At 44.3% G+C, this 141,068-nt stretch overlaps 2 protein-coding genes across 3 annotated transcripts; one reads left to right on the forward strand and one right to left on the reverse strand.

Moving 5' to 3' along the window:
* The first annotated feature begins 10,368 nt into the window (after positions 1 to 10,368).
* LOC117185747 lies at positions 10,369 to 92,964 on the forward strand. Its single transcript, XM_033395080.1, has 5 exons — positions 10,369 to 10,785; positions 89,217 to 90,402; positions 90,475 to 91,800; positions 91,879 to 92,564; positions 92,736 to 92,964. Exons 2-4 carry the CDS (start codon positions 89,786 to 89,788, stop codon positions 92,342 to 92,344), a joined length of 2,409 nt encoding a protein of 802 aa, XP_033250971.1. The 5' UTR covers positions 10,369 to 10,785; positions 89,217 to 89,785; the 3' UTR covers positions 92,345 to 92,564; positions 92,736 to 92,964.
* LOC117189995 lies at positions 70,468 to 74,315 on the reverse strand. 2 transcript variants are annotated; one of them, XR_004473620.1, is made up of 4 exons: positions 73,681 to 74,315; positions 72,283 to 73,608; positions 71,519 to 72,204; positions 70,468 to 71,347 (listed from the first exon to the last, which is right to left on the reverse strand). XR_004473620.1 is itself a non-coding variant. In XM_033395081.1 (3 exons), exons 1-3 carry the CDS (start codon positions 74,295 to 74,297, stop codon positions 71,739 to 71,741), a joined length of 2,409 nt encoding a protein of 802 aa, XP_033250972.1. In that variant the 5' UTR covers positions 74,298 to 74,315; the 3' UTR covers positions 71,373 to 71,738. The 2 variants fall into 2 exon arrangements, 1 of the variants encoding a protein (XP_033250972.1); XM_033395081.1 differs by lacking the exon at positions 70,468 to 71,347 and having other exon boundaries at positions 71,373 to 72,204.
* Positions 92,965 to 141,068: the final 48,104 nt, after the last annotated feature.

A 141,068-nucleotide genomic window follows, 5' to 3' on the forward strand; every position in this document is an offset into this window, starting at 1 on the left:
GAGGCGTTGGCTTCGACTTCGGCTTCGGAGATGGAGTACGTGACTCGATCGATATGTGGGAAAGGCGGCTTTTGATGAAAGGCTTCCGCTGCGTATGATCGGTGTTGCATTACTTGGGGGTGGCTGAGAATAGGGCCTCTGATTGGTCAGCTAGGATGGTGTGATTCTTGAGAATCGATTCGTAATTGATCTCTGAAGAGTGGCGTGATTCTGGTGCGGCTGGATTCTAGTGCGGCTGGTTTCTAGGGCGGCATCTATTGTTTTATGTTCAACTTCCAGTTTAGGGTGTTTGTTTACATTGCCTGCAATCGGCTGCGCGTGGTCCATTTCGAGCGTGAGATTGTTTATGAGGGTTCGAAGCTGAGGGTGTCGTATTGTTTATAGTATTGTGGGTGCAGGGTAATAGACATAGACAAGGGTATGCGGAGCATGGACTATAGATATGTCACTATATATATAATAGAGAGTGCCGCTGATCAACAGAGAGCAAGTAAGCAGTGCGGCGGGAAGGGCAACTTTCAAACTGTGAATATATTTAGTATGCGGGAGGACGCAGTGCATACACGCTTAAGTAGAACAGAATCACCACAGCAAGCAGTGAGCAGAGCAGAGAGAGCAAAGGATCAACAGAGGGCAAGTAAGCAGTGCAGCGGGAAGGGCAGTAAATATATGTAGTTGGAAGTATGACGGAAGTAAGCAGTGCAGCGAGTAGTGCATCTTTCCAACAAGGGTCAAACGGTGAAAATATTTTGTTTGCGGGAGGAAGCAGTACATACACGCTTAAGTATAACTGAATCACCACAGCAAGCAGTGGGCATAACAGAGAGAACAAAGGATCAACAGAGATCAAGTAAGCTGTGCAGCGGGTAGGGAAACTTTCAAAAACAAAGCTCAAGCTGTGCATATAGTTGGCAGTATGAAGGAAGTAAGCATATTAGGTGCATATTATATATTCGTAAGTAGAACATAATCACCACCGCAAGCAGTGCTCCAACCGTAAAGCAATGTATTCAAAGACTATTGAACGGCCACCTCCGCCCCACTCCTCTCATTGTCATTGTTCGGAGCAGAACCCAGCCGATTAGCTGCTTGCCAAATAGCACCTAATTCTTGGCCCTCAGCCGCTTATTTTGTTTGTTACTTATGTCTATGTCACTCATTTGTTTGTTAAAGCTCTGCGCTTGCTTGCCCTGCTAAACGCTCTCTGCCAGCTCGCTCTTCGCTATCTCCGCTTTGCCTACCGACGTCGGCCGAGCGAAGCTGCGCTTAGCGATCGGAGCGGCAATGTAAAGGGCAGGCAAGCCACACTTGCAATTTGGATGTCACGCATTAAAGAACATATCGGAATTTTATTTCTGCGCCGAGTTTTATTTAATTCGAAATAATTAGTCGGCCGATTGGGGATAAAAAACATTATCTCCACAGTCATTAAACTTGAAAACTCATTTCCCAGAAGCGTGTAAAAGTTACCTTCATTCATTCATTAGCCGCTCACACACACAGAGCATTCCAATTAAAAGAACGGTACGAAATGAGAGTGAGAGGAGAAACGCGAGAATCATATTAACATCCAGTGATTGTGCTGCTGAAGACCCGCTACTTAATTATGTAATGTGGCATGCAGCATCATCATCGCCTTCAATCAGCAAACGAACGAAAGTTGCATCACAGCCAACGAAAGTTGTGCCTTTCTAAATGTTGCAAATGTTATGTAGAATAGATGCCGCGCTTGTTGCTTCTGCCGCTTCTGCGATTGGAATTGATGCGCCACAAGCTTGGCAGCCGAACCGAACACAAAACCAATTTAAAAGCCCCAAAACAGGCAAAAATCCGACTGATAAAAGAAAGAAGAGCCAAGGCAACAAAGAGAGTATATCAGCAGCTAGCCAAATCGCAGCTAGACAGGCAGTGCAGGCAGGCAGTGCAGGCAGGCAGTGCAGGCAGGCAGTGCAGCAAGCAGCAGAATTAGAGGCAGTCCAACAGGCAGAAGGCAGCCTTTTGTAATGGACCTGACTACAAAATGCCAGGCAGTAAAAACAAATGAAGCCAAAACCGAATGTGTCCAAAGCCAAGTGGATGTCTGGCCCATACAGAGGCAAAGGCAGAGGCCATGTCCGTGCCATGGCTAATGCAATGGCAATGGATAACTAAGACCCGTAACCCTCTCGCTGGCTGGCTGGATGGCCGGGCGCGCACTTTCAGTTTTCAAATGGCCAAGACAACAGCAGCAAAAGATAACAAGAAAGTGCAGATAGAGCAGCGTCATAGGCGCACTCTGAATGCGCTTCCAGGACTCTCTTTCAGAGAGCCACAACATTTCTTATCATATTTCATGGGCAAACATCATTAAAGCCATCTCGAATGTGCCCCGTCATGGGTCAAGGACCAATCAGCTCGGAAATCTGCTCCCTTTGGCCAAACATCATGAGCTAGTCATAAATACCCTTTTGTGGTAGTTGAGTTTCGGCCATGGATGGGGCCACGGCTCGATTCGCTTTGATGGCAAAGTCAAATAGGAAAACAAAATAGAAGTTAATCTAATAACAAAGATTGAGCGCAATAATTTTAGCAATTGGCAGCGCAGATTTACCATGCCATGCCACGGCATGCCATGGCCAAGAGCCCGAGAGCCCGAGAGCCCGGGCAAAAGTAAAACCGTCTCGCAGTAAAAGGGAGCGTCTCGAAGAGCGAACCTCTGGCCTGGGACAGAGTCCGATTGGGAGTTGGGGCCTAGAGCCGAGCGTGGCCAAAGTCTCGTTAGCGTTGCAGCTGCTGCTGGCTCGGAGACGCTCTGGCTGCCTTAGACGTTCGTTGCACTTGCCCACTCTGTGCGGCTGCATCTGTATCTGTGGACTGGTGGTGCTTCGCCAGATAGCGTATCTAATGGATACATTTTAGTGCATACACCGAACGTATCTAATCGGCTAAACGTTTTATTAAATTACGTTAGTCTAAGCTTTTGTTCGGGCTCCAGCTGCTCCCCAGAGTGGGTTACCCCGCGAATGGTTTGGCTCAGTTTTATTTCAGCTGAAAATTGCCTGCTGACCTTGCGGCGCCCCACCAGCTCCCCGCCGGCACCCACAAGTTCAAGGTTAGGCGCTCTTTCTCTGACATCAACAAAGTTTCATCAAAACTAAAGGGCTAAAGGCTAAAGGGCCCAATCTGGGGTTAGCAGGTGCCTAGAACCATGTCCTTTGTGTCCTGGCTGAGGCGGTTTCTTGAGATCAAAGAAACTAAACAAATATTCAAGAAAAACAGACGACAGTCTGGCGAAGTCCTACAAATGAAAATGAAATTGAAAACGGAATCAAAACATGCATTTGGATGTCCATGGAAAACACACCGCATAAAGAAGGGTAAACAGAGAGAGAGAGAGAGGGGGAGAGGGCGATGGGGAGAGGGAGTCACGAGACTGGCAGCATCATGCAAATAAGCAAATGAGTAAACAAATACCAGAATGGAATCCAAAGAAGGTAGAAGTTTGAAATGCCCTTTTGACATGGGATTCTGAGGGCTTCTGTCTATCCATCTACCCTCTCTTCGAAAGGGTAGAGACAGGCGGGAGAGGGAGAGGGAGAGAGGAAGAAGCTGTGGGCGTTCGTTCGGAATTATTATTGTAGCTTCCTAGGGGGCAACCAGCGAAGAGAGCAAGGATTCCCCAACAGCGGGGGGAGCAGCAGCCGGAGAACAATTGAAGTCAAGCCATATTAAGTTGAAGCCCCAGGCTAAAAAGAGTCCACAGCTGGTGTATCTGTTGCTCCTTGATTTGTTTGCTTAGACTTTAGACAGAGAGAGTGAGAGGGAGAGAGAGGCAGAGGCAGGGTTCTCTCTCGATTTAGGGCTGCCCTTTTTAGCCTGCAGCATGAATTTATTTATTTTGAAATTTTAACTTTTGCACTCATCCGCATCCGCATGTACATCCACATCCGCAACTGCAGCAGCAGCAGCATCATCATTGCCAGTGATTGCCTTTTTCCTTGCTGCCAGCCCCTCTCCGGCCTAACTCTCCGGCGACTGCTGATTGTGCGGTTTCGATAAGAATGCAACTGCAGTTGCAGTCAGTAGCTGCCACACGAGAGGAGAAGCAAAACCAGAACAGTCAAAGGACAGAGAGCGAAAGAGACAGGGAGAGAGAGACGTCCATGCATGCACATACCTCCTTCGCAAACGATAATTTAGCAGAAAAGGAAAAGGAAGTGCATGACAGCCAAAATGTCATGAAATGAAAGGCGACAAAAAAAAAACGAGAGGGAACGTTGTGAGTTGCTGCGGACACCGCAACTCTACAGTTATACCCGATACTAAGTCAGTATGGCTCTCCTCCGGCAGACGCCGCTAATATTAAACGACACGACAAAGAGTGCGTGCGAGAGAGACAGAAAATCAGTCTGAGCGTGACGTCGGGCGCTGCGAAGCCAGTGCAAATTTATTTGTTCCTTTTGGCTATAAAAATTATCTGATCTGGTCCAGATTCAGCAATCTGATAGATATGGTCATTATCTATGATTCTGCGTTTTTAGTTTTCTCAAATGTGCAATATTGTGGATGCAACAGATTTTCGTCCTTTGTGGGGGCGGAAGGGGGTAGGGCGAAATTCTGAGATATACGTTTTATAGTGAGATCTAACAGAAGTGCGGATACCAAATTTGGTTACTCTAGCCTTAATAGTCTTTGAGATTTGTGGATGCCCCAGATTTTCGTCCTTTGCGGGGGCGGAAGGGGGTGTGGCGAAATTTGGACACAAAACGGTCAAGGTCCGATAACACAGGAGTGTGGATACCAAATTTGGTTGCTCTGGCTCTTATAGGTTCTAAGATCCTTGAACTCATATTTTGCAATTGGCAAAACCGACCATGAAACCTGTGTGTTAGAGAGAGACAGAGCGAGAAAGAATGAAATTGTTTTCTTGATTCTGGCTATAATCATTATACGATCTGGTTCAGAATTTGCACTGTAGAAGATATGGTCATCCTCACCGATTCTGCGTTTTTGGTTTTCTCGTATCTTTGAAATTGTGGATGCCACAGATTTTCGTTCTTTGTGGGGGCGGAAGTGGGCGGGGCGAAGTTTTGAAATATTCTTGTAGCAGTGACATATCACAGAAGTCTGGATCCAAAACATCGCAGCTCTAGCCTCTATAGTCTTTGAGCATTAGGCGCTGAAGAGGACGGACGGACGGACGGACGGACGGACGGACAGACGGACAGACAGACAGGGCTCAATCGACTCGGCTATTGATGCTGATCAAGAATATATATACTTTATGGGGTCGGAAACGATTCCTTCTGGACGTTACACACATCCACTTTTAACACAAATCTAATATACCCCAATACTCATTTTGAGTATCGGGTATAAAAAGTAAAAACAGTTCTATCCAGCAAAATCCCTCTCAACTTTTGCTTACTCTTCTCTCTCTTTGTCATTCCATTGTTAGAGAGAGCACCGCTCACGCAAGAACAGCAAGCACGATCTGCTCTCTCTCTGGCACCAAAGCGCTCTCACTTGAACGGGTGTAAGCGCACCTCCTTGTCTCTCTCTCTACAAATGAGCTTCGGGAAAGCTTCTCTTTCCTACTTACATATGTATAAATTCTGTTACCGCTGCCATTGCAAGGGCATTTGTAAGTCACCAACAAAATATTTCCAAAGATATTTCTTCTATTCTTAATACTCCTATTTTTTTTCTCTCAATATTTCTGTTTTATAGGTGCTCCCAAACTCCCAAAGAAGAAGAGGGGCTGAGGGGGCGGTGGAGGGTGGGGAAACAATGAATCGCGTCGAGGAGCAGCATACATTACAGAGAGATGCTTCGCGGCAGCCTCTTCCTCTTCGCCTTTCCTCTTCTGTTTCTGGCAGCAACTTTTACTTATTGCTTTGGCTCTCTATTCCTCTCTCGCTCTTCTTTTTGGGTGTTTCTCTGCTTTTGTTTTCTTTTAATGTGCCAGCCGAGAAGTCGGAATAGGAGACGGGAGTCCGCGAATCGGAGTCAGAAGGCGCGTGTTCTGCTGCGAATTCGTGAAACGTGATGCCAAAAGTCGTTGGTGGATTTTGTTCTGGTGATACCCTGCTGCTAGTGCCAAAGGTATATTCATGATCTGAGTCGAAAGATTCTCTCAATCAACAAAAAAAAACCTATGTATGAAAGCCTTGGGGTATCTCTATTTTCTAATGGGTATCCTTATAGTCGTACTGCTGCGTTTTGGCCTTCTTAGTTCTATTGCGAATTTGTATTTGTTTTGTGGAGCCTGCCCTTGGTTTTTTTCTTGTTCTTGTGGAGGATGCGGATGCTGGTCATGTTTGCTCGCATTTGAATACGAAATCCACCTTTCAGACTGCCATCATCCTTGTTACCGGGAAACCATAACAGGGCATTGTTCCAGCCCTATTAAGGCTCTCACAGAGAGACAGAGAGAGAGAGAGAGAAAGAGGGCTATGGGAGATGGGATGAAATATTTCTAACGACTGTCGTAGAACCGAAAGTCACATGAGAACTTTTCACCCAATGGCTATATGAGGCCATAAGTGAACCGAAAACGAAAGCCATGTTGGCAACTTTCAGATGTTCCTCCTTCTCCTCCTCCTCCTCCGCCATTTCTCATTCCTGTTCCCGTGGAGCATGAAAAATGTTCGCGTTTCTTGCCCTAATTGGAGGCGATAATGGCACCTGGAGCGTGAAGTCGGACTCCCATTCCCCCCACCCCCACCTAGTTCCACCGCCAGAGAGGCCATTGACTGAGGCCAAAAAGGTTTGCTGATTGATTGACGCCTGACTTTAAAGCCTGTTAACAATTTCATTGTACTGTACCGGACCTCAGAGTCGGCTTGTTCGGGTCGTAATGTAATTAATTGCTTGCCAACCTGTGTCCAAATCAGAAAAGGGGCAGTCTACAGTTCCAGCGGCAAAGTGGGTCAGCTGTTCGGTTGATAAATAAACGTGTGGTGGCACCACAGCGACCGGTGGTGACGGAGACACATTCAGAGCCGCCAAGAATGTCCAGAGTTATGAAAATAATGAGCGTGGGCGTTGGTGAAGGTAACAGCTGCTTTCCCGACGGGCCCTCGCCCGAAAGCTTTCAAGAGCTCAAAAGCTTCAGCGGCAATGCAGTGGCGCGCTCGAAAGTTCAGTGAACCCCGCCCCGCCCTAACTAAGTTTTCGTCTCAATCCAACAGTAAAAACATCAATCAAAGCCAAATTAAGCGTAAAACGCAAAGAGCCGAAACCCCGCCGCAGTCGAATGTAAAGCAGAGATAAAGAGTGGAGCCGGAGAAGGAGAGAGAGGGGCAAGAGAGTGCACAAAGGTTAGGCCCGCACCAGAGGGAAGACCCGGCCCGCATCTGCAGTAGGCCCACGGCCCACGGCAATCAATCAACGGGCGGACCGCGAAGTTTCCAAAGAAAGGCAAGGCAAAAGAAGAAGAGGAACGGAGACAAAGTGCAGGCAAAGTCGGTGAAGCCTAACAAAAGTTGCAGCTAATTTTAGATCGCAGTCTGCGTCTCTCTCTGTCTCTGTCTCTCCTTTGCTCTGCTTCATTTGCATGAGTGCAAGAGAGTGGTGGGGGAGAGCGGAGGGAGACTGATGTTGATGACGATCTGCAGTGTGTGGGTGCACGCACAAAGACGCAAAATGCTTGCAGATTTATTTCCTTGACTCTTGTCTCTCTCTCTCTCTTTGTGTGTGTGTGTGTGTGTGTGTGTGTGTGTGTGTGTGTGTTATGCAAATCTGCCGACAACAACCGTTTCCTGATAAACCCCCACCTCTTACCCTTACCCTCACCCTTACCCCTCTCTTAACCGTTATAAGACCGAATGATTTCCACAAATTTGATAAGAACACAGAGGAAAGAGGAAAGACGAAAGACCGAGGCAACAAACTTGATTTGATAAGAGAGTGCCAAGAAAGAGGGCTCCCCACTCCACACCCCCTACCCCTACCCCCTTTCATTCGCTTCGTCTCCGTGTGAGGGCCACGCCTTTGCTTCTTCGGGCTTCTTGGTTCGCACTTTGGGAAATTCAGTAGAGGAGAAGGGTATCTGCTTTAAACATGTACAAATATATATATGTAGATAGCATCCACAATTTAAAAGTTAAAAGAAACGAATAACCTTCCTATTGCTTGATTTCTGCCTTCTATAGGGTATTCTCTAGTTGGTCTCTCGGCCAAAGCCTCCCTTCTATTCCCACTATATTATTAATGTTCCTTTTGTTTTGTTTTTATACCCGATACTCAAAATGAGTATTGGGGTATATTAGATTTGTGGTAAAAGTGGATGTGTGTAACGTCCAGAAGGAATCGTTTCCGACCCCATAAAGTATATATATTCTTGATCAGCATCAATAGCCGATTCGATTGAGCCATGTCCGTCTGTCCGTCCCCTTCAGCGCCTAGTGCTCAAAGACTATAAGAGCTATAGCAACGATGTTTTGGATCCAGACTTATCTGATATGTCACTGCTACAAGAAAATTTCAAAACTTTGCCCCGCCCACTTCCGCTCCCACAAAGGGCGAAAATCTGTGGCATCCACAATTTCGACGATACGAGAAAACCAAAAACGGAGAATCGTAGAATATGAGTATATCTTCTAGAGGGCAAATTCTGAACCAGATCGTATAATTATTATAGCCAGAATCAAGAATACAATTTCAATCCTTCTCGCTCTCTCTCTCTCTAACACACAGGTTTCATGGTCGGTTTTGCCAATTGCAAAATATGAGTTCAAGGATCTCAGAACCCATAAGAGCTAGAGCAACCAACTAGTATCCACACTCCTGTGATATCGGACCTTGACCGTTTTTGTGTCAAAATTTCGCCACACCCCCTTCCGCCCACGCAAAGGACGAAAATCTGGGGCATCCACAAATCTCAGAGACTATTAAGGCTAGAGTAACCAAATTTGGTATCCGCACTTCTGTTACATCTCACTATAAAACGCACGTATCAAAATTTCGTCCCACCCCCTTCCGCCCACACAAAGGACGAAAATCTGTTGCACCCACAATATTGCAGATTCGAGAAAACTAAAAACGCAAAATCATAGATAATGACCATATCTATCAGATTGCTGAATCTGGATCAGATCGGATCATTTTTGTAGTCAAAAGAAAGAAATCAATTTTCAGTATCGGGTATAAATGTAGAGTTGCGGTCTCCGCAGCAACTCACAACGTTCCCCCTCGTTTTTTTTATTACCAAGCGTTACGTGCGCGGCATGCCCAAACAACAAATCAAATCTTTTCCTATGCATTTGCGCATAAAATAAATTAAAAAGCAATATTTAATCAACGCACATCATCTGCATTTAAAAGAGGCGACTTCAAAGGGCCCTTTTGCCAGCATTTCTGGGGTGTTGACCATTTAACGCGCCCAGCAAAGGAGTTAAAGCCAACTTTGTTAGATTTTTATCACGTGGTTGGTCCGAAGCCGAAGCCGAAGCCGGACCCGGGCTTGACTTCCTTGAAATTCCAGCAATATACATAAAAAAAACTAAAAAAACCAAGAAAGAAAGATCTTTGTGGTCTTGTTAATCCTTTGACGTGATGTCTGTTCATAATTTGTGCTCATATTTAATGGTTTTTCCTTTTTTACGAGTCTTTTGATGGCTCTGGCCTTGCGTCATTTTTGAAAAAAGGTTGCTGTTCGGGAGGGGGAGGGAGGAGTGTGCTCTGTGATTGAATATTCTTGAGTTAAGTTATCGTAAATCATGACTGTGACAGTTTCTCTCTCTCTCCCAGAACAGCGTTCTACACTGAACAAAAATGTATGCCAAAGAGAGACGAACGGAGATAAATATCATTTGATATCATTTTCATGGGACAGCTGATGGTTCTTTCATGGCCTATAACTCATTCGAATTGTATTGTATCTGGGGGGTTCATTGGGGAATTCTCCCACAGTCGGACGAAATACCAATCGGCCGCAAAACTCTGCTTTTAATTTTAATGAACCATAAAAGATTCACACGCACCACACCACAGGGCAAAGCAGAGAAAGAGTCACAGAAAGGTGACACACACACAGAGAGGGAGAGAAGAGACCTGGGGGCAGCCAGGGACCAATGTTAATGAAATTTAAATACCTGCTAACCAACAAACAAAATAGAGATGGTTGGGGGAGGGTGGAAGCCAGGGAACCAGCGACAGAAAAAAATGGTCAAAATTCAAAGAAAACTATTAACAACTGTCTATGGGATCGGTAGAATCTCTGCTTCTCACAGAGCAACATTTGCAACAGAGTTGAGCTCTGTTAACAGCGAAGTAACAGCGAAGCCGGCTGAGGCTGAGGCTGAGGCAGCGGCAGAGGCTTTGCGGCTTAGAGCTCTGGTTCTCGGCTCAGAGTCAGAACTTGGCTTTTCATTAGCTTGGAGCACGTCGCTCCGACCGGTTCGGTTTCTCTAGTATACGGTCCCCTCAAAGCCAAGGCAACAAAAACACAAAGCAAAAAACCCGAAGAGAGATATTTGTGCGCGTGCGCGTCGTCTACCCACACAACGCGAGAGCGGATACTATTTTACTCGTTTCGTTTTTTATGCAAATTTCGCAGCGTTTCGTCACAGTGTGAAAGTAAATGAATTCATTTGGAGCAAAACAAAAGAAATTTACAGCAAATATTACGAAATACAAATTTTACAAAAAAGTGTGTCTTCTGTTCTTCTATGCTCACTCTTCCATGATGTGTGTGTGTGTCTGTGTGTGTGTGTGTGTGTTAATTGATAAATCTACAACAAAAGTGTCAAATTTAACGGCAAATTTCGTGGATTTCGATTTTTCTGTGGACATACGCGAAAGGTAAGCCATGGAGGTACCATTAATATTTAAAATACAATTAGCGTCATGCTCTGGAAATTGGGTTAAATATGGGTTTGGATATTAATAAAGTGTTTTTTGGTTGGAAGAGATATTTATTTCGTTTTGGGTGTAGCATTGATCGGTGAATCGTTTTTGATGATTTGGGGCACTGATGTAATCGATTTGGTTGTAGAAAAATTGGGTCAAATGGGCCCTTGATTGTGGTTAAAGATTTCAGAGTCGGAAATTCTGAAAATGCCAAAAATTAAAGACAATTGTAAATGTTTTTGGATTTAATAGAACCCAAGAGATATAATAGACAAAAGCAAGCTAAAATCATTCAGTTCTAAAGATACCTTTTCAAAAACCCTAATCATATAACCCCTATAACCCTGTTAATACCCAAAGAATCTCAAAACTAATACTTTTCCATCAAAAGAAAACCTTTCGCCTTACAGTTTTTCCCCAGAATCTATAGAATACCTTTTTCAAGACCCATTCATTATCGGTTTCATGAAATGAGGGCTCCCCCGTCCCCCAACTTAAGACAGATGCAATTCCCGCATCACTCAAAGCCAAAGCCAAAGCCAAAGCCGACGCCAACGCATGGAAAACATCATTATATTTTCGAGAGACATTTCAAAATTTCACTTACAAAACAAAACAGAAAGGCGGGCGCAACATTTTCATATTGTATCTCATTTTCTGGGTCAATAGAGAGCCCATCCTCGCCCTGGATGGAGGGCCAAGCCCAAGTCCCGGTTCCAGAGACGGCCCAGCCCTAGAAAACGCCAAAACGGGGCTCTGGCTCTGCCCCAAACCAAACGAGGTGGAACGTTGTGAGTTGCTGCGGACACCGCAACTCTACAGTTATACCCGATACTAAGTCAGTATGGCTCTCCTGCGGCAGACGCCGCTAATATTGAACCACACGACAAAGAGTGCGTGCGAGAGAGACAGAAAATCAGTCTGAGCGTGACGTCGGGCGCTGCGTAGCCACTGAAAATTGATTTCTTGCTTTTGGCTACAAAAATGATCCGATCTGATCCAGATTCAGCAATCTGATAGATATCGTCATTATCTATGATTCTGCGTTTTTAGTTTTCTCGAATCTGCAATATTGTGGATGCAACAGATTTTCGTCCTTTGTGGGGGCGGAAGGGGGTGGGGCGAAATTCTGAGATATACGTTTTATAGTGAGATCCAACAGAAGTGCGGATACCAAATTTGGTTACTCTAGCCTTAATAGTCTCTGAGATTTGTGGATGCCCCAGATTTTCGCCCTTTGCGGGGGCGGAAGGGGGTGTGGCGAAAGGTGGACACGAAACGGTCAAGGTCCGATATCACAGGAGTGTGGATACCAAATTTGGTTGCTCTGGCTTTTATAGGTTCTGAGATCCTTGAACTCATATTTTGCAATTGACAAAACCGACCATGAAACCTGCTGTGTGTTAGAGAGAGACAGAGCGAGAAAGAATGAAATTGTTTTCTTGATTCTGGCTATAATCAGTATACGATCTGGTTCAGAATTTGCACTGTAGAAGATATGGTCATCCTCGCCGATTCTGCGTTTTTGGTTTTATCGTATCTTTAAAAATGTGGATGCCACAGATTTTCGTCCTTTGTGGGGGCGGAAGTGGGCGGGGCGAAGTTTTAAAATATTTTTGTAGCAGTGACATATCACAGAAGTCTGGATCCAAAACATCGTTGCTCTAGCTCTTATAGTCTTTGAGCACTAGGCGCTGAAGGGGACGGACGGACGGACGGACGGACGGACAGACGGACAGACAGACAGGGCTCAATCGACTCGGCTATTGATGCTGAACAAGAATATATATACTTTATGGGGTCGGAAACGATTCCTTCTCGACGTTACACACATCCACTTTTACCACAAATCTAATATACCCCAATACTCATTTTGAGTATCGGGTATAAGAAGGGATTTCCCTTTTACCAATAGCCAAACGAAAACTTTAATTTCTATAAGAACGACCCCTGGAAAGAAGAAGAAAAGTGTCGGCAGCAAAAGAATATTCAAACAATAAACACTCGTAGGCCATAAATTAAAGAAGTCAGCGATTGAATGAATGCTCAATGAAGTTTCTCGAGAGAATCCAAGAACCCCAGCCAACGATTCTTGGACGACAACGGGAGGGGGTCTTAAATGGGGTAAGCGGTCTCTTTCGTACCAAATTTGTAGTTTGAAGCCAACTGTCGCTGCATTTCGATTTCGATTTCCTGTGTATGTGGCATGCCACCTCTGTCGTTTGTGCATTCAGCGCATGATTAATCAAAAGAAAAAGAACAACCCCCCCCCCCCCTCAAAAAAAAAAAAAGAACGAAATGTATGACAAGTTCTACTCGTACTTCTTGATTACATATTTCCCCAGTCTTTGACCGTTTCGTTTAGTTTCATTTTGTTGATTAGTAAGCATGTCGACATTTCAATAAAAACGAGGTGGAACGTTGTGAGTTGCTGCGGACACCGCAACTCTACAGTTATACCCAATACTAAGTCAGTATGGCTCTCCTGCGGCAGACGCCGCTAATATTGAACCACACGACAAAGAGTGCGTGCGAGAGAGACAGAATATCAGTCTGAGCGTGACGTCGGGCGCTGCGTAGCCACTGAAAATTGATTTCTTGCTTTTGGCTACAAAAATGATCCGATCTGATCCAGATTAAGCAATCAGATAGATATGGTCAATATCTATGATTCTGCGTTTTTAGTTTTCTCGAATGTGCAATATTGTGGATGCAACAGATTTTCGTCCTTTGTGGGGGCGGAAGGGGGTGGGGCGAAATTCTGAGATATCGGTTTTATAGTGAGATCTAACAGAAATGCGGATATCAAATTTGGTTACTCTAGCCTTAATAGTCTCTGAGATTTGTGGATGCCCCAGATTTTCGTCCTTCGCGCCGCCCACTTCCGCCCCCACAAAGGACGAAAATCTGTGGCATCCACATTTTTAAAGATACGATAAAGCCAAAAACGCAGAATCGTAGAGGATGACTATATGTTCTAGAGTGTAAAATCTCAACCAGATCGTATAATTATTATAGCCAGAATCAAGAAAACAATTTAATTCTTTCTCGCTCTGTCTCTCTCTAACACACAGGTTTCATGGTCGGCTTTGCCAATTGCAAAATATGAGTTCAAGGATCTCAGAACCTATAAGAGCCAGAGCAACCAAATTTGGTATCCACACTCCTGTGATATCGGACCTTGACCGTTTCGTGTCCAAATTTCACCACACCCCCTTCCGCCCCCGCAAAGGACGAAAATCTGGGGCATCCACAAATCTCAGAGACTATTAAAGCTAGAGTAACCAAATTTGGTATCCGCACTTCTGTTAGATCTCACTGTAAAACGTATATCTCAGAATTTCGCCCCACCCCCTTCCGCCCCCACAAAGGACGAAAATCTGTTGCATCCACAATATTGCAGATTCGAGAAAACTAAAAATGCAGAATCATAGATAATGACCATATCTATCAGACTGCTGAATCTGGATCATTTTTATACCCAAAAGGAACAAATCAATTTGCACTGGCTACGCAGCGCCCGACGTCACGCTCAGACTGATTTTCTGTCTCTCTCGCACGCACTCTTTGTCGTGTCGTTTAATATTAGCGGCGTCTGCCGGAGGAGAGCCATACTGATTAAGTATCGGGTATAACTGTAGAGTTGCGGTGTCCGCAGCAACTCACAACGTTCCCCCTCGTTTGTTTTTGTTTTCTTTTTGTACCCTTTGAGAGGTTTTGTGGCTTTGCATTTTAATTGCCAGTCAATTGAGGAATTGGGCGCGTCTCCAGTGATTGTTCATTCGATTTTGGCTTGGAATCAAATATAGATGCTATATGTAGGCACGACTGAACGTGGGGATATGTTTCTACATTGATTTCATTCATTTTGATAACAGATCTGATGATAGCATGATAAACAGATGGCCATGTCTATAGTTCTGATTGTAGTGGGGCGGATCGAAGCTCAACTCTCCCACAACGCAATTGATGTAGCCGTCATAAGAAATGAAAACCGTTATGTTTCGTGGTATATATATAATTATGTGTGTGTAGACGAGTGTGTCGTTTGTCGTGAGCCGATGTAGATGGCGACGGTACAGTCGCGGCTGAGCGGGCTGGACGACGAGGGCGGCGTTTTGCATGGTTCGATTTAGATTTAGATGCTCCTGAGGCTGATCGGGCCGGACGACGAGACGTGGGTACGTGGAGTACCGTGTGGTTGTTTTTGCCGGAGTGTTGGTGAGCCAGGCAGTTCCCGCAATACTGGTTGATAAGGACAGCTCGGAGTTTCTCTTCGGGGCTCTGGAGAAGAAATTGGTGGTAGGTCCGTAGCGGATGGACTCCTTGGCAGATTCGGCAACGGTAGGAGCCGATTTCCCGAGCACGTCGGTTCTCCCTGGTGCGGTTGGCGCGGGGACGTGGGGCCATATCTGGGTGCGGAGAACTAAATTGAAATAAAGGTGTCGAAGACACATTAGTAACGATCTTGGAACGGGTGAGAGGCACATTTAAGACATTGGAAATTGCCGCCCGGTTACATAGTCTGGTGAGGCTATGTTGATCTAAGGACGGATTCACCTTCGAGTTCAGGCTTGAATTCGGACCGGAGCGTAGAGCTTTCATACAGTGCATATTTTGGAAATATTTCCGTCGGTCAGGAGACCGTTCGAGTCGAGTCTTCTACCAGTGTGATAGGTCGTCTGGAAATGTGACTCGAGAACGATGAGATTTGATTCATCACCTGAGGCACTGGACCTGTGAGTACCCAGCCGAAAATGGTCTCCTGCCCGAGGAGAGAGCCACAGATGTTGGTCAGTGAGCCACTTAACTGAATGGACGGAAGGATATCCGCTCCAATCAGGACATCTATTTGTGAACTCTCATAGAAGGTCGGATCCGCCCATGAGAGGTTCGGCAGGTCTCTCAAGAACCCTTGCGAAATCGGATGCGCTGGAATATTCGCGGCCAATTCCGGAATAACGTAGGCTGTGGCATTTAGTTGTAAGCCCGGCTTAGTCGGAGAACGGATGGAAAAACTGCAGAGCTTCTTTGACTGAGCGGATACGGCATTATTTAGGCCGGAGACCTGTGCCTGGATACGTTGGAATGGCAATTTAATCATGTCCACAAGACGTTCTGTAATGAACGTCGCCTCTGAGCCAGAGTTGATCAGAGCGCGGGCGTGGAAAGTTTTTCCCAGGTGGCAAATATTAACGATGGCCGTGCCTAGGAGGACAGCACTCGTGCCGGAGGCGAAATATGACTGAACGTTTGTCTGGGCTTCGGACGAACTTGGATTTTGTACGCTTGGTACTCGTAGATGTAGCTCGGGCCACGCTGAGGAATTTTGTGCCGTTGTGGAAATCGACTCGCTGGAGTTTGCTGGATTGCTACGGTGCAGAAGCGTATGGTGCCGGTCTCCACAAATTATGCAATTGTGGGCGCTTTGGCATGCTCGTATCTGGTGGCCCCTTGCAAAGCAGTTCAAACAAAGCTGCTTTTGCTTAATGTAGTCGAAGCGAGCGCCAGCGGGCATTTGAAGGAAGTAAGGGCATAACCGGATTGGATGATACTCTTTGGAGCAGAGATCACACGTGATCCTCGTTTGATTCACTGTGGTCTCGAACGAGTGGGCACTCCTAGGATAAGGACTTCCTTGAGACCGAAACGGATTGCTTCTCGAATTGTCTGCAGTGCGTATGCTCGCCCTGGAGTGGGCCTGAGTCTCCATGCCTGGATGGTCGTCCTCGGTCAATTCGAGAGACAGGTACCGCTCCGCGAGGAACTTGTCCATGGCGTGCCAGGTGGGAATTTCGGACTTGTGCGTCACGGATTGCTCCCAAAGCTCTAAGGTCGTCTTTGGCAGCTTAGCGGAAATGAGGTACACTAAAACTCCGTCAGCGAAAACACTGTCTGTGGAGACCTCGGAATGGGTGAGTGTCGTGAGGCACTTGTGGACGGCCCTCAGAAGCTCTTTTAGCGCTGCTGCTGACTCGGTACGGATTTGGGGCAGACTGAAAAGGATCTTCAGCTGGGCCTTGAGTATCAGCCTCTTGTTTTGGAAACGCTCACGGAGGGCGTTCCATGCGGACGCGAAACCCTCGTTCGTAAGTGGAGCCTGTGCCACTATGTCGTGGGCTTCACCGCTGGTCTTTTTGTTGAGGGGGAACAGTTTTTCCACTGGAGCCAACCTTGGGTTTTCTATGTAGATGGCGGTGAACAGGTCTCGGAACGTGGGCCACTGCTGGTAGTCCCCACTGAAAACTTCAGTGTCACATGGAGGTAGGCGGCAACCGCCGGAAGTCGGCACTTGAACGGCCAGTTGCGGCGTGTGAGGGACAGTCGGGGGCTCGAGCTGATCGTTCAGTTCGGCCAGGCATTGCGCGTAGACCGCGTATCAGTCATCGTACATCTCTTAGACATCAGCTACACCCTCTGGATCCTCTTCCGCCATCGTCACCGAACAGGCCGCGAACTCCGCGTCCAGCTTTGCCCACAGGCTTCGGAGTTGTTCTCGATGGACTTGGGAGAGCGAGCGGGTTGGTGTGCTAGCATCTGGAGCGCTGAGCTTCTGGTCGAAGCGGGTCAGTCTGCTTGCAGCCAAGGCAAACTTAGACTGTGCGGAGCTGGCGGCCATAGTGCTAGGAGCCGTGCGAGGGACTCCCGAGGGGAGCAACAAATCCTCGAAGGCATGTGGTGCGTGAGCCCTGGACGTGGTCGGACCTCGCTCAGCTGGGGCCGGACGGGAAGATGTGGGCCTAGTGACTGAGCCGTTGGAGCTGGGTGGATGGGTCAAACTCAGCGAACTCACCCGCTTAACCTTCTTGCGAGATTTTTTCTCAACAGTGGGCATGTTTTGCTAATGGATCTGCGATAACGCGTAGTAGAGTCGCAAAGGTAGGTGAGCGGAAATGGCGACGTGGATGTTCAGAACTACGAATCGTGGATATGTGGTTTTGGTGGAATTTATTGCGAGTATTTAAATTATGGAAATAGTACACCGTGGCCGGAATATATAGATATAAATACTACGATTGAACTACGGTTTAAAACAATATACTCTCGAAATGCAGGGTAGCGCGTCACTTGGCGTTCCGTTACGGTCAAGCGCGGCACCGAAAAATATTCTCCCAACAACTACAACGCAGGCAAACGGTGGAGAAGTGAAAGCGAAAAGAAAAACGAAAAGAATGCACCGCTGCTGCTGCTTGTATGTGTGTATGTATGGCTGTAAGTGCTATGTACCGCGGCTTGGGTTGAAGAGATGTCAAACAACGGGTAAAACGGTGGATAACCGTTTTATATACAATATGTATATTATATAGATGTGCCAGAATATGCTAATTTAAAATGCGTACGTATAGATATGTAAGATAAATACATATGTATGTGCAGTTTGTATGGATCGTTATTTTGTTGGCAGTATAATTAGTTAAATAAGGAGGCGCAGTGATGTGTTATTTTATTTCCTTATAAAACCGACAAACTATGGAACGTTGAGCATGCACGGAATAAACCACAAAAATAATTGCACTCCTAATATATCGGACCGAGACGAGTTTGTTTCAAAATTTCGCCACACCCCCTTCCGCCCCCGCAAAGGACGAAAATCTGGGGATATTCAAAAATCTCAGAGACTATTAAGGCTAGAGTAACCAAATTTGGTATCCGCACTCCTGTTAGATCTTACTATAAAACGTGTATCTCAAAATTTCGCCCCACCCCCTTCCGCCCACACAAAGGACGAACATCTGTTGCATCCACAATATTGCACATTCGAGAAAACTAAAAACGCAGAATCATAATGACCATATCTATCAGATTGCTGAATCTGGATCAGATCAGATCATTTTTATAGCCAATAGGAACAAATCAATTTGCAGTGGCTACGCAGCGCCCGACGTCACGCTCAGACTGATTTTCTGTCTCTCTCGCACGCACTCTTTGTCGTGTCGTTTAATATTAGCGGCGTCTGCCGGAGGAGAGCCATTCTGACTTAGTATCGGGTATAACCGTAGAGTTGAGTATTCCGAAGCAACTCACAACGTTCCCCCTCGTTACTTTTCTGAATGCCATAAGGCAAACAATTCTGCATTTTTGAATGTAAGGTAATGATATAATGCAAATTTAAAGAATTGTGGTGAAAAGTGGCATTTCTTACTATATACATTTCAAAAAGAATTTATTAATCTACAACACACAAAAGGTTTCAGGGTGGGACTAGGTAGGACTCACTTTGTACACCTTTTCAAAAATTAGTTTTTATTACAAGGTGGCATCTGTAGAACGACTCACTTTAACCTACAATTACGAAGACATCACAACTACTAGATACAGTTCACAACTCAAAACACGTAATACAAACCCGACTGATTAATATTCATCAAAAAAATTTAATCAGTTCCTTGCGTTTTTTAACTTTTGAGAGATTTAAAATTGTTCTTAATCCGGCACTTTTTCCCTTCACGTGCTTTTCGATAACAATAGCTGGGTTGAACAGCTGATTTTGCAGAAGTGGCGCCATCTATCGAAATTTCTGGTACGCAGCTTTAACGGTCCATCTTTTTCGAATGCAGCGCGATCAAAACCAGGTTTCAGCTTTGACTTTGAAAAATTAGGTTTTGGCCAACAAAAGTGGTCATTCGGACCATAGTGCACCGCTTCGACGGTGCTGTGTGCCGAACAGGCCGCGAACTCCGCGTCCACCTTTGCCCACAGGCTTCGGAGTTGTTCTCGATGGACTTGGGAGAGCGAGCGGGTTGGTGTGCTAGCATCTGGAGCGCTGAGCTTCTGGTCGAAGCGGGTCAGTCTGCTTGCAGCCAAGGCAAACTTAGACTGTGCGGAACTGGCGGCCATAGTGCTAGGAGCCGTGCGAGGGACTCCCGAGGGGAGCAACAAATCCTCGAAGGCATGTGGTGCGTGAGCCCTGGACGTGGTCGGACCTCGCTCAGCTGGGGCCGGACGGGAAGATGTGGGCCTAGTGACTGAGCCGTTGGAGCTGGGTGGATGGGTCAAACTCAGCGAACTCACCCGCTTAAACTTCTTGCGAGATTTCTTCTCAACAGTGGGCATGTTTTGCTGATGGATCTGCGATAACGCGTAGTAGAGTCGCAAAGGTAGGTGAGCGGAAATGGCGACGTGGATGTTCAGAACTACGAATCGTGGATATGTGGTTTTGGTGGAATTTATTGCGAGTATTTAAATTATGGAAATAGTACACTGTGGCCGGAATATATAGATATAAATACTACGATTGAACTACGGTTTAGCAGGGTAGCGCGTCACTTGGCGTTCCGTTACAGTCAAGCGCGGCACCGAAAAATATTCTCCCAACAACTACAACGCAGGCAAACGGTGGAGAAGTGAAAGCGAAAAGAAAAACGAAAAGAATGCACCGCTGCTGCTGCTTGTATGTGTGTAGGTATGGCTGTAAGTGCTATGTACCGCGGCTTGGGTTGAAGAGATGTCAAACAACGGGTAAAACGGTGGATAACCGTTTTATATACAATATGTATATTATATAGATGTGCCAGAATATGCTAATTTAAAATTCGTACGTATAGATATGTAAGATAAATACATATGTATGTGCAGTTTTTATGGATCGTTATTTTGTTGGTAGTATAATTAGTTAAATAAGGAGGCGCAGTGATGTGTTATTTTATTTCCTTATAAAACCGACAAACTATGGAACGTTGAGCATGCACGGAATAAACCACAAAAATAATTGCAAGAATATGCCTTTATGTTTGTTGCCAGCCGCTTGGATTGCGTTGCGATGTGTACATATGTATGTATGTACATATGCCACGGGAACTCGGACTGGGATGGAAAACTCGCACAAAATCACTGCACTGTTGTTAGGCACAATCGAAGAGTACTTATCTTGGACTTGGAGCGATCCGCCGATGCTGGCTGGGGTGAGCTTCTCCTTATGGGGAAGGCGAAGATCCGGCTCGAAGGACCAATGATTGTAGTGGGGCGGATCGAAGCTCAACTCTCCCACAACGCAATTGATGTAGCCGTCATAAGAAATGAAAACCGTTATGTTTCGTGGTATATATATAATTATGTGTGTGTATTTGGTTGGACGGTCGCGCGGTAGATCGGCCGTCTGAAGCGGGGGTGAAATCGTAACTGCTTAACTCTATGCCTTATGGTGCTTTTTCTGCCGTGAGCGCCGTGTGGATCGTGGATTGTGGATCCGAGCGCCCCTCCGAGCGCGCGAGAGCGAGTTGGCGAGTCCAAACACTTGAGCAAATGAAGCCCCCAAAGAGTCAATATGTGTAAGCGAGTGCTGCAGATCGGGGCAAAACAGGGAGAGTTATGCTTATGAAAGATATGTACATACATACATATGTAACCCAAGACGCAGCCCGAGCCGAGCCGAGCACATAATGAGATACGCAACAGCTTCAAAAAATAAACCCAAAAGCAACAACAACTGCAAAAAGAAGAGAACGAAACGGAAAGCAGTCGGAAAGAAAAGAAAAGGAAGCGGACAAGAATAAACGACTAGTCGATGCGCTGTAAAAGCATATCGATTTTGATCTATAAATAAAGAATACAAAACACTTATACTCGTTTCGCCATTTCACTATCGATGCATCAATAGAATATCGATATTAGTTTTGGGCTAATTTCTGGGATCAACAAGGGTCACACTATTGTGTTGTGCGCGCTTTTAACAACCGTTGCTGCCGTCGCGCCCTGCGAAAAATGCAAAAAAGTGAATACTGTGTTTTTTTAATTGTGTCGAAATCCCGGAACCATATAGCATAGCCTGGTGCTACCCTAGGGGCACAGGCTGGAGGCGAAATAAAAGGAGTCGAAGGCAAGTGCGATAAAAGCAACGTCAAAAGGATTAGAGGGCTGTGCAGCTGTAAATCCACGTACGTATGTGAGCTTTTGCGAGTGTGCGGTTGTGTGTGTGTGTGTGCAAACAGAACATGTCTGTGCATAGGTGGGTGGCGTGACATGTCTTGACGTTGCCTTCGGCTTTTGTTTGTCCCGAACAAAAGCCAGAACTAGCAAAAGCGGGAAGAAAGGCACAGCGGCTTCCGGGCGGGGCAAAGGAAGTAGAAAAGGAAAAGTGTAAGGAGCACGACCTGCTTGTAAGCCAAAGAGCTCATAAAAGGAAACACCCATACATACACACATGCTGGCACCAAGCCCGAGTGTAGGTTCGTGAGTGCATGTGTGTATGTGTGGCACATTAATCACACTAAAGAGTTTTACAAAATGCAACCCAACTCCGTCGCTGATTGCACCGAAAAGGAGAACCAACAGATTTTGTAGTTGTAGTTGTAGTTGTAGCTGTAGCTTTTGCTGTTGTCACCACTTTAAGCTGCGGCTTAAGAAATTCTGCGCCCGTCTCAGGGAAGCCGCTTAGGCAACGCCAACGAGCCACCCAAGGCGTTTTTTTTGGAAGGTGAGGCATCTCAAGAGTGCGCTCCCCACAACAGGTGCCTATTTTGAACCAATTGCGTGACAAAGAGAGCGCGCGAGTGGGAAGTGTGCGAATACACCTTGATATATGTACCTCCTTCAAGGCTCTCCAATAATACTCCCCCCACAAGTCTTCACTCTCTCTTTGCACTAAAACCCTCTCCACTCACCACTCTCCACTCCCCGCTCTTTGATATTCCTCCTGCATAAATGCACTATTCCTGCCAAGGCGACGCTTTTAATGCTTCTCTTTCTTCGTTTTTTATTATTTGATTTCATTTCAGTTTTGTCAAGCATTTTTCTGTGGCGCAGAGGAGCACCTTCTTCAGCCACAGCATCCACAGTGCTCCACTCCTTCCAGCTCTCGACTATCTCCGCTCCTACTCCGGCTCTCAGTCGCCTTATTATGCCGTTCCTAGCACTTTTGATTACTTTTTATCTGCTTTGTCCGCGGGTTTCATAGCTTACAGTTTTGTGGCTTATATTTATCCCCTATCCCATTCCACCTCCCTCTCTTTTCCTCTCTTGGCGTGACTAATGACGTGCCGGACCCTGGACAACGCTTGAGTTTGTTTAGTCTCCATCTCCCTTCCACTACCCCTTCGCCCTATCCATCGTCGTGATGTAAATAAATGAAATAATATTCTCTTGCTGGTTGTCCCGCCATGAAAAATTAACGCCGACAGTCGGCGGCCGACGGTTCCATTCTTGAGTTCTCTTTTTTTGTTCGCTTTTATCTTCTATTTTTCTTTTTCTTTCATTTGTGAAGTGTGGAAATCGTTATTGTTGCTCGCGTTTTCTGCCACATGTAGGTGGGGCATCAGTGTCCGTGGTGGAGTGGTGCAGATCTACTACGATCCTTTTTAATTGGTAATAGAAAAGCGCAGTTTTGATTAGAATTTTGCAGCGAATCGGACCGTTGCCGTGGTTTAAAGTCCAAAATAAAGCAGTCCCAACGGATCAAGAAACACAAAAGCGAACGGAGACTCAAGTGTATATACCAAAAAGTGCGTATGCCAAGCCGCACAAAACCGCGAGTGTGTATACCCAAAAGTGTGTATACCAAGCCATAGAAAATCGCGAGTGTGTGTGTGTAAATAGCAACTCGGAGGGATACTTAAAAGAAAACGAAACGAGGGGGAACGTTGTGAGTTGCTGCGGACACCGCAACTCTACGGTTATACCCGATACTAAGTCAGTATGGCTCTCCTCCGGCAGACGCCGCTAATATTAAACGACACGACAAAGAGTGCGTGCGAGAGAGACAGAAAATCAGTCTGAGCGTGACGTCGGGCGCTGCGTAGCCACTGCAAATTGATTTGTTCCTATTGGCTATAAAAATGATCTGATCTGATCCAGATTCAGCAATCTGATAGATATGGTCATTATCCATGATTCAACAGATTTTCGTCCTTTGTGTGGGCGGAAGGGGGTGGGGCGAAATTTTGAGATACACGTTTTATAGTAAGATCTAACAGGAGTGCGGATACCAAATTTGGTTACTCTAGCCTTAATAGTCTCTGAGATTTTTGAATATCCCCCAGATTTTCGTCCTTTGCGGGGGCGGAAGGGGGTGTGGCGAAATTTTGAAACAAACTCGTCTCGGTCCGATATATTAGGAGTGTGGGTACCAAATTTGGTTGCTCTAGCTTTTGTAGTCTTTGAGATCTAGGCGCTAATGTTTTACTCTAAGCAAAGCCGCCTATGCTACGTGTGTGTTAGAGAGAGACAGGGCGAGAAAAAATGAAATTGTTTTCTTGATGCTGGCTATAATAATAATACGATCCAATTCAGATTCCGCAGTCTTAAAGATATGGTCATTTTCTACAATTCTACGTTTTTGGTTTTCTCATATCTTTAAAATTGTGGATGCCACAGATTTTCGTCCTTTGTGGGGGCGGAAGTGGGCGGGGCGAAGTTTTGAAATATTTTTGTAGCAGTGACATATCACAGAAGTCTGGATCCAAAACATCGTTGCTCTAGCTCTTATAGTCTTTGAGCACTAGGCGCTGAAGGGGACGGACAGACGGACAGACGGACGGACGGACAGACGGACAGACAGACAGGGCTCAATCGACTCGGCTATTGATGCTGATCAAGAATATATATACTTTATGGGGTCGGAAACGATTCTTTCTGAACGTTACACACATCTACTTTTACCACAAATCTAATATACCCCAATACTCATTTTGAGTATCGGGAATAAAAACAAAAGAAAGACACGGACAACAGTATTGTCGTCGTAGTTGCTTTGTGCATGAGACGATCGACAGTTACAAATTTTGCACTGTGGGACAATGAGTATCAAAAATGAGTGGAAATATGAATTTCAATATTGAGAAACTGGACGAAAACAATTATAGCACATGGGAAGTTTTGATGAGAAGTGTTCTCATACAAAATGATTTGTGGCCAATCGTCAGTGGTAAAATTGAGCTTAGTGAAAGTGCAACAAATGAGCAACGTGCAGCTTTTGAACTAAAGGATCAAAAGGCGTTGGCGTCAATTTTACTTTGTGTTAAATCGACCCAACTAAACAATATTAAAAATTGTGTATCGTCGTCACAGGCATGGCAAAAGCTAAATAAAATTCACAGGCCAAGCGGACCAGCAAGGGTAGTGCTTTTAATTAAACAATTGTTGACGTTAAAAATGTCGGATGGTATAAGTGCACAGGAATATTTGCGGAAATTCCAGGTGGTACACGAGGCTTTAGCAGAGGTCAACATAAAGGTTGATGAAAAGATCTTATCAGTTGTGTTGCTAAATGGTTTGCCTAAATCGTATGAAAGTTTTGTTGTTTCGATTGAGACGCGAGATGTTTTTCCGAGCTTGAGCATGATAAAAATAAAAATTTCTGAAGAAACGAATAGGCAGGAAGATAGCATTAGCAAGGAAATTACAAGTAGCGCGGAACTACACGTCAGTTATGACAACAACAATTTTAAGAAAAACTTTAAGAAGGGAAAAAAGTGCGGAAGGGAAGGGCATTTTAAATCGGAATGCCGTGCTAAAAGCAAGCAGGAAGGAGCAAACAACAAGGGCGCAAACAGTAAAAGCGGGGAAAGATTGGGTACAATGCTTTGCGTAACCGAATATGCCAAAGTGGAACCAGAAAAATATGTACCAATACTAAGTTTAGCTAAGCCAAATGACCAGATGTTAAATGCATGGTGCATAGACAGTGGCGCAACGGCGCATCTATGTTGTGACAAGGAACGCTTTGTGTCGTTCACGGAAGATAATCAAAAAGTATTTTTAGCCGGCGGTAAATCACTTATTGCTGAAGGGCATGGAACTGTTCAAGTAAAGTTCGGTGATAGATCCGTTACGCTGGAAAAGGTTATCTTGGTAACAGATTTGCAGTACAATTTTATATCGGTCACAAAACTATTAAAACATGGAAAAAAAGTTGTGTTTGAGAAAAATCAAGCGATGATTTTTGAAAACGGAAAAATAGTTATAAAGGCACATCTGGAAAATGGATTGTTTATGGTTCAGGACAATCAGGAAAAGTGTATGAACATTGTAAATGTTGAGGCAGATGCATTCAAATGGCACAATAGGTTCGGCCATGTACATTTTGACGCATTAAAGGAAATGGTTAACAAGGAGATGGTAATAGGTTTCAAGGGCATATACAAGCCAAAACAAGTGTGTGCAACATGCGCAAAAAGTAAAATTTACGTGCAACCATTTCAATCGAGCACAAACAGGTCAAAGGGCGTTCTAGACTTAATACATACTGATGTATGCGGTCCAATGCAAAAGCAGTCAATGGGAGGCAATCGATATTTCGCCACATTTATTGATGATTGTTCAAGATATGTATCAGTAAGTTTCCTAAAAACCAAAGATCAGGTTTTCGAGGCTTTTAAAGAATTTAAAAGTCAAGTTGAGTGCCAAACTGGGAGAAAAGTCAAGGTTTTACGAAGCGACAATGGCCGAGAATACATATCAAACGTTTTTGATAATTACCTAAACCAAAATGGAATAAAGCGAAACTTAACAGTGCCATATACACCTCAACAAAACGGAGTTGCAGAAAGGGCCAACAGAACATTGGTAGAAATGGCAAGAAGTATGCTGCTGCATGCTGTGTTAAGTGAATGCTATTGGGCAGAAGCGATTCGAGCTGCCACCTGTTTGCGAAATAGAGTGGCAAGCAGCTGCTTGAGCGGGGTGACATCTTTTGAAATATGGACAGGTAGAAAGCCAGCGGTATCGCATTTAAGAGTTTTTGGCTCAGTAGCGATAGCTCTAGATAAAACAAAGAAATCAAAGTTCGCACAGAAAGGCTAAGAGTATACTGGGTGGGCTACTCGGATACGGCCAAAGCATACCGTTTGGTCAGTAAAGAAACAAGGAAACTCGTAGAGAGTAGGGATGTCATTTTTGTAGAACCTGAAGGGGGCAAACTAGATGCATCATGTTCCAATGACATGGCATCAATTGAGGTTCAACAAAAGCAGGACTCTAAACCCGAAATGGATAGCGAGCAATTTAAAGATCCAGAAAATGAGCCAGAAAATCAGGAGGAGATTAGGTCTGACATTCTTGTAATTCCAGAACCAATAAGAGGACCAGGACACCCAACCATAGTACGGACGGGCAAACCAGGACGACCATGGAAGCAGTATCTTATGCTCAATGCGATACTGGCAGCAGACGTACAAGTTCCACAAAACTACGCACAAGCTGAACGGTCTACTGAAGGCGAGATATGGAAAGCATCAATGAAGGACGAGTACGAATCTATCGTGAAGAACGGCACGTGGTCGCTTACTAAATTGCCTAGCGGGAAAAAGTCCATTGGATGCAGATGGGATTACGCAGTTAAGTCCAATCCGGATGGAAGCGTGAACAGGCTCAAATCACGTCTGGTGGCGAAAGGTTGTAGCCAACGCTACGGGATCGACTACAAGGAAACATTTGCACCAGTTGTACGGCACGCAACTATCAGGTTGGTAATTGCACTTGCAGTCGAACATGGTCTCCACCTACATCAAATGGATGTTGTCACGGCGTATCTCAACGGCGAATTGGAAGATGAGGTTTTTATGAGACAACCTGACGGCTTCATCAGCGAAGTTCACCCAAATCATGTTTTGAGGCTACACAAAAGTATATATGGCCTAAAACAATCAGGAAGAGTGTGGAACTCTACGTTGGATGCAACGCTGAAACGCATCGGTTTTATACCGACTGTCAACGAACCCTGTCTGTATTGTAAGCCAGGTAAAAAAATGTGTCTAATAGCTGTCTACGTAGATGACATTATTTTGGCGTGTAAGGACCTAGATGATATATCTGATATCAAGATAAAGATCGCAGCAGAATTTGATGTGGTTGACATCGGGCCTATGCAATATTTTTGCGATTTCAATCAGCCAACGGAAGTATATTAGAGAGTTGCTCGAACAGTACAATTTGAAAGATTGTCGACAGACGTCCACGCCTCTTGAAGCTGGTTACCAGGTGGCATGCAACAAAGAGGACTGCCGAGGGTCGACATCACATCGTTCCAAAAGCTAATTGGAGAGTTATCTTATCTTGCTGTTATGACTCGTCCGGACATTGCGCATTCGGTGAACAAATTAGCACAACGTAACAAGGATCCTCATTCCGAGCATGAAGCGGCAGCCAAGCACATCCTTCGATATTTGGCAAAAACTATCGACTGGGAGATATGCTACACAAAGCAAGGAAAGGCAATTGAGTGTTTTGTTGATGCAGATTGGACAAGTGATATGACGAACCGAAAGTCATTCACTGGCTATGTATGCATGTTGGCAGGAGGAGCGGTTTCTTGGGAGTCAAGAAAGCAATCGACGGTTGCCCTCAGTTCCACGGAGGCAGAGTACATAGCCTTATCATCTGCAGCAAAAGAGGCGATATACTTTCGCAGCCCACTGATTGACTTGAAGCTGATGTCCAAGGAGTCAGCTATTCAGATGTACGGCGACAACATTGGAGCACAGCAGCTTGCTAGAAACCCCATGTTTCATGCACGTACAAAGCACATCGACGTCAAGATACATCATATTCGAGAGGCTCTCAAGAGAGGTGAAGTCAACATTGCGTATCTGCCAACCGATGAGATGATAGCAGATGTCCTCACAAAGAACTTAGCCAAGGTTAGGCACCATAAATTTGTATTCGCATTTGGTTTAAAAGATCGTTTATAAGTGCTTGACATGTTATTGGATATTAGTTAAGTATATTTAAAGTTTGTAAACATGCGTTGTGTTGAGGAGGAGTGTTCAAAGTGACCGCCACCATAATTAGATATTGATCTCTAACAACACTGCGCATGTGCCCTGCTGCATATCGATGTTCTCATATCGATGTTCTCATATCGATCTTCTTCTTTCGGCGTCTGTCTCTTGCGTATGTTACTCGGAAGCACATATAATTCTGTATACTGATCTTCTGCTGTCTTACAAATAAAATAACTTTAACAATATTGTATATTTAGATACATCATTGTTTTAGTTATAATAAACAAAAAAGTCGAGAACCGACGGCGTTTGCATAATTTTTATAATTTATAATAAACCTGTTTAAAATAAGGAAATAAATGTATAATTATATTATTGTAATATTTTATATTTTGTGGTATAAATCAAACAAATACCCCCAACCCCTGCCCATTCTTCATTTATTTTGTGGCGGTAGGTCAGTCCATCAAAAGACCCAAAACAAGAACCAAACTCAAATTTCAGTTCTAGCAAAGACTATACAATATCAAGATGTCGCATGAGGAACAAATGCTTTTTCAATTTTCGTTTGACGCTTCATGGTACGGGCGCGCGGGGCTAGTACTTCAATTCTCTTTTGCGCTACCTTCGCCTCCGGCTTCGTCAATGCCTCGGTCAGCACGAGCTCGAGCCAACCCAGAAATATGCTTGTAGTTGTGTATATGTGTGTATGTCCTAGGTCGGCACGGCCATAAACCGGTTTCGCCCTCAGCATATACGGCTTTTAGCTTCACACACAAGCGCACTGAAAGCATGTCAGTGCTGCGTGCCGAAACCGTAGGGCAGCGTGGTCGCTGATGCCTTTGGCGCGGCACAGTGGGGACTCAGCCGAAATAGTCAAAAAATTGAATGAGTGCTTTAGATAAATTGAATGTACGCATCTAATAGAGAATTTTCCAATCGAATTTTCAAGATAGTTTTAGTTTAGGAGATATAAGCACTCAAAGTTTAAAATTTTTTCAGTGTACAAATATTTATTGACTAACTAACTAATTTAGCAAGCTGAGACGGCCAAAGGTCCCACTGTGCCGCTCCAAAGACATCGGCGATCCGCGACCACCGCACTATGGTCCGAATGACCACTTTTGTTGGCCAAAATTAATAACTCCCGAACGGAACAAGATTTTTTAATTTAGTTTTTTGTATTGGATTTATATAATCAATAAGAAGTGGATTTAAGAAAAAAAAAAAATGGGTGTGGCACCGCCCCTTTTTTTAATAATGCATATTTAAATTATTAGTTATAGTGAAAAACAAGTCTTGACCATATTTTCAACATCTTTATTAAAAATAGAGGCATTGGATGCCTAAAAGAAATTTTTTTTACTTAAATATAAACAAAAATTGTGATCCAAGTCAAAAAAATAATTGTTTAAAGGTTGCTTTTGTCAAGGGGCTCTGAAATATAAAAGATTTACATTTATTCTAACTGTGCTGTTAGTTAGTTTACCAGATTATACACACCTACATGTTTTTAAGCCTCATGCTCTTCGTTTTCCACTTCCATACTCCATTGCAATCCAAAATTATCATCATAATCATCTTCATTCCGACCGTGGTCTTCTAATGGGCTACCTTCGCTTGATAACATTTCCAAAACTTCAGTTGGAAGGTTTATTCTGTTTTGTCTCTGAATACGTCTATCTAGATTTGCCGATGAAATAATAGGATCTGATGTATCCATTGCTCGGTGGAACACGTCTGTAAAATTATGCATTCGGCTGCACTTCCGTGCATGATGTAACCGATCAGATTTTTCCGTTTTGTTTGCTCCCTTATTGCACAGTACTGCTCTTTGCTAAGATCCTTGTCGAGAAGCAGGGCTAACGCCTCGTCAGGGGAGATCGGGGTCGGCTTTCCTACTGGGTCCTGCACAGCCTTGCGAACTATTTTGGCCTTCTCTGGGCATACAGAGAGAAGTTTTAGCACAAAAGCGAGGTCGTGTTTGCCTCGCTTTCGTGCGGCAATGCTTGCCGCTTGAATCAATAAATTGATGTTTCCTTTCTCTGATGTAACAAGATCTGCAGCCTGCCTTCTTTGTGCTCTGCGACCTTTTTTGGTATATAACAATACAGGGCGTCCCACTGACCTTAAGGCTTTTGGGACGGCTACACTTGTTTGTTGATCAAGCCAATCCACATATTTCCGTTGAAACATCTTTATATTTGACCTGCATATTTTCCATTTTGTTGTCAACCGATAACAAATTTTTTTGCTGGTTTCAACAAATGCTGTGGTCATTTCTTCTGATATGTCACCATTAAGTGCTGATTTTAAAAATTCCAGTACCACATTTTCCTTTTTGCTTTTTTTTATACCCGATACTCAAAATGAGTATTGGGGTATATTAGATTTGTGGTAAAAGTGGATGTGTGTAACGTCCAGAAAGAATCGTTTCCGACCCCATAAAGTATATATATTCTTGATCAGCATCAATAGCCGAGTCGATTGAGCCATGTCTGTCTGTCCGTCTGTCCGCCCGTCCGTCTGTCCGTCTGTCCGTCCCCTTCAGCGCCTAGTGCTCAAAGACTATAAGAGCTAGAGTAACGATGTTTTGGATCCAGACTTCTGTGATATGTCACTGCTACAAAAATATTTCAAAATTTCGTCCCGCCCACTTCCGCCCCCACAAAGGACGAAAATCTGTGGCATCCACAATTTTAAAGATATGAGAAAACCAAAAACGTAGGATTGTAGAGAATGACCATATCTTTAAGACTGCGGAATCTGAATTGGATCGTTTTATTATTATAGCCAGCATCAAGAAAACAATTTCATTTTTTCTCGCCCTGTCTCTCTCTAACACACACATTAGCGCCTAGATCTCAGAGACTACAAAAGCTAGAGCAACCAAATTTGTTATCCACACTCCTAATATATCGGACCGAGACGAGTTTGTTTCAAAATTTCGCCACACCCCCTTCCGCCCCCGCAAAGGACGAAAATCTGGGGATATTCAAAAATCTCAGAGACTATTAAGGCTAGAGTAACCAAATTTGGTATCCGCACTCCTGTTAGATCTTACTATAAAACGTGTATCTCAAAATTTCGCCCCACCCCCTTCCGCCCACACAAAGGACGAACATCTGTTGCATCCACAATATTGCACATTCGAGAAAACTAAAAACGCAGAATCATAATGACCATATCTATCAGATTGCTGAATCTGGATCAGATCAGATCATTTTTATAGTCAATAGGAACAAATCAATTTGCAGTGGCTACGCAGCGCCCGACGTCACGCTCAGACTGATTTTCTGTCTCTCTCGCACGCACTCTTTGTCGTGTCGTTTAATATTAGCGGCGTCTGCCGGAGGAGAGCCATTCTGACTTAGTATCGGGTATAACCGTAGAGGTGCGGTGTCCGCAGCAACTCACAACGTTCCCCCTCGTTACTTTTCTGAATGCCATAAGGCAAACAATTCTGCATTTTTGAATGTAAGGTAATGATATAATGCAAATTTAAAGAATTGTGGTGAAAAGTGGCATTTCTTACTATATACATTTCAAAAAGAATTTATTAATCTACAACACACAAAAGGTTTCAGGGTGGGACTAGGTAGGACTCACTTTGTACACCTTTTCAAAAATTAGTTTTTATTACAAGGTGGCATCTGTAGAACGACTCACTTTAACCTACAATTACGAAGACATCACAACTACTAGATACAGTTCACAGCTCAAAACACGTAATACAAACCCGACTGATTAATATTCATCAAAAAAATTTAATCAGTTCCTTGCGTTTTTTAACTTTTGAGAGATTTAAAATTGTTCTTAATCCGGCACTTTTTCCCTTCACGTGCTTTTCGATAACAATAGCTGGGTTGAACAGCTGATTTTGCAGAAGTGGCGCCATCTATCGAAATTTCTGGTACGCAGCCTTAACGGTCCATCTTTTTCGAATGCAGCGCGATCAAAACCAGGTTTCAGCTTTGACTTTGAAAAATTAGGTTTTGGCCAACAAAAGTGGTCATTCGGACCATAGTGCACCGCTTCGACGGTGCTGTGTGCCGAACAGGCCGCGAACTCCGCGTCCACCTTTGCCCACAGGCTTCGGAGTTGTTCTCGATGGACTTGGGAGAGCGAGCGGGTTGGTGTGCTAGCATCTGGAGCGCTGAGCTTCTGGTCGAAGCGGGTCAGTCTGCTTGCAGCCAAGGCAAACTTAGACTGTGCGGAACTGGCGGCCATAGTGCTAGGAGCCGTGCGAGGGACTCCCGAGGGGAGCAACAAATCCTCGAAGGCATGTGGTGCCCGAGCCCTGGACGTGGTCGGACCTCGCTCAGCTGGGGCCGGACGGGAAGATGTGGGCCTAGTGACTGAGCCGTTGGAGCTGGGTGGATGGGTCAAACTCAGCGAACTCACCCGCTTAAACTTCTTGCGAGATTTCTTCTCAACAGTGGGCATGTTTTGCTGATGGATCTGCGATAACGCGTAGTAGAGTCGCAAAGGTAGGTGAGCGGAAATGGCGACGTGGATGTTCAGAACTACGAATCGTGGATATGTGGTTTTGGTGGAATTTATTGCGAGTATTTAAATTATGGAAATAGTACACTGTGGCCGGAATATATAGATATAAATACTACGATTGAACTACGGTTTAGCAGGGTAGCGCGTCACTTGGCGTTCCGTTACAGTCAAGCGCGGCACCGAAAAATATTCTCCCAACAAATACAACGCAGGCAAACGGTGGAGAAGCGAAAGCGAAAAGAAAAACGAAAAGAATGCACCGCTGCTGCTGCTTGTATGTGTGTAGGTATGGCTGTAAGTGCTATGTACCGCGGCTTGGGTTGAAGAGATGTCAAACAACGGGTAAAACGGTGGATAACCGTTTTATATACAATATGTATATTATATAGATGTGCCAGAATATGCTAATTTAAAATTCGTACGTATAGATATGTAAGATAAATACATATGTATGTGCAGTTTTTATGGATCGTTATTTTGTTGGTAGTATAATTAGTTAAATAAGGAGGCGCAGTGATGTGTTATTTTATTTCCTTATAAAACCGACAAACTATGGAACGTTGAGCATGCACGGAATAAACCACAAAAATAATTGCAAGAATATGCCTTTATGTTTGTTGCCAGCCGCTTGGATTGCGTTGCGATGTGTACATATGTATGTACATATGCCACGGGAACTCGGACTGGGATGGAAAACTCGCACAAAATCACTGCACTGTTGTTAGGCACAATCGAAGAGTACTTATCTTGGACTTGGAGCGATCCGCCGATGCTGGCTGGGGTGAGCTTCTCCTTATGGGGAAGGCGAAGATCCGGCTCGAAGGACCAATGATTGTAGTGGGGCGGATCGAAGCTCAACTCTCCCACAACGCAATTGATGTAGCCGTCATAAGAAATGAAAACCGTTATGTTTCGTGGTATATATATAATTATGTGTGTGTATTTGGTTGGACGGTCGCGCGGTAGATCGGCCGTCTGAAGCGGGGGTGAAATTGTAACTGCTTAACTCTATGCCTTATGGTACTTTTTCTGCCGTGAGCGCCGTGTGGATCGTGGATTGTGGATCCGAGCGCCCCTCCGAGCGCGCGAGAGCGAGTTGGCGAGTCCAAACACTTGAGCAAATGAAGCCCCCAAAGAGTCAATATGTGTAAGCGAGTGCTGCAGATCGGGGCAAAACAGGGAGAGTTATGCTTATGAAAGATATGTACATACATATGTAACCCAAGACGCAGCCCGAGCCGAGCCGAGCCGAGCACATAATGAGATACGCAACAGCTTCAAAAAATAAACCCAAAAGCAACAACAACTGCAAAAAGAAGAGAACGAAACGGAAAGCAGTCGGAAAGAAAAGGAAGTGGACAAGAATAAACGACTAGTCGATGCGCTGTAAAAGCATATCGATTTTGATCAATAAATAAAGAATACAAAATACTTCTACTCGTTTCGCCATTTCACTATCGATGCATCAATAGAATATCGATATTAGTTTTAGGCTAATTTCTGGGATCAACAAGGGTCACACTACTGTCTTGTGCGCGCTTTTAACAACCGTTGCTGCCGTCGCGCCCCGCGAAAAATGCAAAAAAGTGAATACTGTGTTTTTTTAATTGTGTCGAAATCCCGGAACCATATAGCATAGCCTGGTGCTACCCTAGGGGCACAGGCTGCAGGCGAAATAAAAGGAGTCGAAGGCAAGTGCGATAAAAGCAACGTCAAAAGGATTAGAGGGCTGTGCAGCTGTAAATTCACGTACGTATGTGAGCTTTTGCGAGAGTGCGGTTGTGTGTGTGTGTGTGCAAACAGAACATGTCTGTGCATAGGTGGGTGGCGTGACATGGCTTGACGTTGCCTTCGGCTTTTGTTTGTCCCGAACAAAAGCCAGAACTAGCAAAAGCGGGAAGAAAGGCACAGCGGCTGCCGGGCGGGGCAAAGGAAGTAGAAAAGGAGAAGTGTAAGGAAAACGACCTGCTTGTAAGCCAAAGAGCTCATAAAAGGAAACACCCATACATACACACATGCTGGCACCGAGCCCGAGTGTAGGTTCGTGGGTGCATGTGTGTATGTGTGGCACATTAATCACACTAAAGAGTTTTACAAAATGCAACCCAACTCCGTCGCTGAGTGCACCGAAAAGGAGAACCAACAGATTTTGTAGTTGTAGTTGTAGTTGTAGCTGTAGCCTTTGCTGTTGTCACCACTTAAAGCTGCGGCTTAAGAAATTCTGCGCCCGTCTCAGGGAAGCGGCCGAGGGAACGCCAACGAGCCACCCAAGGCGTTTTTTTTGGAAGGTGAGGCATCTCAAGAGTGCGCTCCCCACAACAGGTGCCTATTTTGAACTAAAACCCTCTCCACTCACCACTCTCCACTCCCCGCTCTTTGATATTCCTCCTGCATAAATGCACTATTCCTGCCAAGGCGACGCTTTTTATGCTTCTCTTTCTTCGTTTTTCATTATTTGATTTCATTTCAGTTTTGTCAAGCATTTTTCTGTGGCGCAGAGGAGCACCTTCTTCAGCCACAGCATCCACAGTGCTCCACTCCTTCCAGCTCTCGACTATCTCCGCTCCTACTCCGGCTCTCAGTCGCCTTATTATGCCGTTCCTAGCACTTTTGATTACTTTTTATCCGCTTTGTCCGCGGGTTTCATAGCTTACAGTTTTGTGGCTTATATTTATCCCCTATCCCACTCCACCTCCCTCTCTTTTCCTCTCTTGGCGTGACTAATGACGTGCCGGACCCTGGACAACGCTTGAGTTTGTTTAGTCTCCATCTCCCTTCCACTACCCCTTCGCCCTATCCATCGTCGTGATGTAAATAAATGAAATAATATTCTCTTGCTGGTTGTCCCGCCATGAAAAACCTCGATGCATCGCTCAAAGTCGGTAGCAGCACTAACCATACAGTATATAGATGTGCCAGTTCATGCAACGAAAGCGTCACCCACTGGCTAGCGCGTTCAGTACCCCAGAGTGACAATTAATTTGAAATATATGTAAAACCAATTCCATTTATATTTATGCATATTTATTTAAGTATATATACACACTTGATCATTATAATAGGTACACACATCTACGTAAACTTTAACATAACAGAAAACTGTTTTATGCAATATATTAAACTTAAAATTAGTTCTCAATTATTCCTTAAGTATCTGTTTTCAATCAAATAAACTTGATTATATTATAAGATAATGTTATAAAAGAAAATAGCTCCATTTGTACTTCACAGTCAATATCATGCTGCTCAAAATAATAGGTACACTTCAAGTATTGTTATGAAAAAAGTTTGTTAACTGGTTATTATTATTTTGTTGTTGCCTAAATGGGATTTGATAGTTAATATCCGATGTATCCACCTTTATTTTTTGTCCCGTTTATAAATATTTTTGGCGTACTTTTAATAAGCGTCTGGCAGTTGTCTCATACCACAATTTTTGGATGCCCTCGCATAATTTTTGATTATTTGAAAATGAAAACTTAGCCAATTTTGTTTTGTAAGTCTGCCCACAAGTTTTCGATTGGATTTAAGTCGGAAAATTTAAGAAGCCACTTTAAAACGTCTATTGTTTGGTCCTCAAAAAATTTGGTCAAAAGCTTGGATGTGTGCCTTGGGTCGTTATATTACTTAAATACCCAATGGAAACTCATGTTTTCTTCAGCATAAGATAGCATAACTGTCTGCAATCTGGGTTTGTATTGCCCAGCGTCCATTCTGTTCGTTGTCAGGAAAAATGGACCTACGCCGTACCAGGATGAGCAGCCCCATATCTTTAACTGGCTCCTCCATGTTTGACAAATTTTTTTTGTGAAACATGGATCAAAATTCTTTCTTTTAAGGCTTCCTACATTGCTTTCACATTCATTCCCTAATAAATTTATTTTAGTTTCGTCGCTCCATAAAAGGCTTCTCCACTTTTTCTCTCCGGCGCATCCTGCGCAGTTTTTATGATCTTTAGCAAAAGTTTGCCCCATGGCTAAATTTTTTTGACGCGTAAGTTGGACCTTTCTTTCTATTCTCCTTGGAAGGCTGGCTTGTTGTAGCCGTCTACGGATCGTTGGAGCACTAACTTCTAGTGCAATTTCTGATACAATAGCCTTTGACGACTTAAATGGGTCCTTATTCCTCAAAGAAAAGTATGTAGTGGTCACGTGTTATGGTTGTTTTCTGTGGCTTTCCGCGAGTTTCCTGACTAGGTTTTTATTTTTAAAGCATTTCAACAAAATTATGAAACCTTTTCATTAATTTAGCAATGGCCCGTAGAGATTGGCCTTCTTTTTTCAGACTAAGAGCCAATTGGGCTGTACAATAAGACTTTCGGCCTATTCTTGTAAAAAAAAATTATTATTTGTTTATATTTAGACTGTAGTTAAATGAAATGGATGTTTAATTGCCAAAAAGCCAAGAATTTCCAAATTATTCACTTGATATTCAAAATTTACTGACACTGTACCTATTATTTTGATCAGCCAAAATGTGATGTCAACTCGCAATATCGCTTAAAGCTCTGTTATTCGGCGGTTTCCCTGTTTCGTTTTTTTTGTCACGGAACTGCAATACATTGACAAAAAAATTTTGTTTTCAACACTTAAAGTACGATAAAACTAATTATTAATGAAAAGCTTCAACGTGTACCTATTATTATGATCAAGGGTGTATATTTTTTCTTATATTGTATATTTAGATACATCATTGTTTTAGTTATAATAATCAAAAAAGTCGAGAACCGACGGCGTTTGCATAATTTTTATAATTTATAATAAACCTGTTTAAAATAAGGAAATAAATGTATAATTATATTATTGTAATATTTTATATTTTGTGGTATAAATCAAACAAATAACAGCTTTTATTTCATTTCCCGCGCCCTAGTGTACCATACCCCCACCCCCTGCCCATTCTTCATTTATTTTGTGGCGGTAGGTCAGTCCATCAAAAGACCCAAAACAAGAACCAAACTCAAATTTCAGTTCTAGCAAAGACTATACAATATCAAGATGTCGCATGAGGAACAAATGCTTTTTCAATTTTCGTTTGACGCTTCATGGTACGGGCGCGCGGGGCTAGTACTTCAATTCTCTTTTGCGCTACCTTCGCCTCCGAAGTGCTACTCGGCTTCGTCAATGCCTCGGTCAGCACGAGCTCGAGCCAACCCAGAAATATGCTTGTAGTTGTGTATATGTGTGTATGTCCTAGGTCGGCACGGCCATAAACCGGTTTCGCCCGCAGCATATACGGCTTTTAGCTTCACACACAAGCGCACTGAAAGCATGTCAGTGCTGCGTGCCGAAACCGTAGGGCAGCGTGGTCGCTGATGCCTTTGGCGCGGCACAGTGGGGACTCAGCCGAAATAGTCAAAAAATTGAATGAGTGCTTTAGATAAATTGAATGTACGCATCTAATAGAGAATTTTCCAATCGAATTTTCAAGATAGTTTTAGTTTAGGAGATATAAGCACTCAAAGTTTAAAATTTTTTCAGTGTACAAATATTTATTGACTAACTAACTAATTTAGCAAGCTGAGACGGCCAAAGGTCCCACTGTGCCGCTCCAAAGACATCGGCGATCCGCGACCACCGCACTATGGTCCGAATGACCACTTTTGTTGGCCAAAATTAATAACTCCCGAACGGAACAAGATTTTTTAATTTAGTTTTTTGTATTGGATTTATATAATCAATAAGAAGTGGATTTAAGAAAAAAAAAAAATGGGTGTGGCACCGCCCCTTTTTTTAATAATGCATATTTAAATTATTAGTTATAGTGAAAAACAAGTCTTGACCATATTTTCAACATCTTTATTAAAAATAGAGGCATTGGATGCCTAAAAGAAATTTTTTTTACTTAAATATAAACAAAAATTGTGATCCAAGTCAAAAAAATAATTGTTTAAAGGTTGCTTTTGTCAAGGGGCTCTGAAATATAAAAGATTTACATTTATTCTAACTGTGCTGTTAGTTAGTTTACCAGATTATACACACCTACATGTTTTTAAGCCTCATGCTCTTCGTTTTCCACTTCCATACTCCATTGCAATCCAAAATTATCATCATAATCATCTTCATTCCGACCGTGGTCTTCTAATGGGCTACCTTCGCTTGATAACATTTCCAAAACTTCAGTTGGAAGGTTTATTCTGTTTTGTCTCTGAATACGTCTATCTAGATTTGCCGATGAAATAATAGGATCTGATGTATCCATTGCTCGGTGGAACACGTCTGTAAAATTATGCATTCGGCTGCACTTCCGTGCATGATGTAACCGATCAGATTTTTCCGTTTTGTTTGCTCCCTTATTGCACAGTACTGCTCTTTGCTAAGATCCTTGTCGAGAAGCAGGGCTAACGCCTCGTCAGGGGAGATCGGGGTCGGCTTTCCTACTGGGTCCTGCACAGCCTTGCGAACTATTTTGGCCTTCTCTGGGCATACAGAGAGAAGTTTTAGCACAAAAGCGAGGTCGTGTTTGCCTCGCTTTCGTGCGGCAATGCTTGCCGCTTGAATCAATAAATTGATGTTTCCTTTCTCTGATGTAACAAGATCTGCAGCCTGCCTTCTTTGTGCTCTGCGACCTTTTTTGGTATATAACAATACAGGGCGTCCCACTGACCTTAAGGCTTTTGGGACGGCTACACTTGTTTGTTGATCAAGCCAATCCACATATTTCCGTTGAAACATCTTTATATTTGACCTGCATATTTTCCATTTTGTTGTCAACCGATAACAAATTTTTTTTCTGGTTTCAACAAATGCTGTGGTCATTTCTTCTGATATGTCACCATTAAGTGCTGATTTTAAAAATTCCAGTACCACATTTTCCTTTTTGCTTTTTTTTATACCCGATACTCAAAATGAGTATTGGTGTATATTAGATTTGTGGTAAAAGTGGATGTGTGTAACGTCCAGAAGGAATCGTTTCCGACCCCATAAAGTATATATATTCTTGATCAGCATCAATAGCCGAGTCGATTGAGCCATGTCTGTCTGTCCGTCTGTCCGTCCGTCCGTCTGTCCGTCTGTCCGTCCCCTTCAGCGCCTAGTGCTCAAAGACTATAAGTGCTAGAGCAACGATGTTTTGGATCCAGACTTCTGTGATATGTCACTGCTACAAAAATATTTCAAAACTTCGCCCCGCCCACTTCCGCCCCCACAAAGGACGAAAATCTGTGGCATCCACAATTTTAAAGATATGAGAAAACCAAAAACGTAGAATTGTAGAGAATGACCATATCTTTAAGACTGCGGAATCTGAATTGGATCTATTATTATAGCCAGCATCAAGAAAACAATTTCATTTTTTCTCGCCCTGTCTCTCTCTAACACACACATTAGCGCCTAGATCTCAGAGACTACAAAAGCTAGAGCAACCAAATTTGTTATCCACACTCCTAATATATCGGACCGAGACGAGTTTGTTTCAAAATTTCGCCACACCCCCTTCCGCCCCCGCAAAGGACGAAAATCTGGGGATATTCATTCGCTTCTAGCTCTTGCTTAAGCCGGTTGTGTTTTTTCTTGCTCCCGCATTCTCCGCCCTTTGCCTAAATATCATACAACATTGTTGTGTCTTTGTTTTGATTTATTATCGCATCTCTTTAATTTGATTCTACTTTGTGTTAACCACCAGTGTTTTGTTTGTAAACAAGTGTTTAATATAAATTCAATATTGCAACGTAACACATCGGACTCGTGCAGGCAATTTGTTATTGTTTTTTGCCCAGTCTGCTTTTCGTTATCGCTTCTTCGGTGTGCACTGTTCTCGCGCATCAGCGTTTGCATCGCCCACACTCTCTCGTGAGCATACGCGGGCTTCTCGCATTGTTGCTCTCACTCTCTCTGGATTGCCTACACTCTCCCTCTCTGTGGACTTTTCTTTTGTGTCTCTGCTTTGGTGAGTTTACCGCTCGTTTTCTGCACTTCGTTGGATCATCTGCTTTGAATTATTGCCGCTGCAGCTGATTGTCTGGCTCGCTCTGCTGTCTGCTCTCCTACTTTACCTGCGATCTCACTCCGTTCTCTTATTATTCGTGCACAGTGATTCTACTGCTGTCAATAATGGCAATCGTTTGTAGTGCAAAGAAATGTGAATTCGGTGGTGTTATCATTGGTGATTCATTTCTTAGCTGCTGGCTGTGCGACAATTTTGCCCACATAAAATGTGCTGGTGGTGGAAATTTTGGCCGGCTGAATGATCTGATCTCGAAACGCATGGGCCTGTCTTGGTCATGTCTGGCTTGTCGGGAGATTGAGGCCGAAATGCGCACATTTATGAGACAGACTCGAACTGGGTTTCTGGATGTCCGGAAACAATTTGTGGCTCTCAACGAGAAATTTCTTGCCCTTGAATCACAGTTTCTTGGGCTCAAACTCTTGAGCGAATCGCCTAGACGGAAAATTCCGCATAATGATACCAATCTCTTGCAACCTAATCCGATTGGTACGCCTGCCTCCCACCTTCATCCATCGGAAGCATTTCCGTGTAGGCATGCCACGCCGTTGTCTGTAAATCCGCCAACGGTGGCTCCGGAGTTCTTTACACCGAGCAATGTGCTTCCTTCGAGCACCCAACTCCCCAACAGCATCAATCCCATCCCTGCAGTTTCTGTGGCCGTCACTTCTGACGCGGTGAGTGCTCCCAGTGCGGGTGTGCTGGTTGCTGACGACGTCTTGCCAATTCCTGCTCCAATTCCTGCTCCAATTCCTGCTGCAATTCCTACTCCAATTCCTGCTACAGCCATTGCTGCCAATTCCTCTGCCCTTGTACCGAGATCTCTTTTAGGTGTGGCTCCACCATCTCGATCTCGCTCGGGACTTCAACTTAAAGCAGTGGTCCCTCGGAAAGCAATATTTGTTTCTCGTCTTATTCCTGAGGCTACAACGGAGGATGTTAAACAACATCTTGCCACTAAACTTAACACTTCGCCTGTTGATATAGTTGTGACTAAATTTTCATTTAAACATAAGCGCAACATATCATCATTTAAAATTCTTCTCCCTGATTCTTTACTATCCTGTTCTCTAGAACCGTCAATATGGCCTGAGCATACAATTGTGCATGAGTTCCTTCTCAAAGATTCGAACTCGAATCCAAGAATTACCGAACATGCTCCAAAAAACTAATGTACTATTTTTCCATGCACTATCAGAACGTTCGCAGTTTGCTGGGAAAGTTGCGTCAAATTCATACTAATAGCGCGTCCTTTGATTTCGATGCCATCGCGTTTACCGAAACCTGGCTTAACTCCTCTGTCAATGATCACGAAATTTTCATTGATAGTTACACTATTTATAGAATGGACCGCCCATCTTTTGCAGGTGGGGTTCTGATTGCAGTTAAATCTGTTTTCTCATCTGAGTTATTCCCATTCAATAACATTCATGGAATTGAATTTGTTGCAGTCAAAGTTCGTGTTGGCTCCGCATTTTTCTATTTAACCTGCTCTTACATTCCTCCCAGGTCTGATGCTGAGCTTTACTTACACCACCTTTCAGCAATTAATAATGTTGTTTCTACATTAGGGTGCAATGATCGAATTATTGTCATGGGGGACTTTAACCTCCCATTTCTTTCTTGGCTGCCTTGTAATGACGCTAACCTGTTGTTTCCCAATTGCCATAATGACTTTATCAATGGGCTAACGGATATTTCCCTTGTCCAAATTAATGCCGTTAAAAACATTAGGGACAGACTTCTTGACCTCGTTTTTGTTAACGATGGTTCTCTTGCTACTGTATCTCGAGCAAGCCCAATATCTCTCCCTGAAGATCCTTACCATCCAACTTTGTCGATATCACTGGAGTGTACACAATCTGGATGTGCTGACAGTTCCATGGCTCCTTGTCACATAAAGTGTTTTCGCAAAACAAACTTTATTGATTTAGATCTACATCTCTCGCGTGTTGATTGGTCGTTTCTTTATTCATTACCGAACATAGATGCAACTGTTAACTCGTTTTATAGTTCTATTTACTCCGCCCTTAATACGTTTGTTCCAGATATCACTGTACCTGTATCGTCCAAGCCTCCCTGGTTCTCCAAGTATTTGTCATACTTAAAAAATAATAAATCCCGGCTCTATAAAAAGTACCAGAAGTCGGGCTCCACGTTGGCCTTAGCTCTATACTCCTCCGCTCGCTCTCTGTTCCTTGCCGTCAATAGTCAGTGTTATAATCATTACCTTTCACAATGTAGTAGTAATTTTCGTAGTGATCCTAAAAAATTCTATTCGTTCGTTAATTCTAAGCGCAAGTCAAACGTTTTTCATCCGTCCCTTCAGTACCAGAACAAAACAGAAGCTTCTGCTGTTGGTATTGCAAATTTATTCGCTAACTTTTTCCAAACAACGTACTCGTCTCATATTTACAACCCATCCACTCCGTATCCGTACCAGCTACCTCAAGCTAACAGTATTTTTCTGCCCTTTTTCGAGGAAAGCGTTGTTCTTGAAGGTTTGTCATCTATGGACATATCGTTTTCTGCGGGTCCAGATAAGGTACCAAGTTGCATCTTAAAACACTGTGCCCAGTCCCTTTGCAAGCCCTTGACCTTTCTCTTCAACCTCTCCTTGGAACAGTCTTGTCTCCCAGTAATTTGGAATGAGTCCTACATCATTCCGCTTCACAAAAAAGGTTCAAGATCAAACATTGAAAACTATCGTGGTATCGCAAAGCTTTCCGCCATCCCGAAGCTTCTTGAGTTCCTGGTCACCCGGCAACTGCAACATCTTTGTTGCAGCTTGATATCTCCGTCGCAACACGGTTTTTTCAGACATCGTTCAACATCGACTAACCTTCTTGAGTTTTCTAACCTAATCCACCGTGGTTTTCAAATTGGTTTGCAGACGGATGTAGTTTTTACGGACTTCAGCAAGGCATTCTATTCTGTGAACCATGCTCTGCTTATTCAAAAGCTCTCCTTATTAGGGTTCCCAACGAATCTTCTAGATTGGATTTTGTCCTATCTCTCTAACCGTACTCAACGTGTTTTGTTTTCTAACGTGTTGTCAAATACTGTTAATGTTACTTCAGGTGTGCCACAGGGAAGTCATCTGGGCCCGCTTCTGTTTATTTTATTTGTGAACGACCTTCCTCAAGTTATAACATACTCTACTACACTAATGTATGCTGATGATGTCAAAATCTGTCTTTCTTACTCTGATTGGTATTTGCACACACGCCTTCAACTTGATCTAAGTGAACTACTATTGTGGTGTTCAACTAATCTTCTTTTTCTGAACCTTTCCAAATGCAAACTTATGACATTTTACCGTCGCGCTCCTCATTTTGTCTCATATGTTCTAGGAAATCATGTCCTTGAGCGAATTTCGAGTTCAAATGACCTCGGAGTCCTTTTTGATCATAAGATGTGTTTCAACACCCATATAGCTGCAACTGTAAATAAAGCTAAGGGTGTTTTAGCGTTCATCAAGCGTTGGTCCAAGGAGTTTGACGACCCGTACGTTACGAAACAACTGTACATCTCGTTAGTACGTCCTATATTGGAGTATTGTTCTTGTGTGTGGAGCCCGCAGTATAAAGAGCAGCAGGCTGTTATTGAATCCGTGCAAAAGCAATTTTTAATTTTTGCCCTTCGGAACTTTAACTGGGACTCGGGTAGAATCTTGCCACCCTACCGGTCTAGGCTAAATCTTATTGACCTGCCGTCGTTGCACCATCGCAGAATATGCAATGGCGTAATGTTCGTGCACAAGCTCCTTCTTGGGACTGTTGACTCCCAAACTCTCTTGGGTCAGATTGACTTGGCCGTTCCATCCAGACCTCCCCGTACTTTTAGGCCTATCCGTCTACCCATATGTAGGTCTAATTATGCTGATCATGAACCTTTTAGGGTTTTATGCCATAATTATAACTCCCTCTGTCTAACCCTATCCCCTGAACTGTCTCTTAAACTAATTGCATGCAATATTTATAATCATTTAAATTTAGCTAACTTTTAACTTATCTTTTTCTGCCTTTAGTAACTAAGTACCATTATTAACAGATAATTTGTTAATTTAATAAATAAATAAATAAATAGTAAAAAAAGTGGTCATTCGGACCATAGTGCACCGCTTCGACGGTGCTGTGTGCCGAACAGGCCGCGAACTCCGCGTCCACCTTTGCCCACAGGCTTCGGAGTTGTTCTCGATGGACTTGGGAGAGCGAGCGGGTTGGTGTGCTAGCATCTGGAGCGCTGAGCTTCTGGTCGAAGCGGGTCAGTCTGCTTGCAGCCAAGGCAAACTTAGACTGTGCGGAACTGGCGGCCATAGTGCTAGGAGCCGTGCGAGGGACTCCCGAGGGGAGCAACAAATCCTCGAAGGCATGTGGTGCGTGAGCCCTGGACGTGGTCGGACCTCGCTCAGCTGGGGCCGGACGGGAAGATGTGGGCCTAGTGACTGAGCCGTTGGAGCTGGGTGGATGGGTCAAACTCAGCGAACTCACCCGCTTAAACTTCTTGCGAGATTTCTTCTCAACAGTGGGCATGTTTTGCTGATGGATCTGCGATAACGCGTAGTAGAGTCGCAAAGGTAGGTGAGCGGAAATGGCGACGTGGATGTTCAGAACTACGAATCGTGGATATGTGGTTTTGGTGGAATTTATTGCGAGTATTTAAATTATGGAAATAGTACACTGTGGCCGGAATATATAGATATAAATACTACGATTGAACTACGGTTTAGCAGGGTAGCGCGTCACTTGGCGTTCCGTTACAGTCAAGCGCGGCACCGAAAAATATTCTCCCAACAACTACAACGCAGGCAAACGGTGGAGAAGCGAAAGCGAAAAGAAAAACGAAAAGAATGCACCGCTGCTGCTGCTTGTATGTGTGTAGGTATGGCTGTAAGTGCTATGTACCGCGGCTTGGGTTGAAGAGATGTCAAACAACGGGTAAAACGGTGGATAACCGTTTTATATACAATATGTATATTATATAGATGTGCCAGAATATGCTAATTTAAAATTCGTACGTATAGATATGTAAGATAAATACATATGTATGTGCAGTTTTTATGGATCGTTATTTTGTTGGTAGTATAATTAGTTAAATAAGGAGGCGCAGTGATGTGTTATTTTATTTCCTTATAAAACCGACAAACTATGGAACGTTGAGCATGCACGGAATAAACCACAAAAATAATTGCAAGAATATGCCTTTATGTTTGTTGCCAGCCGCTTGGATTGCGTTGCGATGTGTACATATGTATGTACATATGCCACGGGAACTCGGACTGGGATGGAAAACTCGCACAAAATCACTGCACTGTTGTTAGGCACAATCGAAGAGTACTTATCTTGGACTTGGAGCGATCCGCCGATGCTGGCTGGGGTGAGCTTCTCCTTATGGGGAAGGCGAAGATCCGGCTCGAAGGACCAATGATTGTAGTGGGGCGTATCGAAGCTCAACTCTCCCACAACGCAATTGATGTAGCCGTCATGAGAAATGAAAACCGTTATGTTTCGTGGTATATATATAATTATGTGTGTGTATTTGGTTGGACGGTCGCGCGGTAGATCGGCCGTCTGAAGCGGGGGTGAAATCGTAACTGCTTAACTCTATGCCTTATGGTGCTTTTTCTGCGTGAGCGCCGTGTGGATCGTGGATTGTGGATCCGAGCGCCCCTCCGAGCGCGCGAGAGCGAGTTGGCGAGTCCAAACACTTGAGCAAATGAAGCCCCCAAAGAGTCAATATGTGTAAGCGAGTGCTGCAGATCGGGGCAAAACAGGGAGAGTTATGCTTATGAAAGATATGTACATACATATGTAACCCAAGACGCAGCCCGAGCCGAGCCGAGCACATAAGGAGATACGCAACAGCTTCAAAAAATAAACCCAAAAGCAACAACAACTGCAAAAAGAAGAGAACGAAACGGAAAGCAGTCGGAAAGAAAAGGAAGTGGACAAGAATAAACGACTAGTCGATGCGCTGTAAAAGCATATCGATTTTGATCAATAAATAAAGAATACAAAATACTTCTACTCGTTTCGCCATTTCACTATCGATGCATCAATAGAATATCGATATTAGTTTTAGGCTAATTTCTGGGATCAACAAGGTTCACACTACTGTCTTGTGCGCGCTTTTAACAACCGTTGCTGCCGTCGCGCCCCGCGAAAAATGCAAAAAAGTGAATACTGTGTTTTTTTAATTGTGTCGAAATCCCGGAACCATATAGCATAGCCTGGTGCTACCCTAGGGGCACAGGCTGCAGGCGAAATAAAAGGAGTCGAAGGCAAGTGCGATAAAAGCAACGTCAAAAGGATTAGAGGGCTGTGCAGCTGTAAATTCACGTACGTATGTGAGCTTTTGCGAGAGTGCGGTTGTGTGTGTGTGTGTGCAAACAGAACATGTCTGTGCATAGGTGGGTGGCGTGACATGGCTTGACGTTGCCTTCGGCTTTTGTTTGTCCCGAACAAAAGCCAGAACTAGCAAAAGCGGGAAGAAAGGCACAGCGGCTGCCGGGCGGGGCAAAGGAAGTAGAAAAGGAGAAGTGTAAGGAGCACGACCTGCTTGTAAGCCAAAGAGCTCATAAAAGGAAACACCCATACATACACACATGCTGGCACCGAGCCCGAGTGTAGGTTCGTGGGTGCATGTGTGTATGTGTGGCACATTAATCACACTAAAGAGTTTTACAAAATGCAACCCAACTCCGTCGCTGATTGCACCGAAAAGGAGAACCAACAGATTTTGTAGTTGTAGTTGTAGTTGTAGCTGTAGCCTTTGCTGTTGTCACCACTTAAAGCTGCGGCTTAAGAAATTCTGCGCCCGTCTCAGGGAAGCCGCTTAGGCAACGCCAACGAGCCACCCAAGGCGTTTTTTTTGGAAGGTGAGGCATCTCAAGAGTGCGCTCCCCACAACAGGTGCCTATTTTGAACCAATTGCGTGACAAAGAGAGCGCGCGAGTGGGAAGTGTGCGAATACACCTTCATATATGTACCTCTTTCAAGGCTCTCCAATAATACTCCCCCCACAAGTCTTCACTCTCTCTTTGCACTAAAACCCTCTCCACTCACCACTCTCCACTCCCCGCTCTTTGATATTCCTCCTGCATAAATGCACTATTCCTGCCAAGGCGACGCTTTTTATGCTTCTCTTTCTTCGTTTTTTATTATTTGATTTCATTTCAGTTTTGTCAAGCATTTTTCTGTGGCGCAGAGGAGCACCTTCTTCAGCCACAGCATCCACAGTGCTCCACTCCTTACAGCTCTCGACTATCTCCGCTCCTACTTCGGCTCTCAGTCGCCTTATTATGCCGTTCCTAGCACTTTTGATTACTTTTTATCCGCTTTGTCCGCGGGTTTCATAGCTTGCAGTTTTGTGGCTTATATTTATCCCCTATCCCACTCCACCTCCCTCTCTTTTTCTCTCTTGGCGTGACTAATGACGTGCCGGACCCTGGACAACGCTTGAGTTTGTTTAGTCTCCATCTCCCTTCCACTACCCCTTCGCCCTATCCATCGTCGTGATGTAAATAAATGAAATAATATTCTCTTGCTGGTTGTCCCGCCATGAAAAATTAACGCCGACAGTCGGCGGCCGACTGTTCCATTCTTGAGTTCTCTTTTTTTGTTCGCTTTTATCTTCTATTTTTCTTTTTCTTTCATTTGTCAAGTGTGGAAATCGTTATTGTTGCTCGCGTTTTCTGCCACATGTAGGTGGGGCATCAGTGTCCGTGGTGGAGTGGTGCAGATCTACTACGATCCTTTGGAATTGGTAATAGAAAAGCGCAGTAAATTATCCCATTTAGAGTATTACCAGCTACGGTCTCGCCCCAAGCCAGAAATACTTGTGTAGTTTTCCCCACAAGAATGGTTTTCCTTTATCACAATTCTGCGGGAATATTAAAGCGTTTAAGTGTGTGTGTGTGTGTTAGCCAACTCTCTCGACAGTTGGTATTTGAAATGCATTAATCACCAACATCCCATATAAATCCTAGTGCTTTAACTGGACGAAAAACAAGATAAATAGCCCATAAATAGATTTTCCCCCAGACGTAATTGTGGATCGAATGACAGAATGACGGGGGGGGGGGGGGGGGGGGGGGGGGGGTGGTGCCAAACCTCGATGCATCGCTCAAAATCGGTAGCAGCACTAACCATACAGTATATAGATGTGCCAGTTCATACAACGAAAGCGTCACCCACTGGCTAGCGCGTTCAGTACCCCAGAGTGACAATTAATTTGAAATATATGTAAAACCAATTCCATTTATATTTATGCATATTTATTTAAGTATATATACACACTTGATCATTATAATAGGTACACACATCTACGTAAACTTTAACATAACAGAAAACTGTTTTATGCAATATATTAAACTTAAAATTTGTTCTCAATTATTCCTTAAGTATCTGTTTTCAATCAAATAAACTTGATTATATTATAAGATAATTTTATAAAAGAAATAGCTCCATTTGTACTTCACAGTCAATATCATGCTGCTCAAAATAATAGGTACACTTCAAGTATTGTTATGAAAAAAGTTTGTTAACTGGTTATTATTATTTTGTTGTTGCCTAAATGGGATTTGATAGTTAATATCCGATGTATCCACCTTTATTTTTTGTCACCTTTATAATTATTTTTGGCGTACTTTTAATAAGCGTCTGGCAGTTGTCTCATACCACAATTTTTGGATGCCCTCGCATAATTTTTGATTATTTGAAAATGAAAACTTAGCCAATTTTGTTTCGTAAGTCTGCCCACAAGTTTTCGATTGGATTTAAGTCGGAAAATTTAAGAAGCCACTTTAAAACGTCTATTGTTTGATCCTCAAAAAATTTGGTCAAAAACTTGGATGTGTGCCTTGGGTCGTTATATTACTTAAATACCCAATGGAAACTCATGTTTTCTTCAGCATAAGATAGCATAACTGTCTGCAATCTGGGTTTGTATTGCCCAGCGTCCATTCTGTTCGTTGTCAGGAAAAATGGACCTACGCCGTACCAGGATGAGCAGCCCCATATCTTTAACTGGCACCTCCATGTTTGACAAATTTTTTTTGTTTTTAAAGCAGGTTTTTATTTTTAAAGCATTTCAACAAAATTATGAAACCTTTTCATTAATTTAGCAATGGCCCGTAGAGATTGGCCTTCTTTTTTCAGACTAAGAGCCAATTGGGCTGTACAATAAGACTTTCGGCCTATTCTTGTAAAAAAAAATAATTATTTGTTTATATTTAGACTGTAGTTAAATGAAATGGATGTTTAATTGCCAAAAAGCCAAGAATTTCCAAATTATTCACTTGATATTCAAAATTTACTGACACTGTACCTATTATTTTGATCAGCCAAAATGTGATGTCAACTCGCAATATCGCTTAAAGCTCTGTTATTCGGCGGTTTCCCTGTTTCATTTTTTTTGTCACGGAACTGCAATACATTGACAAAAAAATTTTGTTTTCAACACTTAAAGTACGATAAAACTAATTATTAATGAAAAGCTTCAACGTGTACCTATTATTATGATCAAGGGTGTATATTTTTTCTTATATTGTATATTTAGATACATCATTGTTTTAGTTATAATAATCAAAAAAGTCGAGAACCGACGGCGTTTGCATAATTTTTATAATTTATAATAAACCTGTTTAAAATAAGGAAATAAATGTATAATTATATTATTGTAATATTTTATATTTTGTGGTATAAATCAAACAAATAACAGCTTTTATTTCATTTCCCGCGCCCTAGTGTACCATACCCCCACCCCCTGCCCATTCTTCATTTATTTTGTGGCGGTAGGTCAGTCCATCAAAAGACCCAAAACAAGAACCAAACTCAAATTTCAGTTCTAGCAAAGACTATACAATATCAAGATGTCGCATGAGGAACAAATGCTTTTTCAATTTTCGTTTGACGCTTCATGGTACGGGCGCGCGGGGCTAGTACTTCAATTCTCTTTTACGCTACCTTCGCCTCCGAAGTGCTACTCGGCTTCGTCAATGCCTCGGTCAGCACGAGCTCGAGCCAACCCAGAAATATGCTTGTAGTTGTGTATATGTGTGTATGTCCTAGGTCGGCACGGCCATAAACCGGTTTCGCCCGCAGCATATACGGCTTTTAGCTTCACACACAAGCGCACTGAAAGCATGTCAGTGCTGCGTGCCGAAACCGTAGGGCAGCGTGGTCGCTGATGCCTTTGGCGCGGCACAGTGGGGACTCAGCCGAAATAGTCAAAAAATTGAATGAGTGCTTTAGATAAATTGAATGTACGCATCTAATAGAGAATTTTTTTCAATCGAATTTTCAAGATAGTTTTAGTTTAGGAGATATAAGCACTCAAAGTTTAAAATTTTTTCAGTGTACAAATATTTATTAACTAACTAACTAATTTAGCAAGCTGAGACGGCCAAAGGTCCCACTGTGCCGCTCCAAAGACATCGGCGATCCGCGACCACCGCACTATGGTCCGAATGACCACTTTTGTTGGCCAAAATTAATAACTCCCGAACGGAACAAGATTTTTTAATTTAGTTTTTTGTATTGGATTTATATAATCAATAAGAAGTGGATTTAAGAAAAAACGAGGGGGAACGTTGTGAGTTGCTGCGGACACCGCAACTCTACAGTTATACCCGATACTAAGTCAGTATGGCTCTCCTGCGGCAGACGCCGCTAATATTGAACCACACGACAAAGAGTGCGTGCGAGAGAGACAGAAAATCAGTCTGAGCGTGACGTCGGGCGCTGCGTAGACACTGAAAATTGATTTCTTGCTTTTGGCTACAAAAATGATCCGATCTGATCCAGATTCAGCAATCTGATAGATATGGTCATTATCTATGATTCTGCATTTTTAGTTTTCTCGAATCTGCAATATTGTGGATGCAACAGATTTTCGTCCTTTGTGGGGGCGGAAGGGGGTGGGGCGAAATTCTGAGATATACGTTTTATAGTGAGATCTAACAGAAGTGCGGATACCAAATATGGTTACTCTAGCCTTAATAGTCTCTGAGATTTGTGGATGCCCCAGATTTTCGTACTTTGCGGGGGCGGAAGGGGGTGTGGCGAAATTTGGACACGAAACGGTCAAGGTCCGATATCACAGGAGTGTGGATACCAAATTTGGTTGCTCTGGCTCTTATAGGTTCTGAGATCCTTGAACTCATATTTTGCAATTGACAAAACCGACCATGAAACGTGTGTGTTAGAGAGAGACAGAGCGAGAAAGAATGAAATTGTTTTGTTGATTCTGGCTATAATCATTATACGATCTGGTTCAGATTTTGCACTGTAGAAGATATGGTCTCCCCCCCCTCCCCCCCCCCCCCCCCCCTTGCAGTATTGCAAAGTATAATGGGGTGGCCTATGGCTGGGCGTACGCCCCGGACCCGATTCATCCCAAAAAAGGCGCTCTGGACTTGACAAGGACGTCGACTCAGTGTCGCTCCACGGTCGGATAGGCGTGAGGATGCGCAAAACGGGGGTTGCTCTTGAGGAATCTGTGGATGGCGCCGTGGTTCCTACGACGGGGCGGCTCGCGGGGAGACGAGTGTGTCGTTTGTCGTGAGCCGATGTAGATGGCGACGGTACAGTCGCGGCTGAGCGGGCTGGACGACGAGGGCGGCGTTTTGCATGGTTCGATTTAGATTTAGATGCTCCCGAGGCTGATCGGGCCGGACGACGAGACGTGGGTACGTGGAGTAGCGTGTGGTTGTTTTTGCCGGAGTGTTGGTGAGCCAGGCAGTTCCCGCAATACTGGTTGATAAGGACAGCTCGGAGTTTCTCTTCGGGGCTCTGGAGATGAAATTGGTGGTAGGTCCGTAGCGGATGGACTCCTTGGCAGATTCGGCAACGGTAGGAGCCGATTTCCCGAGCACGTCGGTTCTCCCTGGTGCGGTTGGCGCGGGGACGTGGGGCCATATCTGGGTGCGGAGAACTAAATTGAAATAAAGGCGTCGAAGACACATTAGTAACGATCTTGGAACGGGTGAGAGGCACATTTAAGACATTGGAAATTGCCGCCCGGTTACATAGTCTGGTGAGGCTATGTTGATCTAAGGACGGATTCACCTTCGAGTTCAGGCTTGAATTCGGACCGGAGCGTAGAGCTTTCATACAGTGCATATTTTGGAAATATTTCCGTCGGTCAGGAGACCGTTCGAGTCGAGTCTTCTACCAGTGTGATAGGTCGTCTGGAAATTTGACTCGAGAACGATGAGATTTGATTCATCACCTGAGGCACTGGACCTGTGAGTACCCAGCCGAAAATGGTCTCCTGCCCGAGGAGAGAGCCACAGATGTTGGTCAGTGAGCCACTTAACTGAATGGACGGAAGGATATCCGCTCCAATCAGGACATCTATTTGTGAACTCTCATAGAAGGTCGGATCCGCCCATGAGAGGTTCGGCAAGTCTCTCAAGAACCCTTGCGAAATCGGATGCGATGGAATATTCGCGGCCAATTCCGGAATAACGTAGGCTGTGGCATTTAGTTGTAAGCCCGGCTTAGTCGGAGAACGGATGGAAAAACTGCAGAGCTTCTTTGACTGAGCGGATACGGCATTATTTAGGCCGGAGACCTGTGCCTGGATACGTTGGAATGGCAATTTGATCATGTCCACAAGACGTTCTGTAATGAACGTCGCCTCTGAGCCAGAGTTGATCAGAGCGCGGGCGTGGAAAGTTTTTCCCAGGTGGCAAATATTAACGATGGCCGTGCCTAGGAGGACAGCACTCGTGCCGGAGGCGAAATATGACTGAACGTTTGTCTGGGCTTCGGACGAACTTGGATTTTGTACGCTTGGTACTCGTAGATGTAGCTCGGGCCACGCTGAGGAATTTTGTGCCGTTGTGGAAATCGACTCGCTGGAGTTTGCTGGATTGCTACGGTGCAGAAGCGTATGGTGCCGGTCTCCACAAATTACGCAATTGTGGGCGCTTTGGCATGCTCGTATCTGGTGGCCCCTTGCAAAGCAGTTCAAACAAAGCTGCTTTTGCTTAATGTAGTCGAAGCGAGCGCCAGCGGGCATTTGAAGGAAGTAAGGGCATAACCGGATTGGATGATACTCTTTGGAGCAGAGATCACACGTGATCCTCGTTTGATTCACTGTCCTCGGGTACGCGTGGGCACTCCTAGGATAAGGACTTCCTTGAGACCGAAACGGATTGCTTCTCGAATTGTCTGCAGTGCGTATGCTCGCCCTGGAGTGGGCCTGAGTCTCCATGCCTGGATGGTCGTCCTCGGTCAATTCGAGAGACAGGTACCGCTCCGCCAGGAACTTGTCCATGGCGTGCCAGGTGGGAATTTCGGACTTGTGCGTCACGGATTGCTCCCAAAGCTCTAAGGTCGTCTTTGGCAGCTTAGCGGAAATGAGGTACACTAAAACTCCGTCAGCGAAAACACTGTCTGTGGAGACCTCGGAATGGGTGAGTGTCGTGAGGCACTTGTGGACGGCCCTCAGAAGCTCTTTTAGCGCTGCTGCTGACTCGGTACGGATTTGGGGCAGACTGAAAAGGATCTTCAGCTGGGCCTTGAGTATCAGCCTCTTGTTTTGGAAACGCTCACGGAGGGCGTTCCATGCGGACGCGAAACCCTCGTTCGTAAGTGGAGCCTGTGCCACTATGTCGTGGGCTTCACCGCTGGTCTTTTTGTTGAGGTGGAACAGTTTTTCCACTGGAGCCAACCTTGGGTTTTCTATGTAGATGGCGGTGAACAGGTCTCGGAACGTGGGCCACTGCTGGTAGTCCCCACTGAAAACTTCAGTGTCACATGGAGGTAGGCGGCAACCGCCGGAAGGCGGCACTTGAACGGCCAGTTGCGGCGTGTGAGGGACAGTCGGGGGCTCGAGCTGATCGTTCAGTTCGGCCAGGCATTGCGCGTAGACCGCGTATCAGTCATCGTACATCTCTTAGACATCAGCTACACCCTCTGGATCCTCTTCCGCCATCGTCACCGAACAGGCCGCGAACTCCGCGTCCACCTTTGCCCACAGGCTTCGGAGTTGTTCTCGGTGGACTTGGGAGAGCGAGCGGGTTGGTGTGCTAGCATCTGGAGCGCTGAGCTTCTGGTCGAAGCGGGTCAGTCTGCTTGCAGCCAAGGCAAACTTAGACTGTGCGGAACTGGCGGCCATAGTGCTAGGAGCCGTGCGAGGGACTCCCGAGGGGAGCAACAAATCCTCGAAGGCATGTGGTGCGTGAGCCCTGGACGTGGTCGGACCTCGCTCAGCTGGGGCCGGACGGGAAGATGTGGGCCTAGTGACTGAGCCGTTGGAGCTGGGTGGATGGGTCAAACTCAGCGAACTCACCCGCTTAAACTTCTTGCGAGATTTCTTCTCAACAGTGGGCATGTTTTGCTAATGGATCTGCGATAACGCGTAGTAGAGTCGCAAAGGTAGGTGAGCGGAAATGGTGACGTGGATGTTCAGAACTACGAATCGTGGATATGTGGTTTTGGTGGAATTTATTGGGAGTATTTAAATTATGGAAATAGTACACCGTGGCCGGAATATATAGATATAAATACTACGATTGAACTACGGTTTAAAACAATATACTCTCGAAATGCAGGGTAGCGCGTCACTTGGCGTTCCGTTACGGTCAAGCGCGGCACCGAAAAATATTCTCCCAACAACTACAACGCAGGCAAACGGTGGAGAAGTGAAAGCGAAAAGAAAAACGAAAAGAATGCACCGCTGCTGCTGCTTGTATGTGTGTATGTATGGCTGTAAGTGCTATGTACCGCGGCTTGGGTTGAAGAGATGTCAAACAACGGGTAAAACGGTGGATAACCGTTTTATATACAATATGTATATTATATAGATGTGCCAGAATATGCTAATTTAAAATGCGTACGTATAGATATGTAAGATAAATACATATGTATGTGCAGTTTGTATGGATCGTTATTTTGTTGGGAGTGTAATTAGTTAAATAAGGAGGCGCAGTGATGTGTTATTTTATTTCCTTATAAAACCGACAAACTATGGAACGTTGAGCATGCACGGAATAAACCACAAAAATAATTGCAAGAATATGCCTTTATGTTTGTTGCCAGCCGCTTGGATTGCGTTGCGATGTGTACATATGTATATGTACATATGCCACGGGAACTCGGACTGGGATTTAAAACTCGCACAAAATCACTGCACTGTTGTTAGGCACAATCGAAGAGTACTTATCTTGGACTTGGAGCGATCCGCCGATGCTGGCTGGGGTGAGCTTCTCCTTATGGGGAAGGCGAAGATCCGGCTCGAAGGACCAATGAGTGTAGTGGGGCGGATCGAAGCTCAACTCTCCCACAACGCAATTGATGTAGCCGTCATAAGAAATGAAAACCGTTATGTTTCGTGGTATATATATAATTATGTGTGTGTATTTGGTTGGACGGTCGCGCGGTAGATCGGCCGTCTGAAGCGGGGGTGAAATCGTAACTGCTTAACTCTATGCCTTATGGTGCTTTTTCTGCGTGAGCGCCGTGTGGATCGTGGATTGTGGATCCGAGCGCCCCTCCGAGCGCGCGAGAGCGAGTTGGCGAGTCCAAACACTTGAGCAAATGAAGCCCCCAAAGAGTCAATATGTGTAAGCGAGTGCTGCAGATCGGGGCAAAACAGGGAGAGTTATGCTTATGAAAGATATGTACATACATATGTAACCCAAGACGCAGCCCGAGCCGAGCCGAGCACATAATGAGATACGCAACAGCTTCAAAAAATAAACCCAAAAGCAACAACAACTGCAAAAAGAAGAGAACGAAACGGAAAGCAGTCGGAAAGAAAAGAAAAGGAAGTGGACAAGAATAAACGACTAGTCGATGCGCTGTAAAAGCATATCGATTTTGATCTATAAATAAAGAATACAAAACACTTCTACTCGTTTCGCCATTTCACTATCGATGCATCAATAGAATATCGATATTAGTTTTGGGCTAATTTCTGGGATCAACAAGGGTCACACTATTGTCTTGTGCGCGCTTTTAACAACCGTTGCTGCCGTCGCGCCCCGCGAAAAATGCAAAAAAGTGAATACTGTGTTTTTTTAATTGTGTCGAAATCCCGGAACCATATAGCATAGCCTGGTGCTACCCTAGGGGCACAGGCTGCAGGCGAAATAAAAGGAGTCGAAGGCAAGTGCGATAAAAGCAACGTCAAAAGGATTAGAGGGCTGTGCAGCTGTAAATCCACGTACGTATGTGAGCTTTTGCGAGTGTGCGGTTGTGTGTGTGTGTGTGCAAACAGAACATGTCTGTGCATAGGTGGGTGGCGTGACATGTCTTGACGTTGCCCTCGGCTTTTGTTTGTCCCGAACAAAAGCCAGAACTAGCAAAAGCGGGAAGAAAGGCACAACGGCTGCCGGGCGGGGCAAAGGAAGTAGAAAAGGAAAAGTGTAAGGAGCACGACCTGCTTGTAAGCCAAAGAGCTCATAAAAGGAAACACCCATACATACACACATGCTGGCACCGAGCCCGAGTGTAGGTTCGTGAGTGCATGTGTGTATGTGTGGCACATTAATCACACTAAAGAGTTTTACAAAATGCAACCCAACTCCGTCGCTGATTGCAGCGAAAAGGAGAACCAACAGATTTTGTAGTTGTAGTTGTAGTTGTAGCTGTAGCTTTTGCTGTTGTCACCAACGAGCCACCCAAGGCGTTTTTTTTGGAAGGTGAGGCATCTCAAGAGTGCGCTCCCCACAACAGGTGCCTATTTTGAACCAATTGCGTGACAAAGAGAGCGCGCGAGTGGGAAGTGTGCGAATACACCTTGATATATGTACCTCCTTCAAGGCTCTCCAATAATACTCCCCCCACAAGTCTTCACTCTCTCTTTGCACTAAAACCCTCTCCACTCACCACTCTCCGCTCTTTGATATTCCTCCTGCATAAATGCACTATTCCTGCCAAGGCGACGCTTTTTATGCTTCTCTTTCTTCGTTTTTCTTTATTTGATTTCATTTCAGTTTTGTCAAGCATTTTTCTGTGGCGCAGAGGAGCGCCTTCTTCAGCCACAGCATCCACAGTGCTCCACTCCTTCCAGCTCTCGACTATCTCCGCTCCTACTCCGGCTCTCAGTCGCCTTATTATGCCGTTCCTAGCACTTTTGATTACTTTTTATCCGCTTTGTCCGCGGGTTTCATAGCTTACAGTTTTGTGGCTTATATTTATCCCCTATCCCACTCCACCTCCCTCTCTTTTCCCCTCTTGGCGTGACTAATGACGTGCCGGACCCTGGACAACGCTTGAGTTTGTTTAGTCTCCATCTCCCTTCCTCTACCCCTCCGCCCTATCCCTCGTCGTGATGTAAATAAATGAAATAATATTCTCTTGCTGGTTGTCCCGCCATGAAAAATTAACGCCGACAGTCGGCGGCCGACGTTTCCATTCTTGAGTTCTCTTTTTTTGTTCGCTTTTATCTTCTATTTTTCTTTTTCTTTCATTTGTGAAGTGTGGAAATCGTTATTGTTGCTCGCGTTTTCTGCCACATGTAGGTGGGGCATCAGTGTCCGTGGTGGAGTGGTGCAGATCTACTACGATCCTTTGGAATTGGTAATAGAAAAGCGCAGTTTTGATTAGAATTTTGCAGCGAATCGGACCGTTGCCGTGGTTTAAAGTCCAAAAAAAAGCAGTCCCAACGGATCAAGAAACACAAAAGCGAACGGAGACTCAAGTGTATATACCAAAAAGTGCGTATGCCAAGCCGCACAAAACCGCGAGTGTGTATACCCAAAAGTGTGTATACCAAGGCATAGAAAATCGCGAGTGTGTGTGTGTAAATAGCAACTCGGAGGGATACTTAAAAGAAAACGAAACGAGGGGGAACGTTGTGAGTTGCTGCGGACACCGCAACTCTACGGTTATACCCGATACTAAGTCAGTATGGCTCTCCTCCGGCAGACGCCGCTAATATTAAACGACACGACAAAGAGTGCGTGCGAGAGAGACAGATAATCAGTCTGAGCGTGACGTCGGGCGCTGCGTAGCCACTGCAAATTGATTTGTTTCTATTGGCTATAAAAATGATCTGATCTGATCCAGATTCAGCAATCTGATGGATATGGTCATTATCTAAGATTCAACAGATTTTCGTCCTTTGTGAGGGCGGAAGGGGGTGGGGCGAAATTTTGAGATACACGTTTTATAGTAAGATCTAACAGGAGTGCGGATACCAAATTTGGTTACTCTAGCCTTAATAGTCTCTGAGATTTTTGAATATCCCCCAGATTTTCGTCCTTTGCGGGGGCGGAAGGGGGTGTGGCGAAATTTTGAAACAAACTCGTCTCGGTCCGATATATTAGGAGTGTGGATACTACATTTGGTTGCTCTAGCTTTTGTAGTCTCTGAGATCTAGGCGCTAATGTTTTACTCTAAGCAAAGCCGCCTATGCTACGTGTGTGTTAGAGAGAGACAGGGCGAGAAAAAATGAAATTGTTTTCTTGATGCTGGCTATAATAATAATACGATCCAATTCAGATTTTGCAGTCTTAAAGATATGGTCATTCTCTACAATTCTACGTTTTTGGTTTTCTCTTATCTTTAAAATTGTGGGTGCCACAGATTTTCGTCCTTTGTGGGGGCGGAAGTGGGCGGGGCGAAGGTTTGAAATATTTTTGTAGCAGTGACATATCACAGAAGTCTGGATCCAAAACATCGTTGCTCTAGCTCTTATAGTCTTTGAGCACTAGGCGCTGAAGGGAACGGACAGACGGACAGACGGACGGACGGACAGACGGACAGACAGACAGGGCTCAATCGACTCGGCTATTGATGCTGATCAAGAATATATATACTTTATGGGGTCGGAAACGATTATTTCTGGACGTTACACACATCTACTTTTAACACAAATCTAATATACCCCAATACTCATTTTGAGTATCGGGTATAAAAACAAAAGAAAGACACGGACAACAGTATTGTCGTCGTAGTTGCTTTGTGCATGAGACGATCGACAGTTACAAATTTTGCACTGTGGGACAATGAGTATCAAAAATGAGTGGAAATATGAATTTCAATATTGAGAAACTGGACGAAAACAATTATAGCACATGGGAAGTTTTGATGAGAAGTGTTCTCATACAAAATGATTTGTGGCCAATCGTCAGTGGTAAAATTGAGCTTAGTGAATGTGCAACAAATGAGCAACGTGCAGCTTTTGAACTAAAGGATCAAAAGGCGTTGGCGTCAATTTTACTTTGTGTTAAATCGACCCAACTAAACAATATTAAAAATTGTGTATCGTCGTCACAGGCATGGCAAAAGCTAAATAAAATTCACAGGCCAAGCGGACCAGCAAGGGTAGTGCTTTTAATTAAACAATTGTTGACGTTAAAAATGTCGGATGGTATAAGTGCACAGGAATATTTGCGGAAATTCCAGGTGGTACACGAGGCTTTAGCAGAGGTCAACATAAAGGTTGATGAAAAGATCTTATCAGTTGTGTTGCTAAATGGTTTGCCTAAATCGTATGAAAGTTTTGTTGTTTCGATTGAGACGCGAGATGTTTTTCCGAGCTTGAGCATGATAAAAATAAAAATTTCTGAAGAAACGAATAGGCAGGAAGAGAGGATTAGCAAGGAAATTACAAGTAGCGCGGAACTACACGTCAGTTATGACAACAACAATTTTAAGAAAAACTTTAAGAAGGGAAAAAGTGTTTTAAGTGCGGAAAGGAAGGGCATTTTAAATCGGAATGCCGTGCTAAAAGCAAGCAGGAAGGAGCAAACAACAAGGGCGCAAACAGTAAAAGCGGGGAAAGATTGGGTACAATGCTTTGCGTAACCGAATATGCCAAAGTGGAACCAGAAAAATATGTACCAATACTAAGTTTAGCTAAGCCAAATGACCAGATGTTAAATGCATGGTGCATAGACAGTGGCGCAACGGCGCATCTATGTTGTGACAAGGAACGCTTTGTGTCGTTCACGGAAGATAATCAAAAAGTATTTTTAGCCGGCGGTAAATCACTTATTGCTGAAGGGCATGGAACTGTTCAAGTAAAGTTCGGTGATAGATCCGTTACGCTGGAAAAGGTTATCTTGGTAACAGATTTGCAGTACAATTTTATATCGGTCACAAAACTATTAAAACATGGAAAAAAAGTTGTGTTTGAGAAAAATCAAGCGATGATTTTTGAAAACGGAAAAATAGTTATAAAGGCACATCTGGAAATTGGATTGTTTATGGTTCAGGACAATCAGGAAAAGTGTATGAACATTGTAAATGTTGAGGCAGATGCATTCAAATGGCACAATAGGTTCGGCCATGTACATTTTGACGCATTAAAGGAAATGGTTAACAAGGAGATGGTAATAGGTCTCAAGGGCATATACAAGCCAAAACAAGTGTGTGCAACATGCGCAAAAAGTAAAAAGGGTCAAACAGGTCAAAGGGCGTTCTAGACTTAATACATACTGATGTATGCGGTCCAATGCAAAAGCAGTCAATGGGAGGCAATCGATATTTCGCCACATTTATTGATGATTGTTCAAGATATGTATCAGTAAGTTTCCTAAAAACCAAAGATCAGGTTTTCGAGGCTTTTAAAGAATTTAAAAGTCAAGTTGAGTGCCAAACTGGGAGAAAAGTCAAGGTTTTACGAAGCGACAATGGCCGAGAATACATATCAAACGTTTTTGATAATTACCTAAACCAAAATGGAATAAAGCGAAACTTAACAGTGCCATATACACCTCAACAAAACGGAGTTGCAGAAAGGGCCAACAGAACATTGGTAGAAATGGCAAGAAGTATGCTGCTGCATGCTGTGTTAAGTGAATGCTATTGGGCAGAAGCGATTCGAGCTGCCACCTGTTTGCGAAATAGAGTGGCAAGCAGCTGCTTGAGCGGGGTGACACCTTTTGAAATATGGACAGGTAGAAAGCCAGTGGTATCGCATTTAAGAGTTTTTGGCTCAGTAGCGATAGCTCTAGATAAAACAAAGAAATCAAAGTTCGCACAGAAAGGCTAAGAGTATACTGGGTGGGCTACTCGGATACGGCCAAAGCATACCGTTTGGTCAGTAAAGAAACCAGGAAACTCGTAGAGAGTAGGGATGTCATTTTTGTAGAACCTGAAGGGGGCAAACTAGATGCATCATGTTCCAATGACATGGCATCAATTGAGGTTCAACAAAAGCAGGCCTCTAAACCCGAAATGGATAGCGAGCAATTTAAAGATCCAGAAAATGAGCCAGAAAATCAGGAGGAGATTAGGTCTAGTAATGACATTCTTGTAATTCCAGAACCAATAAGAGGACCAGGACACCCAACCATAGTACGGACGGGCAAACCAGGACGACCATGGAAGCAGTATCTTATGCTCAATGCGATACTGGCAGCAGACGTACAAGTTCCACAAAACTACGCACAAGCTGAACGGTCTACTGAAGGCGAGATATGGAAAGCATCAATGAAGGACGAGTACGAATCTATCGTGAAGAACGGCACGTGGTCGCTTACTAAATTGCCTAGCGGGAAAAAGTCCATTGAATGCAGATGGGATTACGCAGTTAAGTCCAATCCGGATGGAAGCGTGAACAGGCTCAAATCACGTCTGGTGGCGAAAGGTTGTAGCCAACGCTACGGGATCGACTACAAGGAAACATTTGCACCAGTTGTACGGCACGCAACTATCAGGTTGGTAATTGCACTTGCAGTCGAACATGGTCTCCACCTACATCAAATGGATGTTGTCACGGTGTATCTCAACGGCGAATTGGAAGATGAGGTTTTTATGAGACAACCTGACAGCTTTATCGGCGAAGTTCACCCAAATCATGTTTTGATGCTTCACAAAAGTATATATGGCCTAAAACAATCAGGAAGAGTGTGGAACTCTACGTTGGATGCAACGCTGAAACGCATCGGTTTTATACCGACTGTCAACGAACCCTGTCTGTATTGTAAGCCAGGTAAAAAAATGTGTCTAATAGCTGTCTACGTAGATGACATTATTTTGGCGTGTAAGGACCTAGATGATATATCTGATATCAAGATAAAGATCGCAGCAGAATTTGATGTGGTTGACATCGGGCCTATGCAATACTTTTTAGGTATTGAGGTGAAACGTGAAGGCAGTACGGGTGCGATTTCAATCAGCCAACGGAAGTATATTAGAGAGTTGCTCGAACAGTACAATTTGAAAGATTGTCGACAGACGTCCACGCCTCTTGAAGCTGGTTACCAGGTGGCATGCAACAAAGAGGACTGCCGCAGGGTCGACATCACATCGTTCCAAAAGCTAATTGGAGAGTTATCTTATCTTGCTGTTATGACTCGTCCGGACATTGCGCATTCGGTGAACAAATTAGCACAACGTAACAAGGATCCTCATTCCGAGCATGAAGCGGCAGCCAAGCACATCCTTCGATATTTGGCAAAAACTATCGACTGGGAGATATGCTACACAAAGCAAGGAAAGGCAATTGAGTGTTTTGTTGATGCAGATTGGGCAAGTGATATGACGAACCGAAAGTCATTCACTGGCTATGTATGCATGTTGGCAGGAGGAGCGGTTTCTTGGGAGTCAAGAAAGCAATCGACGGTTGCCCTCAGTTCCACGGAGGCAGAGTACATAGCCTTATCATCTGCAGCAAAAGAGGCGATATACTTTCGCAGCCTACTGATTGACTTGAAGCTGATGTCCAAGGAGTCAGCTATTCAGATGTACGGCGACAACATTGGAGCACAGCAGCTTGCTAGAAACCCCATGTTTCATGCACGTACAAAGCACATCGACGTCAAGATACATCATATTCGAGAGGCTCTCAAGAGAGGTGAAGTCAACATTGCGTATCTGCCAACCGATGAGATGATAGCAGATGTCCTCACAAAGAACTTAGCCAAGGTTAAGCACCATAAATTTGTATTCGCATTTGGTTTAAAAGATCGTTTATAAGTGCTTGACATGTTATTGGATATTAGTTAAGTATATTTAAAGTTTGTAAACATGCGTTGTGTTGAGGAGGAGTGTTCAAAGTGACCGCCACCATAATTAGATATTGATCTCTAACAACACTGCGCATGTGCCCTGCTGCATATCGATGTTCTCATATCGATGTTCTCATATCGATCTTCTTCTTTCGGCGTCTGTCTCTTGCGTATGTTACTCGGAAGCACATATAATTCTGTATACTGATCTTCTGCTGTCTTACAAATAAAATAACTTTAACAATATTGTATATTTAGATACATCATTGTTTTAGTTATAATAAACAAAAAAGTCGAGAACCGACGGCGTTTGCATAATTTTTATAATTTATAATAAACCTGTTTAAAATAAGGAAATAAATGTATAATTATATTATTGTAATATTTTATATTTTGTGGTATAAATCAAACAAATAACAGCTTTTATTTCATTTCCCGCGCCCTAGTGTACCATACCCCCACCCCCTGCCCATTCTTCATTTATTTTGTGGCGGTAGGTCAGTCCATCAAAAGACCCAAAACAAGAACCAAACTCAAATTTCAGTTCTAGCAAAGACTATACAATATCAAGATGTCGCATGAGGAACAAATGCTTTTTCAATTTTCGTTTGACGCTTCATGGTACGGGCGCGCGGGGCTAGTACTTCAATTCTCTTTTACGCTACCTTCGCCTCCGAAGTGCTACTCGGCTTCGTCAATGCCTCGGTCAGCACGAGCTCGAGCCAACCCAGAAATATGCTTGTAGTTGTGTATATGTGTGTATGTCCTATGTCGGCACGGCCATAAACCGGTTTCGCCCGGCTTTTAGCTTGGTCGCTGATGCCTTTGGCGCGGCACAGTGGGGACTCAGCCGAAATAGTCAAAAAATTGAATGAGTGCTTTAGATAAATTGAATGTACGCATCTAATAGAGAATTTTCCAATCGAATTTTCAAGATAGTTTTAGTTTAGGAGATATAAGCCCTCAAAGTTTAAAATTTTTTCAGTGTGCAAATATTTATTGACTAACTAACTAATTTAGCAAGCTGAGACGGCCAAAGGTCCCACTGTGCCGCTCCAAAGACATCGGCGATCCGCGACCACCGCACTATGGTCCGAATGACCACTTTTGTTGGCCAAAATTAATAACTCCCGAACGGAACAAGATTTTTTAATTTAGTTTTTTGTATTGGATTTATATAATCAATAAGAAGTGGATTTAAGAAAAAAAAAAAATGGGTTATTAGTTATAGTGAAAAACAAGTCTTGACCATATTTTCAACATCTTTATTAAAAATAGAGGCATTGGATGCCTAAAAGAAATTTTTTTTACTTAAATATAAACAAAATTTGTGATCCAAGTCAAAAAAATAATTGTTTAAAGGTTGCTTTTGTCAAGGGGCTCTGAAATATAAAAGATTTACATTTATTCTAACTGTGCTGTTAGTTAGTTTACCAGATTATACACACCTACATGTTTTTAAGCCTCATGCTCTTCGTTGCAATCCAAAATTATCATCATAATCATCTTCATTCCGACCGTGGTCTTCTAATGGGCTACCTTCGCTTGATAACATTTCCAAAACTTCAGTTGGAAGGTTTATTCTGTTTTGTCTCTGAATACGTCTATCTAGATTTGCCGATGAAATAATAGGATCTGATGTATCCATTGCTCGGTGGAACACGTCTGTAAAATTATGCATTCGGCTGCACTTCCGTGCATGATGTAACCGATCAGATTTTTCCGTTTTGTTTGCTCCCTTACTGCTCTTTGCTAAGATCCTTGTCGAGAAGCAGGGCTAACGCCTCGTCAGGGGAGATCGGGGTCGGCTTTCCTCCTGGGTCCTGCACAGCCTTGCGAACTATTTTGGCCTTCTCTGGGCATACAGAGAGAAGTTTTAGCACAAAAGCGAGGTCGTGTTTGCCTCGCTTTCGTGCGGCAATGCTTGCCGCTTGAATCAATAAATTGATGTTTCCTTTCTCTGATGTAACAAGATCTGCAGCCTGCCTTCTTTGTGCTCTGCGACCTTTTTTGGTATATAACAATACAGGGCGTCCCACTGACCTTAAGGCTTTTGGGACGGCTACACTTGTTTGTTGATCAAGCCAATCCACATATTTCCGTTGAAACATCTTTATATTTGACCTGCATATTTTCCATTTTGTTGTCAACCGATAACAAATTTTTTTTCTGGTTTCAACAAATGCTGTGGTCATTTCTTCTGATATGTCACCATTAAGTGCTGATTTTAAAAATTCCAGTACCACATTTTCCTTTTTGCTTTTTTTTATACCCGATACTCAAAATGAGTATTGGGGTATATTAGATTTGTGGTAAAAGTGGATGTGTGTAACGTCCAGAAGGAATCGTTTCCGACCCCATAAAGTATATATATTCTTGATCAGCATCAATAGCCGAGTCGATTGAGCCATGTCTGTCTGTCCGTCTGTCCGTCCGTCCGTCTGTCCGTCTGTCCGTCCCCTTCAGCGCCTAGTGCTCAAAGACTATAAGAGCTAGAGCAACGATGTTTTGGATCCAGACTTCTGTGATATGTCACTGCTACAAAAATATTTCAAAACCCCCACAAAGGACGAAAATCTGTGGCATCCACAATTTTAAAGATATGAGAAAACCAAAAACGTAGGATTGTAGAGAATGACCATATCTTTAAGACTGCGGAATCTGAATTGGATCGTTTTATTATTATAGCCAGCATCAAGAAAACAATTTCATTTTTTCTCGCCCTGTCTCTCTCTAACACACACATTAGCGCCTAGATCTCAGAGACTACAAAAGCTAGATCAACCAAATTTGTTATCCACACTCCTAATATATCGGACCGAGACGAGTTTGTTTCAAAATTTCGCCACACCCCCTTCCGCCCCCGCAAAGGACGAAAATCTGGGGATATTCAAAAATCTCAGAGACTATTAAGGCTAGAGTAACCAAATTTGGTATCCGCACTCCTGTTAGATCTTACTATAAAACGTGTATCTCAAAATTTCGCCCCACCCCCTTCCGCCCTCACAAAGGACGAAAATCTGTTGAATCTTAGATAATGACCATATCTATCAGATTGCTGAATCTGGATCAGATCAGATCATTTTTATAGCCAATAGAAACAAATCAATTTGCAGTGGCTACGCAGCGCCCGACGTCAACGTTCCCCCTCGTTTTTTATACCCGATACTCAAAATGAGTATTGTGGTATATTAGATTTGTGGTAAAAGTGGATGTGTGTAACGTCCAGAAGGAATCGTTTCCGACCCCATAAAGTATATATATTCTTGATCAGCATCAATAGCCGAGTCGATTGAGCCCTGTCTGTCTGTCCGTCTGTCCGTCCGTCCGTCCGTCCGTCCGTCCGTCCGTCCGTCCGTCCCCTTCAGCGCCTAGTGCTCAAATACTATAAGAGCTAGAGCAACGATGTTTTGGATCCAGACTTCTGTGATATGTCACTGCTACAAATTTGTTTCAAAACTTCGCCCCGCCCCCTTCCGCCCCCGCAAAGGACGAAAATCTATGGCATCCACATTTTTAAAGATACGATAAAATCAAAAATGCAGAATCGTAGAGGATGACTATATGTTCTAGAGTGTAAAATCTCAACCAGATCGTATAATTATTATAGCCAGAATCAAGAAAACAATTTCATTCTTTCTCGCTCTGTCTCTCTCTAACACACAGGTTTCATGGTCGGCTTTGCCAATTGCAAAATATGAGTTCAAGGATCTCAGAACCTATAAGAGCCAGAGCAACCAAATTTGGTATCCACACTCCTGTGATATCTGACCTTGACCGTTTCGTGTCCAAATTTCGCCACACCCCCTTCCGCCCCCGCAAAGGACGAAAATCTGTGGCATCCACAAATCTCAGAGACTATTAAGGCTAGAGTTACCAAATTTGGTATCCGCACTTCTGTTTGATCTCACTATAAAACGTATATCTCAGAATTTCGCCACACCCTTTTCCGCCCCCACAAAAGACGAAAATCTGTTGCATCCACAATATTGCACATTCGAGAAAACTAAAAACGCAGAATCATAGATAATGACCATATCTATCAGATTGCTGAATCTGGATCAGATCAGATCATTTTTATAGCCAAAAGGAACAAATCAATTTGCACTGGCTACGCAGCCCCCGACGTCACGCTCAGACTGATTTTCTGTCTCTCTCGCACGCACTCCTTGTCGTGTCGTTTAATATTAGCGGCGTCTGCCGGAGGAGAGCCATACTGACTTAGTATCGGGTATAACGGTAGAGTTGCGGTCTCCGCAGCAACTCACAACGTTCCCCCTCGTTTTTATTGTTTTCTTGTAAATTTGAATGATTATCGAGGCAGTTGTAGCAGTTGTTTCTTCTGCAGTTGTTCCTGTTGCTGTTTGCAGCAGTTGTGCAATTGCCGCCGAAGAGAAGTATATCAAACAAGTCGATAAAGCACCCCCCCTCCCGCGCTCGTAATTGGAGATCAGATGGATCAAAGACCCCAACACACAGAAAAGACACATCATTGCAGGTACTATGTGTGAGTACAGTACGTCAAGAAAGTGTTGTTACCATGTACCATGTACATACATATAATTTAGTATACTTACTGGACACACTGTACAGATAAACACGTGTAAATTGTTTGTGAAATTTATAGGGATGTCTCTCTTTCTCAATATCCTCCTCTATAGATTGCGTAATTGAGCGGCGGGAACTTTTATTTGCATGGCGGAAGCGTTTTCGAACTGGGCCACGATTTACCCAGAATCAAAAGAAGACAAAGGTTAAGAGAAGCCGAACGCTGCAGCAGAATGGAAGGCAATTTGTTACCGCTATACCGATATTGCCACGCATCCCGTATATCGCGATAAAGCTGCACGCTAAACGAAGCCACTTCCTCAAAATAAACATTCGCTGGAGCACAGAAAGAGAGGGGAAACAGAAGAATAGCGAAGAGCAGCATGCAAGAGAGAGAGAGAGATAGAGAGAGAAAACACAGAGTCCATAGCTCTGGCAAGATTGAAACCGAAACTGATGCGTAGTTTAGGGCGATTTACACACAGTTTAAACAGGCATCCAGATACAAATCGCCCAGAAGAGATCTTTCACAGGAGTGTTGGTAAGGGGCAGCTGCTTGGATGCCGGTCCGGGGCCAGATGCAGTCTTCCTGGTGCCATAACTGTAGCAAATGGCTGGGCAACATGCAGGTCTCTTCCCGTCAGAGCCTCAGACAGAGCCCGAGACTCTATGGGACCCAAAGGTCTATGGCGTAGGCGTCTGTTGTTGTTATAAATTGCACATTTGATGAGCAGAGAATCGTTTATGGGTTGGTTTTGTTCTCCCTGCCCCACACCCTCCCCGACGGACCCCAAGGCCCACAGCTGTGCGAGACGATCCACACTGTGTAGAGTTTCCTTTCTGTCCTCTGGTGTCCCTCTCCTCGGTTGCATGCGGCTGATTAATTGTGGCAACGTCATAAACGAGATGATATCGCAATGTAAGCGCATTTTTCATGTTATTCAATTCGTTGCCCCCAGCTCCAGCTCCATCTCCAGATACAGTTCCTGCCACAGACACAGGTAAAGCCCCAGCATCAGCAAAAGCCCCAGCACCAGCATCGAATGGGGACTACAATGTATTTGCATATATGTAGCATTACGAAAGATTTGAACAACGAACTCGCCTGCCGGAGTAGAGTGTCTTGATATTGCAACTAATTACGAGTATTAACGCAATTTGCTCTTCATAAAACATTCGGTTCCGCATTGCCACCATCCCCCCAACCCCCACCATTCCCCGGGCAATTGAGAATGTCCCAAACCCGGACAGGTGCCTATGAGGCAGGTGTTTCGCCACTTTGTCTTGGCCAGGAAGCATTTGGCATGCGTTCATTTATTTAAACTGATTTTGTTTTTCTCTCTCCTTCGCTCTCCTTCGGATTTCCTTTTATTTTTAGAAAACTGCGCAATTTTCATTGATTTTGGTCAGACCGGGTCTGCTTTTTGTTGCTCAGATCGTTTACGACTTGGTACACACAACAATAAATACTATACAGAGTTATGTGTGATCACATCGTACAATATATTACAGAAATTCGTGTCGGGAATTTATAATTTCCATTCGCTTAGATTCTTTGAGCGGCAGGCACGTTTTGTAACCGAAAATCCATTTGATTTCAAATATTTATGGAAATTTCTATAGCTTTTTTCGGTGTGTTGTAAAGGTCTACCACCTTTGAGTGAGTAGGGGGCGATAATTCTGTTGAAGAGGTTTCTATGATTTGAAAAATAGATCCCAATGGGGTTTAATATGTTCCTGTTTATAAGATATTCCTCAAAAATCGGCTGAAGATACAATCTACCCTTTTTCTTCCTTTTTCACCTTCTGTAAGTATTCCGTAATCCCCTTTATAGCTCTTCAAACTTGTTTTACGCTCTTTGCACACTCTTTGAGCATCGTTTACATTAAATGATAGAAATTCCCCCTCGTAATCGTTTTCACCTGCTGCTTGGGTCGCACACTTATGGTCCGATCTGGTAATTGTCGACTCGAATGGATTTCCAGACCATTTTCCTTTCATTTCGCCCGCCCACACGCCCAAATGGGCCTCGTATCCAGAGACAAGTCAACTTTCAACGTGCTTTGCTTTGCTTTGCATATACATTTATTTATCTGAGACATTTATTTAGACACAAATACAAGATATATTTCTATAGTATATTGTATAGTATGTATGGATACGCTCTATTTGTAGGCCATATAAGCTGTTTGAATACAACTAAAATGTACAGACTAAACGACTAAAGACAATGCGTTTTGCGATTTGCCAGCAGAGTGTGTGGTAAAAAGATGAAACTAATTGCTAAACGAGAGCTATTCGATTATATGTAATTATGGATTGCATTCGATCAACAGTTTGCACAACATCTAAACTATGAGGAGAAAATCGATTGCATTAATTTATAAATTCATTTTAGCTACATTTTAGGTGTGTGTGTTTTTTTTTCCACTAAATGATTACACGGTTATAATCGTAATCGTAATATTTCTTACTTTTTAGTTACACATTGACATTGCCATTCGGTTTTATACACATATATATCTATATATATATATACTCATATATATAGTATGTTTAATCTTTATTTTGTGGCTTTTTTTTGTGAAATTTTCTTGTGTGTTTTTGTTTTTTCTCGTATTTGACTGATTCGCATGAATGGCTTTTCCATAAAATTAATAAAATTGGTTTTCCAAGTAATTATTAAATTAAACATAAAATTAAAATCACAATTTTATAGACTTGATGTGTGGATGTGTTCTGTCAGCATTTCTATACGATTCTTCCTTCAAACTCTGCTTTCAGGGCCTTCCTTCAATCATTCATTTAATCGTTTCTATTCCATTTAGATATATTCTTGTTGAATATTTCATTGGAAATTCGGTCGTTCTTGGGGCATAGCAGGGAAAGGCACAATGTTAATTAAAAATTGCTGTTGCAAGCTATTTAAATTGGTGAAAGCTGCCACAGAGAGAGAGAGAAGGAGAGAAATATTATTTTTCCCAGTTTAATATTTGTTTAATTCAAGTCTCTAGTTTTTGCACGAATTTAATAAGGAAAAAAACAATCAAAACGCAGCACGATTTGCATTGCCACGCCTCCCCAGCAGCCGCCCACCCGTTTGGCACCCACCTGCAGGAACACACGCAGCGTTCCAAATGTTTGTAGTTTTCCATCTTATTGTTGGTTGGTTGGGTTGTATTTTGTAGATCTCTCTGTTGTTGGGGGTCGATGGCAGCTAGAAACGAGTTGGTAACGAATCATCATCATCTGCTACTTCCTCATCATCCTCATCATCGTCATCATCTTTAGCTACTTCTACATCATCATCATCATCATCATCGTCAACATCTTAAAGATACAACGTCGCCTGCTGCCTCTGATCGAAATGATGTATATAGAGCTTCTTCTTGGACTTCTCTTTGGATGGCCGCAAGTCCCACACCAGATTCGACAGGCTCCTGGGCCGTGATAAGCGTCGCGTCTTCTTCTCCGGCAGCTTGTTCGAGTCGCCCGATGTCCGGCCGCCGCTTCGCGACGAGTCCAGCGTCCCCTCGCGCGGATTGTGGTGGTTATTGCTGCTGGAGCTGCGGCTGTGCGGATGTGGCATCCCCAAAGCCGTGCCCGGTGCCCCCGACGACAGATGGCCGTGCGCATTGAGGATGCTGCCGCACTTGAGAACCACATCGGGTGGTGTGCCGGGCGATGCGTTCGATGCCGGTACTGCCGCTGCCTTGCCATGGGCTGAGATCGTCGGCGGCGTCATGGGTATATTATTGTTGTCCGGCGTCAACTGCAGGCTGCTGAGGCTTTTGTACCTACGGAGAGGAATGCATGGATGGATCGATTTCTTGTCTCCCTCGGGAATATCTGTGATGGTAAAAGCGCATCCTTACCTGATGTGAAACAGCGGGGATTGCGGTTCCAGCGCCTCCTTGGCTGGCAAATGATTGTTGGGCGTCAGCACCTTGCCGTGATGGGGATGCGGATGGGGATGCGCGTGCGGATGGGAGCTGTGCGAGTGGTTGTGCAAGGAGCCATGATGATGGGCAGCTGCCACCGCAGCAGCAGCCGCATTGGCCACAGCATTCGCCGTATTTCCATTGGGGGTCGTCGGCTGTTGTTGCATCTGCAACTGTTGCTGCTGCTGCTGATGGTTGTGACTGTGACTGTGACTATGGCTGTGACTGTGACTGTGAGTGGTGGCGGTGCCGGTGCCGGTGCCCGTGGAGTTGCCGTTGCTGCTGCTGCCGGCACTGTGGGCATTGGCATTCTTGATGTAAAGCTTTGGTAGAGTGGGACGTTGACGCTTCTCCGCCGGCTTCTTGCCGGGTATCGTCTCAATCGGCGGCGGCACCGGCTTGATGTCCTCCTGTATATGGCTATGGTGATAATGATTCACCATGTGATGGCCATGGCTATGCTGATGCGGATGTGGATGTGGATGCTGGTGCTGATGCGGATGGGGATGCTGGTGGTGGCCGTTGCCTCCGTTGCCTCCATTGCTGCTGCTATGCTTGTTCGACTCCAGGCTGCTGTTGTTGTTGTTGGCGGAGGAGGAGGCGGCTTGCTGACTCGACTGCTGATGGGGGATGGGGGCACGGATGAGGCTGCAGTAGTTGCCGCTGCCGCTGTCCGTGTGGTGCGATTTGAGTGTGGGCGACTCGCAGATGGGCTCGAAGCGCGCCAGGCCCTTGGAGAGGGGCGTCAGGCCCCGCACATAGTCGTAAATGTGATCGATCTCGTTGTACTCCTCGGCGATCTCGCTGTTCAACGCGTGCTGGTGCTGCTTGGACCAGGAGTCGCAGCTGGCGCTCTTGCGCAGCACATAGCCGCTCTCCGCCAGTCCGCTGGCCATGCCCGCGGCCGTGGGCAGCATCACCACCGGCAGCCGATTTCCGCTGCCGTTCCGACTGTGGAACTTGGAGTCCTTCTTCTCCTTCTCGCTCAGCTTGAGATCGACGATCTGCAGGCGATCGCGCGCATCCGCCAGCAGGCACTGGGCCTTTTCCAGAAAGCGCGTGTACTCGATAAAGTGCTCCAGCTGCTCCATGTTCTTGACCCGCTGCAGCTTGATCTTTGCGTTCAGCGGCACTGGCGCCAGATCGGTGTCCTTATGCAGGGGCAGGGCAAAGATCCGATCGATTTCCACGTATCCCAGCAGCCGCAGATCGGGGACAAAGGGCTGCTTCAGTCCCTTGGGGGCACTGCCATGGACGAGTCTGTGTGTGTTTGGGGTCAAGGATTATAGTAGAGATCCTGTAGGGAAGGGAAACCTTGAACCATTTACTCACCTCACAATGACTGGCATCCGCTTGAGGAGCAGATTCTTGACGGTGTGCACACCGCTGATGCTGTCCTCGCGCGCTATGGCCGAGAACTTGGCTTTGGTATCGAGTGGCAGATTGATGATCTCGTCCTTGATGTTGCGGCACTGCAGGTACTTGCCGTTGTCGTTCATCGTGGTCAGCAGCTCGCCCGCGTGGATGGTGCGGTTCATCTGCTGGCAGCGGAACGTCTCCCGCACAAGAACGCGGGCATTGCGGCGACGCGACAGCTCGAGGACCGAGTCGATGCAGCGAGTCGAGCGGCCATCCTCGCTGAGCAGCTCAAAGTAGCCGCCATAGGTCTGCGGGATGAGCACCTTGGCCCCCACATTGGTGGGCTTGCGACCCTCCTTGATCTTGATGGGTTGGGCAAGGATCTGGTACTTCTTGCCGGCGCTCAGGAACAGCGCCGTGCTCTGCAGCGAGGGGGCCGAGAGCGTGGGCACGCCGAGGGCCTGGTGCTGGCCCTTGAGGATCTTGGCCACCGCCGGCAGGGGTTGCTTGGAGAAGTCGCGCAAATAGACGGGCGTGGCATCGCCGAATCGGGAGGCGGCCAATATGATTTGGCCATCGGTGGCGGCCATGTCGCGGTTGAAGAACGAGAGCAGTTTGCTGCGCGCCAGTTGAACATTAAATGAGAGTAAATTTCATTGGACTGGCTGACGTAGCTGCTCTCCACCCACGGCTCCCTCCTCGGTTTCGCTTCCGTTGCCGCTTCCGTTGCCGCTGCCGCTCGCTTTGCTCTCGTCCTCCTCCTCTGGCTCCAATTCCAACTCCAACTCGTGGGCGTTGGCGTTGATCTGATCCTCGAGAGCGCGCCGCTTGGCCAGCTCCTGTTGGCGCTGTCTCAACAACAGGGCCCCTCGGCTGCAGCAGGCGTGTGCGATGTCTTCGTCGGTGCGCGTGGAGGTGGCAGCTGGCGCACCCGCTGTATGCGGCTGATACTGATTCTGGTTGTGGTGGTTCTGGTTCGTCAGCAGTCGCGTGGATGTCTGCAGAGCGTAACTGAGATACTGCATTCGGTTCGATTTACTCTCCACCCGCTGGCCACAGTGTGCGAATTCTTCTACAGCTGCTGCTGCTCTCAGACTCTCTAGCTCTCCAGCTGTTGCGATGTCAGCCTTGGTAGTGTCCTTTATTTGATCTTTGAGTTCTGCAATAGAGGATTTAAAGAGGAAATTAATCAAAAATGCCCAATAGAAATATAGTCCTATTAAAAAGCAAACCAAACGGTAAGTATGGCAATCGATTAATCGAGCTATCGATTTCCGGTATTTGCATATTTGGTACTTTTTACAATCAAAATAAAAACCCAAAGAAACCCCGCTCGCACCTCTGCCGCGCTGCTGCTGCACGAATGGACATTAGTTGAATGAAATGTTGGTTAAAATTTCCACTTTTGGCTCGAACTTAAAATATTTTCCCGTCTCTGCGGATCAGCAGAATCCGCATCAAGTTCTCACACTCGCAGGCGGACACACACACAAGCACAGCGCACGGACAGGGTGTTATTTATGAGGCCCATAAAGTAAGGAGACGAAGACGACGACGACGATAGAATAGACAAGACGACTGCGACAATGCCCCAAACATCCCAGAGGAGAGGCGAGGCGAGGCGAGCGACAGGAGTCGATATGGCCATGGGCCAACAGAGACCGCTGAACCGACCAACAAATGGCAAGACATTAAAAGTACTTAAAGGATATTTGCATATTTTATGGCCAAACATAAATGTGGCTGATTACAAGAGTCCCCAAGAAGAGGACAGACATCTGCTATGCTGCCATGCAATGCAGATAGAAGCGGCAGATGTGTGCGCGGGCGGCGGGCTGTATTCCCCCCCACCCGCCGCCACACGATCAATGTTGTGCCATTTGCATGTGGCATACAGGGATATGGCCAGATTCACTCCAGCAAATTAGTTGGCAATTAGCAAAGTGGCCGGGCCGTCGCATCAGCTGGCCAGTTGACTTTGGCTTTCGGCCCGGAAGAGCATCCATCTTCTAATTAATTTTCCATTTGAACTGAAACGTGCGTCTGTGCCCCGTCTATAGCCGGTAGCGGCTACCACAGGAATAACGATGGTAGCATCGGGAGCAGTTACAGCATCAGCAGCAGCGGCAGCAGCAGCTGCCGTAGTGCCCATAAAGCGACTTTTGCTCATAAAGCATTTAACGAGCCCTCGAGCCTTGGGGCAACCAAAAACCAGATGCATCTGTAATTAATATTGGCTCGTATAACCTGCAAAAATTTAGTTTGTCCGAAAAAGTTATTAAATCTTTTTTAGCCCCTGGCGTACAACCGCGACCATTAACAGGCAACGCGAAAATTTCCTTAAGGCTGAAAATTTAATTGATTTTTTATGATTCGATTATCGTATACAACTCTGTGTTGGCCCCCAAGCAAGCCTAATCTAGCCTCAAATGTTTGCTACACATTTCGCTACACGTTTCCTTTTTATTTTTTTGTATTTCTGTTTAGTGGATCTGCTTTCCAATTAATTGCCAGACAAAGGCTGAGACGCCAACATGGTCGGCAATTAATTTTCACCAAAAATTGATGCCGCCGCCATCGTCTCGGAGTCTCGGCTGCCGAGCAGGAGAGGATTGGTATTGGTCCAGCAACAACCACCGACCGACCGACCGACTTGTTTCCTGGCTTGTACGTGTCTGGATTTTTTCCTGCTCGTTTCTGTTTTATTGTTGCTGCTGTTCTTCTTTCCTTTACTCTCCTTTTTTGCTGCTGTTGTTGTTGTTGTTTGTAAGTTTTGATGTCACACAGTGACACAGTTGCACGTGCGGAGTGCTCGTAATTTGTATTTGGCCTCGTCTCGCATTTACGTTGATCTCATCGAAAATGTCTTAATTAATTTGTGCGCTGAGGCGCCCCAACGGGAAAGTGGCACAACAGAGCAGAGCAGAGCAGCCTGCCACCAGCCACCAGCCACCGACCGATCTGCAGGTGCAAGCTGACAACAAAAAAAAAGAAGAAGGAAATACAGGCGGCAGAGGAAGGGAAGAAACCCACTTAATTTATGACTGGGACGACACATACTCGAAAGATGACTTCGCATGAAGCCCCACAAAAGGCTTACAATTTTTTGCAGACGCTTTTTTTTTTGCCTCTGCGGAATCCTTTTCAACATCCTGCTTGCCTGCCTGCCACAGTTTGATGGCCCCGAATGTCGTCTGCCTGTTGCACTGTCTGCTCCCAAGCCCCCGGGAGGAACTATAGTCGACCCCAGGCGAAACACTTGAGCAAATGAAGCCCCCAAAGAGTCAATATGTGTAAGCGAGTACTGCAGATCGGGGCAAAACAGGGAGAGTTATGCTTATGAAAGATATGTACATACATATGTAACCCAAGACGCAGCCCGAGCCGAGCCGAGCACATAATGAGATACGCAACAGCTTCAAAAAATAAACCCAAAAGCAACAACAACTGCTAAAAGAAGAGAACGAAACGGAAAGCAGTCGGAAAGAAAAGGAAGTGGACAAGAATAAACGACTAGTCGATGCGCTGTAAAAGCATATCGATTTTGATCAATAAATAAAGAATACAAAATACTTCTACTCGTTTCACCATTTCACTATCGATGCATCAATAGAATATCGATATTAGTTTTAGGCTAATTTCTGGGATCAACAAGGGTCACACTATTGTCTTGTGCGCGCTTTTAACAACCTTTGCTGCCGTCGCGCCCCGCGAAAAATGCAAAAAAGTGAATACTGTGTTTTTTTAATTGTGTCGAAATCCCGGAACCATATAGCATAGCCTGGTGCTACCCTAGGGGCACAGGCTGCAGGCGAAATAAAAGGAGTCGAAGGCAAGTGCGATAAAAGCAACGTCAAAAGGATTAGAGGGCTGTGCAGCTGTAAATTCACGTACGTATGTGAGCTTTTGCGAGAGTGCGGTTGTGTGTGTGTGTGTGCAAACAGAACATGTCTGTGCATAGGTGGGTGGCGTGACATGGCTTGACGTTGCCTTCGGCTTTTGTTTGTCCCTAACAAAAGCCAGAACTAGCAAAAGCGGGAAGAAAGGCACAGCGGCTGCCGGGCGGGGCAAAGGAAGTAGAAAAGGAGAAGTGTAAGGAGCACGACCTGCTTGTAAGCCAAAGAGCTCATAAAAGGAAACACCCATACATACACACATGCTGGCACCGAGCCCGAGTGTAGGTTCGTGGGTGCATGTGTGTATGTGTGGCACATTAATCACACTAAAGAGTTTTACAAAATGCAACCCAACTCCGTCGCTGATTGCACCGAAAAGGAGAACCAACAGATTTTGTAGTTGTAGTTGTAGTTGTAGCTGTAGCCTTTGCTGTTGTCACCACTTAAAGCTGCGGCTTAAGAAATTCTGCGCCCGTCTCAGGGAAGCCGCTTAGGCAACGCCAACGAGCCACCCAAGGCGTTTTTTTTGGAAGGTGAGGCATCTCAAGAGTGCGCTCCCCACAACAGGTGCCTATTTTGAACCAATTGCGTGACAAAGAGAGCGCGCGAGTGGGAAGTGTGCGAATACACCTTGATATATGTACCTCCTTCAAGGCTCTCCAATAATACTCCCCCCACAAGTCTTCACTCTCTCTTTGCACTAAGACCCTCTCCACTCACCACTCTCCACTCCCCGCTCTTTGATATTCCTCCTGCATAAATGCACTATTCCTGCCAAGGCGACGCTTTTTATGCTTCTCTTTCTTCGTTTTTTATTATTTGATTTCATTTCAGTTTTGTCAAGCATTTTTCTGTGGCGCAGAGGAGCACCTTCTTCAGCCACAGCATCCACAGTGCTCCACTCCTTCCAGCTCTCGACTATCTCCTCTCCTACTCCGGCTCTCAGTCGCCTTATTATGCCGTTCCTAGCACTTTTGATTACTTTTTATCCGCTTTGTCCGCGGGTTTCATAGCTTACAGTTTTGTGGCTTATATTTATCCCCTATCCCACTCCACCTCCCTCTCTTTTCCTCACTCGGCGTGACTAATGACGTGCCGGACCCTGGACAACGCTTGAGTTTGTTTAGTCTCCATCTCCCTTCCACTACCCCTTCGCCCTATCCATCGTCGTGATGTAAATAAATGAAATAATATTCTCTTGCTGGTTGTCCCGCCATGAAAAATTAACGCCGACAGTCGGCGGCCGACTGTTCCATTCTTGAGTTCTCTTTTTTTGTTCGCTTTTATCTTCTATTTTTCTTTTTCTTTCATTTGTCAAGTGTGGAAATCGTTATTGTTGCTCGCGTTTTCTGCCACATGTAGGTGGGGCATCAGTGTCCGTGGTGGAGTGGTGCAGATCTACTACGATCCTTTGGAATTGGTAATAGAAAAGCGCAGTAAATTATCCCATTTAGAGTATTACCAGCTACGGTCTCGCCCCAAGCCAGAAATACTTGTGCATCGATGCATCGCTCAAAATCGGTAGCAGCACTAACCATACAGTATATAGATGTGCCAGTTCATACAACGAAAGCGTCACCCACTGGCTAGCGCGTTCAGTACCCCAGAGTGACAATTGATTTGAAATATATGTAAAACCAATTCCATTTATATTTATGCATATTTATTTAAGTATATATACACACTTGATCATAATAATAGGTACACACATCTACGTAAACTTTAACATAACAGAAAACGGTTTTATGCAATATATTAAACTTAAAATTAGTTCTCAATTATTCCTTAAGTATCTGTTTTCAATCAAATAAACTTGATTATATTATAAGATAATGTTATAAAAGAAAATAGCTCCATTTGTACTTCACAGTCAATATCATGCTGCTCAAAATAATAGGTACACTTCAAGTATTGTTATGAAAAAAGTTTGTAAACTGGTTATTATTATTTTGTTGTTGCCTTAATGGGATTTGATAGTTAATATCCGATGTATCCACCTTTATTTTTTGTCACCTTTATAATTATTTTTGGCGTACTTTTAATAAGCAGTTGTCTCATACCACAATTTTTGGATGCCCTCGCATAATTTTTGATTATTTGAAAATGAAAACTTAGCCAATTTTGTTTCGTAAATCTGCCCACAAGTTTTCGATTGGATTTAAGTCGGAAAATTTAAGAAGCCACTTTAAAACGTCTATTGTTTGGTCCTCAAAAAATTTGGTCAAAAGCTTGGATGTCTGCCTTGGGTCGTTATATTACTTAAATACCCAATGGAAACTCATGTTTTCTTCAGCATAAGATAGCATAACTGTCTGCAATCTGGGTTTGTATTGCCCAGCGTCCATTCTGTTCGTTGTCAGGAAAAATGGACCTACGCCGTACCAGGATGAGCAGCCCCATATCTTTAACTGGCACCTCCATGTTTGACAAATTTTTTTTGTGAAACATGGATCAAAATTCTTTCTTTTAAGGCTTCCTACATTGCTTTCACATTCATTCCCTAATAAATTTATTTTAGTTTCGTCGCTCCATAAAAGGCTTCTCCACTTTTTCTCTCCGGCGCATCCTGCGCAGTTTTTATGATCTTTAGCAAAAGTTTGCCCCATGGCTAAATTTTTTTGACGCGTAAGTTGGACCTTTCTTTCTATTCTCCTTGGAAGGCTGGCTTGTTGTAGCCGTCTACGGATCGTTGGAGCACTAACTTCTAGTGCAATTTCTGATACAATAGCCCTTGACGACTTAAATGGGTCCTTATTCCTCAAAGAAAAGTATGTAGTGGTCACGTGTTATGGTTGTTTTCTGTGGCTTTCCGCGAGTTTCCTGACTAGGTTTTTATTTTTAAAGCATTTCAACAAAATTATGAAACCTTTTCATTAATTTAGCAATGGCCCGTAGAGATTGGCCTTCTTTTTTCAGACTAAGAGCCAATTGGGCTGTACAATAAGACTTTTGGCCTATTCTTGTAAAAAAAAATAATTATTTGTTTATATTTAGACTGTAGTTAAATGAAATGGATGTTTAATTGCCAAAAAGCCAAGAATTTCCAAATTATTCACTTGATATTCAAAATTTACTGACACTGTACCTATTATTTTGATCAGCCAAAATGTGATGTCAACTCGCAATATCGCTTAAAGCTCTGTTGTTCGGCGGTTTCCCTGTTTCATTTTTTTTGTGTACCTATTATTATGATCAAGGGTGTATATTTTTTCTTATATTGTATATTTAGATACATCATTGTTTTAGTTATAATAAACAAAAAAGTCGAGAACCGACGGCGTTTGCATAATTTTTATAATTTATAATAAACCTGTTAAAATAAGGAAATAAATGTATAATTATATTATTGTAATATTTTATATTTTGTGGTATAAATCAAACAAATAACAGCTTTTATTTCATTTCCCGCGCCCTAGTGTACCATACCCACACCCCCTGCCCATTCTTCATTTATTTTGTGGCGGTAGGTCAGTCCATCAAAAGACCCAAAAAAAGAACCAAACTCAAATTTCAGTTCTAGCAAAGACTATACAATATCAAGATGTCGCATGAGGAACAAATGCTTTTTCAATTTTCGTTTGACGCTTCATGGTACGGGCGCGCGGGGCTAGTACTTCAATTCTCTTTTACGCTACCTTCGCCTCCGAAGTGCTACTCGGCTTCGTCAATGCCTCGGTCAGCACGAGCTCGAGCCAACCCAGAAATATGCTTGTAGTTGTGTATATGTGTGTATGTCCTAGGTCGGCACGGCCATAAACCGGTTTCGCCCGCAGCATATACGGCTTTTAGCTTCACACACAAGCGCACTGAAAGCATGTCAGTGCTGCGTGCCGAACCCGTAGGGCAGCGTGGTCGCTGATGCCTTTGGCGCGGCACAGTGGGGACTCAGCCGAAATAGTCAAAAAATTGAATGAGTGCTTTAGATAAATTGAATGTACGCATCTAATAGAGAATTTTCAAATCGAATTTTCAAGATAGTTTTAGTTTAGGAGATATAAGCACTCAAAGTTTAAAATTTTTTCAGTGTACAAATATTTATTGACTAACTAACTAATTTAGCAAGCTGAGACGGCCAAAGGTCCCACTGTGCCGCTCCAAAGACATCGGCGATCCGCGACCACCGCACTATGGTCCGAATGACCACTTTTGTTGGCCAAAATTAATAACTCCCGAACGGAACAAGATTTTTTAATTTAGTTTTTTGTATTGGATTTATATAATCAATAAGAAGTGGATTTAAGAATAAACGAGGGGGAACGTTGTGAGTTGCTGCGGACACCGCAACTCTACAGTTATACCCGATACTAAGTCAGTATGGCTCTCCTGCGGCAGACGCCGCTAAAATTGAACCACACGACAAAGAGTGCGTGCGAGAGAGACAGAAAATCAGTCTGAGCGTGACGTCGGGCGCTGCGTAGCCACTAAAAATTGATTTCTTGCTTTTGGCTACAAAAATGATCCGATCTGATCCAGATTCAGCAATCTGATAGATATGGTCATTATCTATGATTCTGCATTTTTAGTTTTCTCGAATCTGCAATATTGTGGATGCAACAGATTTTCGTCCTTTGTGGGGGCGGAAGGGGGCGGGGCGAAATTCTGAGATATACGTTTTATAGTGAGATCTAACAAATTTGGTTACTCTAGCCTTAATAGTCTCTGAGATTTGTGGATGCCCCAGATTTTCGTCCTTTGCGGGGGCGGAAGGGGGTGTGGCGAAATTTGGACACGAAACGGTCAAGGTCCGATATCACAGGAGTGTGGATACCAAATTTGGTTGCTCTGGCTCTTATAGGTTATGAGATCCTTGAACTCATATTTTGCAATTGACAAAACCGACCATGAAACCTGTGTGTTAGAGAGAGACAGAGCGAGAAAGAATGAAATTGTTTTCTTGATTCTGGCTATAATCATTATACGATCTGGTTCAGATTTTGCACTGTAGAAGATATGGTAATCCTCACCGATTCTGCGTTTTTGGTTTTATCGTATCTTTAAAAATGTGGATGCCACAGATTTTCGTCCTTTGTGGGGGCGGAAGTGGGCGGGGCGAAGTTTTGAAATATTTTTGTAGCAGTGACATATCACAGAAGTCTGGATCCAAAACATCGTTGCTCTAGCTCTTATAGTCTTTGAGCACTAGGGGCTGAAGGGGACGGACGGACGGACGGACGGACGGACGGACGGACGGACGGACAGACGGACAGACAGACAGGGCTCTATCGACTCGGCTATTGATGCTGATCAAGAATATATATACTTTATGGGGTCGGAAACGATTCCTTCTGGACGTTACACACATCCACTTTTACCACAAATCTAATATACCCCAATACTCATTTTGAGTATCGGGTATAAAAATGGGTGTGGCACCGCCCCTTTTTTTAATAATGCATATTTAAATTATTAGTTATAGTGAAAAACAAGTCTTGACCATATTTTCAACATCTTTATTAAAAATAGAGGCATTGGATGCCTAAAAGAAATTTTTTTTACTTAAATATAAACAAAATTTGTGATCCAAGTCAAAAAAATAATTGTTTAAAGGTTGCTTTTGTCAAGGGGCTCTGAAATATAAAAGATTTACATTTATTCTAACTGTGCTGTTAGTTAGTTTACCAGATTATACACACCTACATGTTTTTAAGCCTCATGCTCTTCGTTTTCCACTTCCATACTCCATTGCAATCCAAAATTATCATCATAATCATCTTCATTCCGACCGTGGTCTTCTAATGGGCTACCTTCGCTTGATAACATTTCCAAAACTTCAGTTGGAAGGTTTATTCTGTTTTGTCTCTGAATACGTCTATCTAGATTTGCCGATGAAATAATAGGATCTGATGTATCCATTGCTCGGTGGAACACGTCTGTAAAATTATGCATTCGGCTGCACTTCCGTGCATGATGTAACCGATCAGATTTTTCCGTTTTGTTTGCTCCCTTATTGCACAGTACTGCTCTTTGCTAAGATCCTTGTCGAGAAGCAGGGCTAACGCCTCGTCAGGGGAGATCGGGGTCGGCTTTCCTACTGGGTCCTGCACAGCCTTGCGAACTATTTTGGCCTTCTCTGGGCATACAGAGAGAAGTCTTAGCACAAAAGCGAGGTCGTGTTTGCCTCGCTTTCGTGCGGCAATGCTTGCCGCTTGAATCAATAAATTGATGTTTCCTTTCTCTGATGTAACAAGATCTGCAGCCTGCCTTCTTTGTGCTCTGCGACCTTTTTTGGTATATAACAATACAGGGCGTCCCACTGACCTTAAGGCTTTTGGGACGGCTACACTTGTTTGTTGATCAAGCCAATCCACATATTTCCGTTGAAACATCTTTATATTTGACCTGCATATTTTCCATTTTGTTGTCAACCGATAACAAATTTTTTTGCTGGTTTCAACAAATGCTGTGGTCATTTCTTCTGATATGTCACCATTAAGTGCTGATTTTAAAAATTCCAGTACCACATTTTCCTTTTTGCTTTTTTTTACTTTTCTGAATGCCATAAGGCAAAAAATTCTGCATTTTTGAATGTGAGGTAATGATCTAATAATGCAAATTTAAAGCATTGTGGTGAAAAGTGGCATTTCTTACTATATACATTTCAAAAAGAATTTATTAATCTACAACACACAAAAGGTTTCAGGGTGGGACTAGGTAGGACTCACTTTGTACACCTTTTCAAAAATTAGTTTTTATTACAAGGTGGCACCTGTTGAACGACTCACTTTAACCTACAATTACGAAGACATCCCAACTACTAGATACAGTTCACAACTCAAAACACGTAATACAAACCCGACTGATTAATATTCATCAAAAAAATTTAATCAGTTCCTTGCGTTTTTTAACTTTTGAGAGATTTAAAATTGTTCTTAATCCGGCACTTTTTCCCTTCACGTGCTTTTCGATAACAATAGCTGGGTTGAACAGCTGATTTTGCAGAAGTGGCGCCATCTATCGAAATTTCTGGTACGCAGCTTTAACGGTCCATCTTTTTCGAATACAGCGCGATCAAAACAAGGTTTCAGCTTTGACTTTGAAAAATTAGGTTTTGGCCAACAAAAGTGGTCATTCGGACCATAGTGCACCGCTTCGACGGTGCTGTTGCCGAACAGACGAAACCGATGGGCAGCGGGGTCGCGGTAGAGACGAAGTACAGGCGAAAAGGGAATTGAAACCCCGCGCGCTCCCTCGTGCCTTTTGGGTCCTAATGTTAGGACCCACCATAGAACAGCTTTTTGGTCGCTCAGGCGACATCTTGGTATTGTATAGTCTTTGGTTCTAGCGGCCAGCAATACTAAACACACACACGCAAAGTACGTGAGAATGCATGTGCACCCATACACTAAAACATGCTGGTGGCAAAACAGAACCAGACCTGAGAGAGTTCAAAAAAATCTGAAAAAGCATACAATCACATATTTTTGTCGAAACATATTGCGTGTGTACTAACACATGCAAAGATGTTCTCTCTGCGCTCTCTCTCTCATGATGAACTCACTCTGGGGTACTGAACGCGCTAGCCAGTGTGTGACGCTTTCGTTGTATGAACTGGCACATCTATATACTGTATGGTTAGTGGTAGCAGCAAAAACATCGGAAAACATCGGCAAAAAAACATCGATGCCCGATGCATCGAGGTTTTTTTACATCACTAAGTCGGCGTTAATTTTTCATGGCGGGACAACCAGCAAGAGAATATTATTTCATTTATTTACATCACGACGATGGACTGGGCGAAGGGGTAGTGGAAGGGAGATGGAGACTAAACAAACTCAAGCGTTGTCCAGGGTCCGGCACGTCATTAGTCACGCTGAGAAAGAGGATGAGAGAGGGAGGTGGAGTGGGATAGGGGATAAATATAAGCCACAAAGCTGTAAGCTATGAAACCCGCGGATAAAAAGCAATCAAAAGTGCTAGGAACGGCATAATAAGGCGACTGAGAGCCGGAGTAGGAGCGGAGATAGTCGAGAGCTGGAAGGAGTGGAGCACTGTGGATGCTGTGGCTGAAGAAGGCGCTCCTCTGCGCCACAGAAAAATGCTTGACAAAACTGAAATGAAATCAAATAAAGAAAAACGAAGAAAGAGAAGCATAAAAAGCGTCGCCTTGGCAGGAATAGTGCATTTATGCAGGAGGAATATCAAAGAGCGGGGAGTGGAGAGTGGTGAGTGGAGAGGGTTTTAGTGCAAAGAGAGAGTGAAGACTTGTGGGGGGAGTATTATTGGAGAGCCTTGAAGGAGGTACATATATCAAGGTGTATTCGCACACTTCCCACTCGCGCGCTCTCTTTGTCACGCAATTGGTTCAAAATAGGCACCTGTTGTGGGGAGCGCACTCTTGAGATGCCTCACCTTCCAAAAAAAACGCCTTGGGTGGCTCCTTGGCTTTGCCTAAGCGGCTTCCCTGAGACGGGCGCAGAATTTCTTAAGCCGCAGCTTAAACTGGTGACAACAGCAAAAGCTACAGCTACAACTACAACTACAACTACAAAATCTGTTGGTTCTCCTTTTCGGTGCAGTCAGCGACGGAGTTGGGTTGCATTTTGTAAAACTCTTTAGTGTGATTAATGAGCCATACATACACACATGCACCCACGAACCCACACTCGGGCTCGGTGCCAGCATGTGTGTATGTATGGGTGTTTCCTTTTATGAGCTCTTTGGCTTACAAGCAGGTCGTGCTCCTTACACTTCTCCTTTTCTACTTCCTTTGCCCCGCCCGGCAGCCGCTGTGCCTTTCTTCCCGCTTTTGCTAGTTCTGGCTTTTGTTCGGGACAAACAAAAGCCGAAGGCAACGTCAAGCCATGTCACGCCACCCACCTATGCACAGACATGTTCTGTTTGCACACACACACACACAACCGCACACTCGCAAAAGCTCACATACGTACGTGGATTTACAGCTGCACATCACTCTAATCCTTTTGACGTTGCTTTTATCGCACTTGCCTTCGACTCCTTTTATTTCGCCTGCAGCCTGTGCCCCTAGGGTAGCACCAGGCTATGCTATATGGTTCCGGGATTTCAACACAATTAAAAAAACACGGTATTCACTTTTTTGCATTTTTCGCGGGGCGCGACGGCAGCAACGGTTGTTAAAAGCGCGCACAAGACAATAGTGTGACCCTTGTTGATCCCAGAAATTAGCCCAAAACTAATATCGATATTCTATTGATGCATCGATAGTGAAAGGCGAAACGAGTAGAAGTATTTTGTATTCTTTATTTATTGATCAAAATCGATATGCTTTTACAGCGCATCGACTAGTCGTTTATTCTTGTCCACTTCCTTTTCTTTCCGACTACTTTCCGTTTCGTTCTCTTCTTTTAGCAGTTGTTGTTGCTTTTGGGTTTATTTTTTGAAGCTGTTGCGTATCTCATTATGTGCTCGGCTCGGCTCGGGCTGCGTCTTGGGTTACATATGTATGTACATATCTTTCATAAGCATAACTCTCCCTGTTTTGCCCCGATCTGCAGTACTCGCTTACACATATTGACTCTTTGGGGGCTTCATTTGCTCAAGTGTTTCGCCTGGGTCGACTATAGTTCCTCCCGGGGGCTTGGGAGCAGACAGTGCAACAGGCAGACGACATTCGGGGCCATCAAACTGTGGCAGGCAGGCAAGCAGGATGTTGAAAAGGATTCCGCAGAGGCAAAAAAAAAAGCGTCTGCAAAAAATTGTAAGCCTTTTGTGGGGCTTCATGCGAAGTCATCTTTCGAGTATGTGTCGTCCCAGTCATAAATTAAGTGGGTTTCTTCCCTTCCTCTGCCGCCTGTATTTCCTTCTTCTTTTTTTTTGTTGTCAGCTTGGATCTGCAGGTCGGTCGGTGGCTGGTGGCTGGTGGCAGGCTGCTCTGCTCTGCTCTGTTGTGCCACTTTCCCGTTGGGGCGCCTCAGCGCACAAATTAATTAAGACATTTTCGATGAGATCAACGTAAATGCGAGACGAGGCCAAATACAAATTACGAGCACTCCGCACGTGCAACTGTGTCACTGTGTGACATCAAAACTTACAAACAACAACAACAACAGCAGCAAAAAAGGAGAGTAAAGGAAAGAAGAACAGCAGCAACAATAAAACAGAAACGAGCAGGAAAAAATCCAGACACGTACAAGCCAGGAAACAAGTCGGTCGGTCGGTCGGTGGTTGTTGCTGGACCAATACCAATCCTCTCCTGCTCGGCAGCCGAGACTCCGAGACGATGGCGGCGGCATCAATTTTTGGTGAAAATTAATTGCCGACCATGTTGGCGTCTCAGCCTTTGTCTGGCAATTAATTGGAAAGCAGATCCACTAAACAGAAAAACAAAAAAATAAAAAGGAAACGTGTAGCGAAATGAGTAGCAAACATTTGAGGCTAGATTAGGCTTGCTTGGGGGCCAACACAGAGTTGTATACGATAATCGAATCATAAAAAATCAATTAAATTTTCAGCCTTAAGGAAATTTTCGCGTTGCCTGTTAATGGTCGCGGTTGTACGCCAGGGGCTAAAAAAGATTTAATAACTTTTTCGGACAAACTAAATTTTTGCAGGTTATACGAGCCAATATTAATTACAGATGCATCTGGTTTTTGGTTGCCCCAAGGCTCGAGGGCTCGTTAAATGCTTTATGAGCAAAAGTCGCTTTATGGGCACTACGGCAGCTGCTGCTGCCGCTGCTGCTGATGCTGTAACTGCTCCCGATGCTACCATCGTTATTCCTGTGGTAGCCGCTACCGGCTATAGACGGGGCACAGACGCACGTTTCAGTTCAAATGGAAAATTAATTAGAAGATGGATGCTCTTCCGGGCCGAAAGCCAAAGTCAACTGGCCAGCTGATGCGACGGCCCGGCCACTTTGCTAATTGCCAACTAATTTGCTGGAGTGAATCTGGCCATATCCCTGTATGCCACATGCAAATGGCACAACATTGATCGTGTGGCGGCGGGTGGGGGGGAATACAGCCGCCCGCTCACACATCTGCCGCTTCTATCTGCATTGCATGGCAGCATAGCAGATGTCTGTCCTCTTCTTGGGGACTCTTGTAATCAGCCACATTTATGTTTGGCCATAAAATATGCAAATATCCTTTAAGTACTTTTAATGTCTTGCCATTTGTTGGTCGGTTCAGCGGTCTCTGTTGGCCCATGGCCATATCGACTCCTGTCGCTCGCCTCGCCTCGCCTCTCCTCTGGGATGTTTGGGGCATTGTCGCAGTCGTCTTGTCTATTCTATCGTCGTCGTCGTCTTCGTCTCCTTACTTTATGGGCCTCATAAATAACACCCTGTCCGTGCGCTGTGCTTGTGTGTGTGTCCGCCTGCGAGTGTGAGAACTTGATGCGGATTCTGCTGATCCGCAGAGACGGGAAAATATTTTAAGTTCGAGCCAAAAGTGGAAATTTTAACCAACATTTCATTCAACTAATGTCCATTCGTGCAGCAGCAGCGCGGCAGAGGTGCGAGCGGGGTTTCTTTGGGTTTTTATTTTGATTGTAAAAAGTACCAAATATGCAAATACCGGAAATCGATAGCTCGATTAATCGATTGCCATACTTACCGTTTGGTTTGCTTTTTAATAGGACTATATTTCTATTGGGCATTTTTGATTAATTTCCTCTTTAAATCCTCTATTGCAGAACTCAAAGATCAAACAAAGGACACTACCAAGGCTGACATCGCAACAGCTGGAGAGCTAGAGAGTCTGAGAGCAGCAGCAGCTGTAGAAGAATTCGCACACTGTGGCCAGCGGGTGGAGAGTAAATCGAACCGAATGCAGTATCTCAGTTACGCTCTGCAGACATCCACGCGACTGCTGACGAACCAGAACCACCACAACCAGAATCAGTATCAGCCGCATACAGCGGGTGCGCCAGCTGCCACCTCCACGCCCACCGACGAAGACATCGCACACGCCTGCTGCAGCCGAGGGGCCCTGTTGTTGAGACAGCGCCAACAGGAGCTGGCCAAGCGGCGCGCTCTCGAGGATCAGATCAACGCCAACGCCCACGAGTTGGAGTTGGAATTGGAGCCAGAGGAGGAGGACGAGAGCAAAGCGAGCGGCAGCGGCAACGGAAGCGGCAACGGAAGCGAAACCGAGGAGGGAGCCGTGGGTGGAGAGCAGCTACGTCAGCCAGTCCAATGAAATTTACTCTCATTTAATGTTCAACTGGCGCGCAGCAAACTGCTCTCGTTCTTCAACCGCGACATGGCCGCCACCGATGGCCAAATCATATTGGCCGCCTCCCGATTCGGCGATGCCATGCCCGTCTATTTGCGCGACTTCTCCAAGCAACCCCTGCCGGCGGTGGCCAAGATCCTCAAGGGCCAGCACCAGGCCCTCGGCGTGCCCACGCTCTCGGCCCCCTCGCTGCAGAGCACGGCGCTGTTCCTGAGCGCCGGCAAGAAGTACCAGATCCTTGCCCAACCCATCAAGATCAAGGAGGGTCGCAAGCCCACCAATGTGGGGGCCAAGGTGCTCATCCCGCAGACCTATGGCGGCTACTTTGAGCTGCTCAGCGAGGATGGCCGCTCGACTCGCTGCATCGACTCGGTCCTCGAGCTGTCGCGTCGCCGCAATGCCCGCGTTCTTGTGCGGGAGACGTTCCGCTGCCAGCAGATGAACCGCACCATCCACGCGGGCGAGCTGCTGACCACGATGAACGACAACGGCAAGTACCTGCAGTGCCGCAACATCAAGGACGAGATCATCAATCTGCCACTCGATACCAAAGCCAAGTTCTCGGCCATAGCGCGCGAGGACAGCATCAGCGGTGTGCACACCGTCAAGAATCTGCTCCTCAAGCGGATGCCAGTCATTGTGAGGTGAGTAAATGGTTCAAGGTTTCCCTTCCCTACAGGATCTCTACTATAATCCTTGACCCCAAACACACACAGACTCGTCCATGGCAGTGCCCCCAAGGGACTGAAGCAGCCCTTTGTCCCCGAACTGCGGCTGCTGGGATACGTGGAAATCGATCGGATCTTTGCCCTGCCCCTGCATAAGGACACCGATCTGGCGCCAGTGCCGCTGAACGCAAAGATCAAGCTGCAGCGGGTCAAGAACATGGAGCAGCTGGAGCACTTTATCGAGTACACGCGCTTTCTGGAAAAGGCCCAGCGCCTGCTGGCGGATGCGCGCGATCGCCTGCAGATCGTCGATCTCAAGCTGAGCGAGAAGGAGAAGAAGGGCTCCAAGTTCCACAGTCGGAACGGCAGCGGAAATCGGCTGCCGGTGGTGATGCTGCCCACGGCCGCGGGCATGGCCAGCGGACTGGCGGAGAGCGGCTATGTGCTGCGCAAGAGCGCCAGCTGCGACTCCTGGTCCAAGCAGCACCAGCACGCGTTGAACAGCGAGATCGCCGAGGAGTACAACGAGATCGATCACATTTACGACTATGTGCGGGGCCTGACGCCCCTCTCCAAGGGCCTGGCGCGCTTCGAGCCCATCTGCGAGTCGCCCACACTCAAATCGCACCACACGGACAGCGGCAGCGGCAACTACTGCAGCCTCATCCGTGCCCCCATCCCCCATCAGCAGTCGAGTCAGCAAGCCGCCTCCTCCTCCGCCAACAACAACAACAGCAGCCTGGAGTCGAACAAGCATAGCAGCAGCAATGGAGGCAACGGAGGCAACGGCCACCACCAGCATCCCCATCCGCATCAGCACCAGCATCCACATCCACATCCGCATCAGCATAGCCATGGCCATCACATGGTGAATCATTATCACCATAGCCATATACAGGAGGACATCAAGCCGGTGCCGCCGCCGATTGAGACGATACCCGGCAAGAAGCCGGCGGAGAAGCGTCAACGTCCCACTCTACCAAAGCTTTACATCAAGAATGCCAATGCCCACAGTGCCGGCAGCAGCAGCAACGGCAACTCCACAGGCACCGGCACCGGCACCGCCACCACTCACAGTCACAGTCACAGCCATAGTCACAGTCACAGTCACAACCATCAGCAGCAGCAGCAACAGTTGCAGATGCAACAACAGCCGACGACCCCCAATGGAAATACGGCGAATGCTGTGGCCAATGCGGCTGCTGCTGCGGTGGCAGCTGCCCATCATCATGGCTCCTTGCACAACCACTCGCACAGCTCCCATCCGCACGCGCATCCCCATCCGCATCCCCATCACGGCAAGGTGCTGACGCCCAACAATCATTTGCCAGCCAAGGAGGCGCTGGAACCGCAATCCCCGCTGTTTCACATCAGGTAAGGATGCGCTTTTACCATCACAGATATTCCCGAGGGAGACAAGAAATCGATCCATCCATGCATTCCTCTCCGTAGGTACAAAAGCCTCAGCAGCCTGCAGTTGACGCCGGACAACAATAATATACCCATGACGCCGCCGACGATCTCAGCCCATGGCAAGGCAGCGGCAGTACCGGCATTGAACGCATCGCCCGGCACACCACCCGATGTGGTTCTCAAGTGCGGCAGCATCCTCAATGCGCACGGCCATCTGTCGTCGGGGGCACCGGGCACGGCTTTGGGGATGCCACATCCGCACAGCCGCAGCTCCAGCAGCAATAACCATCACAATCCGCGCGAGGGGACGCTGGACTCGTCGCGAAGCGGCGGCCGGACATCGGGCGACTCGAACAAGCTGCCGGAGAAGAAGACGCGACGCTTATCACGGCCCAGGAGCCTGGCGAATCTGGTGTTGGACTTGCGGCCATCCAAAGAGAAGTCCAAGAAGAAGCTCTATATACATCATTTCGATCAGAGGCAGCAGGCGACGTTGTATCTTTAAGATGTTGACGATGATGATGATGATGATGATGTAGAAGTAGCTAAAGATGATGACGATGATGAGGATGATGAGGAAGTAGCAGATGATGATGATTCGTTACCAACTCGGTTCTAGCTGCCATCGACCCCCAACAACAGAGAGATCTACAAAATACAACCCAACCAACCAACAATAAGATGGAAAACTACAAACATTTGGAACGCTGCGTGTGTTCCTGCAGGTGGGTGCCAAACGGGTGGGCGGCTGCTGGGGAGGCGTGGCAATGCAAATCGTGCTGCGTTTTGATTGTTTTTTTCCTTATTAAATTCGTGCAAAAACTAGAGACTTGAATTAAACAAATATTAAACTGGGAAAAATAATATTTCTCTCCTTCTCTCTCTCTCTGTGGCAGCTTTCACCAATTTAAATAGCTTGCAACAGCAATTTTTAATTAACATTGTGCCTTTCCCTGCTATGCCCCAAGAACGACCGAATTTCCAATGAAATATTCAACAAGAATATATCTAAATGGAATAGAAACGATTAAATGAATGATTGAAGGAAGGCCCTGAAAGCAGAGTTTGAAGGAAGAATCGTATAGAAATGCTGACAGAACACACAGCAACAAATATACACATACACACCGCACACACACACATCCACACATCAAGTCTATAAAATTGTGATTTTAATTTTATGTTTAATTTAATAATTACTTGGAAAACCAATTTTATTAATTTTATGGAAAAGCCATTCATGCGAATCAGTCAAATACGAGAAAAAACAAAAACACACAAGAAAATTTCACAAAAAAAAGCCACAAAATAAAGATTAAACATACTATATATATGAGTATATATATATATAGATATATATGTGTATAAAACCGAATGGCAATGTCAATGTGTAACTAAAAAGTAAGAAATATTACGATTACGATTATAACCGTGTAATCATTTAGTGGAAAAAAAAAACACACACACCTAAAATGTAGCTAAAATGAATTTATAAATTAATGCAATCGATTTTCTCCTCATAGTTTAGATGTTGTGCAAACTGTTGATCGAATGCAATCCATAATTACATATAATCGAATAGCTCTCGTTTAGCAATTAGTTTCATCTTTTTACCACACACTCTGCTGGCAATCGCAAAACGCATTGTCTTTAGTCGTTTAGTCTGTACATTTTAGTTGTATTCAAACAGCTTATATGGCCTACAAATAGAGCGTATCCATACATACTATACAATATACTATAGAAATATATCTTGTATTTGTGTCTAAATAAATGTCTCAGATAAATAAATGTATATGCAAAGCAAAGCAAAGCACGTTGAAAGTTGACTTGTCTCTGGATACGAGGCCCATTTGGGCGTGTGGGCGGGCGAAATGAAAGGTAAATGGTCTGGAAATCCATTCGAGTCGACAATTACCAGATCAGACCATAAGTGTGCGACCCAAGCAGCAGGTGAAAACGATTACGAGGGGGAATTTCTATCATTTAATGTAAACGATGCTCAAAGAGTGTGCAAAGAGCGTAAAACAAGTTTGAAGAGCTATAAAGGGGATTACGGAATACTTACAGAAGGTGAAAAAGGAAGAAAAAGGGTAGATTGTATCTTCAGCCGATTTTTGAGGAATATCTTATAAACAGGAACATATTAAACCCCATTGGGATCTATTTTTCAAATCATAGAAACCTCTTCAACAGAATTATCGCCCCCTACTCACTCAAAGGTGGTAGACCTTTACAACACACCGAAAAAAGCTATAGAAATTTCCATAAATATTTGAAATCAAATGGATTTTCGGTTACAAAACGTGCCTGCCGCTCAAAGAATCTAAGCGAATGGAAATTATAAATTCCCGACACGAATTTCTATAATATATTGTACGATGTGATCACACATAACTCTGTATAGTATTTATTGTTGTGTGTACCAAGTCGTAAACGATCTGAGCAACAAAAAGCAGACCCGGTCTGACCAAAATCAATGAAAATTGCGCAGTTTTCTAAAAATAAAAGGAAATCCGAAGGAGAGCGAAGGAGAGAGAAAAACAAAATCAGTTTAAATAAATGAACGCATGCCAAATGCTTCCTGGCCAAGACAAAGTGGCGAAACACCTGCCTCATAGGCACCTGTCCGGGTTTGGGACATTCTCAATTGCCCGGGGAATGGTGGGGGTTGGGGGGATGGTGGCAATGCGGAACCGAATGTTTTATGAAGAGCAAATTGCGTTAATACTCGTAATTAGTTGCAATATCAAGACACTCTACTCCGGCAGGCGAGTTCGTTGTTCAAATCTTTCGTAATGCTACATATATGCAAATACATTGTAGTCCCCATTCGATGCTGGTGCTGGGGCTTTTGCTGATGCTGGTGCTGGGGCTTTACCTGTGTCTGTGGCAGGAACTGTATCTGGAGATGGAGCTGGAGCTGGGGGCAACGAATTGAATAACATGAAAAATGCGCTTACATTGCGATATCATCTCGTTTATGACGTTGCCACAATTAATCAGCCGCATGCAACCGAGGAGAGGGACACCAGAGGACAGAAAGGAAACTCTACACAGTGTGGATCGTCTCGCACAGCTGTGGGCCTTGGGGTCCGTCGGGGAGGGTGTGGGGCAGGGAGAACAAAACCAACCCATAAACGATTCTCTGCTCATCAAATGTGCAATTTATAACAACAACAGACGCCTACGCCATAGACCTTTGGGTCCCACAGAGTCTCGGGCTCTGTCTGAGGCTCTGACGGGAAGAGACCTGCATGTTGCCCAGCCATTTGCTACAGTTATGGCACCAGGAAGACTGCATCTGGCCCCGGACCGGCATCCAAGCAGCTGCCCCTTACCAACACTCCTGTGAAAGATCTCTTCTGGGCGATTTGTATCTGGATGCCTGTTTAAACTGTGTGTAAATCGCCCTAAACTACGCATCAGTTTCGGTTTCAATCTTGCCAGAGCTATGGACTCTGTGTTTTCTCTCTCTATCTCTCTCTCTCTCTTGCATGCTGCTCTTCGCTATTCTTCTGTCTCCCCTCTCTTTCTGTGCTCCAGCGAATGTTTATTTTGAGGAAGTGGCTTCGTTTAGCGTGCAGCTTTATCGCGATATACGGGATGCGTGGCAATATCGGTATAGCGGTAACAAATTGCCTTCCATTCTGCTGCAGCGTTCGGCTTCTCTTAACCTTTGTCTTCTTTTGATTCTGGGTAAATCGTGGCCCAGTTCGAAAACGCTTCCGCCATGCAAATAAAAGTTCCCGCCGCTCAATTACGCAAACTATAGAGGAGGATATTGAGAAAGAGAGACATCCCTATAAATTTCACAAACAATTTACACGTGTTTATCTGTACAGTGTGTCCAGTAAGTATACTAAATTATATGTATGTACATGGTACATGGTAACAACACTTTCTTGACGTACTGTACTCACACATAGTACCTGCAATGATGTGTCTTTTCTGTGTGTTGGGGTCTTTGATCCATCTGATCTCCAATTACGAGCGCGGGAGGGGGGGTGCTTTATCGACTTGTTTGATATACTTCTCTTCGGCGGCAATTGCGCAACTGCTGCAAACAGCAACAGGAACAACTGCAGAAGAAACAACTGCTACACCTGCCTCGATAATCATTCAAATTTACAAGAAAACAATAAAAACGAGGGGGAACGTTGTGAGTTGCTGCGGAGACCGCAACTCTACCGTTATACCCGATACTAAGTCAGTATGGCTCTCCTCCGGCAGACGCCGCTAATATTAAACGACACGACAAGGAGTGCGTGCGAGAGAGACAGAAAATCAGTCTGAGCGTGACGTCGGGGGCTGCGTAGCCAGTGCAAATTGATTTGTTCCTTTTGGCTATAAAAATGATCTGATCTGATCCAGATTCAGCAATCTGATAGATATGGTCATTATCTATGATTCTGCGTTTTTAGTTTTCTCGAATGTGCAATATTGTGGATGCAACAGATTTTCGTCCTTTGTGGGGGCGGAAGGGGGTGGGGCGAAATTCTGAGATATACGTTTTATAGTGAGATCAAACAGAAGTGCGGATACCAAATTTGGTAACTCTAGCCTTAATAGTCTCTGAGATTTGTGGATGCCACAGATTTTCGTCCTTTGCGGGGGCGGAAGGGGGTGTGGCGAAATTTGGACACGAAACGGTCAAGGTCAGATATCACAGGAGTGTGGATACCAAATTTGGTTGCTCTCGCTCTTATAGGTTCTGAGATCCTTGAACTCATATTTTGCAATTGGCAAAGCCGACCATGAAACCTGTGTGTTAGAGAGAGACAGAGCGAGAAAGAATGAAATTGTTTTCTTGATTCTGGCTATAATAATTATACGATCTGGTTGAGATTTTACACTCTAGAACATATAGTCATCCTCTACGATTCTGCATTTTTGATTTTATCGTATCTTTAAAAATGTGGATGCCACAGATTTTCGTCCTTTGTGGGGGCGGAAGTGGGCGGGGCGAAGTTTTGAAATATTTTTGTAGCAGTGACATATCACAGAAGTCTGGATCCAAAACATCGTTGCTCTAGCTCTTATAGTATTTGAGCACTAGGCGCTGAAGGGGACGGACGGACGGACGGACGGACGGACGGACGGACGGACGGACGGACGGACGGACAGACGGACAGACAGACAGGGCTCAATCGACTCGGCTATTGATGCTGATCAAGAATATATATACTTTATGGGGTCGGAAACGATTCCTTATGGACGTTACACACATCCACTTTTACCACAAATCTAATATACCACAATACTCATTTTGAGTATCGGGTATAAAAAACGAGGGGGAACGTTGTGAGTTGCTGCGGACACCGCAACTCTGCGGTTATACCCGATACTAAGTCAGTATGGCTCTCCTCCGGCAGACGCCGCTAATATTAAACGACACGACAAAGAGTGCGTGCGAGAGAGACAGAAAATCAGTCTGAGCGTGACGTCGGGCGCTGCGTAGCCACTGAAAATTGATTTCTTGCTTTTGGCTACAAAAATGATCCGATCTGATCCAGATTTAGCAATCTGATAGATATGGTCATTATCTATGATTCTGCGTTTTTAGTTTTCTCGAATGTGCAATATTGTGGATGCAACAGATTTTCGTCCTTTGTGTGGGCGGAAGGGGTGGGACGAAATTTTGAAACAAACTCGTCTCGGTCCGATATATTAGGAGTGTGGATACCAAATTTGGTTGCTCTAGCTTTTGTAGTCTCTGAGATCTAGGCGCTAATGTTTTACTCTAAGCAAAGCCGCCTATGCTACGTGTGTGTTAGAGAGAGACAGGAAGAGAAAAACAGAAATTGTTTTCTTGATGCTGGCTAAAATAATAATACGATCCAATTCAGATTCCGCAGTCTTAAAGATATGGTCATTCTCTACAATTCTACGTTTTTGGTTTTCTCATATCTTTAAAATTGTGGATGCCACAGATTTTCGTCCTTTGTGGGGGCGGAATTGGGCGGGGCGAAGTTTTGAAATATTTTTGAAGCAGTGACATATCACAGAAGTCTGGATCCAAAACATCGTTGCTCTAGCTCTTATAGTCTTTGAGCACTAGGCGCTGAAGGGGACGGACAGACGGACAGACGGACGGACGGACAGACGGACAGACAGACATGGCTCAATCGCCTCGGCTATTGATGCTGATCAAGAATATATATACTTTATGGGGTCGGAAGCGATTCCTTCTGGACGTTACACACATCCACTTTTACCACAAATCTAATATACCCCAATACTCATTTTGAGTATCGGGTATAAAAAACAAATTCCTAGAACACAAATCGACGAAACTCATTTCATTTCAATTAAAGCTGCACGCCGCTCGCTCCACGGACTGCAGACTAGAGCAGAGAGCAGCAGCAGCTCGGGAGAAGAGTCCATAAAGGAAACGAGAATAGCCAAAATAACTCTGGCAGCCACAACGATTAGTAGATGCGCTACAATGGGATGCAGTCTGAGTGGAAACGGTAATCGTTAAATTTCTATACAACTATCATATGCTTAATTCAGTGGAAGGCAGATAAGATTAATATATTCATCATTCCCCTTTCCTGCCAGCCTATAAAAATCGGTATGCTCAGTTTTGGGTAGGGCATCAGTCATGAGAGCGTGCAAGAGCCAATCGGGAGTAGAATCAGCAGCGGCAGCGACGTAGGGAAAAAATCCCAAAGAAAACTAATTTAAATAAGACAAACGTCAACCAATTACCGTCAATCGCATTTCCCGCAGCAGCAACAACAGCAGCAGCTTCGGCAGCGAGAGCGAGAGCGAGAAGGAAAGGACGCGCTGCCAAAGCAGCAAAATTGCCAATTTGGGGGCGGAGGAAGAGCAGCAACGGGAACGGAACAGCGGTAGCAGAAGGAATAGAGGAAGCAGAGGAACAAGGCGCGCGCATGTGCAGTTACAATTGTAGACGGCGACGGCGACGGCAGCGGCGACGGCGACTGCGTCCACGTCACACGGCACGCGAAAAGGTCAAGAAACTGTGCAGAGAGCATTTGAATAAGCCTAGTTATGGTGGAGCGGGGGGATGAACAGAGAGGAGTAGAAGGAACAGAAGAAGAAGGAAGAACTGTTGCTGGCGAAATCAAATCAAATCCAAATCAAACAAACACAGAAGAATGCAAAGGGAAGATTGATCAGGTGATCGGGAAGGGAAGTGCAAACAGTAGAATGACAGAAGAGCGTAGTGTTGCTGAGCAGGGAGGGGGGCCAAGGTGAGAGGAGAGGACAACAAGGTATTGAACAAATTTCCATGCTCTGCTGTGAAATTCCACGACGGAACGACTACGACGACGACGACGAACAGCATTGACGAAGTTCGATTCCAGGCTTGCCTTTGCCTTCCCTCTCCCGTTCTCTATCTACCGAGGTGATCGCAATTACCTGTCGCGTGGTGCATACAGTGGGCACTCAATGGAAATGCAGATTTCTCGATATTATATTAAGTAAGGGCTACGGCTGCCGTTTGACAGTCCACCAATTGCAATGTGTGCATTTATGATGCTCATTATTAGCTATAGGTAATTTTCACTATTCTGGGCTACCACTGTACTGTGGCATGACAGGCGATCGATGGGAATGTGTGTAGATGTGTATGCAAAAAATAGAAGACGAAGAATACGAGTACTACAAACAAACTTTCCTTCCACTTAAATTGCCCCATGACGGTGCTTGCACGTACTGACAGCTAAAGCTGTCTCTTTTTTTCAACCAAGACTGCCTCTATCTATCTCTTTCTGAGGTCCAGATCAAGTTGGCCTGGCAGTGCATCCATCATCGATGATTCTCATGCGAAAAGGTCAACTCAACCTCAAACAACTTTGGTCTTGGACTTGCTCTTCGACTTTGACTTTGACTTCGTCTTCGAGTCGGTCTCCGCGTCACCGTCACCGTCATCGTCCCAGAGAATGAGGAGTACCAGTCCCTGGTCTTAGAGTTCCAATCATCGGTACGGGGACCAAGTGAAATGTGGCAGCATCTCGGACATCAGCGTCAGCTTCAGCGGCAGGCTGTTAGTTGCTTCTGTGCGTCTGCGCAACATTGTCCGCTCCACTCTGCTACTTGATCGACTCGGGAACAGCATTTGCCCACTTTGTTCTCAAGTCGCTGAAATTGCAACCGATCACGTTCATTGCATGCATACAAAGCAGCAAAGCAACAACAACAGCAACATCCCAGCTGCAGCAGCAACAATTCCAGCAATTGGCCAACGTTTGATATGGAGGCCATGTTCGTTGCTGCCTCGTTACCTTCGAGTACTTCAATTTCAATCATATCCAGGTGCTCGCAATTGCTGCAACCGAACGACGTGGTCATAGGAATCTCTTGCTAGCCCTTTTTTGGGGGCCAACAGAATCGGGGTAATGGATTCAATGCAATGGAGTGTGGGTCAATCAGATAGAGGTAACCAACGACCGACTCCAACACCAACTTTGAAAATAATAGGTACTTTCTGAGACAATTAGGTAATGAAAATGTTGATATTTCTATAAAATTTAAGATCTCCTCTCGTCTTGTGGCATCCAATCTTAGTCTGGAAGAGGTTCCTGTATCTCTGTCATCTAAATGCATATCCTGTACATGCTTTGACATTATGAATCGGCGTTTACTCTCCTTCTCTGATGATTCCTTCCACAGAAAGCTAAAACATGCATTTGGGGCATGTGCGAAATGACGGCTAAATGCAGCAGCCACCACAGCAACATCACCAGGGGCGACTACCGGCAAGGTTGGGTGCACGTACAGAGCATAAAATCAATAAGCCAGCACACTCGTCTTCGGCCCGGCTTCGTTTTGGTTTTGGCCCGGCCCGGCCCGGTCCGGCTCGGCGTGTTGCACCACTGTCAACAGTCAAGTGGCAGTGCATTAAAATTGTAAACTTGTACAGCAAACAAAAGCCACAAACAGACGGTGCGACGATCCACGGCTGGGTTGGGCCTGGTACCTGGTTTGGGGAGGAGCTGCAGCACCAAAAGATGGAGATGGAGGAGCAGCCAAAGCTGCAGGCTTCAAGCAGCAGGCAGCAGGCACCACTGAGGTGTAAGTCAATGTTGGAATTGTGTGCATTCGGTCGCTCGGTAGCTTATAAGCTCTGGCAATTTCAAATTGTGCGTCACGTACACGCATAATGGGGGGAAAAAAAAGTAATGAAAACATATGAACAGAGGCGCAGGGCGGGACCCGGTATGCTCGTAGGGCAGGACCCAGAGATGGGCTCGATAGAGCTGGAGTGGAGCGGAGTGGAGTGGAGTGCAGTGGAGTTCCAGTAGGCACTGGCAATCGCAAATGCACAAAATAATAATTTCGAAATACGCGCAGTTCAATTACAGCAGTACGATTACACTGAACAAAATAAATACATATGAAGATCTCAGTCGAGTTTCCATTAAATGTAGAAGAATCCAAACAAATCATAATCTACAATTGGTTTGGTATATGGTTATGGTATCGTTTCTTTCTGTGCAGCAACGAAAACCCCATGGAACTCGGCTCCTGGACCCAGATTTGGGCTATTATTCTGGCCATTTATTTTAAAATCCATTGCTGTAATATAATTGATACTAGTATGCTCTAAGTAATTGGCGCTGACCACGCGAGCTGCTCTTTTTTTTGCCCCGGTTGCTGCTGCAAGTGAGAGATCAAGCAATCGATTTGTATATCAATGCATCCATCGATCGCCACGCTGGCGACACAGAGGACCACCCCGCCTGGACAGGGCCAGACATTCATCTCGCGCCTAATTGTATGGCCAGAAGGAACATCAGCAACATTGGAGGAGACCAGTGGCAGCAGCAGCAGCGGGCACATCGGTGGAGAACAGCGGCAGCAACATCACTTTTTGCTAAATTTTGGCCGATGTCTCTCATGTGGCTGCGGTGTCGCCAACATGCTGCTCGTGTTGCTGTCGCTAACGCTCTGTTCCGTTCGTCTGTTGTTCTGTTTGATGTTGAGAGCTTTACGTTTGATGTCGCCACATTTTGTTGCTACTGCAACGAAAGCTACCATTTATAGGCAATTAGGCTTCGATTTGAGTTGCTGCTGCTGTTGCTATTGGTGCTGTTGCTGCTGCGGGTCCTGCGAGCGCCATTAATGCAGTGTGCAACAAATCATGGCTGCAATTAGTGCGTGTTTATAACTGCTAGCTAGCTGGAGAGGGCGCCATTTCAACGCTCAATGTTCTTTGTACTTTAGCCACTCCTCTGGCCCCAATCAGCCTCTTGTCACGCTGCAGCACAATTTGCATGCATCGGGCCGCAACGCAACCGATGATGGCCAGTGCGTCCCGTTTTGGCCTAGACCAGGGCCAGCGCCAGTGCCTGTCCATCCACTTGGTCCACTCGAGTCCATTCGAGTGGCGTCAATAATAGCCTATCGTTGGCCATAAACGCCCGCTGAAAATATTGTTTTAGCCGATAGTTCAGCTTGTTCCTCCTCGCTGCCCCTCCTGCTGATGCACTAATTGCACTATATCGATGTGGATGTGTATGTGCATAATGGCATTAATCATGCTAATATAACTACATGCTGGACAGCAGCAACATGGCCTGCTCCAATGCCTGGTCCCATCAAATATGATATGAGGAAGAGATCGCTGGTACACCAAAACCAGACAGACAGAGATAGAGAGAGAGAGAGAGAGAGAGAGAGATAGAGAAGGATAGGTTGATTAGCTTCTAGCTCTTGCTTAAGCCGGTTGTGTTTTTTTTCTTGCTCTCACTCTCTCTGGATTGCCTATACTCTCCCACTCTGTGGACTTTTCTTTTGTGTCTCTGCTTTGGTGAGTTTACTGCTCGTTTTCTGCACTTCGTTGGATCATCTGCTTTGAATTATTGCCGCTGCAGCTGATTGTCTGGCGCGCTCTGCTGTCTGCTCTCCTACTTTACCTGCGATCTCACTCCGTTCTTTTATTATTTGTGCACAGTGATTCTACTGCTCTCAATAATGGCAATCGTTTGTAGTACAAAGAAATGTGAATTCGGTGGTGTTATCATTGGTGATTCATTTCTTAGCTGCTGGCTGTGCGAAAATTTTGCCCACATAAAATGTGCTGGTGGTGGAAATTTTGGCCGGCTGAATGATCTGATCTCGAAACGCATGGGCCTGTCTTGGTCATGTCTGGCTTGTCGGGAGATTGAGGCCGAAATGCGCACATTTATGAGACAGACTCGAACTGGGTTTCTGGATGTCCGGAAACAATATGTGGCTCTCAACGAGAAATTTCTTGCCCTTGAATCACAGTTTCTTGGGCTCAAACTCTTGAGCGAATCGCCTAGACGGAAAATTCCGCATAATGATTGGTACGCCTGCCTCCCACCTTCATCCATCGGAAGCATTTCCGTGTAGTCATGCCACGCCGTTGTCTGTAAATCCGCCAACGGTGGCTCCGGAGTTCTTTACACCGAGCAATGTGCTTCCTTCGAGCACCCAACTTCCCAACAGCATCAATCCCATCCCTGCAGTTTCTGTGGCCGTCACTTCTGACGCGGTGAGTGCTCCTAGTGCGGGTGTGCTGGTTGCTGACGACATCTTGCCAATTCCTGCTCCAATTCCTGCTCCAATTCCTACTCCAATTCCTGCTACAGCCATTGCTGCTAATTCCTCTGCCCTTGTACCGAGATCTCTTTTAGGAGTGGCTCCACCATCTCGATCTCGCTCGGGACTTCAACTTAGAGCAGTGGTCCCTCGGAAAGCAATATTTGTTTCTCGTCTTATTCCTGAGGCTACAACGGAGGATGTTAAACAACATCTTGCCGCTAAACTTAACACTTCGCCTGTTGATATAGTTGTGACTAAATTTACATTTAAACATAAGCGCAACATATCATCCTTTAAAATTCTTCTCCCTGATTCTTTACTATCATGTTCTCTAGAACCGTCAATATGGCCTGAGCATACAATTGTGCATGAGTTCCTTCTCAAAGATTCGAACTCGAATCCAAGAATTACCGAAGATGCTCCAAACGAGGTGGAACGTTGTGAGTTGCTGCGGACACCGCAACTCTACAGTTATACCCGATACTAAGTCAGTATGGCTCTCCTGCGGCAGACGCCGCTAATATTGAACCACACGACAAAGAGTGCGTGCGAGAGAGACAGAAAATCAGTCTGAGCGTGACGTCGGGCGCTGCGTAGCCACTGAAAATTGATTTCTTGCTTTTGGCTACAAAAATGATCCGATCTCATCCAGATTCAGCAATCTGATAGATATGGTCATTATCTATGATTCTGCGTTTTTAGTTTTCTCGAATGTGCAATATTGTGGATGCAACAGATTTTCGTCTTTTGTGGGGCGGAAGGGGGTGGGGCGAAATTCTGAGATATACGTTTTATAGTGAGATCTAACAGAAGTGCGAATACCAAATTTGGTTACTCTAGCCTTTATAGTCTCTGAGATTTGTGGATGCCCCAGATTTTCGTCCTTTGCGGGGGCGGAAGGGGGTGTGGCGAAATTTGGACACGAAACGGTCAAGGTCCGATATCACAGGAGTGTGGATACCAAATTTGGTTGCTCTGGCTCTTAGAGGTTCTGAGATCCTTGAACTCATATTTTGCAATTGACAAAACCGACCATGAAACCTGTGTGTTAGAGAGAGACAGAGCGAGAAGGAATGAAATTGTTTTCTTGATTCTGGCTATAATCATTATACGATTTGGTTAAGATTTTGCACTGTAGAAGATATGATCATCCTCGCCGATTCTGCGTTTTTGGTTTTATCGTATCTTTAAAAATGTGGATGCCACAGATTTTCGTCCTTTGTGGGGGCGGAAGTGGGCGGGGCGAAGTTTTGAAATATTTTTGTAGCAGTGACATATCACAGAAGTCTGGATCCAAAACATCGTTGCTCTAGCTCTTATAGTCTTTGAGCACTAGGCGCTGAAGGGGATGGACGGACGGACGGACGGACGGACGGACGGACGGACGGACGGACGGACAGACGGACAGACAGACAGGGCTCAATCGACTCGGCTATTGATGCTGATCAAGAATATATATACCTTATGGGGTCGGAAACGATTCCTTCTGGACGTTACACACATCCACTTTTACCACAAATCTAATATACCCCAATACTCATTTTGAGTATCGGGTATAAAAAACGAGGGGGAACGTTGTGAGTTGCTGCGGACACCGCAACTCTGCGGTTATACCCGATACTAAGTCAGTATGGCTCTCCTCCGGCAGACGCCGCTAATATTGAACCACACGACAAAGAGTGCGTGCGAGAGAGACAGAAAATCAGTCTGAGCGTGACGTCGGGCGCTGCGTAGCCACTGAAAATTGATTTCTTGCTTTTGGCTACAAAAATGATCCGATCTGATCCAGATTCAGCAGTCTGATAGATATGTTCATTATCTATGATTCTGCGTTTTTAGTTTTCTCGAATGTGCAATATTGTGGATGCAACAGATTTTCGTCTTTTGTGGGGGCGGAAGGGGGTGGGGCGAAATTCTGAGATATACGTTTTATAGTGAGATCTAACAGAAGTGCGGATACCAAATTTGGTTACTCTAGCCCTTATAGTCTCTGAGATTTGTGGATGCCCCAGATTTTCGTCCTTTGCGGGGCGGAAGGGGGTGTGGCGAAATTTGGACACGAAACGGTCAAGGTCCGATATCACAGGAGTGTGGATACCAAATTTGGTTGCTCTGGCTCTTATAGGTTCTGAGATCCTTGAACTCATATTTTGCAATTGACAAAACCGACCATGAAACCTGTGTGTTAGAGAGAGACAGAGCGAGATAGAATGAAATTGTTTTCTTGATTCTGGCTATAATCATTATACGATTTAGTTTAGATTTTGCACTGTAGAAGATATGGTCATCCTCGCCGATTCTGCGTTTTTGGTTTTATCGTATCTTTAAAAATGTGGATGCCACAGATTTTCGTCCTTTGTGGGGGCGGAAGTGGGCGGGGCGAAGTTTTGAAATATTTTTGTAGCAGTGACATATCACAGAAGTCTGGATCCAAAACATCGTTGCTCTAGCTCTTATAGTCTTTGAGCACTAGGCGCTGAAGGGGACGGACGGACGGACAGACGGACAGACAGACAGGGCTCAATCGACTCGGCTATTGATGCTGATCAAGAATATATATACTTTATGGGGTCGGAAACGATTCCTTCTGGACGTTACACACATCCACTTTTACCACAAATCTAATATACCCCAATACTCATTTTTAGTATCGGGTATAAAAACTGATGTACTATTTTTCCATGCACTATCAGAACGTTCGCAGTTTGCTGGGAAAATTACGTCAAATTCATACTAATAGCGCGTCCTTTGATTTCGATGCCATCGCGTTTACCGAAACCTGGCTTAACTCCTCTGTCAATGATCATGAAATTTTCATTGATAGTTACACTATTTATAGAACGGACCGCCCATCTTTTGCAGGTGGGGTTCTGATTGCAGTTAACTCTGTTTTCTTATCTGAGTTGTTCCCATTCAATAACATTCATGGAATTGAATTTGTTGCAGTCAAAGTTCGTGTTGGCTCCGCATTTTTCTATTTAACCTGCTCTTACATTCCTCACAGGTCTGATGCTGAGCTTTACTTACACCACCTCTCAGCAATTAATACTGTTGTTTCTGCATTAGGGTGCAATGATCGAATTATTGTCATGGGGGACTTTAACCTCCCATTTCTTTCTTGGCTGCCTTGTGATGACGCTAACCTGTTGTTTCCCAATTGCCATAATGACTTTATCAATGGGCTAACGGATATTTCCCTTGTCCAAATTAATGCCGTTAAAAACATTAGGGACAGACTTCTTGACCTCGTTTTTGTTAACGATGGTTCTCTTGCTACGGTATCTAGAGCAAGCCCAATATCTCTCCCTGAAGATCCTTACCATCCAACTTTGTTGATATCACTGGAGTGTACACAATCTGGAGGTGCTGACAGTTCCATGGCTCCTTGTCACATAAAGTGTTTTCGCAAAACAAACTTTATCGATTTAGATCAACATCTCTAGCGGGTTGATTGGTCGTTTCTTTATTCATTACCGAACATAGATGCAACTGTTAACTCGTTTTTTATACCCGATACTCAAAATGAGTATTGGGGTATATTAGATTTGTGGTAAAAGTGGATGTGTGTAACGTCCAGAAGGAATCGTTTCCGACCCCATAAAGTATATATATTCTTGATCAGCATCAATAGCCGAGTCGATTGAGCCCTGTCTGTCTGTCCGTCTGTCCGCCCGTCCGTCCGTCCGTCCCCTTCAGCGCCTAGTGCTCAAAGACTATAAGAGCTAGAGCAACGATGTTTTGGATCCAGACTTCTGTGATCTGTCACTGCTACAAAAATATTTCAAAACTTCGCCCCGCCCACTTCCGCCCCCACAAAGGACGAAAACCTGTGGCATCCACATTTTTAAAGATACGATAAAACCAAAAATGCAGAATCGTAGAGGATGACTATATGTTCTAGAGTGTAAAATCTCAACCAGATCGTATAATTATTATAGCCAGAATCAAGAAAACAATTTCATTCTTTCTCGCTCTGTCTCTCTCTAACACACAGGTTTCATGGTCGGCTTTGCCAATTGCAAAATATGGGTTCAAGGATCTCAGAACCTATAAGAGCCAGAGCAACCAAATTTGGTATCCACACTCCTGTGATATCGGACCTTGACCGTTTCGTGTCCAAATTTCGCCACACCCCCTTCCGCCCCCGCAAAGGACGAAAATCTGGGGCATCCACAAATCTCAGGGACTATTAAGGCTAGAGTAACCAAATTTGGTATCCGCACTTCTTTTAGATCTCACTATAAAACGTATATCTCAGAATTTCGCCACACCCCCTTCCGCCCCCACAAAAGACGGAAGCCTGTGGCATCCACAATATTGCACATTCGAGAAAACTAAAAACGCAGAATCATAGATAATGACCATATCTATCAGATTGCTGAATCTGGATCAGATCGGATCATTTTTGTAGCCAAAAGCAAGAAATCAATTTGCAGTGGCCACGCAGCGCCCGACGTCACGCTCAGACTGATTTTCTGTCTCTCTCGCACGCACTCTTTGTCGTGTGGTTCAATATTAGCGGCGTCTGCCGCAGGAGAGCCATACTGACTTAGGATCGGGTATAACTGTAGAGTTGCGGTGTACGCAGCAACTCACAACGTTCCCCCTCGTTTTATAGTTCTATTTACTCCGCCCTTAATACGTTTGTTCCAGATATCACTGTACCTGTATCGTCCAAGCCTCCCTGGTTCTCCAAGTATTTGTCATACTTAAAAAATAATAAATCCCGGCTCTATAAAAAGTACCAGAAGTCGGGCTCCACGTTGGCCTTAGCTCTATACTCCTCCGCTCGCTCTCTGTTCCTTGCCGTCAATAGTCAGTGTTATAATCATTACCTTTCACAATGTAGTAGTAACTTTCGTAGTGATTCTAAAAAATTCTATTCGTTCGTTAACTCTAAGCGCAAGTCAAACGTTTTTCCTCCGTCCCTTCATTACCAGAACAAAACAGAAGCTTCTGCTGTTGGTATTGCAAATTTATTCGCTTACTTTTTCCAAACAACGTACTCGTCTCATATTTACAACGCATCCACTCCGTATCCGTACCAGCTACCTCAAGCTAACAGCATTTTTCTGCCCTTTTTCGAGGAAAGCGTTGTTCTGGAAGGTTTGTCATCTATGGACATATCGTTTTCTGCGGGTCCAGATAAGGTACCAAGTTGCATCTTAAAACACTGTGCCCAGTCCCTTTGCAAACCCTTGACCTTTCTCTTCAACCTCTCCTTGGAACAGTCTTGTTTCCCAGTAATTTGGAATGAGTCCTACATCATTCCGCTTCACAAAAAAGGTTCAAGATCAAACATTGAAAACTATCGTGGTATCGCAAAGCTTTCCGCCATCCCGAAGCTTCTTGAGTTCCTGGTCACCCGGCAACTGCAACATCTTTGTTGCAGCTTGATATCTCCGTCGCAACACGGTTTTTTCAAACATCGATCAACATCGACTAACCTTCTTGAGTTTTCTAACCTAATCCACCGTGGTTTTCAAATTGGTTTGCAGACGGATGTAGTTTTTACGGACGTCAGCAAGGCATTCGATTCTGTGAACCATGCTCTGCTTATTCAAAAGCTCTCTTTATTAGGGTTCCCAACGAATCTTCTAGATTGGGTTTTGTCCTATCTCTCTAACCGTACTCAACGTGTTTTGTTTTCTAACGTGTTGTCAAATACTGTTAATGTTACTTCAGGTGTGCCACGGGGAAGTCATCTGGGCCCGCTTCTGTTTATTTTATTTGTGAATACCTTCCTCAAGTTATAACATACTCTACTACACTAATGTATGCTGATGATGTCAAAATCTGTCTTTCTTTCTCTGATTGGTATTTGCACACACGACTTCAACTTGATCTAAGTGAACTACTATTGTGGTGTTCAACTAATCTTCTTTTTCTGAACCTTTCCAAATGCAAACTTATGACATTTTACCGTCGCGCTCCTCATTTTGTCCCATATGTTCTAGGATATCATGTCCTTGAGCGAATTTCGAGTTCAAATGACATCGGAGTCCTTTTTATACCCGATACTCAAAATGAGTATTGGGGTATATTAGATTTGTGGTAAAAGTGGATGTGTGTAACGTCCAGAAGGAATCGTTTCCGACCCAATAAAGTATATATATTCTTGATCAGCATCAATAGCCGAGTCGATTGAGCCCTGTCTGTCTGTCCGTCTGTCCGTCCGTCCGTCCGTCCGTCCGTCCGTCCCTCCGTCCGTCCGTCCGTCCGTCCCCTTCAGCGCCTAGTGCTCAAAGACTATAAAAGCTAGAGCAACGATGTTTTGGATCCAGACTTCTGTGATATGTCACTGCTACAAAAATATTTCAAAACTTCGCCCCGCCCACTTCCGCCCCCACAAAGGACGAAAATCTGTGGCATCCACATTTTTAAAGATAGGATAAAACCAAAAACGCAGAATCGGCGAGGATGACCATATCTTCTACAGTGCAAAATCTGAACCAGATCGTATAATGATTATAGCCAGAATCAAGAGAATATTTACATTCTTTCTCGCTCTGTCTCTCTCTAACACACAGGTTTCATGGTCGGTTTTGTCAATTGCAAAATATGGGTTCAAGGATCTCAGAACCTATAAGAGCCAGAGCAACCAAATTTGGTATCCACACTCCTGTGATATCGGACCTTGACCGTTTCGTGTCCAAATTTCGCCACACCCCCTTCCGCCCCCGCAAAGGACGAAAATCTGGGGCATCCACAAATCTCAGAGACTATAAAGGCTAGAGTAACCAAATTTGGTATCCGCACTTCTGTTAGATCTCACTATAAAACGTATATCTCAGAATTTCGCCCCACCCCCTTCCGCCCCCACAAAAGACGAAAATCTGTTGCATCCACAATATTGCACATTCGAGAAAACTAAAAACGCAGAATCATAGATAATGACCATATCTATCAGATTGCTGAATCTGGATCAGATCGGATCATTTTTGTAGCCAAAAGCAAGAAATCAATTTTCAGTGGCTACGCAGCGCCCGACGTCACGCTCAGACTGATTTTCTGTCTCTCTCGCACGCACTCTTTGTCGGGTGGTTCAATATTAGCGGCGTCTGCCGGAGGAGAGCCATACTGACTTAGTATCGGGTATAACTGTAGAGTTGCGGTGTCCGCAGCAACTCACAACGTTCCCCCTCGTTGATCATAAGATGTGTTTAAACACCCATATAGCTGCAACTGTAAATAAAGCTAAGGGTGTTTTAGCGTTCATCAAGCGTTGGTCCAAGGAGTTTGACGACCCGTACGTTACGAAACAACTGTACATCTCGTTAGTACGTCCTATATTGGAGTATTGTTCTTGTGTGTGGAGCCCGCAGTATAAAGAGCAGCAGGCTGTTATTGAACCGTGCAAAAGCAATTTTTAATTTTTGCCCTTCGGAACTTTAACTGGGACTCGGGTAGAATCTTTTCACCCTACCGGTCTAGGCTAAAACTTATTGACCTGCCGTCGTTGCACCATCGCAGAATATGCAATGGCGTAATGTTCGTGCACAAGCTCCTTCTTGGGACTGTTGACTCCCAAACTCTCTTGGGTCAGATTGACTTGGCCGTTCCATCTAGACCTACCCGTACTTTTAGGCCTATCCGTCTACCCATATGTAGGTCTAATTATGCTGATCATGAACCTTTTAGGGTTTTATGCCATAATTATACCTCCCTCTGTCAAACCCTATCCCCTGAACTGTATCTTAAACTAAATGCATAAAAAATTTATAATCATTTAAATTTATCTAACTTTTAACTTATCTTTTTCCGCCTTTAGTAACTAAGTACCATTATTAACAGATAATTTATTAATTTAATAAATAAATAGATAGAGGTTGGGGGCATGGATGGTAATTGATCGAAATTAAGCTTTTAAGCAAAAGCTCTTTAGATTTACGACTGCTGACAGCAAAAAGTGTACCTAAATTGTACAAAATGGTACACTCTCTGCTTTGCGATGTATTATCTTTTATAATAAGATACCGATATGGCATACAAAACCTGGAATTGTACAGAATTTTATGGGACAATCATCTAGCAATCAGAGCATAAACTTGAGTACTTACTTACAATTAATTTTCAGAAGAATCTTCAATAATGAGATTCTGATTTATAATACCTGAAAAAAGAACCGTCTTTCTTGGGCAACACACGAGATTATATGGAATTCTTGACATCTTTTACCATCTCCAATCAATTCAATCGATCACTTTCCCAGACAGCCTCCAAAATTTGTAATAATTTCTATATCAAAAGCGTCATGAGAACCGCACCGATAAGCCGATGAAGCCCCACAGCTCCAGCCTTGATTAGCAAGGCCACAGAGTGGGCTCTGTGCCGTTCCGTTCCGTTCCGTGCTGCACAAATGGGGTTCCAGGGCTGTCTGCGGCAGTGCAGTGATATATCAAATGGCTTGACCACAAAAAAGCATTGCAGCTGAAGCTTTATCGCTTCCAGCAAAAGAAATGCAATTTTTGGCAGCAGCAGCAAAAACAAAAACACAGAAAAAAATGGAGAAACGCGGAGGGGGGAATATTCGCCTATGACGAGGATGACGATGGCCGTGCTGCTTAAAATTCCGAAGCAAATTGCGGGCCACAAACCAAAATGCTGTTGATGTTGCTGCATATAGCAGCAGACAGCGCAGACAGCGGACAGCGGACAACATCAGCTCAATTCAGCGTCATCACAAACATCAATTGACCCTTTGATGCTTCAGGATCAAGCGTAATAATCGCCAGCATAAAAAGGCTGGAAGGGGAAGGGGATAGTAAGAAGGTTACCAGCTCCCAGATTCCAGATTCCAGTACAGCACATGTGCCGCCTTTTATATATAATCATACGATATGGTACATTTTAGCTTGGATAACAAAAATTGAGAATAGAATTAGATCTCATTCTCGTCTCGAATGGTGAAATCTATGACAGTATTGTTGCGCAACGACAAGCTGTTGGCCGTAGCGTTATCCCCAACCAATTCCCCTCCAGCGCGAAAAAATAGGCGGTCCAGGCACAGCCCATGGATGTCGGCATATGCTTTCTTTAACTTTCGCAGCGGCTTTGATTTGGCGTAGTGAAAATCTGTTAGGGATTTGCCAGGACAGTGCATTATAATATGAATTCGACTCATTGTATATTGGAAGCTATAAGATTATATAAGTTATCCTTGAGACTGAGCGATGGTAGCGTCTGGCATACTACGAGTCGAACATAGTACTTGAAACTCGATAAGGGATAGGGCATTGATGTGTTCAATATACAATACCTGGGGACAGGGCATTGATGTGATTCCTTTCAGTCTCTCACACTCTCTTGTCTTCGCATACCTTTATACCCATCTTAGGGGTATGATAATTACACACCTCTGTTTGTCCACCTGGTAATACAAGACTGGAGCTACTTACAGGGGATGAACTTAATAGGCCTGCTCTTTTCAGCTTATCTTATAATTGTCATGACACAACTATTTAAATGAATAAAAACATATGTTTTTATTGTCCACAGACCCCCAGAAGCCGTACAAAAATCACAGTGGACGGTTTTCTAAGGGTTAAACTACAAAGAGAGTGAGAGCGCTCTAACTGCGATTGCCCACTCGGAGAACGGCGTCGTTTCATGCTAGGGCGGCGTAACCTCGTTTCCGATCACCATGAAGAGTCTTCGTTTGCGTTTCGACGAAATCACAACGACAATTAGCAGTTGCAGCCGGCCGCGCTTAAACCCGTATTACCCATTACATTGTACTGTATACGCGATTAAGATTAAAGTTTAAGTTGATTGAAGTCCAAATGAATAAATCTCGAATTGTCTATATCGTGTAGTACATTATTAAACGCAAAGATTCCCCAGAGCATTTCTGCTCAACATTGAAATCTCGTATCGAGGATTTCACAACATTTTTGGTGGCCCATGAGGGGAACCGCGTTTAATTCGTACTATACGCATATGATTCTACCTCGTTCCGCGTTCAGTTAAATGTACAAATAAAATCATATTTTACCGGCTGCAACTGTAAACGGCAAACACACCGCAAACCAACGGTTTATCCAACAGCCGCTATCTCTCGCACGAAGCAGGGACAAAGAAGACCAGACGATAGCTCTGTGCCTGGACAGTAGCACACAACAACAACACAAGCCGACGGTTAGACAGCAGCCTCTCTCTCGTGCAAAGCAGAGACCAAGAGACCAACGAGCGTTCTGTTGCTGCACATCATCTCTAGACACAAGGCCTCAACTCAACGCTCACAGTAGCACAGTTTCTGCTCTCCGCTCGGACAACACCAACAACAACGACTCGCAAGCACTCCCGAGTACCAGAGTAAGTGTTTCGTTGTGGGTATTTTGTACAAGGTCAAAGAGAGTGCAACTAAGGGTGAGAAAGGTACATACACATATAACAGCAACATGTCAACAGCCGAGTCCCACGACCTCGAAGCCGATCCTCAGGTGGAGATCGACAATCTCAGTGTTATTCAGACAAATCTCATTGCGAGGGTTAATCAAACGGTGCGTAATTTCAGAAAGGATGGCGCAGATCGGAAAACAAAAGCTTATTTTCAAACGCGCTTACAAACTTTGCAACGGTTCTTAGGTGAATTTGAGCAAAATCATCAACGTTTGCTAATACTTCGATGTCCAAGTACGCATAGTTATGTGTCCAGCGAAGTGGCCTTTCGCTTTGATGAAGACTATACAACGGCATTCAGCATCATATCAGAGGCCTACGAAAATGTATGTCCAAGAGCACCACCGGTACAGCAGAATCCGGAGCCAGCAAATCCATCTGTATCATCAGTGCAATTGCCCAAGCTACCTGTACCGACATTTACAGGCAAGTTTGTGGATTGGCCGGCATTTCACGATGCATTTGTTCAACTCATCCATAACAACCAGAAACTGTCCGACGTCCAAAGGTTTCATTTCCTGAAGCAAGCTCTTCCCTCGGATCGCGACGAGGATATTCAGCAGATGGCGCTTGCGGGAAATAACTATGCAACAGCTTGGAGTCTCGTCCTCAAGCGATACGACAACAAACGGCTGCAGTTTATGTACCATATGAACGGTTTGTATGACTTGCCACAGTTGACAAAGGAGCAGTCTGCTGATATAAAACATATGCTTAATGTTGCGACGGTTTGTCTCAATGCTTTCAAGAATCTAGATGTTCAGCATTGGATGGCTCATCATCTCACTTCCAGACTGCCAAGCACGACACTGCAAGCTTGGGAGCTCCATCTCGGTAGCTCTGCCGAACTTGCCACCTTTTCTCAGCTACAATCATTTCTCAACGACCGTCTCGTCAGCATCGATGTGTTCGGAAACCGAGGCCCACCCGAAGAAGTAAGTTGGCAACGTAACTTACAAGGGCAACAGTTTCCACGCCAAGACTGCGGTTGCCGAACACACTCGCTGCCCTCACTGTAGCGACAGTCACAATTTTCGGCATTGCCCGGACCTTTTGTCCAAGGACTGCTTTACAAGGAAAGCCATCGTCGATCATGCAAAGGCATGCCTCAACTGTCTGAGCCGTTCCCATGCACTTTCAAAATGTACCAGTAAAAGGAACTGCACGCAGTGTGGTCAAAGACACCATACACTGCTGCACTTCCCAACTCCTGCTCAGGTGGCAACACAGCCTCACGCAGCCTCCCATAGCGCTCGTTCCGGTAACTCCTGGCAGTATACAACGAGCGACTCATCTGGCAGGGCTACACCTACGCAACTCTACGCTAGGACCCCACTTCCTACTCAGAGCACTGCACAGCCTCTCCCAGTTGTTCCCAACACTAGTTCCGGTGGTCATCCACAGTCTGCAGCGACCGACTCGTCTGTGAGAACACACTCTGCGCAACTAGTCTCCGCTACGGCAACGCATCACGAACCCAGCACTGTCCTTCTGGCCACTGCCCTGGTCACAATCCACAACCCCCACACTGGTCAATCAGCGGTGGTACGTGCGTTAGTGGATTCAGGCTCGGAAGGAACCCTCATTACAGAGCACACAGTGCAGGCTCTCAACCTCAAGCGGCATCCAATTTCGGCAGAAATTGCTGGAGTTGGGACCACCTCCAAGAACAGGTGTACCTACACTACAGAATTGGCATTAAGTTCTTGTACTTCGCAGTTTTGTACTACCATTGATACTGCGTTTATAGTTAAAACGCTTACATCGCAATTACCTTTAAACTCCATCAAATTGCAGCAATGTCCTCATTTGAACGGAAAAGAACTCGCCGATCCCAGGTTCTACAAATCACAACGGATTGATCTTCTGCTGGGAGCGGACGTAATCCCACAGATCCTGCTTTCGGATATCCGCAGAGGAAAGGAGAACCAACCAATTGCACAGCACACCCAGCTGGGCTGGATAGTCTTTGGTCGAGCCACTTCCACACGCTCACACGCTGTCACCATTAGATGTCACCACAACAGGCTAGAGAATCTCGTCCAGAAATTCTTCGAAATGGGGCATCTCGGTTCTGCAAAACAGCTCACACCAGAAGAGCGATGGTGCGAGGAGCATTTTAAACGAACTCACATCCGTCAACGAAACGGCAAGTATTTGGTACGGTTACCACTTAAGCGTTTGTTTGACCCTTCGCAGGTGCTAGGCAAATCACGTCAAATCGCGATTAATCGATTCCAAATGCTTCAACGAAGATTCCAAAGGCAGCCGGAGCTGCAAGCCAAATATTCGGAGGTCATGAAGGAGTACTTTCAACTAGGCCAGGTGACCAAAGTAACAACCAAGGAGCAGCAGCATTGCATCATTAGCAAGGAGAATGGAATCGAGTCCACATGTTGCACCTTGCCTCATCACGCAGTATTTAAAGAGGAAAGTGTCACTACTAAGGTTAGAGTAGTATATGACGCCTCCTGTAAAACGTCAAACGGAAAATCGCTCAATGACGTCCTATGCACCGGACCAGCGCTCCAAAACGATCTAGCCGGCGTGGTCCTGAATTGGCGTTTCCATCGTTTTGTTTTTGCTGCCGACATTCAGAAGATGTATAGATGCATTGACATTGTGGAGATAATGTTTTTTATCCCCAATCGGCCGACTAATTATTTCGAATTAAACAAAACTCGGCGCAGAAATAAAATTACGATATGTTCTTTAATGCGTGACATCCAAATTGCAAGTGTGGCTTGCCTGCCCTTTACATTGCCGCTCAGATCGCTAAGCGCAGCTTCGCTCGGCCGACGTCGGTAGGCAGACGCAAAGCGGAGATAGCGAAGAGCGAGCTGGCAGAGAGCGTTTAGCAGGGCAAGCAAGCGCAAAGCTTTAACAAACAAATGAGTGACATAGGCATAAGTAACAAACAAAATAAGCGGCTGAGGGCCAAGTATTAGGTGCTATTTGGCAAGCAGCTAATCGGCTGGGTTCTGCTCCGAACATTCACCCCCCGTTGGAAGGCAAAGGCTTTCAACAGATCCATCCTGAAGGGGCAGAACCGCTATTTTTCCAACGGCCCTCTTGAAGATTCTTGCTTGGGCGCAGCTGGCGGCTACGCTGGGATGATCGTCGAACGCAGCAATCGGCGCTTCTTTACGAAGGCGGCTTGTCGTGATTACGTCTTGATCATCGGGAACCTCTGTAATTGCATAGAATGGCAGGAAATTTGGCAATGTAGAAACTGTTGAAAGTTGAATTTCATTTGGCGTGGATATGTAGGTTTTTAATATATGGAAAAGTTCGCGCTGCAGTTCCTGATTCTCCGATCGCAGTTTTTCCACTTGCACCTGGCACTCGAGCAGCTGCTTCCTGCATTGCTGCTCTAAGTTTTGGTACTCCAGCGTTGTGGGTCGAAAATCGTCAATAGAGATGCACGAGGAATTTTCAAAAGCGGTTAAAGCTGCACGCTTATTCTCCGAGCTATCAATGCTTCCTGATACTATCCAACCAAGTTTTGTCTCCTGCAATGTTGGCAATTGGGCTGATAGTCGAATCTGTCCGACGAACATTAAATCGAAGAACAAACCAGAACCTATCAACAGATCGATACGTTGGGGCTTGGAGAAATTAGGATCAGCTAGTTTTAGATTATTCGGCATTGGCCAATCCTTTGCGTCTACGCCGAAGTTAGGCTGCATTTCCGTAATTGAGTTGGTGACAATTGCAGCGAAGGAAGCTCGATAGCTTGCGTCCTGGGATTGTACAACTATATGTACAGACTTGCTCGAAGGTAGAATGGAATCTCCGATTCCAGAGATGTGAACATAAGACGAGCGATGATCCAACTGCAACTGATCAGCAAGTCTAGATGTTACAAAGTTTGCCTGTGATGCAGAATCCAAAATGGCACGACATGGGATAAGTGCTCCATAACGATCTGTTACATGGACGAGGGCAGTAGGTAGCAACACGTTCTGGCTAGGCTGAGATTTCTGGATCGAGGGGGGAGGGCTGGAACACCCGCTTGCTAGAAGCACAGTCGCGGCCTCTTGCTGGATCGATTCCTCGGCCGGTGAAGAGAAAGATGAAGCACCAGTTCCCGATGGAATGTGGAGTAGCGTGTGATGTTTGGCCTGGCAATGCCCGCAAAGTCCTGACCTGCACCTCTGCAATTCATGGCCTTTGTTGAGGCAGTTCAAACACAAGCGGCTCTTCTTTGCTTCTTTGTATCGTTCAAACGCAGAGAGATTCAGGAATGCCTGACATCTAGATATGTAATGCTCGGAGGAATTGCAATGGTTACATATGGGGTTAGGATGGTCGTTACTGGAGGTGATAAGGGTGACAGGTTTGTCTTCTCCCACCTGTTGACTAGGACTTGTTGCCATGGCTGATCCCAAATTCTCCAGCATCCGACATCTCGCTTCCAAAAATGAGGCCATGCTTGACCACCGAGGCAATCCTGACGTCGGCAAGTTCTCTTCCCATTTCTCCTTTGTTTTGTGGTCCAGTTTCGTGCCTATGATGAAAATCAGCAACCCATCCGAAATCTCCTGCGGGGTCGCCAAGGTCTGAAGTGCACGCAAGTGCGAATTGATTTTGTCGCTGAGCGCGCGCAAGCCGATAGCTGAGCCCTTCTCCACCCCTTGCAGCCCGAAAATAGCCTTGACGTGTGCCTGAAAATGTAACAGTTTATTATCGAATCGCAACATTAGCAAATTCAACGCCTTGTCGTAATTCTCCTCAGAAAGTTCCAAGGAACGAATCGTATCCAGCGCAGCACCATCTAGACATCCACGAAGATATTGGAATTTTTCGATGATTGGTATACGATGGTCTTTGTGCACCATTGTCGAGAACATCGAGTGGAATTCTGGCCAATCCATGTAGTTCCCACCGAATCGCGGAAGCTGCAACTCGGGCATTCGAGAACGGCCTATACTATTATAGGCGAACAACGACGAATTCCCCTCGAGAGTATGCCGAGCCGTTGAATTGGCAACATTTACCGTGCGAGCAGCCATCAACTCCCGCGACAGCCTTGACCTAACCTTCACATAAACATTCGAAAAGTCCAGTCGGGCATCATGGGCTAACTGCAGGAAATCCAGCCTTTCAAGGCTCGTTTGAGCGGCATCGAAATCCGCATTCATTCGCTCGATTTGCTCTAAGCGAGCTTGAAGTTCTGCCTCATCTAACTCGGCAAGCTCTTCCTTGGTAAGAAAGCGATCCATGGCCTTTAGTTGGCGCGCGATGGACTCGGCCTTGTGCTTGTAGAAATCTACATCACTCGGCATTGCTGCGTTCGCGACATTGGTAGGCTCAGGTGCTGCCATGTTGAGGGTTTAAAAGAGTCACTCAGCACGACCGAAAAAGACACCCTGTATACGTATAAACGTGGGAACCGAAAGCAAAGGGATTACAGCTAATGCCTTTAGCTGTGCGGCTGTGCGAGCTGTCCGATTCCGCTTTGTACTCCGCTTGTGTGTATTAGTGAGTTCGCTGCACTGCCTACCGCACTGCACTGACCGAATTGTCGCGACAGAGAAATTAATAGCCAGCAATGCGTGAATGTAGGTGTATGTAAGTGTGTTTTAGCACCGAATTGTGCTTAACCGCCGAAAATTTGCTAGGGCTAACGAATGTCGATCGCGAATGATTATTAATTGACACTGCAACTCTTCGATCACGTCGGGGTCACCAAATTTTATGTGGAGATAATGTTTTTTATCCCCAATCGGCCGACTAATTATTTCGAATTAAACAAAACTCGGCGCAGAAATAAAATTACGATATGTTCTTTAATGCGTGACATCCAAATTGCAAGTGTGGCTTGCCTGCCCTTTACATTGCCGCTCAGATCGCTAAGCGCAGCTTCGCTCGGCCGACGTCGGTAGGCAGACGCAAAGCGGAGATAGCGAAGAGCGAGCTGGCAGAGAGCGTTTAGCAGGGCAAGCAAGCGCAAAGCTTTAACAAACAAATGAGTGACATAGGCATAAGTAACAAACAAAATAAGCGGCTGAGGGCCAAGTATTAGGTGCTATTTGGCAAGCAGCTAATCGGCTGGGTTCTGCTCCGAACAGACATGAATGCAGAGGATTCGCAATATCAACGCATCTTTTGGCATGACGAACACAACCAAGTAGCTGAGTATTATCTCAACACAGTTACGTTTGGAACCGCTTCAGCTCCTTACACAGCCATTCGCGTCATACATCAACTGGCGCAGGATGAACGAGACCGATACCCACTCGCGGAAAGGGTCCTTCGACACGAAATATACGTGGACGACGTACAAAGCGGAGCTTCCACTCGCGAAGGAGCATTAGAAATTCAAAATCAATTGATCGGAGCCTTACGAACAGCAGGAATGGAGCTTCGAAAGTGGTCTGCGAATGACGCTTCTCTGCTACAAGACATACCTCCAGACCATTTATCTCATAAGACATTATTAGAGTTTGAGTACCAAGATCCCGTTAAAACCTTAGGCCTCTATTGGCATCCACATCAAGACTATTTTGGGTTCAAGATAAATTTTGAAATCAGTCACGCACATACTAAACGTTCTTTACTTTCCACAGTCGCCCGACTGTACGACCCATTAGGTTTCATCACGCCCTGTGTCATGACCGCGAAGGCGATACTCAAGGACTCATGGATGGCCCGCATCAAACGCAACGATGTCAGCCTAGCACAACTGGACTGGGATGAACCGCTGCCAACCGAACTGCTTGATAGATGGCAGGGATTCATACAGAACTTGCCATATGTCGAGCAAATTCAAGTACCACGATGGCTGCGCTTTAACATCCACGAGCTTGCGTCATTACAGCTACATGTTTTCTGCGATGGATCATCACTGGCGTATGCAGCATGTGCATATATTCGTGCAGAGCTACCAAACGGAATGATTCAAACTCATTTGCTAGCTGCATGCAGTCGAGTCACACCCACGAAACCGATCACAATTCCACGAGTCGAACTTTCGGGTGCGCTGCTGGCAGTTAAACTGGCAAAATGGATCCGGAACCAACTTCGCACTGCAGGACCACCTATGGCAACCTTCTATTGGTCAGATGCTACTATCGTTTTGTTTTGGATAAATGGAGATCCCCACCGATGGCAAACCTTTGTGTCAAATCGCGTTGGACAGATTTTGGAGCATAGTACATCAACTCAGTGGAGACATGTACCTACTGCGGTAAACCCAGCGGACTGCGGAACTCGTGGCTTAACACCACAAGAGTTAGCAGTACATCCATTATGGTGGTCTGGACCATCATGGCTACAGCAGCCGGAAAGCCAATGGCCGGCAAACGGAGTTCCCAGTCAGGACATCGACAGGACTATAATCGAGGAGAAACCATCAGTTTTGTTCCAAAATGCTGTGCAAGTCTCGGAGGCTCCAGAAGCCTTCATCCAAAACTCGTCCTCATACGACAGGTTAATATCAGTCATGGCATATGTTCTACGGTTTATACATAACATTCAAGCCAAAGGGTACAAACTGTCTGGACCACTGAGTGTGCAGAAGCTCGACAACGCTTTAATTCATCTCGTTCGCAGCATTCAACAGGAGGTCTACGCGACAGAGATATTGAGGTTGAAGGGAAACAAGGCACTATCGGGCACACACAAGCTGTGTCAATTATCCCCATTTCTAGATGACCAACAAATTCTACGAGTCAGAGGTCGACTGCGAAATGCAATGCACCTTCCGATAAGCCAGCGACAACCAATGATCATTCCCAATCATCATCATTTTACCGATCTCGTCGTGCGTAATGCCCACTGTCTCGCACTCCACGGCGGCACCGAATTAACGCTGGCCACTATTCGACACAAATTCTGGATAGTCAACGGAAAACAAACTGTCAAACGCATTCTTCGACAATGCGTCCGATGTTTTCGTCACCGACCGAAACCAGCAGCACAATTGATGGCCGATCTTCCCCTAATCAATCCGCCAACTCGTGCATTCATCGCCACCGGAGTGGACTATACAGGCGCGTTCGAAATTCAAGCATCCAGATTCCGTGGACACACAAACTACAAGGCGTATATCGCAGTTTTTATCTGTTTGGCTACAAAGGCAATTCATCTTGAAGCGGTCACGGGCTTAACCACCGAACACTTTCTCATGGCCCTACAACGTTTCATCGCGCGTCGGGGCTACTGTCAACACATGTATAGCGACTGCGGCACGAACTTCATTGGTGCCGACCGGGCTCTTCAAACCTGGCAAATACATTTGAAACGAGAGCTACCCACAACTGTAATACCTGCTTTAGCGGCCCGAAACGTCCAATGGCATTTTAATCCCCCGCATAGTCCTAATTTCGGGGGCCTTTGGGAGGCAAATGTAAAGTCTGTCAAAACACATCTCTATCGAGCCTTTTCAGGATATAAAATGACCTACGAACAACTTGCTACCGTGCTAACACAAATTGAAGCCTGTTTAAATTCCAGGCCATTATGTCCACTAAGCGCGGAGCCGGAGGACCTAGCTGTCCTCACCCCGGCACATTTTCTTATTGGAGATTCATTATTAGCACCGCCGGATGTAACGACAAGGGATGTTCCACTCACAGTCCAATTTCTGGAAGGACAGAAAATGATCCGGCAATTTTGGAAACGTTGGAGTTCGGATTGGCTATCACATCTTCAAGCCCGTCCAAAGTGGCGACATGAAACCGACAATATACAAGTCAGCGATCTAGTAATTGTCAAGGATGACCGACTGCCACCCAACGAGTGGAAACTGGGAAGGATAATAGAAGTTCACCCTGGAGCTGACAGTTTAGTCAGAGTCGCAACTGTTAAAACAGCATCAGGCGTATACAAACGATCGGTCTCTAAACTATGTCGGCTACCGTTGCCACAGACCTCAGAATAATCCTACCACCGTTGCTAGCTCTATTCGACCATACATGTACCATAACGAACACTTTATTTATTCACAGAGCATTCACATGTGACATCCTTTGGTTTCTAATACTGGTCCCAGTATTGGGGGCGGCATGGACGGTTTTCTAAGGGTTAAACTACAAAGAGAGTGAGAGCGCTCTAACTGCGATTGCCCACTCGGAGAACGGCGTCGTTTCATGCTAGGGCGGCGTAACCTCGTTTCCGATCACCATGAAGAGTCTTCGTTTGCGTTTCGACGAAATCACAACGACAATTAGCAGTTGCAGCCGGCCGCGCTTAAACCCGTATTACCCATTACATTGTACTGTATACGCGATTAAGATTAAAGTTTAAGTTGATTGAAGTCCAAATGAATAAATCTCGAATTGTCTATATCGTGTAGTACATTATTAAACGCAAAGATTCCCCAGAGCATTTCTGCTCAACATTGAAATCTCGTATCGAGGATTTCACAACACACAGTACATCAGAGATTCCTTTCATTCAATAATATATATATAGTTAAATATCCGCAACTCGATTTTAAGTTTTTAAAAAAGACTTTTATTTTACAACTTAAATATCTTTATGTCACAAGATTTAAATGAATTCCCCGACTTGACTTTGGGTCTGCTTGTCTCAAACGGAACTGATCTCTCTGCTGCTGGCTAGTTTCCATGAGCCCTTCTCTTGGAACTCCCGACTCTGGCTTCGGGCGTTGCTTTCCTCGGCTGCATCTTCGTGTCGGTGGCGTACGTGCCTGGATCGATATTTGGGGATGCGTCGGCTTTGATGAAAGGCATCCACTGCTGGCGATCGGTGTTGCATTACATGACGGAGCTAGGAATGTGATACTCCTTGGTTTTATGTCTAGCTTTGATTGGTCCTCATGAGTGGCGTGATTCTAAAGAATCGATTTCTCGAGAGTGGCGTGATTCTAATGTTGATGAAACAATGTGGTCCATTGTTTATATTATGGGGGGCCCTAGCTTGGAGTATGGGAAGAAACAGTTATTGATTCTTGAGTGGGGTCCTGTTACTTGTGTGTATGGGATGTGGGGAATTATGGATATGTCACTCCCCCAACGTTTGTTATTAGCCTGTCCCTAGGCGATTACCCTCGGGTATAGTGACGGGGTGTCAAGTGCGGTGGCTGAGGTTGGTTCCTCTTCTGCTTCTATTATAGGGTTAATACATTTAACCGTGACTCTTTTAGAAGTTTTCTTAAATTTAACAGCTACATAACTTAGTAGTACTAATATAATTATGACAAATGAAATTAGTAGACTTATTTGTAATAGGTTACTATATTTGGTGTATTGCATAATTATTTCATTAGTTTGGACATACGACAGTGGTTTTATTATACCAGATACTCAAAATGAGTATTGGGGTATATTAGATTTGTGGTAAAAGTGGATGTGTGTAACGTCCAGAAGGAATCGTTTCCGACCCCATAAAGTATATATATTCTTGATCAGCATCAATAGCCGAGCCGATTGAGCCCTGTCTGTCTGTCCGTCTGTCCGTCCGTCCGTCCGTCAGTCCGTCCGTCCGTCCGTCCGTCCGTCCGTCCGTCCCCTTCAGCGCCTAGTGCTCAAAGACTATAAGAGCTAGAGCAACGATGTTTTGGATCCAGACTTCTGTGATATGTCACTGCTACAAAAATATTTCAAAACTTCGCCCCGCCCACTTCCGCCCCCACAAAGGACGAAAATCTGTGGCATCCACATTTTTAAAGATACGATAAAACCAAAAACGCAGAATCGCCGAGGATGACCATATCTTCTACAGTGCAAAATCTAAACCAAATCGTATAATGATTATAGCCAGAATCAAGAAAACAATTTCATTCTTTCTCGCTCTGTCTCTCTCTAACACACAGGTTTCATGGTCGGTTTTGTCAATTGCAAAATATGAGTTCAAGGATCTCAGAACCTATAAGAGCCAGAGCAACCAAATTTGGTATCCACACTCCTGTGATATCGGACCTTGACCGTTTCGTGTCCAAATTTCGCCACACCCCCTTCCGCCCCCGCAAAGGACGAAAATCTGGGGCATCCACAAATCTCAGAGACTATAAAGGCTAGAGTAACCAAATTTGGTATTCGCACTTCTGTTAGATCTCACTATAAAACGTATATCTCAGAATTTCGCCCCACGCCCTTCCGCCCCCACAAAAGACGAAAATCTGTTGCATCCACAATATTGCACATTCGAGAAAACTAAAAACGCAGAATCATAGATAATGACCATATCTATCAGACTGCTGAATCTGGATCAGATCGGATCATTTTTGTAGCCAAAAGCAAGAAATCAATTTTCAGTGGCTACGCAGCGCCCGACGTCACGCTCAGACTGATTTTCTGTCTCTCTCGCACGCACTCTTTGTCGTGTGGTTCAATATTAGCGGCGTCTGCCGGAGGAGAGCCATACTGACTTAGTATCGGGTATAACCGCAGAGTTGCGGTGTCCGCAGCAACTCACAACGTTCCCCCTCGTTTTTTATACCCGATACTCAAAATGAGTATTGGGGTATATTAGATTTGTGGTAAAAGTGGATGTGTGTAACGTCCAGAAGGAATCGTTTCCGACCCCATAAAGTATATATATTCTTGATCAGCATCAATAGCCGAGTCGATTGAGCCCTGTCTGTCTGTCCGTCTGTCCGTCCGTCCGTCCGTCCGTCCGTCCGTCCGTCCGTCCGTCCGTCCGTCCCCTTCAGCGCCTAGTGCTCAAAGACTATAAGAGCTAGAGCAACGATGTTTTGGATCCAGACTTCTGTGATATGTCACTGCTACAAAAATATTTCAAAACTTCGCCCCGCCCACTTCCGCCCCCACAAAGGACGAAAATCTGTGGCATCCACATTTTTAAAGATACGATAAAACCAAAAACGCAGAATCGGCGAGGATGACCATATCTTCTACAGTGCAAAATCTAAACCAAATCGTATAATGATTATAGCCAGAATCAAGAAAACAATTTAATTCTTTCTCGCTCTGTCTCTCTCTAACACACAGGTTTCATGGTCGGTTTTGTCAATTGCAAAATATGAGTTCAAGGATCTCAGAACCTATAAGAGCCAGAGCAACCAAATTTGGTATCCACACTCCTGTGATATCGGACCTTGACCGTTTCGTGTCCAAATTTCGCCACACCCCCTTCCGCCCCCGCAAAGGACGAAAATCTGGGGCATCCACAAATCTCAGAGACTATAAAGGCTAGAGTAACCAAATTTGGTATCCGCACTTCTGTTAGATCTCACTATAAAACGTATATCTCAGAACTTCGCCCCACCCCCTTCCGTCCCCACAAAAGACGAAAATCTGTTGCATCCACAATATTGCACATTCGAGAAAACTAAAAACGCAGAATCATAGATAATGACCATATCTATCAGATTGATGAATCTGGATGAGATCGGATCATTTTTGTAGCCAAAAGCAAGAAATCAATTTTCAGTGGCTACGCAGCGCCCGACGTCACGCTCAGACTGATTTTCTGTCTCTCTCGCACGCACTCTTTGTCGTGTGGTTCAATATTAGCGGCGTCTGCCGCAGGAGAGCCATACTGACTTAGTATCGGGTATAACTGTAGAGTTGCGGTGTCCGCAGCAACTCACAACGTTCCACCTCGTTTTAGTTATGTTGTTGTTGACATAAACATTCTGGGCAAAATCTAACATTGTGTTTGATATTGTAAATTCATTTAATTGGATTGAACAGTTGTATATTTTTATAATCGTATTTCCTTCCGCTATGATTTCTTGGTTTACACAATTCTGGTTTAGCGTTGTTTTTGGAAGATTCCATGTGATTAGTATATTGGGTTCAATAAAGTTTATTTGAAAGTTTTGAAAAGTTTTGGAATATGGACATTTAGTGGAAATTTGCATTAAAATTCCTTTTATACAATTGTCATTGGTTTTCAATCTAGTTTCTTTAACAAATACTTCTTCATTTTTTATGTAGTACTTGTCGTATGTCATATCTGTTAACATGTTATTTAATTCGTCTGGATACGGAACGATTTTATAGATTGGTACTTTTGTAATGTCTTTGGGAATGTTGGAAATTGTTAGAATTTCGTTGGTATCGGATTTTAGCCATGTCGAGGTTTTTATATTTAGTATTTTCTCAGAATTTATTTGTTCCAGGTAGTCTTGTTTTAATAATTTTGGATTAAATATACCGAGCCTAGTTAATTGCATACCTAGTTCTATATCTTCGATATATTCTGTGAAATGTTGTAGATTGAATATCAAAATTTCTATTTGTTGATTCCTGTCTTTTTCTTCATTTAGTTTGTTTATAACGTTTATTCCGCTATTAACTGCATCTATTACCAAATTTAGTTCATTCATTTGAATGCTATGGCTGGCTAAATTTTCTATTTTTTGCTCCAAATCGACTTTATTTTCCTGATCTAGTGTTCCAAAGAGATATTTGTAGGCTGTTCCTACTATATTGATTAGGCCTCTTTTATTTCTTTTGGTTATTTTTAGCCCGTTCATTTCTCTTTGCAATTTGTCTACTAGATATTTTATTTAGATTATGTCCTGGAATTATTATATTTGCTTCTATTAGATTTCTTCTTTTTCTTGAATTTTGATTTATAATGAGTTATTTTCCTACCCCTATTCTTTTCTTCATAATGTTTTTCGTCTACCTGTCTAATTTCGCCCGTCCTTTTGAAAGAATTTGTTACCTTAGACTTAACTAGAGGTGATAGTTTATAGCGGGTATCTACTTCATACTCTATGCGGTTTTTATTTAATTGAGTGATTTTATTCACTTTATTTAGTTGGGTGTCATAATCAGGTGAGCCTGCATAAATGAATATATCAGCTGGTGTCCTATTTGTGGTATTATGTTTGGTTTTATGATTATAAGTATAAAGAATTAATTCAAACTTCGTGAATCTATCTTCTGGGTTATCCTCGCTAGATATTATTCTTAATTTTTCATTTACTGTTTTTTGAAATCTTTCTACGTCAGATATTCCATTTTTGCTGGAAGTGATCTCTATTTTGACGTTTTCCGCATTCAGCCATGCTTGCAATGCTGTGCACATAAAAGCTGAATCTTTATCGGCTTTGATTTCAATTGGTTTGCCCATCTCGTTAAAAACTTTCATGATGGCTCTTTTTGCTTCTAACCAGTCACGACCTTTTACTTCTACAAGAGTGGCAAACTTCGAGTATACGTCAATACATGATAGGAACTGTTGGTTACCAACCATATAGAAATCTATGACGTATTTCTCTCTGATGTTCAGTATTGCCGGTGTAGTTTCGAATGCCAACTTCGTAATTCTATGCTCTGTTTTGGCAATATTACAAGTAGGACATTCGTTTATGATGTTTTGGATTAGTTTTTGATAATCCGGGTAATAGTATTTTCCGCTAAACCAATTGACGGTTTTCTCTATCCCTGGATGGAGTAAGCCTTTATGATTCTTTAATATGGTTTCTTTAAATTCAGCGTAATTCTGAATATCTAGGAGTTTCGTGCTTGATTTAATAACTTTGGTTATATTGTTAGAATTAATGATTTCTAAATAGGCTTTTTGGAATGGAGGAAAATCTATTTCGTTATGGAAATATAATGCGCTCTTTTTGGTGCATAGATATTCCTTTATTATATCCTTCGCTAAGGTCATTTCCTTATAGGTGATCTTGATGATTAGCTTGTGAAAATAACGAATTGTTTCTACCTTATCTTCATTTCCTTTTATTAGCTCAATTTGCCGATTGTAATAGTTAATTGGTCTTTCCGTGATAGCAATGTGATTTAGATTGTCTTCCTGTGCGCTATGTACAGTTGCACCAACGCTATTGGAAGCTTCTCCAAGGAGATTTTCATTAATAATTACACTGGTTATGGCATCAGCTACATGATTTTCTTTGCCTGGTAGATATTTAATTTTAAAAACTTCTACATTCAGTTTTATTTTCCACCTTTGTAATTTCATATTTGGCTCCTTGAGGTTGTTCAACCAAATCAAGGGTTTATGATCGCTTTGTATCTCGAATGTTCTACCGAACAGGTATGAACGGAAATACTTGGTTTCCCATACGATCGCTAATAATTTCTTTTCGATGGCTGAATAGTTTATTTCATGTTCATTTAGGGTTCTGCTAGCGTAGCAGATCGGTTTGTGTTCTTGTGACAAAACCGCTCCCAATGCTATGTTACTAGCGTCGGTTGTTACCGTGAACATTTTGTCAAAGTCTTGGAACGCAAGGATAGGGTCTGAGGTGATGAGTACTTTTAGTCTCTAAAATGCCTCGACGTACTTTTCTTCCTTGGGGTCTATGACAGCTCCTTTCTTTAGTTTGAGTGTCATGGGTTTTGCTATGTTTTCAAAATTAGGAATGAATTTCCTGTAGAACCCGCACAGACCTAAGAATGACTTTATTTGTTTAGTCGTTTCTGGTATTGGAAATTTGACAATGGCAGAGATTTTGCCTGGATTTGGTACTATTCTTTCAGTAGTGACTACATGACCTAGGAATTCAGTTTCCTTTTTCATGAATTCACATTTATCCATTTTTAGCTTCAAGTTGGCGTCTCTCAACTTTCCAAATACACTCCTTAGTGACAACAAGTGTTCTTCCAATGAAGTGGAAAATATAATGATGTCATCTAAGTATACAAAGCAATCTTTGAAGATTAACTCTTCTAGCAGATTGTTCATACATCTTTGGAAGGTAGCTGGGGCAGTGGTTAAACCAAAGGGCATACGAGTGAACTCGTAATGTCCATGCTTAGTGGAGAACGCAGTTTTGGGGATTGAGCTAGGTTCCATGGGTATTTGATGGAAACCTTTTGCTAAATCGATTGTCGTAAAATACTGACATTTACCTAGTTTGTCTAGGATTTCATCCATTCGTGGAGTTGGGAATTTGTCCTTAACTGTTATTTCATTTAGACTTATATAGTCTACTACCATTCGATATTTTTGCTTTCCTGAAGCATCTATCTTCTTCGGAATCATAGATATGGGCGAGCAGTAAGGAGAATTTGTAGCGTGCAGGTGTGGGATAGCTGTCGTTTACCCATACTAGTATGAAGAGATTTCGTGTGCACCTCTAGCTATGCTCTGACTAAGCTCGCCGGATTGTCGGGGTTCGTTCTACTCTCTCCTATCACATACTGACACACACTCGCATAATGTTTTAGGTGCACATTTAAAAATAATAAAATAATAATAAAAAAAAAAAAGAACCAAACATAAAACTAACAACAGAATCCAGGTTTAACCGGAGCCAGGAATTGGTTATGGGACTAACAAGTTGGTTGTGGAAAGTGTGGACATACTTATCAATTACTCTACTCAAATGATGAGAAACTCCGGTGTTAGTGAATATCTCTATCTTCTCTACCCTCCCGACCTATTCTATACAGGTAACCTGACCGTATAGACCCTTGAATAACGTTAAACAGTTATCATCCCACCACTTCGATCATGCCTTTCTGAGGGCGGAGTACTGAATTTAGAACATATTAGGGTTGTACTTCAAAATCAATATCATTATATATATATATTTCAATAAATCCCTAATCATATAACTAAATTCTTGGGGGGGGTTTTCTTAACTTATAATTAAATCCATTTTTGTTGTGTCTCGATAGCTTAATATATTAGTAAGGAATTGCGAAGAAATATTAAGAAAAATAAAGATTTAAAAATGACCATCATATATGGGTAACAGATTCTAAAGGGGTGAGAGGTACCAATACATTATGGTTACGGATTTATAAAGGGAATATCAATAGAAAATTACATGTAACACGCAGGTTACTTCCCAGCTCAGTGCACATATGTACTTGTTCTTATTTACAAACTCACAGCGCTTTTGGTAGGCTAGTACCGCTTTTTCCATTCGTGATCGTTGAGCTCAATGATGACGTTGGTGCATAATTCTAAGGAAAGGAAAAGATATTTAATACGAGTATATGTGCACATGAGCGTACTAGAGTGTACTGCTTTGTAATCTCAAGGAAAATTAATGTTGCTCTCATACCCATTAGTTTCCAAAAACCATTATGTTGGCTGTGTTACATAACTAACTATAAAACTGTATACATCGTGTGACGAAAGAGAATGGTTTTTAGCCTGGCACATGAAATCTAGAGGAAAAAGGGGCTTGTGTTACATCCACGAGTAACTATGGTCCTCTATTGCCGTGATCGAGAGACATGTCAGCCAGGCTGAGTAGGACTGCGCCTCCGGAAGAATCCAACAATAATGCAATCAATTCGAGTTCATTATTGGGTGTCGCTGGCGCAGCTAAATCACTTGAAGATGGGGTAAATTAACTCCTTAGCTGGGCTTCAGGTTGCCGATCAAATTTGACGTCGGTCTGCGGACTACACTCTCATTGGAGGCTCGATAAACGGGTGGCGTCAACGGCGCCAAAAATAAGGGTCCGGAGGCGCCTCTTGGTTTTCGCCGTGCATCCACACGGTTGTTGAGGCTTTCGACGGACAACGTCAAGCTGCAGGTTTCGCTGCTCGGTGCCTCCCGCGGGTTTACTACTTGTCTTATCAATCCACCGGCACCACTCCTCTCATAGACCACACCGTATATGCACTCCTATGCGACTGATGATCGCACGAGCGGTACCGTGGCTACGGGCCGCCGTCCTATAACACAAATTCATATATATATATTTTACCACGAACACTTTCCAAATTAATCACGGACATACCAGCTATGTTTTCTTTTCTTTACACTGCTTTCCTGGTTAATTACTCCTGATTCTGGGTCTTTATTGAACTCGGTTCACGAGGTATGGCGTAGTTGCCAGAACTGTTCGTTGGCTAAATATATATATATATATATTTATTTATTCCCGAGTATAGCACAAACACGTCCGCTTTAATCAATCGATTCTTTGTCAATACTCCAGCCCAACTTCTGCAAGTTCAGCCAAGCGGTACCGAACCAAAAGCTCGAAGATCGGATGATATTTGGGGAATTTTAACTGCATAATCGGATGATCTTAGGAACTTTAACTGCATAATCGGATGATGTTGGGAATTTAAACTGCATAATCGGATGATCTTTCGCCCATTTGAGCGAACTTTTGGGCAAGCTTTTAATCTATGCTCTCCCTACGCTACGCTACTCTCTTGGGTCAAGGTAAACGTGACGTCTTTCGCTTAAATGCGTGCGCTGCGCGCCGACTCTCTTTAGAAAGCTTTTCGGAAAGCTTGCAGCTTACGATCCACTTTCGGAGTTACTATGTCTCTGCACTTTTAAGCATTACCAAAAGAAAACTATGCTTATCCGTGATGTTCTACACTCGTTCCCTTAATTCGGCCCCTACACCACAGTTGAAGACGTAATTGTTCTCACAATGAGACTTAAACTGAAGAAGGCCATTTACTAAGGTTTAAGCTGAATATCTTTCAAGTGATAGACTCCTAAGTTTTTCTTATCTTCGCTAGCTAATTGGTAATACATTGTCCCCACTCGGCGAATAACCTTGGCTGATATAAACACAGGCGCCAGCTTAGCGCTGAACTTTTTTAAAGCGTTGCTCTGACAAAAATTCCGGGCATACACGACGTCTCCGACTTTAAGTTGACGGACCCGGCTACGTAAGTTGTATGTCCTCGCATTCTGCTCGTGTGATTCAGCTACCTTTTGTTGGGCGGCTTGTCGACATACTTGTACTACATTTGGATATTCGACTCTGGTGTCATCCGATAGGAGATTTAGTCGTCTAAGTAGTTCATAATCCTTTCCGTTAAGAATCATATTCTGCCCAAAAGCAAGAAAATATGGCGAATACCCTGTGCTTCTATGGATATTGGCTCGTAACGCTGCACTAATTTCAGGTAACTTGTTGTCCCAATTAGTATGATCTTTGCCGACGTACGCTCTTATAGCCGCTAACACGGATCGGTTTAACCGTTCACTGGCATTGGCTTGCGGTGAATATATGGCACTGCAGCGGTGAGTTACCCCGAATCTGGTAAGAAATGACTTGAAATTCCCAGAGACAAACTGCGAACCATTATCGGTAAGTATAGTCTCAGGGACCCCGAAAGTACTAAATAACATATTTTCTAGGAAGTCACACACTTTACTTGAGGTAAACTTTTTGAGCGGACATAAGAAATGAAATTTGGTGTTGTGATCTACAATTATTAAGATACCAATATTCCCTTGCTTGGAACGCGGATACGGGCCCAACAAATCTAGATAAAGCTTTTGAAAAGGTCTTTCTGAAATCATTGGCTTACCCATTGGTGGTCTTAGCACGACATTAGCACTTTTGGTCTGGCGACAAACGTCGCATTTTGATACATAGGCTCGTATTTGTGTAACCATTTTTGGCCAAAACAAGTACCTTTTCACCTTTTCAACGGTTTTCCCAATACCACTGTGGGAAGCGTCTGGGGGTCATGAGCCCTGGAAATTATATCGCTGGTAAGGCCTGATGGAATCCAAAGCTTCCAAGTTTGTTTATCTGCTATCACGTCCCCTGAAGATGGTTCGGTTCTTTTATACACCAAATTATCGTCGATTTTCAAATCGGGTAACTTAAGTTGATTAAGCCTTATGTGTTCTATTAGATCCATGTATTCGTTCGATTTAAACTCTGTAGAAGTAAGGTCGACTATGGGTCCGTTGCCGTTCAGCTCTCTTACCTCGGGTTCATCTTGGCGTGACAACGCGTCGGCCACTACGTTTTCGGACCCTTTTCGATGTGATATTTGAAAATTAAATCCCTGTAATTTTATAGCCCAGCGGGCCAAGCGACCTGACAAATCTTTTTGCCTCATAAGCCATTGTAGGGACGCATGGTCCGTTATAACTTGGAAATCCTGTCCTTCTACGTAAGCTCTAAACTTCTTTATTCCTTTAATCACTGCCAAGCACTCGAGTTCAGTGACCGAATAGTTTCGTTGCGCCTTGGAAAGTTTCTCGGACATAAACGCTATAGGTAATTCTATCCCTTCCTCGTTTAATTGAGCTAGTACGCAGCCCAAACCAAAGGTGCTTGCGTCACATATTAACAAAAAGGGTTTCTTAAAATCGGGGTGGCTAGGATTGGAGCAGATGTTAAGCAGGATTTGAGTTTATTGAAAGCTTCTTCAGCTGCTGCGTTCCACTTAAGTGGTTGATGCTTTTTTAGTAGTTCCGTTAAGGGGTAGCTGACGGTGGCATAGTTATCGACAAAGCGTCTGTACCATCCAGCAAGTCCTAGAAATCTCCTTATCTGTTTCACCGTTTTTGGGATCGGGAACTCCATTATGGATTTTATTTTCCCCGGATCTGTCTTTAACTGACCATAACCTATTATGAACCCCAGATATTTAATCTCCCGTATACAAAAGTTTGACTTGGCTATATTAATCGTGAGATTTGCCTTACGCAAATGCATCGCTACCTCTTGTAACAGCACCAAGTGTGAATCAAAGTCATCTGAGAGCACCAGTAAATCGTCCAAATAGACAAAAACCCGATTCCTGAGGTGTGCAGGTATCACCTGATCCATAAGTCGGCACAACGTTTGAGCGGCATTAGTTAAGCCAAACGGCATTACCTTATACTGGTAAAGCGGCCTATTGGGAATGGTAAAAGCTGTATAGTGCCGAGATTTTTCTTCCAAAGGAATCTGCCAGTATGCGTGTTTCATGTCAAGTCCCGTTATGTATTTGGCTGGTGGTAATCTACTAAGAATGCCATCAATATGTGGTAAAGGGTAGGCATCTTTGCGAGTGTTCTTATTAATTTCTCGAGAATCTAAACATAATCGATTTTTCGTACCTTTCTTAACTAAAACGCAATTGCTACTCCAGGAGCTATTCGATTCCTCGATCACGTCTAATGCCAGCATTTTCTCCACTTCGTCAAACATTAACTTTTCCTTCGCGGGTGAAATCGGCCAATGGCGTTGTTTGACTGGTCTATCGGGTACCATTTCGATCGTGTGTTGGATAGCTTTCGTACGTCCTAATCCTTCCCTTTCAAACGAAGGAAACGAATGGATCACGGATTCTAGTCTAACCTTTTGGTCTTTGCTTAGATCGTGTACTGGCGGGGATTCCGAAGCCCTGGTTTCATTTCCTACGTCTAATTCTTGTACCACCGATCTATCCGTTAAAAGTCTTGCTACAAGACCGAATTCTATCCAGAAATCAATCCCTAAATACACATTTTGTTTCAAGGCGGGTATTATGAAAAATTCTATCTCCTTAGTATGATCGCGAAAAGTTATGGGAACTGTAATTTTAGCTACTACGTTACAAGATTCATTATTGGCCGTTCGAATATTTCCGTAGCATTTCTTTGCCTTGGCGTGTTGCGCGAACGACTTAGCGGCTTCACTTCCAAGACAGCTTATCGTCGCCCCCGAATCTAGCAAGGCCATGAAGTTTTGTTCTTCTATGCTTAGTTCTATAAATAATCTGTTATCGGAGCTCAAAAGGACCGACGAGACAAGTCTTTTTCGCACCTTCTTTACCTTGGTCCAGAATTGCCTTAATCGTATGGTCGAACGTTTTGGTTGATACTTTAATTCTAGCTTATCTGAACGGGAACTTTCACCATCTATATCTATCTCCTCCGTCTGGGTTTGTGCCTCTACAAGGGACCTATTAGATCGAATTTTTGGACAATCCGGGTTGGAGGTGTTTTCTTGGAAAGTTTGCTCTTTCATTCTGTCATCATTGCCGGATGCGTCAGAATGGTGTTGGATTGCGCATCCCGCTTGCGGTTTTCCGATGGGTTACATTTTTCGCACTTTGGCTTAAAAGTATTTTTCGCCCCGCAGCCATAACAGAAGACTCGGCGTTCTGCTACGCAATCTTCAAACCGATGACCTGTTTTGTCGCAATTCCAGCAAACAAACCGCTTGCGGCGTAGCTCGGAGATACTCTCTTCTTCGTGTTCTTCTTCCTCACTCTGAATTTCTGATACGTGAGGTCTAGTTACCCTGTTTCTCTGTAAAAAGTTGCCAGCATCTTTACAGAAGTGTTCATGCTTTTTAACTTCCTCCCTCAACTCACTTCTATTCTGTATTTTTAAATGCAAAAGCTCATATCGCAGAGCACTTTTCGCATTCCGCTTAAGAATATCGATCAGCTTGAGTTCGCTTATCTCGTGTGAAAGTCGTGGCCACTAACTTCTCAATGTCTGATTGAAAATCTTCGAAGGATTCGTTGTCCTTCTGTTGACGTTTCCGTATCATTTCCCAAAGGTCAAAATCATCTTTCTGATCGTCGAATCTTTGCCTAAACGCTGTACAGAACGATGACCAGGAGTATTGGTGGTTTCTTCGATGAAAATCCCAGAACCAATCGCTGGCTTTACCTGTGAAAAGCAGATGCAGATTGTCGCAAAGTAACTGGTCATCATTCCCCAGAGTCTGTCCTGTAAGAGCACGAACGCGATATAGAAATTCTTCTACGTGCATTGCGTCTCGAGAACCATCAAATTTAAGACGCCAGCTTAGTAGGATATTTGCCGCTTTTGCCGGTGCTACATTTCCGGCTGTTTGACTACTCCTAGGAGTTCTTCCTTGGGAATCGCCTCTAACCATGTAACTATCATTGTCTACGTCTCGTCTAACATTACTGTGTGACTCTGAGGGACCTCCGTTACCCGTAGTAGCCGCTGCGGCTAAATTCATATTGGAAAACTGGGCCTGTATAGTTTGTTCGATGGAAGTTTTTATGAACGAACTAAGGTTTTCCATCATAGATTTCTCCTGATTTTGCATGACCGAATGGATGTAATTCGTAAGGTTTTCAGGTTGAGCGTTACTAAGTGACCTATTTCCGTTGCTACTAATCGACTGTCGACTCTCGGATAAATATTGATCGAAACTAGCTTGATACCTTGTTTGCATTCCTCGTTTAGGGGTTGCTCCTCGCCCTCGACCTCGGCTGTTTGTTCTCCCTTTTCTACGTAATAAGGTTGGATCTAGTTGTACCGTCCCATTGTCTTCGTTTCCCCGAACATTAGGTGGTATGGAGCCAGAGCTTAGGTGTAATTCTGCTGCTAGAGTATTATTTTCGTAACGCAGTCTACCAGGTTCGCATTCCGACTTGCACACTGGACAAGACTTTTCGCTTTTCAAATGTTCGCATACGCACGTATTATGAAATCGGTGGTGACAAGGCGTGGTAGCTATTAACTGATCTTGCCGCAAATTTCCCTGGCAAATAATGCAAAGCGAGTCTGGATTGATCAATGTCGAAGCTAAATTTTCATTACTTCGGTGGACCGCCATGATTTGTATGAATTTCTTAATAAAAAAAATAATAATGAAAATAAAATTATGAAACTAATATGCAAATATGAGTTAACGAATATGGAATTTACTTAATATGTTCGCCCTCTCCCCAGGCATGATCTAGGTGGTCTACCACTAACGGTACGTTTCGATTTGAATAGTTGAGTAATTAAGTTGTGTATGTTGGCCAGTTCTATTACCAGTTTTGAAGGTATAAGTCCGGATAATGGACAGTCTCTACTTATCATAAGTAGAAGATCGTGATTCCTAAAATCTGCGACTTTTTCCTAACCCAACTAGAATTTGATAAAGGAATCTCTACAGCCAAGCTCAAGATAATTTAATGAATATAACTTTGAGTCGGGGTATCCGTCTTTTGAATAACTCCCGCAGTTCCCTAAATCAACATCTTTAGCTATCTCGTTGGTGGAGTCCTATATCGTGATATCAGTATATTGTAACTACCTATATAAGCTAGTCCATCCGGAGGAAGAGACAACAGATTATACACAGGTCGACTATTCCAACCATGAAAAATAGTCGTAGGTTCCGTATGCAACAGCTGTCGTACTCCCATCCGAAGAGATCTATCAGTATAGTATTACCAGAGAATTATTGTTTTGGATGGAATATAGAGCTATGGTGGAGCCTAGCCCCAGAATGACATGCCATGGGTACTAAAGTTAAGTACCAACTTTACGAGAGATCATGTCCCTTCGGGCCCCACGTTGGGCGCCAACTATGTAGCGTGTAGGTGTGGGATAGCTGTCGTTTACCCATACTAGTATGAAGAGATTTCGTGTGCACCTCTAGCTATGCTCTGACTAAGCTCGCCGGATTGTCGGGGTTCGTTCTACTCTCTCCTATCACATACTGACACACACTCGCATAATGTTTTAGGTGCACATTTAAAAATAATAAAATAATAATAAAAAAAAAAAGAACCAAACATAAAACTAACAACAGAATCCAGGTTTAACCGGAGCCAGGCATTGGTTATGGGACTAACAAGTTGGTTGTGGAAAGTGTGGACATACTTATCAATTACTCTACTCAAATGATGAGAAACTCCGGTGTTAGTGAATATCTCTATCTTCTCTACCCTCCCGACCTATGCTATACAGGTAACCTGACCGTATAGACCCTTGAATAACGTTAAACAGTTATCATCCCACCACTTCGATCATGCCTTTCTGAGGGCGGAGTACTGAATTTAGAACATATTAGGGTTGTACTTCAAAATCAATATCATTATATATATATATTTCAATAAATCCCTAATCATATAACTAAATTCTTGGGGGGGGTTTTCTTAACTTATAATTAAATCCATTTTTGTTGTGTCTCGATAGCTTAATATATTAGTAAGGAATTGCGAAGAAATATTAAGAAAAATAAAGATTTAAAAATGACCATCATATATGGGTAACAGATTCTAAAGGGGTGAGAGGTACCAATACATTATGGTTACGGATTTATAAAGGGAATATCAATAGAAAATTACATGTAACACGCAGGTTACTTCCCAGCTCAGTGCACATATGTACTTGTTCTTATTTACAAACTCACAGCGCTTTTGGTAGGCTAGTACCGCTTTTTCCATTCGTGATCGTTGAGCTCAATGATGACGTTGGTGCATAATTCTAAGGAAAGGAAAAGATATTTAATACGAGTATATGTGCACATGAGCGTACTAGAGTGTACTGCTTTGTAATCTCAAGGAAAATTAATGTTGCTCTCATACCCATTAGTTTCCAAAAACCATTATGTTGGCTGTGTTACATAACTAACTATAAAACTGTATACATCGTGTGACGAAAGAGAATGGTTTTTAGCCTGGCACATGAAATCTAGAGGAAAAAGGGGCTTGTGTTACATCCACGAGTAACTATGGTCCTCTATTGCCGTGATCGAGAGACATGTCAGCCAGGCTGAGTAGGACTGCGCCTCCGGAAGAATCCAACAATAATGCAATCAATTCGAGTTCATTATTGGGTGTCGCTGGCGCAGCTAAATCACTTGAAGATGGGGTAAATTAACTCCTTAGCTGGGCTTCAGGTTGCCGATCAAATTTGACGTCGGTCTGCGGACTACACTCTCATTGGAGGCTCGATAAACGGGTGGCGTCAACGGCGCCAAAAATAAGGGTCCGGAGGCGCCTCTTGGTTTTCGCCGTGCATCCACACGGTTGTTGAGGCTTTCGACGGACAACGTCAAGCTGCAGGTTTCGCTGCTCGGTGCCTCCCGCGGGTTTACTACTTGTCTTATCAATCCACCGGCACCACTCCTCTCATAGACCACACCGTATATGCACTCCTATGCGACTGATGATCGCACGAGCGGTACCGTGGCTACGGGCCGCCGTCCTATAACACAAATTCATATATATATATTTTACCACGAACACTTTCCAAATTAATCACGGACATACCAGCTATGTTTTCTTTTCTTTACACTGCTTTCCTGGTTAATTACTCCTGATTCTGGGTCTTTATTGAACTCGGTTCACGAGGTATGGCGTAGTTGCCAGAACTGTTCGTTGGCTAAATATATATATATATATATTTATTTATTCCCGAGTATAGCACAAACACGTCCGCTTTAATCAATCGATTCTTTGTCAATACTCCAGCCCAACTTCTGCAAGTTCAGCCAAGCGGTACCGAACCAAAAGCTCGAAGATCGGATGATATTTGGGGAATTTTAACTGCATAATCGGATGATCTTAGGAACTTTAACTGCATAATCGGATGATGTTGGGAATTTAAACTGCATAATCGGATGATCTTTCGCCCATTTGAGCGAACTTTTGGGCAAGCTTTTAATCTATGCTCTCCCTACGCTACGCTACTCTCTTGGGTCAAGGTAAACGTGACGTCTTTCGCTTAAATGCGTGCGCTGCGCGCCGACTCTCTTTAGAAAGCTTTTCGGAAAGCTTGCAGCTTACGATCCACTTTCGGAGTTACTATGTCTCTGCACTTTTAAGCATTACCAAAAGAAAACTATGCTTATCCGTGATGTTCTACACTCGTTCCCTTAATTCGGCCCCTACAAATTCGACTTTCGAATTATTCCCTGCCTGATCATATCTTTGATTTGCTGGTTTACCTATTGATCATGTATCTGGGCATATTTGTATGGTCGTCTGTAGACCGGGTCTTCATGTTGAGTTTTGATCTCGTGCTTGATTGTACTTGTGAAAGTCAAATTGTCACCTTCTCTGTACTGCACATCCTTAAACTCATATAAGACCTTCTTTAACTCTTCCCTCTCTTCGTCGTTTAAGTGTTCCAATCTTAATTGATTACATTCCCTTAATTCACTATCTAGAGCGGAAGCGAAGTATTGATCTCCCTCTGGAGATGGGTCAAGGCACTTAGGTGCGATCTTCTCTTCTTTTGTAGAGGGATCAGTGCACTTCTGTGCGGTCTTGCCGGCTTCAATAGCTTCTCCACTCTGAATGATTGGGTACGACCTAGCTCCTAGTGTTACAGTGACATTTCTGTAATCGATGACGGCTTTACTTGCCATCAAGTATTCTCTTCCTAATAAAATATCATAATTTTCGGAAAAGTTATGTATGTAAAACTTTTGTTCGAACGGAAATGTTTTGTTCGCATTCCTCATTATACTCTTAGTTAAACGGACAGGTCCATTGATGGTATGGACCGTAAGGTTATCGTCATTTATCTCGGAATCTGTATAATTTTCTTTCATGATGTTGATCGACGATCCCGAGTCAGCGATACACCTTAATATTCTTTTATTAATGGTAATGTTTATATAGGGTCCTCCTCGGTTTCTTCCGAGGCGGCTTGATGAAAATTTACGTCCATCTTCGTTTGGCCACTCTGGCTCTCCCTCCCTCTTTTAGTAGGTTGGTTGGGTCCACTCCCACTAGCTTGGTTTTGAGATATTTGCTGATTGAATGGATTCTGAGCCCTACCTTGATTCAAGGAATTTTTGAACTCATTGTATAATCCAGGATTTTGGGAATTTTGATTTTGATTTGATCGATTAGTCTGACCTGTTCCAGATGAACTCTGAGTTTGATTGTGATAGTTAGTAGTACTATAATTTGGATAATAGTTTCCAATATTCTTTCGATTTGATTGAGACGATT

The sequence above is a fragment of the Drosophila miranda genome (assembly GCF_003369915.1).
Source record: "Drosophila miranda strain MSH22 chromosome Y unlocalized genomic scaffold, D.miranda_PacBio2.1 Contig_Y1_pilon, whole genome shotgun sequence".
In the NCBI taxonomy this organism is placed as follows: domain Eukaryota; kingdom Metazoa; phylum Arthropoda; class Insecta; order Diptera; family Drosophilidae; genus Drosophila; species Drosophila miranda.

What these genes read in the sequence shown, in the direction of transcription:
- LOC117189995 (XM_033395081.1), bottom strand. Translation starts at nt 74,297, where the DNA reads ATGGCCGCCACCGATGGCCAAATCATATTGGCCGCCTCCCGATTCGGC. An exon ending in CGGATGCCAGTCATTGTGAG is followed by an intron (nt 73,609 to 73,680) that starts GTGAGTAAATGG and finishes AAACACACACAG; the next exon opens with ACTCGTCCATGGCAGTGCCC. An exon ending in TCCCCGCTGTTTCACATCAG is followed by an intron (nt 72,205 to 72,282) that starts GTAAGGATGCGC and finishes TCCTCTCCGTAG; the next exon opens with GTACAAAAGCCTCAGCAGCC.
- LOC117185747 (XM_033395080.1), top strand. Translation starts at nt 89,786, where the DNA reads ATGGCCGCCACCGATGGCCAAATCATATTGGCCGCCTCCCGATTCGGC. An exon ending in CGGATGCCAGTCATTGTGAG is followed by an intron (nt 90,403 to 90,474) that starts GTGAGTAAATGG and finishes AAACACACACAG; the next exon opens with ACTCGTCCATGGCAGTGCCC. An exon ending in TCCCCGCTGTTTCACATCAG is followed by an intron (nt 91,801 to 91,878) that starts GTAAGGATGCGC and finishes TCCTCTCCGTAG; the next exon opens with GTACAAAAGCCTCAGCAGCC.